The sequence below is a fragment of the Pelodiscus sinensis genome, chromosome 1 (assembly GCF_049634645.1).
Source record: "Pelodiscus sinensis isolate JC-2024 chromosome 1, ASM4963464v1, whole genome shotgun sequence".
NCBI classification, from domain to species: Eukaryota; Metazoa; Chordata; order Testudines; family Trionychidae; genus Pelodiscus; species Pelodiscus sinensis.
Window position 1 is genome coordinate 245,329,794 of NC_134711.1, and position 144,179 is coordinate 245,473,972.

General features: G+C 42.5%; 3 long non-coding RNA genes across 3 annotated transcripts; 2 read left to right on the forward strand and 1 right to left on the reverse strand.

Moving 5' to 3' along the window:
• The first annotated feature begins 20,321 nt into the window (after positions 1-20,321).
• LOC142827068 (uncharacterized) lies at positions 20,322-24,036 on the forward strand. The gene is made up of 2 exons (XR_012901453.1): positions 20,322-20,447; positions 23,782-24,036. It is a non-coding gene; the product is annotated as an uncharacterized LOC142827068 (long non-coding RNA).
• An 11,326-nt stretch (positions 24,037-35,362) lies between these two features.
• On the reverse strand, positions 35,363-99,489 carry LOC142827069 (uncharacterized). The gene is made up of 3 exons (XR_012901455.1): positions 99,353-99,489; positions 37,508-37,618; positions 35,363-35,631 (listed from the first exon to the last, which is right to left on the reverse strand). It is a non-coding gene; the product is annotated as an uncharacterized LOC142827069 (long non-coding RNA).
• A 126-nt stretch (positions 99,490-99,615) lies between these two features.
• On the forward strand, positions 99,616-112,017 carry LOC142827064 (uncharacterized). Its single transcript, XR_012901451.1, has 3 exons — positions 99,616-99,750; positions 107,102-107,364; positions 111,708-112,017. It is a non-coding gene; the product is annotated as an uncharacterized LOC142827064 (long non-coding RNA).
• The last annotated feature ends 32,162 nt before the right edge of the window (positions 112,018-144,179 follow it).

A 144,179-nucleotide genomic window follows, 5' to 3' on the forward strand; every position in this document is an offset into this window, starting at 1 on the left:
TGCATTTTAATGTCATCCATGTGGATAAAGATGCTAAAAATTATCCATGAAACTAATCTTGTAATTAAAGCACACACTGCTATATTAGATGTTGAGAGGAATAATATTGACCAACTTCTTAAAGATATTCAAAAGATCCACAATCAATGGGACGAAATCCTTTCTGAGTCCAAATCATAGCACAGTGTATTGATATTTCATCTGAGTTTTCTACCAATCACAGCCTAATATCTCAATCTGATGCAGAAAGGCACTACTGAGTCAATTTTTTTTTGTTATTATTGACTCCATCAAATTTGGTCTTACATGTCAATTTGAGTGACTGTGACAAATTTGTACTCTTTTTTGGGTTCCTTTGGAAGTTCAGAGAACTAAGTGATGAAGATCTATATTCAGCAACTGAATAGTTTCAACAAAGGTACAACAACAAAATTTCAAGCAATCTCCATGACAAGATAGTTTTCCTGAAATGTATACATTCTACCAACTTTAAATGGGACTACACGCCAAAAGAACTGCTTCAAGAAATATTCAACTGTATTTCCTAATATCACAATTGCATTACGTATTTTTGTCACTCTCCCTGCATCATGTGAATGTCCATTCAACATGTTAAAACAAGTAAAGAATTATCATCGTCCTACAATGGGACAAGAGCATTTGAATGGGCTCACAACGCTTGACATTAACAGTGATGTTGCAAGTAAATTAGATTTTTCTTCAATTATAAACAAGTTTGCATACAACAAAGCCAGAAAAGCATTCCTAATAGGAAGAGTTTTGCTTGCAGTGGAAACACACAATTAAAGTTACATTTTTAATATACATGCTATTGGTATAATGACTTAATTGTTAATAAATAAATATCTCAAGTATTCATTTTTATATATTATTTTTGTTTCAGTATGATCCTGTGGATGAGAAGTTAGATACGTCGGTGGCCTGTGGCTAGGCTGGGGCCTCTAAACTCAAAGTGGTCCGGGCCTCTTATTCTCTGAGAGGGCCTGGCAACAGTCCATATTGGCCACAGCATATATTATTTAATCACAATTCACATTTTCCTGCAACTGTTGGCAGATGTGTAGCACCTTGTGTACTTCTCTATTTTCCAGACAATGTATTTTAGAATATTGAAAAAGACAATGTTAACTTAAGCAGCTTGACATTGTACAGGTAATTTGATAGTAATGGAACATATCATTACTTTTTGCTTATCAAGAAAAATGACAAATTCCATTGAATTTGACCTCTTGCTGGGATTTTAAATAAACTAAAAATGTCTATAAATATAAAAACAATTCTGTATTTACAGTCACAGGAAGGGAATCTACTAAGAAAAGTATTAATCAAGTAGACACACAATTCTTGGGAAGAGAAAAAATAAAATTGGTTGGGTCCAAAATGACCATAGTCTGTAATAAAAATAAAATGACATTTTATATAGATAAAAATATGGATCTGACACATTGCTGGCAAAATACTGAATGTCCATAAAATATGAGAAGTGGTGTACATTTGTGCTTTAAATAAGGAATAATAAAGCCTGCAGAGTCAGTATTTTATAGTGCAATTTGATATATCAGCAAAGTACATTGCTCACAGTAGCCTCAATTTAGGAAAAACGTTTCCCATTTCACAGAGGGAGAAAGCAGGGGAGTTTTCTTTTTTTAATTATCATCATCATTAAGAGTGACATGAAAAATAAAGAAGCACAATAAAATCCCATATGATTCACTCATCACATACTTGTGGGAGAAACAAAAATTGCAAAAACATTTTAAACACACAAAACAATAAATCAAAGCAATGTAATTTTATGCATGTCAGGAATTTATCAAACGTGGTCACAAGAATACACACAAGAGGCTAATGTATATTTTAAGTTTCCAGGTTAGCAGCATTTCTGAAGGCTAATTAATCACTCTGCCCGGGGGAAGAATTAGGTGTTTAATAATCTTAGAAATCTCTAACTATACAGTGTCTGTGGGGCACAAAGATACTGATAATGTCTAAGGAGTCAAAAGTCTCTCCAGGTTTCAAGTTTAAATAAATAATTCTAGACAGTGATTGTAGAAAAAAAGAGCTGAATTGTTACCTAGAATTATATTATTGTAATTAGCTAATCTTATAGCAATATCAAAAGTCTTTCAAGAAGTATTTGTCTGGAATAGTTTTTCCTCTCTAATTAAGGATAAATGTTTTAAAAATGACAGTAGAGCAAAAATGCTTTTCATGTACCTTGCCAACTTTTGAAACTTTCATTTCCATTGATAGTTATTTGTCTTTCATTATTCATTATTGCAAAAGTAGAAATTTGGTATCTCTGTGAAGATGTGGAATTTAGTAAGCACTCATGATTTCCCTTCTGCATTTGAAGTATAAATCCAGCTCTTTCGCATGCTACTGGATCTGACAACTCACGAATTGTTAAGTTACAATACTACAACCCTAAAGTTTTGTGAGCTATAGATAATAAATAATCAAATATTTTCAAACATCTATAGGGAACTCAAATGCCTATCATGAAAATGTTATATTTGGTGTAAAAAATCCAGCATCTTTAGATTAGTCTGATTGAAACAGACTTACTCATACTACATTTTGTCACAATTAGACAAAAGAAGATCATTAGAGCAGATTTTTTTAAAAAAATGAAGAAGTCTCAGGCTATGTCTAGACTATGGGGTTCTTCTGGGATACCAAAGGTACCTCAGAAAAATTCCTCCGCGTCTAGGGTACGCGTTTGCTCTTCCGACATTTTTTTGCGAAAGAGCAGATATGATGGGTTAAGGGCATCCAGAGGATTGGTTGATGCCCTTAACCCAACATAATTTGACTAGAGTGGGTCTGAGGATGAGAGCCTTGGGGTTTAGAAGGGGGCTCTGGCTTGGAGGGGGTCAGGGCTGAGGCAGGAGGGGCTTACCTTGAGCAGCTCCCAGTCAGCGATACAGTGGGAATGCTAAGGCAGCCTTCCAATCTCTCCTGGCACCACAGACCATGCTTTGCCCCAAAAGCAGCCAGCAGCAGGTTCCCAGCCAGCAGGAATGCAGAACTAGTGCTCGGGGCAGGATCAGTGTGTGACGCCCTGTGAGCTCTCCTACCTGTCCCCCCATCCTTCCACCTGCTGCCAGCTGCTACTAGGGCACAATACAGTTTGCAGTGCCAGGACAAGCAGGTAGCCTGTCTTAGCATCCCCACTGGTTGCTTGATTACCCCTGCAGCAATGAGACCCAGTGCCTGACATTCCATGACCCAATACTGGGTAGCAACCCGTATTTTGAAAACCACTAATAAAAAGCATGCCTTTTTTTCCAGTCTGAATTTGTATAACTTCAACTTCCAGCTGTTGAATCATGTTATACCTTTCTCTGCTAGATTGAAGAGCCAATTATTAAATATTTTCTCCTCCTGTAGGCAGTTACAGACCATCATCAGGTTCACCTTTAACCTTCTCTTTGTTAAGCTAAATACATAAATACATTTAGCTCCTTGAGTCTATTGCTATAATGCATGTTTTCTAATCCTTTAATCATTCTCTTGGAATGTCTCTGAACCTAGTCCAATTTATCAATGTCCTTTTTGAATTGTGGACACCAGAGGGAGGCCACATTCCACCACTGATCACATCAGTGCCAAATACAGAGGTAATACAGACCTCTCTGCTCCTACACTAGATTCCCCTGTTAGCCACAGAATTGCCCTGGGAGCTTCTGGTCCACTGATTACCCACCATGACTCCAAAATCAGTTTCAGAATTTCTGCTTCCCAGGATAGAATCCCACATTGAATTTGACTTGCCTACATTTTTTATTCCCAGATATATACCTTTACATTTAGCCACATCAAAACACATATTATTTGCATGCACTCAGCTTACCAGTGATCCAGTGTTCTCTGTCAGTGACTTGACCTCTTCATTATTTATCATGCCCCCATTTTTGTGTCATCTGCAAACTTCATCAGTGACAATTTTATGTTTTCTTCCAGATCATTAATAACATTGTAAAATAGCCTAGAGCTGTGGCTCTCAACTGGCGGTCCATGGACCACTGGTGGTCCATGGTGACTTTTTCGGTGGTCCACAGGAACATGCCTAAAGGCATGGGCAGGCACCAAAAATCTGAGAGTAAGAAATAGATTTCAAACAAAATGTTTGCTGTCTGTTCTTTATCATGTCTCAATAAGGAGGTGGTCCACGAACATTTTTTGATTGGCCTGGTGGTCCGTGGACTGAAATGAGTTGAGAACCACTGGCCTATAGCCAAGAACCAATACCTATTGAACCCCACTGAAAACCCACCTGTTTTAAATAAGCACTTAAACATGCCATTAACCATGTTTAAGTTCCACATGTTTAAATACTTAAATGGGATCATAATTATAAACTTACTGCAGTTTTGTACATAAAATTGATATCTTTGTATGCTATCAGTCACCAGTCATATTTGTAATTAGTCAGTTGAGTGAAAAATGCTCAGCATTGCCTAACTAAACATTCAAAAATAATAGGTAAAACCCCAGAAACACGAGATAGGTCCAATAATCATAAGATATTAGAAAACAATACAAATTCAGGGCTCTTTAATTTATCATTTAGGTTTTGAGCATCTAGAAACCATACTGTCATGCTTTCCTCCACAACCATGAAAGTTAGAAATTTTCAGTTAAAAAACAAATATGATGAGATTCTCAAGTACTCTCAGGATTTCAGATACTGGGGCTTTAAGAACTCCACCAAATACCATTGATCTCATGATAAAATCACAACAGCACTACTATTTAAAGCACCCTGTGATCCCTGGCCTCTTGCTTGCACATAAGTTACATCGATTGATTTGATTAGCTAAGGAAAACACTAGTTTAGCTGAATTCTGTGCCAGGACCAGACCCAGGAGTATTAGACCTATTATAAGGACACTGGTGTGAACAAGAGAGGTACTCACACTTAGGGGAAGGTGGTTTGTCCTTGTGATGTTTTTATTAGCACAGTTAGCAAAGTCATAAACAGTCCAACCCAGCAAAGAAGGTAGAGATAGTATTAGAATGAGCATCTCGGCATCCATATACTCTCCCTCCCCCAATCTTTCAGGTTTGTCCTGAAGTGTTGCTCATTGTTCTCTCCAACATCATCATCCCCAGAGTTCACCATCCTGGCATCTCCCAAAGCTTTTATAATATGTTACACTCATTCCCGCAGGGCCTACTGCATATTCAGCAAGGGTGTCAGCCCCTTTTCCTTATTTGTATTTTCTCTCCCTACTAACTTAAAATAGCTAAAGCTGACTGACATTTTGTGACTACCTGTCAGCAGGTTGATTTATTATAACATTCTTATTGTAATTATTATAGAATTCTAATTATGACCTAAGGTTACTCGTAGTTAGCTGCTTATGTTTAGCCTTTCTGGGCCTTATGCCTTGATTGGTTTAGCAAAGCTATTTTCTTACAGGCTTTGAGACTTGTAGGCTCACTGGGTTACTGCCTTAACTTATACAGGCAGTCCCCGGGTTACGTACAAGATAGGGACTGTAGGTTTGTTCTTAAGTTGAATTTGTATGTAAGTCGGAACTGGTACATATTGTAGGGGAAACTCTAGCCAAACATTTCTCCAGAGCTCAGTTTTATTCTCCCACACCTCACTTCCCTCAGTCCTTTATTCTCAAGCTGAGGTGTCTGCTGAGAAAAGCCGCTCCGCGTCTCCCTGGTCTGCTGGGGGGGGGCGCTAGCTTTGTGTCTCCATGGTCTGCTGGGGGGAAGCAGCTAGTGCGGGGTTGCTTCACCCCATTTGTAAGTAGGGATCCGATGTAAGTCGGATCCATGTAACCCGGGGACTGCCTGTACTTATGCCTTATTTTCCTATCACTTTATATTACATCTGGGTTATATCCCGTTGTCCTTATTCAAACAAACCACTCGGTACTTATTCAGGAAAATCTTGTATTTGCACGAGTGGAAGTTTTGCCACAGTAATAACAGCAGGATATTTTGTCCTGTCTGAAATGATAATATATTGTCACTCTTGTATCAGAGTTAAAATATAATGGTACTGCTGCTGGCAAAGTCAGCTGTTCAACATTTGTGCAGCAAATGGTCTGTTGCATTTTAACTGTAATTAAATTTCCTGCCTACTGAAAGCCAGACATTTTTATCTCTAAAAACAGTATGCAGTGTAATAGAAAAGGGCAACATGTTCTTGTTATCAAATAGAAAGTCAGTTGGCTATCAACAAGCTAAATATTAGGAAGCTACTAATTCGCTTATTTATCACGAAATTCACAATCCGGAATGTTTAAAAAGCTAAATGTCTGTATTGGCAACAGAAGGGCTAACATTTCTGCTATTTTCAGTGGAATCATAACTGAGTTTGTATTCTTAAACAATTTCATTTGTGAAAATCCATGTCTGAGTATCTTTTAAGCAAGACCTTAAGAAATGAATGATAAAGGAAAAAGCAAATGAATTTCCAGAGAAGCATAATAATAGGCTCATTTTAGTCATGTATTCTGTTTATGCAGATATGTTATATAGAACAATGTCACAGGGTCTAGACCTCAAGTTCAGAAAATATACCACTATATCGGAAGAATGATTAATGCAAGATGCCTATTAAAACACATAAGTTAACAATAGCTTAACATGTGAACAGAAGGGCTGTGTCTAGACTACATGCCTCTGTCGGCAGAGGCATGTAGATTAGACAGATCAGCAAAGGCAAATGAAGCCGTGATTTAAATGATTGTGGCTTCATTTACATTTACATGGCTGCCGCGCTGAGCCGACAAACAGCTGATCAGCTGTTTGTCGGCTCGCCGCTAGTCTGGATGTTCCCCCGTCGACATCAAAGCCCTTTGTCGGCAGCCCCGTTATTCCTCGTTTTTAAATAAGCTGTTTGTCGGCTCAGCGTGGCAGCCATGTAAATGTAAATGAAGCCGCAATCATTTAAATCGCGGCTTCATTTACCTTTGCTGAACAAACAAATCTACATGCCTCTGCCGACAGAGGCATGTAGTGTAGACGTACCCAAGTAGTCAGATAGGTAAGGCCCATGTTTGGTAGTTATTTGAAAATCTTTTTAAATCTTGTAACTGTTACCTTTGCATAGACTCTAAGGTGCTGATACCTACAAACTCTTAAGCCCAGGAGCAGTGCCTGGAATCAATGGGTCCACTCACATATTTAAAATTAAGTGTGTACATATTTTACATGGTAAGGGCCTTAGAGAGTATGTAAATCACATTTGCCTAACACTTTATAGTTGAAAAAAAGCTAATATGACTATTTTATAAGGATTTCTCATATACCTTTGCTTCTGAGAAGCTACATTACAATACTGTTGGATACAAAACTGTTCTGTCAACGGACTTAAGGACTCGTCATCATCTTTATGGTTGTAGCTACTCAAAATAAAAGCCTAATAAGTATTTATGAAGTAAACCTTCCTCTCCCCAAACAGCACAAGTAAAATTAAACAATCCTCTCAAGAAAAGCAATGCCATCACACATATCTTAGTAGTACTCTTTAGGCTCTGTGAATCTTTTCAAGTGTGCAACGAACAGATGGAGATTGTTACAGGCTTTTCAAACTAGTGTTTGTTGCAAACTTCCATGCAATCTGTCATGATTTTTGTATTCCCAGTGACTTTTTAAGTACTTGAAAGGGGACCAAAATTATAAATGATGCTTACCAACCCATGTCTACCTAATTCACGAGCAGACATTCATTTTCAATATCACAAAGATGTTTAGAAATGTGAAAAAATATGATCCTTTCTAATGAATTAATTTATTTTTGAAGACTGAGTTCTATGGGGTGAGTGTTATTGTAAAAACATGGCTTTACTTGTAGGCACAAGCCATATTGTTCTTCCAATTAATGATGAGACATGTTGAACGCAGCTATAGAATAATATGTAAAACTACAAACCTAGTTCCCTGCTGTTTAATCAAAGAGAATACTCTTTGCATCAGCTGAGATGTGCATTAGTTCCAAATTATCCAAGACAGGGAGCAAGAATTGTTGTGACCTTATTACCAATGTATCCTTTTGGCTCTACTAATTTTTCATACAGGGTTAGACTTATTTCCCATTCATGTTTCAATGCAGGTGTGTGGTTCATGTTTTGTTCTTCTCTTTGGTCATAGCAACAAGAAAGAAAGAAATCAAAATTCTTTCTCCTTAACAATTCACGTTAGCACATCATAGGTACATCTACACAGCAATGTTATTTTGAAATTACTAACATTATTTTGAAATAACTTAGTCCGTATCTACACGGCAGGCAGTTATTTCAAAATAATGTCGAAATATTGTCAAGCTGAGGACTTCTTACTCCAACTCCTGTAACCCTCATTGTATGAGGAGTAAGAGAAGTCAAAGGAAATACGCTGTATTTTGAAATAAGTGCTGTGTAGACACTCCCAATTTTGAAATAAGCTATTTCAAAATAAACTATGCAATTGATAAAGCTTAATTTGCATAGCTTATTCAAGTTAAGCCCTGCTGTGTAGACACACCCCATGTGAAATTCTTCAAGCCCTAAAAAATTGATTTAAAAAGCTAACATCTTCGATAAATAATGTTTGCTTGATATTTTGTAATATGCAAAGTTGGCACTAAATAAAAGTCCCAGCAGAAATGTCAGTTTTGCAGAATCTTTCCTATGGTGAAGCAAAATGCAGGACAATGTAGCACTTTAAAGACTAACAAGATGGTTTATTAGATGATGAGCTTTCGTGGGCCAGACCCACTTCCTCAGATCAAATAGTGGAAGAAAGTAGTCACAACCATATATACCAAAGGATACAATTAAAAAAAATGAACAAATATGAAAAGGACAAATCACATTGCAGAACAGAAGGGGGATACGGGGGGGTGGGAAGGGGGAGGAAGGAAGGTAAGTGTCTGTGAATTGCTGATATTAAAGGTAGGGAGAGTGGGATGTTTGTGAGTTAATGGTATTACAGGTGATAATTGGGGAAACTGTCTTGGTAATGGGTGAGAAAGTTCAAAGACTTGTTAAGTCCTTGTTGGCAAGTGTCGAATTTTAACATGAATGACAGTTCAGAGGATTCCCTTTCAAGTGCAGATGTAAAAGGTCTTTGTAGCAGAATGCAGGTGGCTAAGTCATTTAGAGAGTGTCCTTTCTGGTTAAAGTGGCAAGAAACTGTTTTCTCTTTGTGATCTTGTCTGATATCTGTTTTGTGGGCATTAATCCTTTGGCGAAGTGTCTGAGATGTTTGTCCAATGTACATAGCAGACGGACACTTTCGGCACATGATAGCGTAGATTATATTTCTGGATGCGCAGGAATATGTGTTCTTGATCTTATAACTCACTTGGTTAGGTCCAATAATGGTATCAGCAGAATGAATATGTGGACAAAGCTGGCAACGGGGTTTGTTGCAAGGGAAGGTACCAGGGTTGGTATTAGTGTGGTATGTCCTGTGGTGGTTGGTAAGAATCATCTTGAGGTTAGGTGGTTGTCTATAGGAGACTATGGGTCTGTCTCCCAGAGCCTCTTTGAGTATGGTATCCTGTTCCAATATAGGCTGTAGTTTATTGATAATGTGTTGGACAGGTTTAAGTTGGGGGTTGTAGGTGATGACAAGTGGTGTTCTATTGTTGGTTTTCTTGGGTCTGTCTTGAAGTAGATGGTTTCTAGGTACTTTGTCCACATATTCATTCTGCTGATACCATTATTGGACCTAACCAAGTGAGTTATAAGATCAAGAACACATATTCCTGTGCATCCAGAAATATAATCTACGCTATTATATATACGCTGTAATTTATATATAACATGTCTTGTAGCATGTTACAATTTAAATATTACAACATGTTACAATATGGCTACGTCTACACTGGCCCCTTTTCCGGAAGGGGCATGTAAATTTCACTAGTCGTCGTAGGGAAATCCGCGGGGGATTTAAATATCCCCCGCGGCATTTAAATAAAAATGTCCGCCGCTTTTTAAATAAAAATGTCCGCAAAGTAGGAATAAGAGCCTCCGGAAAAGGGCACTTTTTCCGGAGGATCGGGGCCAGTCTAGACGCTCTTTTCCGGCGTTTTTAAAAGCCGGAAAAAAGCGGCGGACATTTTTATTTAAATGCCGCGGGGGATATTTAAATCCCCCGCGGATTTCCCTACGACGACTAGTGAAATTTACATGCCCCTTCCGGAAAAGGGGCCAGTGTAGATGTAGCCTATGTGTGTGTATTACTTTTTCATGGCAATAGGATAAGTATTTTTATTTACTTGAACAAATAAAAGACAAAAATAGATCTATCCAAAGGCTTTAATAGACATCTACAACCTAAAGCCTTAATCAACCAATCATCATCCATTAAAATTATATAATAGCACCTGCCCAGCAAAAAAAAAAAAAAAGCAATCTCTCTGCAACAACAGAGCAGCCTGTCAACTACAACATGCCCATCTCAGTGGCCCATCCTACAAAAGTACTCACTGGCTGTTGTGTATCAGCAAGAAAATGTATGTACTTAAGTATATAGAGTCCTTTGATATAAATTATGTGACAAGTCAGCACACAAGGAAAGCATGTTATTTTCCAATTCATTCGTTACCATGCAGAATTAACTGGTCATGTGCAAAGTAATATTTACCTGTTATTTCCTCCAATTTAGAGCAAATATATTTAGAATGTAGACTATATTGTAAAACCACAAAAGAAAGGGAGCTCCAGTTCAAGGTTTGAACAGGTGACAAAAGTCTAGCTTCCTCATCAATTATTTCTAATGCCCAAGGGACCAATGGATTTTGTTGCTGGTGAGAGAATGTCATCTGGGCAAATCTTTCCCTCTGCCTTGGGGGTAAATTCCTTATAATAGCCAACTAACTAAAAACATAAGGAAACATTGTGTGTGGTCTCCGCAGTCTTTCAATTCACCAATCCCAAAAGCCTAAATGATTGACCACCTAAAGTCTTTGAAATTTCCCAGGTACTTCTCTGTGACTGATGCAGCACAGCCTTGGAAACCTCACTGATTAATTCTGGAAGTCACTAATAGATATTCAAAGTGCTTTTGCAGTAAGACAGCATGATGCTGGTTGAGTCACAATGAAAACGGCTCAGCAAGGCAAGCAGACTGAATTTGCTTTTTTACAGGATCTATAAAACAACTAAGAAAACATTAAGTTATATGGAAACTTGTTGGCATTTATATTTCAGCACACAGCTTGTAAAGATCTAGCTGTGATACTCTACCTAGGATATAAAGGATAGGCAAAATCTTGGCAGTCTACTAGTATTTTAGTTGGCATTAACTGTCATTGAAGCTACATTGTTAGAAGAAGCACATGAACCTATTCAGAAATCATTTTAAGAAACAGTCCTCTGATGATTTTGCAGTTGCGAAAACCCAACAGGCAGCTTGGAATTCCTTTTGTTTCATAGCGTGCGGTATGATACATTTGAAATGGACACTTCTTTTCTGAACAGTAAATAAATAAGCAAACTAAAAACTGTGGGGTGAGTAAAATCTTTTTGGGGTAATATGGACTCCCAGGAATTATGGTCCAGAACACTATTGCTTAGCTGGTCAAACCAGATCTCTTTTTACAATCTTCAACTGACAAGATGAGACCATTTTGTCATAGAAAGATATAGCAACATCTAAAATGATACCACTTTAACAATGTCACCTGATTGCTAACACTAAAAAAGAGATTGACAAGGCTGATCAGAGGCTGCTCACAAAAACAGAAGCAGAAGGGGAAAGCATTCTGTGCCTGCAGGCACTTGGCAAAGCAGGACACACTACAACATGTATTCAAGTATTCAGTAAAGCAGATTTTGTAGGATGCGTAACTATAGTGTGCACACAGAGACATCCTCAACCTCATGTAGTATCCCACAGGAAGTAGCTCTAATTTTATTTCAGATGTCCCTTAAACATACATTTTTCTTTCAATTCATCCATGTGATTTATTTATTATCAAGCTCTAAGTAATTCTGAACTGTCCTGTTAATCATGGAAGCATCTTTTGTCCATAATGCAACCCAACTAATTAGGCTATGTGCTGGAGAGTCCTGAGGAGTGAAATAGGGGAGATCCATCTCTCAATTCCATGGCAAAGAAATAGAGAGAAATACTCTAATCCTGAAGCCTATTGGTAAAGGATATTTAAGAAAGATGCTTCTGGTGCTGGCCCATGAATTAGCTTGTCTATAATGAAACACGTGGATGGTATCATGAGCTTTCATGGGCACAGAAGTTGGGCTGTGCCCACGAAAGCTCATGATACCATATACATGTTTTCTTAGTCTCTAAAGTGCTACCAGACTATTTGTTGTTTTTAAAGTTTATCCTGTACAGACTAACTTGGCTACCCCTCTGAAGCTCTTGTCTATAATGTTACCTAAGAAAGGGATATAAGATACAAAGTAATATCACTGCTAATAAGTGATTGGTTTTGGACAAAAGTTAAACAATGGCACATTTTCATGTTGATGGAAGCAGGACCATACCTACCAATATGCAAAATACGCAGCCACCTAAAATTAGAGGCACCAAATTGCCCCAAATTTTGTAATTTGCCCTATGCCACTGTATGCTGCATTTACAGCATTACAGGTCCCGGCAGCCATTCCCATCCCCCAACTGGCCCTCTTAGGGGCTGTACCCAGAAGGGTATCCCTAGGGGAGGTGCTGGGCCTGGGACCGTTCCCACACTCATATCCTGCTCCACCCACATTTAACTCTTTCCCCTAAGCCCCATTACCTACTCTGCCACCTCTCCACACTCACTCCATTCCTTCACCCAAGTTCTCCTCCTGCACAGACTGGGGCACTAGAGGGGAGCACTGGCAGCAGGGGTTGGACTTGCCCCCTCATTCACTGGTAGCAGAAGGAAGCACAGATAACTAACCTCAGACTGCTGCATTCACCCAAATCCCCACTGCACCACTGTACTCCCTGCCAAAACCATTCTACAGTCTATCAAACCACCTGTAAACAGTGAACTGTGAGGGAAATGTGCTCCATTCACAAAGGTAGTCCATATCAATTAGAGGTAGTCCCTGATCTGTATGACAGTGTGATCCCACCAATCTGTGCTTATTTACAGTCTTGCTCCAGAATCACCAACCTAGATAGGGGGCATCAGCACCTACACTGAGTGTAGAAGCACCAGCCAGTTCAAGGCTTCCATGGCTACGCATCCCCCTCCCCCTGCACCTGTATCAGGTGCCTTTGGGAGTTAAAAAAAATGTCACCAATACATCCATCAGCACCTCACAGAAACTCTGCCTATTTCCTGGCCGGGGAGTGAAAGTGCAAGCAAGAAAGGTTCTTCAAAAGCTCGTCCTCCATGTTACGGAAGAGGTTACCAATCAGTTGACTCCAGGCCAATGGGCAGGGGCAAGGGCAGAACGCAGGAAGCAGTTGCCCCAGGGCCTGCAGATTCAAAGGGCCAAGAGCTCCTGGCTGCAGCTGCCACAATTATGGCAGTGGTGGTGGCCCAAGTCCTGAGCCTCTTTGAATTGCTGCTGAACGGTGCTTCACATGGCTCTGAAGGTTGGGGGGGAGGGGATGCCATGGTCTGGGAAGTGCAAAGGACTCGCTGTTCTCCCTTCTGCCTGAGGCCTCACCCCTTCTGGTGGCACAGAGCTCCACCCCCATACACACACACCTTGCCCTGGGGCACACGATGGCTATTGACCCCACTGGCTGACTCAAGTCCCATAGCTCCTGGGCTCACATTCCAGTTTAGACATACCCTAAGAAGCCCCAAGACAAAGGCTAGCAGTATATTTAAACTGCATTTAGTCCTAACTCCCCTCCACAAATTCATTATGGTTTTACGTATCTTCAGCTATTGCAAGAAAAAATGTTTTCTGTAGTCAATTTCATGGGAATGATTACCATAGGAAATAAGACAACTAATAATAGCCTGGTCAAAGAGTAATTTCACATAGTTGGTCTGCATTAATTTAATCAATAAAAACAAAATAACATGCATACTCTGTGAAAAATTGTACATAAAGTAATTACATCCCTCTCCCTCACCTTACATATGTTGCTTGAATTCTTCAATTGTAAGATATCTGTGTTAAGGACATTTTTTTCCCTGTGTGTCTGATGTGGATATTGTGGGTAGATAAAAGGTTTTTTATTGCATTTCTTTTTAATTGTGTAACCACCCTCTCCAATTCATGGGCCTAGAATGAGGTAATCAAAATAGGATAAAACAATTAGGAGTCATGTAGCATCTTAGAGACTAACAGATGTATTAGACAATAAACTGTTAATCTCCAAAGTGCCACAGGACTCCTGGTTGTTTTTGCAGATACAGACTACCATGGCTGCCCCTCTGAGAAAATTGGATATGTTCACCTTGTAGCTTTTTACACAACTTTGGGAAACTGGGTCTTCCTCAATATATTATGGAAAAATGGAGGGGAGGTTTAGGGTGGGAGGAGGAATGGAAAGGTGTAGACAGATAAAATTACTTCCAGTATCCATCTGTCCAATATAATACACTTCCAGGAAGGTCTCAAATGGGTGATAAAAATCCCCATAGGGTGGATGAATGATAGCATGGTTCAGCGTAGAATCCAATGGATCCAAATGATCTCTAGGAAGAGGTCACTGATGGGGGCTGGAAGGGAGTAACATCCTTCTTGTGACAACAAGACCTCTTCTTGGATGATTCTGTCAGCCTCAGAAATGAAATACTGGCCATGAAACTTGGCATATAACTATGGCAGTAGCCATAGAGTAAGAATCTGTATCAGCATCACTGAAAGAGATTTCTGAGGATACTTTGTTAATTATGTCTTTTTTCTGAAATGAGGGCTTCAAATTGGACCTTCTTGTCCTGGAAGAGAAGGTCAAGATATGGGAAAAATGTAGTGTAACTGATGTGGTGAAGCTATACTTCACCAACAAGGATAGAAAGAGTTGGTGACCCTGAATTGTAGTGCAGCCAAAAAGTAATTCTGGTAACTAAGAAGCTCTTTACCATGAGGAATGGATCAGGAGATTACAAAGAATCACAAATTGAAAATAATCCCATAGTGTGATGCTGTTGAGAGAAATGCAAATGTCATTCTGGATTGTATTAAAAGGAGTGTCGTATGTAAAACATGGGAGATAATTTTACAGCTCCACTCAACATTAGCAAGGCCTCAGCAAGAGTGCTGTGTCCAGTTTTGGAACTCCTCTACTTTAAGAAAGAGGTGAGCAATCTGGAGTCTAAAAGAGAGCAATGAAAACATTACCTATCAGGAAAGGTTGAAATATATGAGCATGTTTCATCTTGAGAAGATAAAGCTGGAGGGAAAGGATGATGATAGTCTTCAAATATGGCTGTTATAAAGGACATTATCAATTATTCTTCCATGTCCATTGTGGGTACGACAAGATATAATTGGCTTACTTTGCAGTAGGGAGCATTTAGGTTGGATATTAGGGGAAAGTGTCTATTTATAATGATAGTTAAGCATTGGAACAGGTTATCAAGGGAGGCTGTGGAATCCCCATCACTGGAAGTTTTCAAGAACAGGATGGACAAACCTCTCAGGGATGATGTCAACATATTTAATATTGTCTCAGTACCAGGGGCAGGATTAAATGATCTCTCAAGGTTCCTTGTAGCCTCACATTTCTATGATTCCGTGAAAAGTGTTTTAATGGGGTGTTTTTGTTTGTTTCCCTATTAAATATGAGGCCCAATTCTTCAATATTTTACTTACCCGAAAAACCATATATTTTATTTATATTGTTAGCTCTAGAGAATGTATCCCTTTTGGGACTTCTGACACAAAAAAAGTACTCATGTAAATTAAGGTGGCAGAATCTAGTACTGAGGGAGCAATGGAATATTTGCTGTTGCCATTGTGAAAAAAGAAACAGAGACATGTAAATCTTTGATTGTTTTGCATATGAGGAGAAGACAGATTAAGGCTGAAACCCCCCACCATTTTGGGGGCTATCGAGTGGTACACTGCTCCACCAAGAGATGCCAGAGACACTGTGCCTCTGATGGACACTGCCTCCTATGGTGCTGAGGGAGTGTAATGCTATAGATTCAGACATGAGCAGATTATGGGTAATTGCTATTTTCTATTGCACAGTATGAAAATATTTCCACATTTTACTTGCAGCCTCTTATTGATTTACCTTCTTGTTTGTTCACACTTTACATACACAAGTCAAGTGCAACTTTAAAGAAATCAATGAGGATTTCTGTTGAAGTAGGCTGTGTGCTGATCATTTATCTTATAGCCTGTTATCTCTTGCTTTGTTTGTCTTCTTCTTTTTTCCTGTGCCACTGTGCTGAGTGATAACAGCTTTCTGCTGATGCCATCGCTTTTTACTAAGAGTAATTGGATTGCGATTGGCCATGCAGCAGCTATAGGGTGAGGAAGAAGCTGCTTTCCCCTGCTCATGTCTTGTACAGGGTCCACTCACAATTGCTGCCCCTGAGTTCCAAATGATCTGGTCATGTGCAGTGGGTGAACCTAGGTCTGGGGAAAGAACTCCCCCCCCCCCACACACACACTCCACCTCTGCCATCCAGGGCCCTAAGGGAGCCAAGTGCTCCCCACACTGTAGAGGCAGCCCACCCCTCCCTCAGTGGGTGGTGCCCAGCCCTAACTATTCCCTCTGCCACCTGGGAGCACAGGCATTACTTTCCCCTTCCTCTTATGCCCACTGCCCATTGATCTGGTGTCCCTCATCTCTGTTTATCAGGACTGAGAATAAGCAACAGAGGATGGATCACTTGATAATTACCTGTTCTGTCAATGCTCTCTGGGGCACCTAGCATTAGCTCAGACAACAGGGTGCAGGGCTAGATGGTCTGACCCAGTATAGCCATTCTTATGTTCTTAACACTGGATCTACCAACTCCTGTTCCTCTCCCAGTGAGGAGGATACAACAGAAGGAGGATGGGAATGAATAGGTTTGTGCTCCTAAAACCCATGCCTGGTTGCATTCATATGTAATGAGCAAAGCTGGGAGAGACTGGGATACAAACTCTGAAGTGCTCCTTGTGAGATGATTTAGCTCTATATAACCCAATACATAGAACTGCTATGGTTTCAGCCCTGAGACTCACAGTAATGTTAGAAAGATAGGAGCATATTTGGTATATGTGCTATATGTGATTTCTGGAGTTCAGATAGTAGATTGCTATTCTACCATGCATGAAACTATCAATGTTATAAATGTTCCTATCATAACATATAGTCCATTTTTTACTGTGGGTAATACTATCAAATCACTTATGTGGCCTTGATACCCATTGATTTTCCATAGCACATAGGCTGTTAAGTGACCGATGTGTTTTAGAAAATTTCACCCTATCGGATCCTTCAAAAAGAGTAGAACTGAACTAGATCAGTCCTTGAACTAGAGACACTTAAAGGTAGCCAAGGGTATACCAGTAAGTGATATTTTTCTCTCTGAGTCAGTGCCCAACTAAGGGAGTACAAGAGGACATTGTGAGGAGATATCAGTGCTGTTCTTTTGGATGAGAGATATAATTAAGGTCTTAAGTTCTGGCAGACCTTAAAGATCCCATGGCACATTTTTTGCAGCAGTAAATGTATTCTCCCCAATGTTCTAGCCAAGTTCCAGTGGGAGTAATTAATTGTGTTAGTTTCTGACTCAGAAAATCCCCATAAGATAGTCTAATTTGATAGGCCTTTACTTCCTACCCCAAACTATTATATGATGTAGCTGCAGTCTGTTCCAAAAGCTGCCATATTTCACTGAGGTGGCTGCATTTCAGTGAGGAAGACTAGTTTGTGTGTGTCAGTTGTTTTGAAAAATGTTTGGAAGATCTTGAGGATGGAAGGTGTTATATAAATACATCTTTTTGTGCACTAATTCTTACATAAAATATTATATGGATTCATATCTTTCAGAGACTATACGTTTATCACATATTCTCCAGTCATGGTGAGGAGCTCAAAGAAACATTTTTAGTACCTCTATGACTTTCGCTCTGTCCTGTGAACTAGAATCACATATTCCTGGATTGGTGCTAAGAGACAAGTGCTACCAGTCTTTTGTAAAAGAGAGATTTCAAACTATTCAGTATCTGCAAACATGCAGTAACTCAAATGTCACCCTGAGTGTCTTTTACAAAATGCCTGCTACTGAATGCCCCAAAAGCTTTGAAATCGATAGCAGCAATTATACACATGTCTAAAAGAGCCTCCCCTCTTTGGTAACTGATATCCTCTGTACCACAAGTGGGTACTTCACAGCAAAGCAAAATCTGCCTTCAGCACTAACAGTAGTTAGTTTCTTTCTGTGACCACATAACTGAATATCATGTCATGAAGAGCACTGTGTTTTGGGAGGATTTTATGTTTGTGGGCATTTATCTACTTTCTTTGAGTTGACTAATTTATAGCTACACACTCTCCAGCTGGAAATGTTTAACCTAATCCATGTCCCATTTTCTGTTGCCGCCTCTGACGAGGTTTTTAGGGATTTTAGTTTGGCAAGGTTGTGAAGAGAAAAGGGAAGAGAAAAATAACACCAAAATGAGTAGTGAATTATTTTGAGTCCCGCTGATTCTTCTTATTGAAAATTAACTGCAGCAGGGGAAAAAACAGCAGCTCTCTCTTTTCTTTTAGATGACATGAGGTCCAATGCTACTCATATGGATGCCAGTCGCAGTTTTACAACAGACTTCAAAGGGAGCAGTTTGAGACCTTACTTTGTAACTGATAACTTTTCTAAAAATAAACTGTCATTGTAAACTTTCTTCTTTTGCTCTTTTGTCACTGACATGGGGAAAGGCTGAAATCCAAATCTTGAAAAGACTTATGTACAGGCTTAGTTTTACACAGGTGAGTAGACCTACAAACTTCAATGGAGCTTTTTTTAAAGTTCAACACACATGCAATTATTTGCAGGAACTGTACTTAACATTTCCAAGTCAACATGTCAACGCAAATATATTATGATAATGAAGTGATCTAAACTCTAGCTAGGGGTATATATGCAATTTATGCCCCAGTTTACAAAAATTGCATATGTTTAGCTTTACTCATGTAAATAACCCCATTGATTTCAACTGGAACTGCTCATTTGCACTCTGTAAAGTGCAATTCCTATGTAATAAGCTAGAAATACTCAGATGTAATAATTTCATGAATATTGTATGTGACCTGCTCAGTGAGAAGTTATTGGATAATGTGTGTAACACATTATACCTCAAAATAATAGTCTGTATTCCCATGTTCACCAGTTTCATATGGTTATAATATTTTATACAAAGTATGTCTTGTGAGTTGAAAAGCTATGATTTGTTGACATTTATTGTCCTGTTTAAATGTATGTATGATCAATATATATGAAATTATGTTTTATTATATATTTGTTACTGAAACGTTGTTAGTCTGGGAAATGCCCACAGACTGGTCCCTTCAAAATAACAAATGGACTATGAACAAAAGACTTGCATGCCATCCCCAGAGATGGCTCTAGTCTCCAGTAGACAAAAAAGGGGAGCATGGAATTTGCATTCATGGGAGACCATTTCCATTTTGCACATGCACCACAAACTGAGTGTCTGCAGGGTGGTGCTCCTGAAAGAGAGAAGAGTACAGCGGGATAAGGGTTAGTGATATCTTCCCCCATTTTTACTTGATGTTGAGAAAGCAAGATCTTTGTGAAGGCAAAGAAACTCCACTGAGATTATGTGAGGGGCTGGTCCAAACTATTGTAGCAGGAATTCACATTAGCAAGACCTACTGTGAAGTTCTGGATGAGAAAAATCTTTATGCTTTTAGAGTTATTAGCATGATAAAGTTTAAGAATTAGGTTGCAATTTTTGTATTCTATATCAGCTCTCTTCTTCAACATCAATAGCACTTAATCACTTAAAATCTATCTTTCTATAGTTAGTAAATCTGTTTTATATTTAATCGACACCAGTGTGCTTTTGACTGAAGAGTTTGGGGAAATCTACTCAGGTTACAATGGCTGGTACATGGTCAACTTCTTCGTTAAATTGCCAAACCTTATAAACTTGTACATCTCAATAAGTAACTGAATGGAACAAGACAGCACATTTCTGGGGTGCAACGCTGGCATTTGGGATATACGGGTGTTGCCCCCATATGTTATTCAAGAGCAGCTAGGCATAGCACTCTGATACACGTCTGATGGTGGCTTGCATGCTGGAGATGGGTGAGTGGCAGGATGTCAGCTCACACAGCAAAGCAGGGCATACTGCACACCATACTGGAGAATTAAAAGGAGCACAATGATTATGCAGTATAGATTCTACGCTAGCTGATGTCACAATGGATTACAAGACTTTTCTGGATGAATGCATTGATCTAGCTGGATAGGGGGTTGTGGAAAGAAAAAAGAGGAAAACAGTGATCCCAGAACACCCTTGAAAGCCAATGGGAAAAGCTACCATTTCATGGACCTTACCTGTCATCTCCAAGACATTGCAAGTATTCTTCTTAGGGTTACCAGGTGGCTTCAAAAAAAATACCGGACACACTTGATCTCAGATGGGGGAAAGAGGGACAGGCTGGGAGGGGAGTGGGGTTGGCTGGGAGGATATGTGGGGGGAAACAGCTGGCGGGGGGGAGCGGGTCCGGAGCAGCAGGGTTGGCCAGGGGAGATGGGGGGTTGACCAGCTGGCAGGAAGCAGGTCGGGCCGCGAGGGGGTCAGGGGAGTAGAGCTGGCCGAGGGAGATCAGGAGGAGGAGAGGGGGAGAATCAGCCGGTGGGAAGCAGGGCTGGTAGGCTGGCCAGGGGAGATCGGGTGTGGGGGACCAGCCGACAGGAAGCAGGGCTGGTGGGGGCAGCGGGACTGTCTGGGAGAGATAGGGGGGACTGGCCGGTGGAAATCAGGGTTGATCAGGGGCAATGGTGCTGGCCAGGCAGAGGGTCTGGCCGAGAGGAGGAGCGGCGGGAGAGAATCAGCCAGCAGGGAGCAGGACTGATCCAGGTGCCATCCTGCGCACAGTCCCAGTGAAGCACGAGCGAGTCCAGCCCCTCACGCAGCGTGAGCATGTCTGCCAGCCAGGCAGTTCGCAACTACATACTGATACTCCTAATAATAATAAAATTTACCTAATTAAAAAATACCGAACATTTTTTGTGTTCAGTATTTTCTTAATTTTTTTCCCAGACAGAACTCTCAAATACCGGACTGTCCGGGTCAACCTACATTTTCTGCCAATTCTGGCAGTTAGATAAAGGGGCTATAAACAGTTAAAAAGTAACAGTCTCTGGGAAGTGGAGTGATCAAAAAGATTAAGCAGTTTTAAAGGAGACTCTCCCAGACACAGGGGTAATGGATTGTGAGTTAAGAGAATGGCCTATGGGAGACAAGCTTTGAGGTCTTGGTGGTTTACAGGAAATGTGGTCCTACCCGAGTGAAATGGTGCTGAATGAAAGTCAGGACAGTGGTGGTAATTATGGTTGATACACAGAGGGAGTGCAACCCAAGGCTAGTCTGGTTGTATAATTCTCTTCTGAGAGAGGTGAGGGCTTGAGGCCTGAGATCTTAGTGGGGATTCACTCAAAGAGACCAGGAAGGCTCAAAGGCACAGTTAGACTAGTAAGTGTGGCATATGCATAAATATTTACAGGATCAGAGTTCACAAGCTAACTTTTACAGGCAAATCATTGCATTTTCCCCTTTCTGAACAGAAAAAATAGTAAAGATACTGCATTAAAAAACTAATTCAGTTTTTCTATCAAACCAGCATATTGCCATCTGAGAGAAAATAGTATTCATCAAGACTGTGTAGGTGAATAAGCCAGCTCTGGAAATTTCATGATATACAGAAATCTTTCTTTTTTTAAAGATACAACAAGTAGACAAAACTATCATCGTGCTGACTGAAAGCAATCCAAGGTATACTGCATTAGTCACTGTGCAGAGAGGACTAACTGTTCATGTTATGCACAAGATGAAGCAAAATTATTTGAGGATAATCTGAAATTCAGAGCTCCTTCTTGGTTTCACTCCCCCCCCCCCCCTCCCCCCATATAGCAAACAGCAAAAAAAGAGCATTCCTGATCATGACAGATGGCTTCGCCTTTGTAAATGGCTGGTGACATCCTTGCTCTTTTTCATCTTCAGTCTTTGATCCTAGCAAATATAATAATCAGTGTCCTATCCTGAGAGAAAATGTACTAAGCTCTATATTTACTTTTTCTCACTCCTGTTAGCCAAAACCCTGCAGAGGCCAATTATGGTGCCTTACCAACATCAAACACAACATAAACCATCTTTCTACATGTAGGTGATTGTAAGCACCCAGCTATATTTTAGAATAAGCACTGTGCTGTGAAGTTGTGTTTTTACTTTACACAAACTACTTTTTGAGTAGAAACACATTGTAACTTGGAATATATTCAGGTTCTCAGGAGTATTAGAGTTAGTTACAGGAAGACACCTGTGTTGTGCTTCTTACTTATAATTAGAGGGGTCAAATAATTCGCCATACATGAATTTCAGTTCTTGTCATTTTTGGACTAATAATTAAATATGATCTATGATTCATTCATTAAAGGCATTGTATAAATAATAAATATAACTTTATCAAACATTGACATTACACAAAAATTCTTACTCAGAAAAATTAAAAACAGAACATACTTCTCTATGAAAAACATATTAATCTTGCTTCTGCAAATGAATACTTCATAATAACTAATTGTACAACTGAAATTCAGATGAAGTATATGCTTCATAGATAAAAAGATACCACATTTTCCAGAAAATGTAAAAATAGTCAAAGAGAACAGAAAAGTGAATGCTTCACTAAAGAATAATTAAACAATAATTACAGTGACATCCCCAACAATATAGTTATAATTCAAGAATGCTTGTAGGTTAACATCCTTGTAGCTACGACATGCATCATTCTCTTGCATAATAAAATATTTTTTAAAAAATTAAAGCAACGTTTTGTAATACAATCAAAGCTCCCTTAATATATAGTACTGGTTATTATTGAGTTTTTACACAGTATATGAGTGATTTTTTTTAAAACAGAAAAAGAGAGATAGAATCAGTTACTTTAATAATGAACCAGGATCAGCCGTGTGGAATCAGGAAAGGAGTCATCTTAGACCCTGGGACCTGGAAATATCTATGAAGGGCAAACAGGGTCCCTGGCATAGGTCACTGCTTGATTGATGGGATTAAAATACAAAGTTGTGCTTGACCCTGGAATCCAAGTGAGTATTATATTCCACTTGTTCTACCAGAAGATGTTAGGCACTTGCCAATGCAGCCTCTAAATGGAGTACATCCTCATGACCTTAGAGACGATGAATATCCAAATGTATACGTATTATAGTGCACCTGGTATTTTCTGAGAAAGTGAAGTGCTTCCTGGCTAACGGGAGCTATAAGGATGGTGCCTGCAGATGCGGGTAGTGCAAGGGGCTTCCTGAATTGCTGTGGGCTGGCACTTCGAACTCTAGCCCTGTGGTAAGGAGAGGCTGAGGTTCAGGGCTTCTGGCCTGCAACTTGCTGGAGGCTGGAAGAAATTAAACAGGAGGCAAGATTTGACCTGTGGGCTGGAGGTCCCCCACACTTGCTATAAAAGAGTGTAATATTTTAATTTTTAAAATATTTTTATAGTTCTGTATGTTTATCAGAAATGCTGTTGGATTCCTATCTGCTTGCCAGTGCTGACTAAACAACCTGCCAATAACAATGAAACCATGACAAATCGACAAGCTGGTGGCATTTTGATTTCAGAGGTTCCTCCTGTTTTTCTGCACACCTATGTATCTCCCTCTCTTTTTTTCAGACCCTGCTCCTGCCCTGCAAAAAGCTCACTGTTAAGTGTTGAGACAGAAATCAGAGATGCCCTCACTCCTCTGCCCCACTGACTTTATTTACTCTGGATTTTCACCAGCCTGGTTGTGATTAAAATCTGACCCAGTTTCTCCCTCTTCCTCAAAATCAGTTTCCTTTAAGTGGGTGGTATTTATAATATGTAATATTGTAGCATGCACAGATAAAACATCGTAATAATAATGATTTACTATAGGTGGCAATATTACCTCTGCTTCAGATAAATCTTATGTTAATTGAGGTATAAAATGAAAAAAAAAAATCTTCATCAGCTACACTTGAGAAGGATTATGCGGTCACAGACCTCCACTGTAGTCCTGCTGCACATGCCCACATGCATATTTCAGGAAACCTGCAGAACAACTTATTTTGGGAAGGGAGATGGGATTCAGACTTGGCTGATGCTTAATCTACTACAGCATGTTTCAGTCAAGTAATAGCTTGTTTATTGCAAATCTGTCAATTATGTTTATTACAGACAGGTGGAGTTAAAGCAAGGGCACCATTTTGTGGTGGGGGGGAGCAGCAGCCATGCACTTTAGGATGCGGCTAGCTTTTCATCTCATGCCCTAGACTACAAGGGAGTGAGGGGACAGTACTTGCATTCTGTGTTTGCCTCTCACACCTGGCTGGTGACCTCCCTTCACCAGCCAGGTGTGAGGCGCATGCCTGCAGAGTTGAACCTGGGACCTCTGCTGCTTAATGTAGGAGCTGCTACAGCTTAAGCTATAAAGCCAGCTGCTTCACAAGTAGGGGTTCATCTGGGATTTCAGCTCGGTCTCTGAAGCTCGGGTGGTGCTTCCTCAGGTAAGGGAACTATGTAACACACACACCTAGGCTACATCTGCACAGCTTCCCCCTGCCACAAAAGCCTATGCAAATGAAACACGGATTAGCATATTGCCATACTTCAATTGCATAATTAATTAGGAGCCAGTTTTGTGCAAAAGGTTTTTGCACAAAACCCCATCTTGCGCAAGAGCCGTTCTTCCTGAAAAAATGAGGAAGAACAGCTCTTGCGCAAAAGGGGCGTTTTGTGCAAAAAGGTGCTGTGTAGATGGTGCCTTTTTGCTCAAAAACCTCTTGCGCAAAAATGGCTCCTAATTAATTATGCAATGAAGTGCGGCAATATGCTAATCCACATTTCATTTGCATAGTATTTTGCGGAAGAGGGAAGCTATGCAGATGTAGCTCTATTGTGGTTCGCTGTCCCATGTAGTGGCACTTAGACCACTTATAGTGAGAGATAAGAACAAGGGAGCTCTACAGCTTAAATTCAGAGTCGCCTGGCTTTATAGCTCAAGCTAAAATGGCACCCTTGAGTTGAAGCACTCACAGTGTAAATTAAAATAAGAACAACCCAAATTAGCAAATACAAGGCAAAACCCTGAACCCACGGAAACCAAAGGGAGCTTTGCTGTGGAGGTCATGGGGTCAGGATAACACACATAGATGGCTTTAACTTAATTGTATAAGAGAAATAATAATAGCACCTGTAATGAGTAAATCTCAAAGTGCTTTACAAAGGATGTCTGTATAAAAATTACCAATAAAATTGACTAAAAATCCCATGTAATTAAGGGGAGGTTTAACTTCAGTGAGACTAGGATTTCAACTATAGTCTTTAATTGGACCACAAAAAATTTTCTGTACCCTCTGAAACGCAGCATACACTGGTAAAATATGGAATGTAAAATTTATTGTTTATTATGAGTTTGTATAGATGCGCTAGATCAAGTCTGGACTAACCACAGCTCACAAGCAGCATGCCACTCTTTTACAGCTAAAGTGCAGCTCATGGCCCCCGCCGCATGTGCTGCCCACCAGACTGGGGAGGGGAAGGCAGAGAGAGCTCAGGGCTTCTGTCCTGTGGCAGGATGGTCATACTAACTAGAGGCTTCTGCCAGAGATGATTGGTGCTTGCTGAGTGTGGGGGAGTGGCACAATCCTAAAATTTGATTAGCACTTTCTCAGTTTCTGTGCCAAGGTCATTAATACAAATGTTAAATAAGATTGGTTCCAAAACAAATCCCTGAGGAACTCCACTGGTATCTCCATCCAGCCTGGCTTTCTCCTTTCAGTATGACCCATTGTAGTCTGCCCTTTAAATAGTTCCTTATCCACCCTGAGTTCTTTTACTAATCCCCATCTTTTCCAATTTAAATAATAATTTCCCATGTGACACTGTATCAAATGCCTTATTGAAATCCAGGTAGATTCACTCTACTACATGTTTTTTGGCTTTAAAAAAGCAGTTATCTTCTCAAAGAAAGAGATCAGAAAGGCTGGCACAATCTACCTTTTGTAAAACTACGTTGTATTTTATCCCAATTACCATTCACCCCTATGTCCTTAATTACTTTCTTTTGCAAAATTTGTTCCAAGATCTCACACAGAATTGATCTCAAACTAACAGTCATAGGCTATACCCCCTGAGTTTAGTGATTCATTAAAAATCCTTGTTAGTGGGCTTCCAATTTCATGTGTTAGTTCCTTTAATGTTCTTGAATTGAGATTTTCCAAATCTGCACAGAATTGATAGCATTAAACTGAGTTTTACTTTCATCTCAGATGTGGTAATTTCTACTTCCATAAACCCACTTCCATTATCCACCCTGATGTTACACCTATGCTCCTCATTATCCTTATTAATAATTGAGGCAAAAGTATTTGTTTATGTGTTGGGAATGCTTAGATTATCTTTAATCTCCACCCCATCCTCAGCAGTTCCACTTCTTCTTTCCTGTTATTGCTATTATTGTTTTTAATTTATATGGCTATAGAACCATAGAAACTTTTACAATTGGTTTTAATTTCCTAGTCGACTAGTCCTTCATATCCCTACTAAGAACTGACAAACTCATTTCTAGAGACCAGAACAATTCACCTATATATTAATTTTGTACAAAATTAGTTTTATAGGGATGTATTTAGTGGCTTACACACTCTAAAATGCTTGCAAGTTGTTGCATGCATTAATCTCACTTTCAATATCAATATTCCACACTATAAGAAAATATTTAAGTTTTGCTTTATAACTTTGAACATGTTTGTGCTGAACTTGTGAACCTGGGTGCAAGAATTGTTCCTCCTGACCATCCAGAACAATCAAAATTAGATGGTCTATCAAGTTTCAGTTAAAAGGTCCTAATGCACTCATGGGAGTATACACGCAGAAGGCATGGTTGTGTCACTGGATGGGAAGTGCTGAAAGGGGGAAATAAAAATAGTTGATTTTATATTTTTAATCCCTGGTGTTTGAACTCTCACAAGCCTGGCAAAACCAAACTGAAGCCACAGATCTCCTGGAGCTATCTCCTGGGCACCCTCAAAGACCCTTTGAATTTATAGAGCATTACAACTCTGTCACTCCTAGGATTCAGATGGTAATTCACTTGTGTGCATACATTTATTTGCCTGTTTTAGCCTGTAAATACCTTTTTATTTTCCCCCTAGTTAATAAGCCTTTAAATGGTTTATTACAGGATTGTCTGCAGATGTTATCTTTGCTGTAAAATCGAAAGTAGAAAGTAGAAATTGTTCTGGGATAACTGACTGGTCTCTTGGGACTGAAACTAAGCAACCTAAATATAGTGTGATTTTGGAGGTAAGTGACCATGTATCAGTATGGCTGTGTCTAGACTGGCAAGCTTTTCCGCAAAATCATCTGCTTTTGCGGAAAAACTTGCCAGCCACTTGAATTTCTGCAAAAGCACTGACAATCTCATATAAGATAGTCAGTGCTTTTGCAGAAAAACTATGTTGCTCCCGTTCGAGCAAAAGTCTTTTTCCAAAAGACTTTTGCGCAAAAGGGCCAGTGTAGACAGCAGAGATTTGTTTTCCGGAAAAACATCCTGCCAATCTAGACACTCTTTTCCGAAAATGCTTTTAACGGAAAACTTTTCTGTTAAAAGCATTTCTGGAAAATCATGCTAGTGTAGATGTAGCCTATGAGTCTACCACATTCACAGCTGTAAAAACCACATCTGCAAAATCTGGTTTACCCCATAAAATTCAGCCTTTTGTGTACTTTTACTTTATACTGTATCGGTACAAAAGTAAACAGTATTTCTCAAACTGACCCAACCCAAAAAGGGATTTCAACTGTACTGTAGGAGAAGGTTGAGACATTGCCGTCCTGACTCCTATGCTGCCTTCATAACGAGGCATGCAGAAAATGGTGTCTGCTGGGCAGGCACCCAGCCTCAAAGACAGTGCTGCCACTAACAGGAGTGGAGGAGTAAGGCTGGCATGGTACGTGTTACACATCTGTGAAATGTGCTATTTATGCCATGACTAAGTGACAAAAAATGTGTGATTGCACTACAGTTAGATCCCTTATTAGCACTAAATCCAATTGGCTTGGTGGCAAGATGAACTGAGGAGCCCAAGGGGATGGTCTGTGACTCCATGGTGAGACTGGTATACTGATCCAGGAATTCACATTTGTTACTGGCTTGATAAAATCTAAATTATATATTATACCAACAATTTGGAGGGCCTACCCTATTTTTGACAATCTACCCAGATGTATGAGAGGGATGTATCTTAAAAACAACAAGTATTCCTGGGGTACATTAGAGTCCAACAAATTTATTTGGGCATAAACTTTCATGGGTGAAGACCCACCTCGAGGAGACAAATTGGATCTTTGCCCAGAAAAACTTATGCCCAAATACATATGTTAGTTTTTAAGATGCCACAGGACTCTTCATTATGTTTACCCAGATGTAGGCACTCATGGTTATGAGCTACTCTAAACAGTGTGACACCCATAATTGCACAATTTCCAGTAGCATTTATTTCATTACAAATATTAAAGTTGTTTCTATCCATGTCCAGATCAGACCTTAGCAGTGTATAACATGCCCCTCTCCCAGGGAGACTTTAGTAGCTTTCTCACCATGATATTTTCCAAAACAAGCCCTGTTTTACCCATTCCATCACTTTTAATTTCTTTGCAGTGTACCTCATTAGTAACACATAGTGGCTGTGTCTAGACTGGCAAGTTTTTCCATAAAAGCAGCTGCTTTTGCGGAAAAGCTTGCCAGCTGTCTACACTGGCCGCTTGAATTTCCACAAGAACACTGACTCTTACTGTCTGAAATCAGTGCTTCTTGCGGAAATACTATGCTGCTCCCATTCGGGCAAATGTCCTTTTGCGCAACGCTTTTGCGCAAAAGGCCCAGTGTAGACAGCTCAGATTTGTTTTGTGCAAAAAAGCCCCAATCACGAAAATGGCGATCGAGGCTTTTTTGCGGAAAAGCACGTCTAGATTGGCACGGACACTTTTCCGCAAAAGTGCTTTTGCAGAAAGCATCCGTGCCAATCTAGACGCTCTTTTCCACAAATGCTTTTAACGGAAAACTTTTCCGTTAAAAGCATTTGTAGAAAATCATGCCAGTCTAGACATAGCCAGTGCTACTCCACCATTTTTAACTGCATTTCTGTCTCTTCTGAACTGTGCATACCCTTCAAAACCTGTGTTCCCATCTCCTATTCCACCATATTTCTGTTATTTTTATAGCATCTGATTTCACTTCCTGAAACATTAGTTCTAGATCCTCCATTTTGTTACCCAGGCTCCTTGCATTAGTGTATCAACATCTGAATTGGCATTGCTTGGCATCACCACATTCCTCACTCATTTAGGTAGTCATTCTACTGCCAGTATCACCTACTGGATTGTTAGCATCATTGGTATTGTTATCATTCCCTTACTTTCTCCTGTCCCTTGCTTTCCCTCCATCATCTTCTTGAATCCCTTTTGAAATTCAACCATAGTTTCATCTCCAAACCTCAGAGCTGATGGAAGAGAAGATCCATCAATCAGCACTTCATACAAACAAAGCTCTTTTCAGGAACCTACTCCAGGATAATGTACATGCTACTGCTTCCTCCTCCAGTCGTCTTCATTATCTCTTCCATTCTTCGGTTCACTGCTGTATCTGTTATAGCCTTTCCACCTAAGTTCCTGTTGGAGATGGGGTGGCGAACTATAATCACACAAAACAAAAAGAGATCACCATACATGTCCTGACCCAAATTCCCTTTACAAACTCTCACTTAAACTTCCTTGTTTTCAACTCTCTTTGCAGGCCTCAGGGCCACTGACTGGCTGCTTAGCTGCTATTCAGTGGCACTGGGTCTCCTAATTAAAAAATCTTCACTACCCCTCAGGGCTCCTCTTTGATCATAGGGTCTGCTTCTCTCACAGCACACTGCTCACACACAAACTGAAGAATAGAAAACAAAAATCAAACCAGCAAGCAATCAAAACTAATAAACAAATTCTCAAGAACTCACTCATTGCCCCTAAAGAACAGATACTTGACTCTTTTTTTCCCCAGTAGCTCTCCAGCCAGACTCCTCTGTTTTCCTATGTTTACTGGCTTCTGTGCTGCTGCTCCTGGACAAGGACATCAGGGGAGGCTAGGAGCTGACATTGAGCTGCCAGTCAGAAAACAAAGGCTTGATGGGAAAGGAGGAAAGAAAAATGGAACTATCTGAGGAGATGGAGCTGAGCAAAGCAATAGAACTGTCAATCAAAGGGAAAGATGTAGGAAGAGGAGGGAGCAGACCTATAGAGCTGACTAGTCACCTGGAAGGAAGGAAATGGGACCTTTGTTTCTGTCAGCCACACAAGTATTACCTCAGGAGAAATATGCTCTTGGATCTGCCTAAGTCTGGGGTTATTGCCTGCAGCGTTCTGATCTGTTTGTGGTGACTGAGGAGAGAGATTGCATCAAGTCTATTCAGCTACAGTCAGATATTAAAAAATAAACAACAGTTTAATTTTCCAACCAAACCAGAATAGGTTGTAAAACACCGTTTAGAGCTTTGTGCTCTTAGCAGCACCTAACTTGCTTTGACTAAGTACAGTTTAAAAAGTGAAATATATTTGTAAGCTGTGGGTTATAGTCAAATTGTTCAAAGGCAACTAATTATTTCCCAGAAGTACATATAATAGTACTATCACGTAGTTTTATGAAGACCACGTAGTTTTATGAAGTGTAACTGTAAGCGAAAATTAATTTGTCAGTATTCACACAGTTGGATTAGTGAAACTGAACAGTCTTTATCTCTAGCCCAGTATTTAGTTTTGATTTCAATTCATGAAATGCTGTCTGTGCAGTCAGTAGCTTCATATTCATTACAAAGTGCTGGTGTATGACTCAGATGCCAAATTAGGTCAACAAACTGACTACCATATAGCATAAAACAAGATAGTCATTAAATATACATGGACTATACCACTGAAAACAGGTTTTTATTTTATTTGTTCGCCCACCTCATTATAAATTGGTTCTTTTAATGTGGCCAAAATAGCTTCCTTCTTTTTACTTTTAACAATATTCGGTTATTAAGAATATATCTATAGAATTTTTAAAGATATCCTTTACAGAAATTTTTGTTCATTATCTCAATTACCACTAAAGGTATCCACTACCTATAATTTCAAGTATCACTAAATATAATTTCAAGGAGAGAATTAAATATCCATTACTTGTTTTGTTCCTGACTTTACAAACAGTTATGCATGTGAGTAACTATAACATAAATCTTTGTAAAACAGGGACTTACATCAGACCTTTTACATGAGGAGATTACCCATATTGTTTGGGTTCTGGGATTCAGTACCAATTTTTGAGAAGTTGTATGTAAAAATCACATAGCGTGTAAACATTAATATCTTTCTATAAAATTACATAAGAACAAAAAAATGGACATATTGGTCAGGCCAATGGTCTATCTATCTTAGGATCCTGTCTTCCAACAGTGGCCAATGCCATTCAGAGGAAATGAACAGAACAGATAAATTATCGAATCATCCCCGCTCATCCAAACCCAGGCTACATCTAGGTTGCAAGCTTCTTTCGAAATAGGTTTTTTTCTGAAGAGATCAATTGCTGGTGCCAGAGCCTTGCAGAGACACGCATTTAAAGGGACCCCCCCTGAACAGCCATTTCTCTGCTTCTGCTGGCTGCTTGCTACCTCTTCGAGGACAGAAAAGCTCTCGCAGTGCCTGCTGTGGTTGCCCCACTTTTTTAGACACTGCTTTTCTCTTTGTGCCATGGAGCCAGAGCTGCCCCTGGGCATGTGATAGCCCCACACAGCCATGCTGCAGTTTCTGCAGCACTTTGTGCCAGCTGCCTTCCTGGTCCTGACCAAGCTCGACCCCAAGCTCATTCTGGAGCTACACTCTTGGAACTGTACCCCACAGTGGAGAGGTGGTTTTGGAGGCTCGACGCCAGTTCCGACTGGTGGGACTGGCTGGTCATGGAGAGGTGGGACAAAAAGCAGTAGATCCAAAACTTCCACATGTGGAAGGCCACCTTTTTGGAACTATGTACCTGGCTCATCCCTGCCCTCCGGACACACAACACACATCTGCGACCCGTAATCCCACTGGAGAAGCAGGTCACAATCGCCATCTGGAAGCTCGCCACCCAGACAGCTACCGGTCAGTAGGCAACCAGTTTGGCGTGGGGAAGTCCACTCTTGGGGCCTTCCTCATGGAGGTAAGGCACTCTGGGGCTTCAGTCCCTTCACGGGAGAGGAGGGGAGTCCTGGAAAAGGGGGACCCTCAGGGAACAGGAGGTGTAGAGGGGGGGGTGGAGTGGGGGTGAAGCCCCGTCTCCGGGGGATTGTGAAGTCCTACCCTCACACAACCCTTCCTCATATGGAAGCTGTTTTGTACCCCTAAACATTTTTGTTGTCCCATCTGTATCGTCTCCTATTCTAATATTCTTTTAGAATGCATGCAGGTATACCATGGTTTTATATAGTGACTTTATATTTAGTTCCATATTAACTATCCATTTCCTAATGGTTCCTGGCATTCTGACATTCTGTTAGCTTTTTTGACTGCTGCTGCACAGTGAGCAGAAGTTTTCAGAGAACTATCCGCAATGACTCAAGATATTTTTCTTAAGTGATAATTTTTAAACCAACCTATCAGAATTCTATAAGCAGGCCTATCATTCTCTATTAAAATCTATAGCATACCTAAAACATTCCATAAAAATATGATTGTCCATAACAGGCTATAGGTTTTAATGGACTAATGTCTAAAGAACCCCATTTCATTTTTATGAACCCTGCCAGTTTAAGTCCTATTAAATTCTATTGGTCTTTTACATATAGTGAAGAAAAATGGAAGCTCTCAAAACTTCTAGTTCATTAAAGATCTGCTCACATCTCCCTCTAAAGTCAGTGGGAACTACAAGCACTGAACTCCTTAGAAAATCAGGCTCTTAATATACAGTGCAGAGGTTGGCATTCTGCAGCAGATGGCCCATCAGAGTAATCTGCTAGAGGGCTGTGAGACATTTTGGTTCTGGCCACCATCTCCTGTAGATCCCATTGGTTAGGAACTGAGAACCATGGCCACTTAAATCTGTGAGGGGGGAAGCAAGAGTGCCATTTTAAGCATGTAGAGGGGGCAGCTGCCGTGCGCTCCAGCATGCAGCTAACTTTTCATCCCATTCCCCAGACGCTAAGGGAATGAGGGGAAAGTGCTTGCATTCTGTGCCTTCTTCTCACACCTGGCTGGTGAAGGTGAGCTTCATCCCAAAAAGGAAAGGAACTGAACTATAAAAAGAGCCTGCTAGAGAGAGACTGGTTTAAGGCTGCTTTGAGCCTGCATTAGTACAACACCAAAGAGGATTGTGCGGATCCTGAACCAAAGAGGGAAATCTGTCTGAATCAACACAGACCCCAAGGAGCAGAGCTATGGGACTTCTGAAGTAAGGAGAGGAAATTGGTGTGAATTGTAACTCAGGCAAGGGGCTCTGGAACAGGGGAATCAAGGGACCATGACCCTTCCACATTAGAAGTGGATGGGCCTGGCCCATCCCCTTTTCACCAGGGTCTCAGACCTCTTGTCACAGCTCAATTCCCCAACCTGACACTCTGAATGCAGAGATGGAGAGCTGTCTAGTAGAATAAACTCTGTAAAACCTATCTCTGTGACTCCCAGAGACAAACTTGTAAGGTCTTAGTCTCCCTGAGATCCAAAAAGACAAAGACTGATTTGCTTGCTGCCACCACCCAAGTGAGTAAAAGAAAATATAAAATAAACCCTTTCCAGGGAAGAGATCACTTGGAAATCCCCTCCCTAATGCAAAGCTCTCTCCTCTGTCCCAATGTCCATTTTACTTGGAGTTGGGAAAACAAACAGAGGGAATCCACAGAGAACAATGGGCTCTGCTCCTCCTGGACGATTTAGGCATGTAGGCTTAAAGACACAACAATCAACCAATACCAGTTAATCAAAAAAAAAAAGGAAAATACTTTTATTATCAAAACAAATCTAGTGTTGCAAGCATAGTAAATGACTGGATGTTAAAAAGCCATGGAATGAAATAGACTCAGGGGAAATCCCTGGGTTGTAATCCTTAGTTACAAAGAGAAAGATGGGTTCTGATGTGGGTTCAGGGATGAAAGATTTGGGGCATAGGAGGGGGCTCCAGACTGGGACTGAGAGGTTTAGAGGGTGGGAGAGAGCCCTGGGCTGGTGAAGCAGGTTGGAGTGTAAGGGAGTAAGGGTGTCAGCTGGGGCTGCAGACTCTGGGGTGGGGCTGTGGATAAAGGTTTTGGAGTGCAGGAGGGGGCTCTGGGCTGGGATTCAGGAGTTTGTAGGACAAGAGAGTGATCCAGGATGTGGTGCAGGAAGTCTCGGGGTTCAGACTCTGGGCAATCTTTACCTCAGGCATCTCCCAGAAGCCATACTGTGGACCTATGGCTTCTAAGTGGATGTGTAGCCAGGTATCTCCGTACACTGCCTCCTCTACAGGCAACGGGAGCTGCAGAGCCAATTTTTGAGGTGAGCATTCAGAGCCTCCTGTCTGTCCTAAGTATAGGAACCCTACGGGAGACTGGTTCTTGAAACTGTGCAGATCAAGGGCAAGCAGGGAGCCTGGCTTAGCCTCACTGTGCCATGAACCACTCTTTTAATGGCCCATTCAACTGTGCTGACCTGAGCCGCCAGGGTTTTTTACCAAGTGTGTCAGTCGAAAACCAATCACCTAGAAACCTACCCCACTCCCTGGGTATGTCTACACTACCCTCGTGGAATGAGGAGTAACGGTAGTTCGAACTAGGTAGCCTAGTTCGAACTACCTAGTTCGTGCCGTGTGTAGCCGCGCAGCATGGGGTTCGAACCAGCCGGGATTTAAAAATGGCGGCGCCCGGCTTATGCAAATGAAGCCCGGGAAATTCAAATCCCGGGCTTCATTTGCAATTGTGGTATGCCTACATTACCCTCCTATTTCGAAATAGGAGTGTAGTGTAGACATACCCCCAGTGAGTCTGGAAGCTGGAGCCCAGCCTGCGTAACAGCAGGCCAGAGAACCTGAGCTGCTGTGGGGAACAATAGCTGGTGGGGAGACGCAGAGCTGCCTTCAACCTGTGACCCCCCACTCCCTGTGTCCAGTGGAAGGCCTGTGACTGCACAGCTGCTTAGGTGGCTCTTACCATCTCCCAGCTGTGACTCTTTGGCCCCTAGGCTAGAACCAGATTGTGGTCAGAACTGTGCAGGCAGCTGTGAAGAACCATAGACCCTCCATCTGCCCTGGGTAGAGAAATGGACCAGGGGTTGCTCTCAGGCTCCCACCCTATCTCAGGCAGATGGAGGGACTTCCCAGTCCAGCTTCAGGTTCCATTTTGGATAGAGTGCAGGGCTTCAGAGGAAGAAACAAGGCAAGGATGGGACCACAGAGAGGGCAGGGCCTCATGCTCACCACTTTCAGGGAGAATCCTTTGTCCCTGATTCAGGCACAAGAAGGAGTGTTATGGGTCTCTGAAACAAAGAAGAGAGACAGGATCTGTGGAACAAAAGAGTCTGTTTTGGGGGGAAAAAAGGAATAAAACCCAACAAAAGAGGAATTGTGTTGTAAGTATTATAAGTCATTACAGGGAACTAAGAAGGAACTGGGGTCAGGATGCCTGCAGGCCTACTTCAGGCTATGAAAGAGCACTCTGGGATGGCACCCATTCACAATAGTCATTTATGGAAATGATGTGCCACCTGCTGCCACTACCCCTTCCCTGCTGTAAGTCAGCACGATCTTGTAATAAATTTTGCCACTATGGTTGTGATGAAGTTGTCAGGATGAAGCTACACTCCATTCAAGGAGCCTGGGATTTCACATTATGAAAACACTGCACACAGTCAGCATCTGTCAGACAAATGTAAATATCTGAGCTATTTCATTACTGAAAATATGCCTATGGTTAAAATTACTTTCCCATTCACATGTTCAAAAAGAGATTATATTTTTAAAACTATTTTTAAAAAAATCTAAAAGTGATAACATAAATAAAATGTCTCACCACCTGACAACAATTCTGAAACAGCTAAGATATAAAAACCCTCAGCACTGTGATATTTATAATGAAAATACCCAATCAACAGCTTCCTTGTGGATAATGTGTACCTTTTCCTACAGTGTTGATATGTGCTATCTCGGCAGTTGCTGTGAAATAATAATGCAGCCAAGCTTTGAAAGAAACGGGACAAAAATTCTGTAATAATAATATTTTGCTTTTATTGCCTACCAATAAAAATAATCACCTGCTCTCCTTGGTATCTAGAGCAGTAAAGCCTCTGTATTGCTTTATACTGCAAAGTCTAATTGACTGTTGTCCAAACAATGGATATAAAGTGACATCCTACAAACTTGTCTTTTGTCTGTTCACCACAGTTAGCAGGAAGAGCTGTGGGGTGATTTACTGTTCTTGCTCATTGTGATTTACTCAGCAGACATTCAGAAAGTGGCAGGACTGAAAGTGCTTGGGAAGAGTTTGACAGCTAGACCTGTGGGCTAGTCAGCGAAATATTCTGGTTGGTTATAAGCTATTCTCAATGGAACAATATTTTGGTTTTATTCAGGTTGTTATTGGCTTATTGGCTCCCTGTGCTCTAAAAAACAGGTTCATCTTAAGGTTTTGAATTAAATGTTTATGGATTCTCATCTTCTGTAATTCACTCTCTGCATAAATGAGCTGAATGCTAACTACAAGCAGGAATTCAGAATTTTAAAAGCTATTTTTAAAATAATCAATTGAGTCATCTTAGGAGCACAGCAACAGCATAAATTCCCCCCCCCCCCAAAAAAAAAAAATCCATGAATGGTGGATATATGGAGCTATATAAAAACATCATGCTTTAGTACCGCTTCTAACAACCTTGATTGCTTTTTTGCATAGATTTACAAAATTCGCTGTCGAAGGGAACACAGTAAACTATTACCTGTTTGGATTTTAGCAAACATTTGATACCATTAATCAGATTGTTGCAAAGTCTGTATATGCAATAGGGCAGTGGTTCTCTAAGTGTGGGTCAGGAATCCAAACTGGGGCATGACCCCATTTTAATCGAATCACCAGAGCTGGCATTAGAATTCCTGGGGCCCAGGACCAAGTTCCACTGACTGGAGCCAAAGCTAAACCTGGGGACTTCCGCCTTGATTGGTAGGGCTCATGTTACATGTCCCCTCCCCCCCAAACACACACCCGGGGCTTCAGCTTTGGACCTCCCACCAAGAAAGGGCAATGGGTAGGCAGGCTCACGCTTCAGTCCCTGCTCCTGGGGCCGTGTAATAATTTTGGTTGTCAGAAGGGAGTTGGGGTGCAATGAAATTTGAGAATCCCTACAATACACCTTATATCCTCACCACACTTTGTCACTTTGTCACAACTTTCACTTTGTCACCCACAATCACAACCTTTGCTCTGCGTGAATGCAAGGACTGTTCTGGACAAATGCCACCAGCAGCAGCCATCTCCTGGAAAGCAAAGAGAAAAACTGTTAAAGGTTGATAGAGATAGCAACTCTTCACAGCATTCTCACGAGAACCTACTCTCTAAAATACAGGCAGGGGCATAAAGCCACAGACTTGCCCTCTGTTTTGTTAGCAATAATAGTAACTATTAGTATTCCAAAAGTACATAGAGGCCCACCCGATATCTAGAAGCCATAGTGTTATGCACTGTACTATAAGACAGTCCCTGATCTGGAGAATCCACAATTTAAATAAACAAGCATAATAGGGAAGGAGGGATAGAACATGCAAGTAGAGTGACTGGGATGATGGATTCCAAATGGTATGCTACTTGCCACAAATTTTAAAAATATTTTGCATGCTTTAAATTTTTTTATATAAAATATATATTATGGCAGTGTCCGTGAAGAGGGAAGGCAGGAATTGTTTTGCTGAAAGGTAAAACAAAGGAAGGAAAGGCGGTAATGAGGTGATGTCTATGATATAAATTTACATTAGTATAAGCATGTCACTCCAGGGTGTAAAAAATCCACATTCCTAAACAAATAGCTTTTCTAACCTAAACTCCAGTGCAGCCAGTGCTATGCTGATAGGAGGACTTCACCCATCAGCAGGGCTGGCCCAAAAGTTTTACCACACTCAGCAAACTATTACTTTGGTGCTACCCCCAATTCAATAAAGAGAAAAATGAGAAGTCTAGAATGAAATTTTACCTTTCTGTACTTGAACAGTGTAAAAATAAAAATAAATATTTTATTGATTTGTTTCCACTTTTCATTAATCCTAACACAATTATACAATGTAGGATAACTTATACAGTGGCTGACACTTTAAAGTTTTAACCATTTTGAATTGTACACAGTGTTGCTGGTCAGTGCTATGAACAGTTGCATTTCAAGTTGCAACTGTCTTTCGTTGAAAGGAACTGATTTATGGAAAGCTGTGAAAATCTTGATTCCTTGATACTGAATGAAATTTTTTTTTGGAGTTGTCATCCTTTTTCACTGGGCCATCATTTTGTGTAAACATTTAGAACTTTGCTTTTTGTGCTTTAGCTTTCGCAAATCGGGCAATATGTTGTGTGAGACAAAGTTTTGAAGCTATTTCATGTTCTATCGAGATGGTAGCTAGTCCAACAAGTGTCTGTTTCAGCAAGAAAGCATGAAGGTATGTATTTATCAAGTTTAACTTTGAAAAGCTACACTCCCCATTAGCAACAGAAACTATAAGAGTCAAGAGGATCTGAAGAGCAATGACCTTCCCTAAGTGGAGAGCAATACTGGCCCAACTCTATGACTGGCCAACACTGGGGGTGTGTCTAGACTACATGCCTCCTTCGACGGAGGCATGTAGATTAGCCAGATCGGAAGAGGGAAATGAAGCCGCGATTAAAATAATCGCGGCTTCATTTAAATTTAAATGGCTGCCCCGATCTGCCGATCAGCTGTTTGTCGGCAGATCGGGGCAGTCTGGACGCGACGCGCCGACAAAGAAGCCTTTCTTCATCGGCACAGGTAAACCTGGTTTCACGAGGCATACCTGTGCCGATGAAGAAAGGCTTCTTTGTCGGCGCGTCGCGTCCAGACTGCCCCGATCTGCCGACAAACAGCTGATCGGCAGATCGGGGCAGCCATTTAAATTTAAATGAAGCCGCGATTATTTTAATCGCGGCTTCATTTCCCTCTTCCGATCTGGCTAATCTACATGCCTCCGTCGAAGGAGGCATGTAGTCTAGACACACCCTGGGATACTGAGAATAACTGAACTGCCAGACCCTATCCCCTGGCAGCAAACCCAGGCAGTGCTCTTTTGAAGTTATGCCGTGGTACATTTAACTGTGTTTACATGCACAGCCATGCTCCACAATGTGAAATAAATCATATAAATCACTCATGACATGACAATGATGCTCTGTTTTACAAGTACGATATTTGATACTTTCATTTAAAAGATAACATAATCATATATTTTAAAATAAAGAAGGACATTCATTTGATCTAATTTGGTGCCCCTTAAAGCCTGGCACTGTAGGCAACCACCTAGTTCACCTATAAACAAGAATATTCTTAGAACTGAAAAAACAGATTTTTGTTCATATAGAAATGTCAAAACTGCAGAATTTTGACAATTTATCCCCAAAGTTTTCAAGTAAAAAAATTAATCAAAATCAACTCTTTCCTAGGAAAAGTTTTTGTTTTCAACAAATACACATTCTCCAATGTAAAACACTTCATTAACAAAATTTCCAACCATCAGTGCAAAGGCATTAAGAAAAACTAAATTTACAACCCACTATGTCTGTAAATTCATAGAATCATAGAATACTAGGACTGGAAGGGATCTCGAGAGGTCATCGAGTCCAGTCCCCTGCCCTCACGGGAGGACCCAGTACTGTCTAGACCATCCCTGATAGATATTTATCTCACCTACACTTAAATATCTCCAGAGATGGAGATTCCACAGCCTCCCTAGGCAATTTATTCCAGTGTTTAACTACCCTGACAGTTAGGAACTTTTTCCTAATGTCCAACCTAAACCTTCCTCACTGCAGTTTAAGCCCATTGTTTCTTGTTCTATCCTCAGACACCAGGAAGAACAAGTTTTCTCCCTCCTCCTTGTGACACCCTTTTAGATACCTGAAAACCGCTATCATGTCCCCTCTCAATCTTCTCTTTTCCAAACTAAACAAGCCCAGTTCTTTCAGTCTTCCTTCATAGCTCATGTTCTCTAGACCTTTAATCATTCTGGTTGCTCTTCTCTGAACTGTCTCCAATTTTTCCACATCTTTCTTGAAATGTGGCACCCAGAACTGGACACAATACTCCAACTGAGGCCTAAACAGCGCAGAGTAGAGCGGAAGAATGACTTCTGTGTCTTTCTCACAACACACCTGTTAATGCATCCCAGAATCACGTTTGCTTTTTTTGCAACAGCATCACACTGCTGTCTCATATTCAGCTTGTGGTCCACTATAACCCCTAGATCCCTTTCTGTCGTACTCCTTCCTGGACAGTCGCTTCCCATTCTGTATGTGTGAAACTGATTGTTCCTTCATAAGTGGAGCACTTTACATTTATCTTTATTAAACTTCATCCTGTTTACCTCAGACCATTTTTCCAATTTGTCCAGATCATTTTGAATTATGACCCTGTCTTCCAGAGCAGTTGCAACCCCTCCCAGCTTAGTATCATCTGCAAACTTAATAAGCATACTTTTTATGCCGATATCTAAATAGTTGATGAAGCTATTGAACAGAACCAGTCCCGAAACAGACCCCTGTGGAATCCCACTTGTTACTCCTTTCCAGCAGGATTGTGAACCATTAATAACTGCTTTCAAGAAACTGTTATCCAGCCAGTTATGCACCCACCTTATTGTAGTCCCATCTCAGTTGTATTTGCCTAGTTTATTGATAAGAATATCATGCAAGACCATATCAAATGCCTAACTAAAGTCTAGGTAAACCATGTCCACCGCTTCTCCCTTATCCACAAGACTTGTTATCCTATCAAAGAAAGCTAACAGATATTGACTCTATGTGAACAAGTGTATTTAGCTCAGTACACCTCAGTACAAACAAATAATAACAAAAGAGAAAGTTCTGGAAAGAGGAACAGAAATTATCAGGACCTGACAGGAAGTACCTGTGAAAAAAGATGAAAAAGGGTAAATATATGTAACTTCATTACGTAACGGTCTCTATCAAAGGTTTAAATATACCAAGGTGGTACATAATTGTTTAATATAGAACATGGATGCATAATTAAGAGTAATGGAATGAGTTTTAAGGAAAAATTCAGAAACTAATCACTGACAGGATCTTTGCAGAATCAGGCCTAGCTGGAATACAAGAAATGGGCTTCTGTTTGTGTTATAGCAAACAATACAAACTGCTAAATAGGTAACAATTGTGTATTATTTTAAACAATAAATACATAAATACATCTAAGGGAATAGTGATCTTGCAAGCAAAAAAGGGGCTAAGTGCATCAAATAAATCATTTCTTGCAAATTATTCTCTCCACTCTAATTATAAGTTATTTAGTTATACCTGCAGTTAGATGCTATTCTCCTTGGTTCATTATTATATACTAGGGGACAAAAAATCTTAAGTGTCCATTGCAATTAGATCATATCCACATACTTAACATTATGGATAACTAATGATGAAAGGAAAGGATTCCAAGTTCCAACAATTTCATATACCTCTGAACTTTCATCCTGAGGGTATTTTACTGTTCTTACTAATGTGTCAGGTAGTTTAAACTATTTCCCTTTTATAGGTCTTCTATTGTTTTTTTATCACATGTGAACATACCTCATTACCCTTTATTGTGCTATTTAATGGTCACTTGTTAATTTTTTCCCTTTTTATGATCTTTTAGAGATAGGTGCTCACCTATGGAAAGCTAATAGTCCCAAATGAACAGAGATTTATAAATAAAACACCAATACATAGATAACTTTTTGGCAAAGTTAAGTACCAAATTACTGCCAAGCACTGTTAGCTCCAGTAACTATCACTCATCTGACAGAAAATTAAAGCTGGCTAAAAATTAATTGGCGTCCTAACTGGAAATGAGTAGGGCATTTACTCCCTTGCACATTATTAACAATCTGGCTGTTAATTGTTAATTGACATTGCTAATATACTTCTTTTTGCAGGTTTCTAAATAACAGCTACACACTGAAGATCAGACTGTGGTCTGAGTCGCGTGGCCATCTGCAGACTGGAACAAGACAAGGGAGAGAGGATGGTGGAGTGGAGATCTAAGACTTCCCCCACCTGCTTGGTGAAGTTACAAGGGCAAGCACCACTTTATTCACAAGTGCCCAAGCTCTTATTCCTCCTTATTACCCTTAATGGAAACCTAAATCGGTCCACAATCTGACCTTCAGTGTATAATTGTTTGTTAAAAATGTGCAAAGAAATGTGCAAAGTTCTTGTTCATTACCGATTTCAATTCCCAGCCAGATTGATAATAACCCTAGCTACAAAGGAGTAAGACACTTCCAAACTTTCATGTGTGAGCTACCTGTGCTGCAGGTTGCATGACAGGAGTAGAAGCAAAGCTTCTCCCACCTCACTCTGTGAAGGTGGGAGAGGCAGGGACTGCATCATACTATCTCCCTATGCTCTGGCTACTAGATCTGTTCTAGTACTGACTGGCATTTGTTGCACCAGATATGAACCTAAACTTATTTACTTCCTCCCCATAGTGTCAAGGAGACCAGGAGACAAGATTATGACTCTTTGAATCCTCATCTGCTTTTGGGGGCTGCTCCTAGAGCAGTACAACAAAACATAGTTCCTTGCCAGGGTAGAATGTAAGGTGACAGTGTAGCCCCATGTTTGTAATTCATGTTCTTTGCAGAAATTAAAATCGTATCATTATCTAAAAATGCCTGGCCAGATGTACCTATTGACAGGTATCTCTATTCCTGGGTTTTACGTTTAAATTAACTGGCTTTTTTATATTGTTAGAATTAAATTTGCAGAATGAAAATGGCTTCCGATACAAGATTAATTATGCTTTCAAAACAGTTATTACTAATGATCAAGAAAAAAAGTGCTCATGACAAAATATTACACCAACAAAGTGTCAGATGAAGGGGCCACTTTACATGAGGAATCCCTTTCAGAGTTAAGTCCCAGAGCTCAGAAGCAGGAAGAGTGATTGAAATCCTGGCCCCTTTGAGCTCTCACAGACATCATTAGAGCAAGCATTTCACCCAGTATTTATGATGAGCTAGTTTTTGCCATCTGAGCTCAGAAGATATAATACTTTGAACCACAAGCAGTCCTTTAAGCATCATTGAGTCTACTTGTGACTGAGGTACTACTCGGTGTGAGTAAGGATATCACAATCTGGCCCAATACGAATGTTGCATTGGGCAAGAATCCCAATATAATTCTTTTGTCATACATTTATGAATGAAGTACAGATTGGTGTATTTTTAGTACTGTTTTTCTCTTGTGGCTTTTTTTTTCATAAAATCCTTCCCTGATGAGTCACTCAAAAAGTGGTTTAAGATGCAGATTAATCTCAACCTAGTCAATTCAATGCCAAATAAAAGCTCAACTTCATTTTTTTTTACTTAGCAAACAAAATTCAGTTTATTTTAGATAAATGCACCACTGCAAAGCTATTGTAATATATAACAAAGGATAGAAAAACATCTGTAGACTATAGATTTTCTACAAAAGCTGAAGTCAAGATGATCTATGTTCTTTTCACATAAGTTAGTTATTTTCTATTTTAGAAGAATAAAATAATATTTTAAACTTAATTATCATTTTAAACTGAAATCATCTCCCACTCACTTCAGTGTAGGATCATCATGCTCCTAACAGGCAAATTATTCAAAGAAGGCTAACAAAAGCTGGGATGTTCAATAATCAATCCAGCAGGCTGCATAGCATTAATCTACCATTGCAGAGTTTGACCTCCTCCATAAGAACAAAAATCTACCCTTAGACATTGTCATCCTCCTACTTGGTGGTTTATTCTGTTCCTAATTTCAGAGTTTAACCATCTAGATATTGAATACAAATTGACTGTCAAGATGACCCAGACACTATGAGAGATGAGTAAACAAGTTAGAATAAGATAAGAACCACAGAGGTCATTTGCCCAAAATTCAAACTAAATTCAAAATTAATTTTCTGGTGTATTTTTAGTTTAGCTATTTTCACACACTTCTATACTGCTTTTCCTGAAGCCAGAAATGCCAAAATGTCATCTCCTTTTCAGTGATGCCTATCAAATACTTGACAACTGTTAAGCTCTTTGGGTATGTCTAGACTACATGCCTCTGTCTGCAGAGGCATGTAAAATAGGCTACCCGACATAGTCAATGAAGCGGGGATTTAAATATCTCCAGCTTCATTAAAATAAAAATGGCCACCATGCTGTGCCGGATCAGCTGATTGTTGGCACAGCACGGCAGCCAAGATGCGGATCAGTCGACAGGGGAAGTCTTTGTTGACTGCTCCTGTAAACCTCGTTTCAGAAGGCATAAGGGAGCGGTTGACAAAGGCTTCCCTTGTTGACCGATCCGCGTCTTGACTGCCGCACTGTGCCGACAATCAGCTGATCCGGCACAGCACGGTGGCCATTTTTTTTTTAATGAAGCCAGGGATATTTAAATCCCCGCTTCATTGACTATGTCGGGTAGCCTATTTTACATGGCTCTGCCGACAAAGGCATGTAGTCAAGACATACCCTAGGGCTGTGTCTACATTGGCACCCTTTTCCATAAAAGGGATGCTAATGAGACACTTCAGAATTGCAAATGCCGCAAGAGATTTAAATATCCCTCGCGGCATTTGCAATTCCAAAGTGTCTCATTAGCATCCCTTTTATGGAAAAGGGTGCCAATGTAGACACAGCCTAGATGTACAGAAACCACATCTATCATGCTGACCAGTATTGTCTCATTGGCTTTGTCTACACTACAAAGTTTTGTCATCAAAACCTGCCTTCTGGCAACAAAACAATGAAAGCATAGAGTCAGAAATGTGACTTCTGTCAGGAAAAGCGCCTACTTTTGGCCACAAACAACTTCCACTCCTACAAGATTTTTTCCCCTCCCTTTATTGTCAACAAAGAGCCAATGTAGACTCTGCTATTTGTTTTCTTAACAGAACTGGCTTCTGCAAGTATCCCACAATGCCTGCCCTGATGACTGTGCTCAGAGTTTTGTGATCTCTGCTTCTCTGTAAGCTTCTCTTACCCTTTCAAAGCTTTAGAAAGCATCTGATAGTTGAGTGAGCTGCTCACTTTGGGGAACAAAGAAAGAACAATCATTGGAGTGCTCCAGACTGCTGCTGCAAGGGGAGGGGACAGGCTGCTATGCTACTTTGACATTCCTCAGCAAGGAAAGTTCACAGAGCTACTCATGATCCTGCTCTTGGCAGTGGAAGAGACTGTGAGAAAGCTATGGGAGAATTCCAAGATGCGTAGAGATCAGCCCTGCCTTCCCACAACACGGCACTGTGGGATACATACGCACAGTGCATTGCTCATACTGTCAATGATCGTGTCCTCAATGTGGACATGATCTGTCAACGGAGGGAATAAACGTGAACACCTTCTGGTGATTTTTGTTTTGTCGACTCTTTGGTGTCAACATAGTTTTGTTGACAAAACTTGGTAGTGTAGACATACCCATTGTTTACCCCCATCAGTATATACTCATCTGCTGGCTCTTTTCTTATACCTGGATTAGGGCAGGGACTGTCATTTTGTTTTGTGTTTGTACAACCATCCACACAATGGGGCACTGATTTATTACGTCCAAATACCATGGTAAATAAATAAATAAGAAAAAACATAAGAGACTTCAGATAGTTTAGATAATCTAGAATTAAATATTCACATTTTTTGGTGCTTATCTATACTGGGTGTCGACAGCTTTTTAATTTGCTTATTACTACTCATACTATCTTTTGGTATTTGATGACATCAGCTACCTGAAAAACAGAATTTTCTTGTGGGGATAAAAGATCACTCACCAGTGTTAAATCACGTTTTGTACTAAAAATATCAGAGTTTGATTAAAATATATTTTCTTCATGAGACATCTCACACAAATGCACTTCCCTTACATTGCCTAGAGCAGAGGTGCACAAATGAAGAACATGCACCCCAGGATGCAGGGCCGGATTAAGACATGGGCTAGCCGGGCAGCTGCCCGGGGAGCCAATCTATGGGGTGGGCGCCTGATGGTGGATGTAAGGGGTGTGCAGCTCCTCTTATAGCCCCCACAGCACTGGCCAGCAGCGCCCTTCCCCTCATGGCCACAGGGCCCTGCACGGCCAGGCTCGGGCCGCCCTGGGCGGTGCACCAGCGGCAGTAGCCAGGCTGGACCAGCCCAGGCACATGCACCCCATTGCCACCAGTGTCCGCACGCCCTCCCCAATGTGCCGGGTGAGGGCAGGGCCGCGCATGCGCCCTCTCCCACGTGCGGGGGCAGGGCCACACATGCACCCTCCCCCAACCCGGGGCACAATTAATCTGTCTGCCATCAGAATGGCTCAGTCCAGCTCTGCCAGGATGAAGAGGACTCAATAGGATGTCTGTGGGGATTCAAAGAAACTGGGATTGTCTGGGTCCTACATGACCTGCTGCCATAATACCAGAAGCAGGATAAAAATTAAGTGGCTAGTACAAGATGAGGTAAATGTGGGATAAAAATACAGTCCTTCCACACTGCAAACAAAAGGAATACCTCAGCCAGTAGCCACCAGTCTCCAGCTGCCCAGCTCTGAAGATAGCACTGCCACCAGCAGCAGTGCAGAGTAAGGCTGGCAATGCCTTACCCAGCAGCTGCTGCTCTCTGTCTGCTCATCTCAGAAAGCAGCACCACTGCCAGCAGCAGCACAGAAGTAAAACATTACTTCAGATTACAAGAAAGGGCAAGCATTAAGGGAGGAGGAGCACAACTGGAAAAATAATTGCATACCGCTAACCTAGAGAATGATAACCACAAAATGGCTCATTATTTTACAGTCCATTTGTATCAAGTTTGCTTCAGCTGAATTTAGCCGTGATTTATTTGTGGTAGAAATCAGCTGACATGTTTAACTCGACAGGCTAGCCCTTCTTTGCTCCATGGAAGCTCAAAAGCCTGTATCTGTAATCAACAGAAATGGATCCAATAAAATATATTACCTCACCCACCTTGTCTCTCTAATATCCTGGGATTAACAAAGCTAAATCATCACTGCATGTGTCACCTCAAGCAAGTGATTAACTCTACCTCAGCTCCCCACAAACAAAATGGCTATAACATTTCCCTACCACATAGAGTGTTGCCAATATAATGTCTTTTGTTTGTGAGGTACTGTGGTGGAGAGGTCTATACACACCTAGATAAAAGATGCTGCCTTTCATGTGATGTTCCTTCATTTTAAATTGAGAGTAGAGGGAAAACGTGGACACTAAGATTTAGGTCCCAATCCTATCTATCTCATGGAACCACAAAGGACCTTGAGAGGTCATTGAGTCCAGTCCCCTGCCCTCACAGCAGGACCAAGTACCATCCCTGACAGGTTTGGCCCAGATCCCTAAATGGTCCCCACAAGGGTTAAGCTCATAACCCTGGGTTTAGCAGGCCAATGCACAAACCACTGAGCTACCCTTCTCTCCCTGTAAGCTGTTGAGTGACTCCTAGAATCCAGTTAGTTTTGGGCGGCATCGAGTGTTTTCTAACATCAGATACCCAGTTTGACTGTCACCTACCTAAAATATTTTTGTCCATCAAAAAGTGTAATTAAGAAACAGGAAAATATCAAAACTGAGGAACTACATCCTTATTTTCAAAGTGTATCTGCTCCTTTAAGATTTTTAAAATCTTCACAAGAGAGAGTTTTCTCTACAATAGTGTACTAATGCACATCCTAAATTCTTTATGATTACAGGAGATTAAGCAAATGGAATTGAGCAAAACATGGTTTTAAAAGAGATGAGTGGAGGGATTTATCTTCGGAGATATTCCAAATTGTTTTATAACCTAAGATTTTTGAACAGTTTGGCACTGTAGTACAGAACTGATTTGCAGAGGTCTGTGTTTCCATTAAATATAGCATCACCTGTATATAAGGACAATTTAAAATTATGCTTCCCCAAACAGATATTTGCTTTGGGGGATTCTGCCAGCAACAGTGATCAGAAAATACTCATAAAGTCATTGTTCAAAACAACATAATATTCATTGTAAAACAGAAGCAAGGAGACAGCCACACTGAGCAACCTATTTTTAGCTGGCTTGTAGCCTGACAGCTGTTTGCAGGCTCACTTTGCACCTCAGTTTTTCTTCCCAGAAAATGAATAATTTGAATAATTGCATTCCCACCTACCCAACCTGCACATGCAGGGAACAATACAGAAGCACGGCTATTTGCAGTGGAATTATGGTAACAATCCACAGTTGCAATATGCACTTGAAAAATAGACGTTCCCTTAAGAAAATGTATCATTACATATCTGACCAATGATCATTTCAGTCAGTTTACATTTTACACACTTCCACACTGGGGCTATGTCTAGACTACGGAGTTTTTCTGGGATATCCCAGAAAAACTCCACCATATCCAGGAAACGCATCTGCTCTTCCGACATTTTTTGTGGAAGAGCAGACGTATTCTTTCAGAAGCCCTGTTTTCCTCATGCCATGAGGAAGAAGGGCTCTTCTGAAAAAGGAAGGTTTTCAGAAATTTGGCCCAGTGTAGACGGGCCAAATTTCAGAAAAGCCTCTTCTGACAAAACTATCAGAAAAAGGTACACAAATTGCAGAGCACAATTTGCGTACCTTTTTCTGATAAAACGCAGCAGTCAAGACATAGCCTGGGAAACCTATACTAGAACTCAAGACATACCTTGAGATACATTAAAATATCAGCTTTATGGGTGGCACAAAGTAAATAAACATTAATTTATTCCTAGAATGTATTGGTAATGGTGAAATCTTGTAACTGTGTTAAAGTTAGATTTCAATTAGTTCCAAGCCAAATACAACCAGCATTTAATCTGGTAGTATAATGCACAATGCTTTGATTCATAAATTAATTCCAGAAGGAAAATAATTTAGTCTGACTTCCCACATAACACAAGCCATAGAATTTCACACAGTAATTACTACAGTACAGAGAATGATTGTTCTGTGTTGTTTGAGGTAGGCCCTAGTAAACCTAATAACGTGTGCATGAACTAAAGCATACTTTCAGAGTATTGCCAACTGTAAATGTTCAGAAAGCATGAGTTAAACAACTAAAAATCATGGTTCATACTTTACAGCTTTTCCCTGCAACCATGAGACTTAGAAAACACTGGCGTTGTTCAATGAATGTTAAAAATAAATCCCATATTCATAGGAATAAAAGAAAGCCATCAGACACGAACAAGAATTGGCAATACTGCTTTAAAAAAACCCAACATCTGATCTTTAATCAAACAACTCCACATGAGGATGAATTAATTCATTCCCTAGGTAAGCTGGTCCACTGGTTGATTACCCTCACTGCTAAAAAGTTTTGTTTATTTTCAGTGTGAATTTTTTAACTTAATTGCCAGTCACAGGAGATCCATGGATGATAGGTGAACCTTCTCTTTAGGGAGGCTAACATGCTGGACCCACCCCTTCTGCCCACAGCCAGAGGAGCCCCAAGATGTGTACTCACACAGCTGAAAAAGTCCCAGCCCATCTGCCCCAACCAACTCAAGCCACTTGCCAGTCTGACCCCCAGGCCAAGCCACCAGCCTGAGATGCCCAGGATGACCCCAGCTTCTGCCTGGCAAGAGCTCCAGTCTACTGGCAGGGTCTCACCTCTTGCCAGCTTCAGGAGGGAGGAGAGGGAGGTTGGGACTTAGGGCTCAGCCTGACCTGACCTTTGATACCCACCATGCATATTTCTATGCCTTTCTCTACTATATGAAAAGAACCCCATGAGATAATGAAGACATGTAGTGCTACTTATTTTTCAAAGGAAAAGAGGCTTAAACTTATTTGTTCTTGTGTTTTTGTGTGCTCTCTATCTGCCTCCATCCATTCCAAAAGCAGCTTTCTGGGGATGGAGGGGCAGCAAACAATCTCTTCACACCTTGGGACAGTTTTACAGTTTCTTATTTAATTAAAAAGTTTTGGGGCATAAAGAAGTTTTTCATTGTATCCAGTGGTCAGCTATGTGTGTGTGAATCTTGTTTTCCTCTGTATACTACTGCTATTTTCATTATTTCAAGAGACAGAAAGGTAATTATTGTCTAGAGATAGTGTAGGCCTGAGGTGCCCGTTCAGTCAATGGTGAGCTCATGACACCATCTATAGATAAATATCTTTAATGGACCTGTGTATAGTCAGTCTAAGGCCTAGGAAACTAGATATAACTATATCACTCAGGGGTGTGAAAATCAGTTAAACTGACCTAACCCTCAGAGTAAACATAACTAAGTTGACAGGAGAATTCTCCCATTTATGTAGCTAGTGTTTTGGGGGAGATGGAGAATCCATGTCAGTGGAAGAAATCCTCCCATTGGCATAGTATCTTCACCGAAGTGCTACAGCAGTGCAGCTGGGCCACTGCATAAGATTATGTGGACATGCTCTAAGATCCCTATGGGGTTTTATTACTTTTGTATCTATGTTGCTCCATAAGCATGACAGGCTTTGAAGCTGCAGAGGCTTCTTCTCTGTCGTCAGAGCACTCTATGTCAGATTTCAAGCCTCTCTATTCCTACATCTGCAATCTGAAACCCTGCCCCTGCCAAAAAGTGCAGAGAATTTAATTCCTCTCAGGTAAGAAATATAAGCCAAATCCTGATAGGCCTGTCCTATGATCCTAACTGAGGAACACAGACAGAGCCATAGAAGAAGTTTCTACAGCTTCTGCCTGCACCATTCTTTGGAAGACAGAGCTATAAATATTTTACTGTTGCGCCAACAAAAATTCACCCTGTTTACAAAAATAAACAAACAGTTGAAATTTAAAATAAAAACAAGAAGGCATCAGTGGGTGTACAAATGCAGCTTATTGTGTTACACCAGAGCACTTCAATTTGTTTGTCAGCTGCCCTCATCAGCATCCTGTGAAGAATTCAGGCCCCAGCATGTCTGGTCCTTCTTATATTAAGATGGATCTGTTCAATTTAGGATGGAATCTGGGACATCCACAGATCATATCTCTGTATAAAGCTGAAGGCAGCTGCAATATGCTCAGTTTTATGCAAACGAAGGGTGATCCTCAGTCTTCTGAAAAGGCACTAATACGTCCTCCAGTTGGGAAAAGTGTGGGTGTTTCAGTTTCAGTGGCTGTATCAAGTCATGTCTAAAATTAAAATTTGCCAATCGTTTTACAAGTCTCCATCATTTTAACACAATGTATACTGAGGCTATTGTAGCAGTTACTTCAAGGTATTTGTGGTGTGGGACGGGGAGGGGATGAAGCACAACAAGCAAAAAATCTCCCTGCTCCAATCAGACAGTTGAGTGATTATATTTTATACGAAAGGCCGCGTATCAAAATAACTCTGTCCAGTTCTGGTTTGTTTCAGTATATAGTGATAGAGGTCAGAGGATTGTCTGTTTTCTACAGTGCTTCTCTATTACCTCAGACACCTGCTTCAAGATGTAGAAGATATCCTGGAGCAACATTTTGTTCCATAGTGATTCTTTTCTCAGGACTTCAGAATATGTCAGTTTTTCACTCTGAGCTAGTAGAAAGAAAATCGATAAGGGGACAACTTGGAATGGCACCCAACAAAAGTGTTTCACTAAGGCATGTTGCTCACCTTTAAATAAAGGCCAAATGGCAAGGATAAATACTACAGTTTATTTATTTGAAGAGTAACTGTTCTGCACCTAGGAAGCCTGAAAGGCTCATGTGTTCTATTGTTTAAAATGTTCACAGCGTGCAAAGTAAGGATATAGCGTGTACATTTGAAAATGCTGTTTTGCTAATTAACTCTTTACATGGTGGCTGTGTCTACACTGGCACCCTTTTCCGTAAAAGGGATGCTAATGAGACACTTCGGAATTGCAAATTCTGCGGGGGATTTAAATATCCCCCACGGCATTTGCATGAACATGGCTGCTGCTTTTTTCCGGCTCGGGGTTTTGCCAGAGAAAAGCGCTAGTCTAGACGGGATCTTGCGGAAAATAAGCCCTTTTCCGGAAGATCCCTTATTCCTACTTGCCAGTGTAGACACAGCCTACGAGATCTTAAACACTCAAAGAACTGTGATGCTTTCAACTCAGAAATATATGTGTCACCTTCTAGAACCAAACACAAGACTTCCAATGCCCATCCAATATAGGACAAAAGAAAGACTCTGCAATTAAACATACGTAAAAAGCATTGTGTGATCATTACTTTATCTTTGCTATTTGCTGGTTTTGAAACAATAATCATCTACCATGAATTAAACAGAAACTAGAAAACTAGCATGAAGTTTCTACTACAACCATGCCAAGAATTTTGAAAATGAAATGTATCTAGCTACTAATATTTTCAAGATTATATGCATGAAACTAATGCCCCTGATGTCCCTCCCCTGCCTCCAATCTGGCACATTTGCTATTTAGAACCTTCAGATTAAAGAACACAGTTCCCAATCCAATTTGGGGATGCTTTAGGTGGGAGATCCCCTAGAGCTATGACTGTGTTGCGTCTCTTCAGGAAATCAAATGAATCATCTGAATCAATAAAACTCACCGAGCTAAATTTTTGTCATCTTGAATGTTATGTGTAACAACTGCTTATGTCTCATTAAACAAGCTAATTCTTTTCTCTGCTTCTAGATCTAGCACTGTCTGTCTCTTCATATGCCTACTTGTGTAGGGTAAGTTGTCTAATGTGTATGCTTTAGCTTCTGGAGTCAAAGTTCCATGCTTAAAAGTGGGCCCTATTGGCGCCAGAGCTCAGTACAGATAATTGGATAAATCAGCAAATATAGGATGCAGAAGACACTGTTAAAGCAAAAATAATTTCAAGTGGTAGCATAACAGTTAAGTATAAATTGTATAATCCATTCAATGTGTCCAAATTCAGTTTACCACAGGCCATCCCACATTTCCCGGTAATTTGAAAAACATTATTATGGCAGGTTTGAATCAGATCTGATCTAATTTGTCTACAATGCTCTGTATTTATTGTGATGCTTGTTCACTACACTGTCATCAAATGTACAAACAGCTGACAACGCAAGAAGGAATTCCAAAATATGTTTTTCCCTTGCCAAGACCTTTTCTACCCTTTCCAAAAAAATGTTGACTGAATTCTAGAAGGGTACAAGAGTGACATCACAAAACTAAGAAACCATATTTCCCTCCTCTTACTTATTCCATGCTATCCCACGCCACAAAACACTTGCTAAGAAAACACACAGATTAAAAATGAAATTCACATGACACCTTTAGATTTTAAAAGGGGTAAGTACTGGAGTTTGTCATTCGTTCTAATCTTTCACATCATTTACAGAAAAATGTTTCCATAGCAAAGGTTTATTGAACTATTATTTAACATTTTTCTCACAAAGTATAACAGCTGAAAACACATTATGGGGTGTGTAATATGGCATGCATGTTTATTTGTCTTTCTTAGCCTCATATTTTCTAGACTTGGATCAAACACACCACTGAACTTGCACTGGTGGGATTTACATTGTCTGCTTTTAGTATTAATAGCATAATCAGCATTCATGCATTGGAGAGGGTCTCTTGGCTTTCCTTCTTATAGATTTTTGAAGAACTCTGTAAGTTCAATTAATGCAGTTTTGAAAGGGTTGTTCTTCCTCACTATTAAAGAACAGCTTGACCTACTGCTCACAAACAGGGAGGCACTCGTAGGGAAAGTAGATGTGGGTAGCAACCTGGGAAGCAGTGGTCATGAGATAGTAGATTTCAGGATCCTGACAAAATGAAGAAAGAAGAGTAGCAACATACACACCCTGGACTTCAGAAAAGCAGACTTTGCTTCCCTCACGGTATGTCTACACTAGCCCCCTAGTTCAAACTAGGGTGGCTAATGTAGGCATTCAAACTTGCAAATGAAGCAAGGGATTTAAATATCCTGGGCTTCATTTGCATGTTCCCGGGAGGGCACCATTTTAAAAACCCCTTAGTTTGAACTGACTGCCTGCGGCTACACGCGGCAGTCAGAAGTTAATCCAAAGTAAGTCCTTAGTTCAGATTAACTGTTACACCTCATTGCAGGAGGAGTGACAGTTAATCCAAACTAAGGACTTAGTTCGGATTAACTTCTGACTGCCGCGTGTAGCTGCGGGCAGTCAGTTAGAACTAAGGGGATTTTAAAATGGCACCAGCCCGGGAACATGCAAATGAAGCCCAGGATATTTAAATCCCAGGCTTCATTTGCAAGTTCGAATGCCTACATTAGCCACCCTAGTTCAAACTAGGGGGCTAGTGTAGACATACCCTCAGGGAACTGATGGGCAGGATTCCCTGGGATGCTAACATGAAGGGGAAAGGAATCCAGGAGAGCTGGCAGTATTTTAAGGAAGCCTTATTAAAGGCACAGGAAGAAACCACCCTGATGAGCAATAAGAAAAGCAAATATAGTAGGTGACCAGATTGGCTTACCATGGAAATTCTTGGTGACCTTAAACACAAAAAGGAAGCTTACAAGAAGTGGAAATTTGGACAAATGACTAGGGAGGAGTATAAACATATTTCTTGAGCGTGCAGGGGAGTTATCAGAAAGGCGAAAGCACAATTGGAATTGCAGCTAGCAAGGGATGTGAAGGGTAATAAGAAAGGTTTCTACAGGCATGTTAGTAATAAGAAGATGATCAGAGAGGGTGTGGAGCCCTTACTGGATGAGGGAGGTAACCTAGTGACAGATGATGTGGGAAAAGGTGAAGTACTTAATGCTTTCTTTGCCTCTGTCTTCACAGAGAAGGACAGCTTTCAGACTACTGCACTCAGGGGCAGCCCTAGACTAGCTGCCAGCAACTGGTGCCCTAGGCGAACCATGCAATCGGCGCTCCCACCTCCAAACCCCTCAATGATATTGTGCCACCATTTGTCTCCCCATTTAACTTGGCCCTCTAGGTGACTGCCTAGTTGGCCTATATGGATGGGCCGCCCCTGACTGCACTAGGCAACACAGTATGGGAAGGAGGTGGGCAGCCCTTGGTGGAGAAAGAACAGATTAAGAACTATTATAAAAAGCTAGACATACACAAATCCATGGGTCCAAATTTAAAGCATCCAAGAAAACTGAGGGAGTTGGCAAATGTCATCGCAGAGCCTTTGGCCATTATCTTTGAAAACTCATGGAGATTGGAAGAGATCCCGGATGATTGGAAAAAGGCAAATGTAGTGCCCATTTTAAAAAAGGGAAGAAGGACATTGGAGGGAACTACAGAGCAGTCATCCTCACCTCAGTCCCAAGAAAAATCATGGAGGGGATCCTCAAGGAATCCATTTTGAAGGATTTGGAAGAGGTGAATGTGATCAGGAATAGTCAACATGGATACACCAAGGGCAAGTCATGCCTGACCAATCTGATTAGCTTCTATGCTGAGTTAACTGACTCTGTGGATATGGGAAAGTCGGTGGATGTGATATACCTTGATGTTAGCAAAGCTTTTGATACAGTCTCCTACAATATTCTTGCCACTAAGTTAAGGAAGTATGGATTGAATAAATGGATTGTAAGATGGACAGAAAGCTGGTTAGACTGTCGGGCACAAAAGGTAGTGATTAATGGCTTGATGTCATGTTGGCGGCTGGTTTCTAGTGGAGTGCCCCAAGGATTGGTTCTAGGGCTGGTTTTGTTCAACATCTTTATTAATGACATGGATGAGGGGTGGATTGCACCCTCGGCAAGTTTGCAGATGACACTAAACTAGGGGGAGAGGTAGATACTTTGGAGGGAAGGGATAGGGTCTAGAGTGACCTAGACAGATTGGAGGATAGGGCTAAAATAAATCTGATGAGGTTCAACAAGGACAGGTGTAGAGTTCTGCACTTGGGACGGAAGAATCCCAAGCATTGTTACAGACTGGAGACTAAATGACTAAGCAGCAGTTCATCAGAAAAGGACATGGGGATTACAGTGGATGAGAAGCTGGATATGAGTCAACAGTATGCCCTTGTAGCCAAGAAAGGAAATGAAATATTAAATTGCATTAGGAGGAGCAGTGCCAGCAGATCTAGAGAAATGATGGTAAGGAGACTGGACTTGATGACCTCCTGAGGTCTCTTCGGGTATGTCTACACTACAAAGTTAATTCGAACTAACAGCTGTTAACTTTAATAGCGGCTATACATATAAACCGCTAGTTCAAATTGAACTAACGGAGCGCTTAATCCGAACTAGGTAAACCTCATTCTACGAGGACTAATGCCTAGTTCGAATTAAGTAGTTCAAATTAAAGGCTGTGTAGCCACTTAATTCAAACTAGTTGGAGGCTAGCCCTTCCCAAGTTGCCCTGGTGGCCACTCTGGGCTAAACCAGGGAAACTTTTCTGCCCCCCTCCCGGCCCCGGAGCCCTTAAAGGGGCACGGTCTGGCTACAGTACTCGTGCCAGTTGCAAGCCTGCCAGCACCCAGCCAGCAGACCCTGCACCTGGCACAGCATGAGACAGCCACCCACTGCCACCCAGCCCTCTGCCTGTTCCCAGGACCAAGCTGGCAGCTCCCAAGAGCCTGCCCGGAACCGCAAGAGGCGGGCACCCACCTGGTCTAGTGAGATCATGGACCTCATTGAGGTTTGGGGGGAGGCCTCCAATATCCACGACCTCTGCACTAAGCACAGGAATGCAGCCGTCTACTGCAGGATAGCTGCCAGCCTGGCCAACAAAGGCCACATGCGAACCCAGGAGCAGGTTTGCATGAAAATCAGGTTGGTCCAGTGAGACCCCCGACCCTGAGCCCTGAGCTTAAAACATAAGAACATAAGAATGGCCGTACTGGGTCAGACCAAAGGTCCATCTAGCCCAGGAGCCTATCTGCCGACAGCGGCCAGCACCAGATACCCTGAAGAGGATGGACTGAAGACAATGACCAAGTGATTTGTCTCATGCCATCCATCTCCAGCCTTCCACAAACAGAGGCCAGGGACACCATTCCTACCCCCTGGCTTATAGCACTCCATGGACCCAACCTCCATTAATTTATCTAACTTCTCTTTAAACTCTATTATAGTTCTAGCCTTCAGAGCCTCCTGTGGCAAGGAGTTCCACAGGTTGACTATGTGCTGTGTGAAGAAGAACTTTTGCTTATTAGTTTTAAACCTGCTGTCCATTCATTTCATTTGGTGTCCTCTAGTCCTTCTATTATGGGAACTAATGAATAACTTTTTCTTTATTCACCCTCTCCACACCACTCATGCTTTTATAGACCTCTATCATATCCCCCCTCTTTTCTAAGCTGAAAAGTCCCAGTCTCTTTAGCCTCTCTTCATATGGGACCTGTTCCAAACCCCTAATCATTGTAGTTGCTCTTTTCTGAACCCTTTCCAAGGCCAAAATATCTTTTTTGAGGTAAGAAGACCACATCTGTACACAGTACTGAAGATATGGCGTACCATAGTTTTATACTTCTCCTCTTCCCTCTTCCCCTGGCTTCCCCCTTCCAGCTCCCTCCTCCCAGGTTTCCCCCTCCCCTCTTCCACCCTCTCTCTTCCCCTCTCCCACCTCCTTTTCCCAATCTCCGCAGAGGTTAATCCCTCCCTCCCCCCCCCCAGTTTTGTTAAATAAAGAGAGTTTCTATTTTTGAACACGTGTCCTTTATTTTTTACATCAGGAAGGGGGCTCATGAGGGGTAAGTGGAAGGAGGTGAGGGAGGAATGGGGCACGAGCCCCCGATGGGGAGGACTGGGGTGGCTCTGTGGGTTCCTCGGGGTGGAAGCTCTCCTGCAGGGCCTCCTGGATCCTGACAGCCCCCTGATTGGCCCCCCCGAATGGAAGCCTGCAGCAAGTGCAGCCGGGCTGATGGCACTCAGGGCACTCCAAGACAGGACTGCTTTGCTGTCCCTCATCAAGTTAGACAAGCAAGCGGGGAACCCTGAGAACTGTCTGTCCAGGGTGGGGGTCGGGTCCCTTTAAGCACAGTCCTCAGCTAGCACAGTCCTCAGCAGCATCTCCACACTCTAAGTCCTAACCTGATGCCCTGCCGGCACTGGTTCCGGCCAGCCTTAACTTCGGTTCAGGGTCCACTCAATGTGGACATGCTAGTTCGAATTAGCAAAATGCTAATTCAAATTAGTTTTCAGGTCTGGATGCACTAATTCGAATTAGCTTAGTTCGAATTAACTAATTCGAATTAAGTTAGTTCGTATTAGTGCTGTAGTGTAGACATACCTTTCCAGCCCTAGGATTCTATGATTCTATTTGTAAGATTTGCAAGATCTGATTTGCAAGAAAGACACGTAGGTAGTTTAAATGCAACATTCTGGGAGTAGGGCAATGGTCCTGCTCTTGTGGGGAACTTCCCTGGTTTATATGCTACCCCAGTGAAATGGAAAGTCCTCACCCACACTTCCTGTCTGACCTCAATGGCTCCCCTTCCATTCTCCTGTGTGGCAGAGTCCTGATAATCCCAACAAGGCTGGGCCCAGAATTCCTGAGAGGCCTGACTCACAACCTTGGGGCAGGGGTTAGGATGTTCCCACTGCAGGGTGCCGTCTCCTCACTGGACGTTTCACTGACCCACTGATCATTGCATATAGTTCAAAGCAAATACAGTTTATTAAAGTCAATTTTTTTAAAAGAAGGAAAAAATTGAAAGGGTTAAAGGAAAACGCGTTACCCCATGCCGTGGCAAGGGGACATCACAAACAGCAATCTCTGAAATGTAAGGGCAGTTCACAGTCTGTTCCTCCCATGTCTCAAACCTTCTTCCCAGGCCCTGGCTGTGTTTCAAGGATTCTGCAGGTTGGTTATTTTCTCTGGTGGTGGCCACACACCTTCAGGCTTTGGCTAGCAGGACACTTCTCCCCAGCATCAGCCCCCCTTTCAAATCTGGCCTGTAAGACCTCTTGGCTGGGGAGGTGTCTCCCTGCACTGGGCCCTCTGCCCAGGGTTCCCCTCAATTTTCTGAGCTACTTACTGCACTTGGCTCCAGACTTCCTCAGACACCAGCTCCATTCTGCCTCAGCACTGATGCCACTTGTCCACCAGCTCCTTGGATTGCGTTTTCTAGCCCCTTTGGTTCTAGTTGCTACAGTTCTTCTCCCAGGACAGGACTACTCTCTCTTGACTGCTTCTGTGGCACCGCCTCCACGACTGACCTTCCCGGGCTGCTTCTCTGGCTTTTGTTGCTGCGGCTCTTGTCCCAGGTGAGGAAGTCCCAGCGGGGCACTGGTCATGTGCCTCAGCTGGAGAAGGGCTGGAACAACCTCCCTATACCTCAAACCCCACCTCCGCTGCCCTTACTCTACCTCTGCCCCACCCTTGCTCCATCCCTTGTTCCAGCCCCTACCCTGCTTCTTCCCCCAGCCCAAGGCAGCCCAGGGAACCAGCAAGGCCAGGGCTAACACCAGCAGCAGGAATCCATCCCCTCAGCACCCTAACCCTAACCCTGAAAATAAGCAGCAGAATGGCTCTTGCACAAGAGGGTATAGACTGCTCCTCCTTGCGCAAAAGCCCCTTGCTCAAAAATGGCAGCTCATTAAGTATGCAAATGAGGCATGGCGATATTCATCGCCATGCCTCATTTGCATATGTTCTTGCACAACAGAGCGCAATGTAGATGTAGCTTCAGAGTCTGGTCTTTTCCACCTTCCCCCGGCAAAGAGCTCCACACGTTGAACCTGGAGAAATAATTTCTTTGAGGTTTTTGTTGTTGTTCATTTTGTTTTTTAAAATCTGCTGCCTATACATTTCATTGGGTGAGCTTCTTATGTTAAGTGATTGAAGGAGTAAATAATATTTCCTTATTCTATTTATTCCACCCTATTCATGATGTTCTAGACCTAACATACTGAATTGTCCCAGTCTTTTCAGTCGCTCCTCATATGGAAGCTATTCCTTGCCCCTAATCATTCGAAATCCACTATACCTTTTTTTTTAGGGTAACCAGGTCTGCATACACTATTCAAGATGTGGGCTTATCATGACTTTATTGGAGGTGATATGGTATTTCTGTCATAGAATCTATTCTATTCCTAATGATTCCCATTATTCTATTAGCTTTTTAGATCACCACTGCACATTGAGCAAATGTTTTCAGAGAACTATCCACAATAATTCAAAGGTGTCTTTCTTGAGTGGCGACTTCTATTTTAGACCCCATCATTTTTTGCATGTATAGTTTGGATTACATTTTTCCATATTCTTTACTTAGCATTTATCAACACTGAATTCCATCTGCCCATGTATTGCTCAGTCACTCAGTTTGGTGAAATCCCTTTGTAAATTTGACAGTCAGTTTTGGACTTAACTATTTTGAGTAATTTTGTATCTTTAAATTTTGCTACCTCACTGTTCAACCCTTTTCCAGATTCATTTATGAGTATATTGAACAGAAGTGATCCAAATGCAGATCCTCTGGAGCACAGCACTATTTATTCATGATGATCTAATGATCCTTCAATTATTTGTTATCTTAATCACTCTGCCTCTTTCTGTTTATAAGCAAACTCCCTGCCCCAAAGGCAAATCTAGGAGCAGAGCTGTTGTAGTTAAGAGCTGCCTCTAGAGCAGGGTTTCCCAACCTATGGGTCGGGACCCAAATATGGGTCACCATTACTTTTCAAAAGGGTTGTCAAGTGTCTCCCCAGGTGGCTCTGCCCTCCCCGTTTTTCAGTTGCCTTGAGTCACTAAGTCTTCCTGAATTGTCAAAATTGGTCCTCATCTAGAAAAGGTTGGGAACCGCCGCTGCTCTAGAGTGAGTGCACCTCAAGCGTGAAATGCAGAGATTCAAACTTTTTTTGGATGGGTGACTACAGATCCTATTAATCCCTTCCCCCCTAAATGATGCCTTTAGGAATTCTGTCTCAAACGGTGCTGTGTCTCCTCTCTCTTTCCCAAACAGTGTGATCAGAGGCTGCCTGAGAAAATGATGGGACCCTTTGCTGCTCCTCCCCCATCCATAGGTTCAGGGGGCACATGTACCCTCACATGTCATCTATGCCCCCTGGCCTCCTGACTCCCTCATTAGCCTGTCTGCCTTGCCCATCAGGTTGACTGTGGCTATGTCTACACTACGAGGGTTTTTTACACTCCGCCGTGTCCTGGGAATGCATCTGCACTTTTTTTTGCGGAGGAGCAGAAGCGCGCTTTCGGAAGCCCTGCCTCCCTCCTCCCACGAGGAAGAAGGCCTCCTCCAAAAGAGCAGACTTTTCTGAAACTTGGCCCACTGTAGACAGGCCAAATTTAGGAAAAGCCTCTTCCAAAATAACTATTGGAAAAATGTACGCAAATTGTGGAGCACAATTTGTGTACCTTTTTCCGGTATATCACTGTAGTGTAGACATACCCTGGGTGCGCTGACCTTTCCTCATTCCTCTTGAAGACTCTCAGGCTCAGGGTCCTGATTTCCCATCAATCCTTCCCATTTCTTTTGGTACTGGGATCTAGTTAGCCCCTCCCCCCCAAAAAAACCCACCCCTTACAACTGGGTACTTGCATGTGCACATGGATATTGATCCAACAAAGCGCTTCCAAGACCTAAGTTAAAAATGTCCTATTGACCTCACTGGGAGTACTTAAATTGAAAATTAAGCACATACTTAAGCGCTGAGCTGGATTCGGACCTAGATACCTCATTCTACGTGTGCATGTACAAATATTTAATTGTATTTTGTGCATACAGTAATAGAAGTTGCACACAGAGATTTGATCCTAAAGTGTCCTGCTACATGTAATCAGAACCCAGTCTAAAATAAAAAGCAAAATTCATTTCTGGTGTTACTGGAAACATTTAGTTAATACATTTAGACTTATTCTAAATGTATAAATTAGAATGAAGTTAATTTGTCTCTAGTGTGCCTGGATATTGCATATACATAATATCACTGAATACTTCCATAATGCCCTATCCCAACATGAATTGTTTCTTGTGTAAATCCTGGGATGGATTCCTCAGAAAATGTCTCTGCTACAATTGTTTCAAAGTTCTGATGTGTTTCCATGGATAATATAGATAAAAAATATTTTTTCTCTAGTTAGATTGCCACCAAGAAATGGAGCCTTGGAACTTCATTCTCACTCACCTTCACCAGTTCAATATACAAAAACGGGGAGGAAAAAAAAAAGAGTGAAAATGGCCGCATTGTAGAAAAAATAAATCTGTCCTACAGTATCTCTTCACTTGCAAAATGGAGCCACCTATAGGCCAGGTTGGTGAACTCCTAGCAGTGAACAGTTATTTACATCAGTGGAACTTCCTGACTAAGTAACTATTTCAAAGCTGAGTTGAGAGTTCCAAGAATCAAGAATTAGACTGGATGGAGTGGAATCAAGAATCAAGAATTAGACTGGAATTAGACCATGGCTAGAGTATCTCCCTCCCACTCCTAGCAACTGAGGGTGAAGAAAGGGCAGCCGAGGTCCTGCACCTTCTCATACTAAAATCCATTTACTAACTTGTATAGGGGAGGCTCACAGTGGGGTCATAATCATGGATGGCATCTATCTTAGGCTGCAGGAGGCTATGCCTCCCCAGAGAGTATGGTATGGCCCTGCCCAAGCTCCACCACAGGCCCATTCCTGTCTGCCCCAGGCCACAGACCTAGTAAGCTGCTCGTCTTCCATCTGGAAAGAGTGCTGGGGCAGGGGCTATCATAGAATCATAGAATACTAGGACTGGAAGGGACCTCAAGAGGTCATTGAGTCCACTCCTCTGCCTTCATGGCAGGACCCAGTACTGTCTAGACCACCCCTGATAGACATTTATCTAACCTGCTCTTAAATATCTCCAGAGATGGGGATTGCACAACCTCCCTGGGCAATTTATTCCAGTGTTTAACTACCCTGACAGTTAGGAACTTTTTCCTAATGTCCAACCTAAACCTCCCTTGCTGCAGTTTAAGCCCATGTCTTCTTGTTCTATCCTCAGAGGCCAGGAAGAGCAAGTTTTCTCCCTCCTCCTTGTGACACCCTTTTAGATACCTGAAAACGGCTATCATGTCCCCTTTCAGTCTTCTCTTTTCCAAACTAAGCAAGCCCAATTCTTTCAGTCTTCCTTCATAGCTCATGTTCTCTAGACTTTAATCATTCTCGTTGCTCTTCTCTGGACCCTCTCCAATTTCTCCACATCTTTCTTGAAATGCGGTGCCCAGAACTGGACACAATACTCCAACTGAGGCCTAACCAGTGCAGAGTAGAGCGGAAGAATGACTTCTCGTGTCTTGCTCACAACACACCTGTTAATGCATCCCAGAATCATGTTTTCTTTCTTTGCAATAGCGTTACACTTTTGACTCACATTTAGCTTGTGGTCCACTATAACCTCTAGATCCCTTTTTGCAGAACATCTTCCTAGACAGTCACTTCCCATTCTGAATGTGTGAAACTGATTGTTCTTTCCTAAGTGGAGCACTTTGCATTTGTCCTTATTAAACTTCATCCTGTTTACCTCACACCATTTCTCCAATTTGTCCAGATCATTTTGAATTATGACCCTATCCTCCAGAGCAGTTGCAACTCCTCCCAGCTTGTATCATCTGCAAACTTAATAAGCATACTTTCTATGCCGATATCTAAATAGTTGATGAAGCTATTGAACAGAACCAATCCCGAAACAGACCCCTGTGGAATTCCACTTGTTACTCCTTTCCAGCAGGATTGTGAACCCTTAATAACGGTTATCCAGCCAGTTATGCACCCACCTTATAGAGAACCCATTTAAGATGTATTTGCCTATGGTGGCTGCAGCAGGCCTGCAGCTGGAACTTGGTCCTCTGGGCGGTCCTCTGCTCATTGGGGCTTTGCCACCTGATGCTTGGTGGCAAGCCCCAGTGCTAGAACTTACCAATACTAGAACTGCCTGCCCTATGCTGGGGAAGAGATGGGGGTGCTGGGACTGGGGACTAAATCACCTGCCCAACACTCAGGGGGCCTTGCACCACCCAGAGATCTGGAGCTGAGTCAGGAGGAGGGGTGCAGGGCTGACAGTGGAGGGGAGAAGAGCTCTAGATTCCAGCAAGACTGGCCAGGAGCTATCCTCTCCAAGCAGGGGATTATCTGCTGCCTGTGGCCCTGTCTTGGACCTATGACTTCTCCAGTCCTACCTGCACTCTGCAGAGGCTGTTAACATCTATGGAGAAGGCAAGGAGTTTACCTGCATGACCTTTAGGGGTTCAATAAATCCTGAGCATGCATCAAGCTGAGGAGCTTTTTCATACCATTATGGCTGTAGCTTGACTATCCTCAGCATAAAGCATTGCAGTGCAGGCCTCCCTAGTTCCTACCTTTGTAGGCAGCTGAGGAAATTCTTGTGGAAAATTCTTCCATGCAACTGGGCTTCTGCTGTTCACCTACTCTAGCCCTAATCTCTGAGGAGTTTTCTATTTAGTTATCACACATTTTATTTGCATTCAGTGCATCTGCTGCACAGCCAGAAAAAAATGAATGTACTGAAAATTACTTTTGCATCTGTGGAACTCTGAACAGAAAGTGTTATTGAAGTTGGTTAGGAAAATCACTTCTGGTTGCTATATTGCTGTAGCGCATATAGCTCCTCTTCAGCCAGATTGATAATACAGAGTAGAACAGAAAACAAAAAAAAATCCTTGGAATGGAGAATAAATTGCATTTCCTTGTTTCCTTGTTTCAGTTCAAGGATTGATTTCAGTTGGTAGCTTTCTTTATTGTATTGTTAAAACAGTGTTTAAAAAACACAAAGCAGTACTTTATTTTAGAGATTCATCTTCCCCTTAAATGTTAATAAAAGGCCCCTGAATCCAAGACACATGAGCTAAATATAAATTTCAAATAAGGAGCCAGTAGTCCTAGTTTTCATCTCCTGTTCTGCAAGATTCTAGCTGCCATGAGAGAGCAAGGCTATTGCAGTATACTTCTAAACAACTTATTTATTCTGACAAGCACAATTTTAGCCCACTATTTTACTTTGTTCGCTAATGTTCTGAAAATGTTCAACAGTGAGCAGCAATACTATATAACATCTCAAGAGCACTGTTATGTCATGGGGAGTTTCACAGCATAGAAAGAAATCAGTGGAAAGGCAGAGAGCTGGAGTAGATGCAAGTGTCCATTTTATTGCATAACACAGAACTCACCAGAACAAGCCCAGACTAGCTGGGCTGACCCCAGTGACCTACTCAGTTAACATAACAACAAGATCTATATCTACAGCCCAATATACAACATATTCCTCCCCCCTTAATAAAAATGTCCCTTTAAGAAAACAAAAACTAACTATGAAATGAGGGTAGATGGCCTCAAGTTCCCAGCTAACCCTGGGGATTATTTTGCCCCATCTGTGAGTTAATCTCAACTAAAGGTCCAGCTGTTGAGGAGGCCTCCTTTCTCTAGGTAGATTACGGCGGACATCCGGCGTTCTCGCACCCAAAGATGTTATGCATGCAGGCCTGACACTGGGCTGGGAACTTGAAGTGTGAACAGGTGAGGCTGTTGGATCAGCCTGCTCAGGGAGGAGGTTATTGTTCGCCGCTAGTGGTGATGGAGGAGGAGAGTCAGGAGCAGGTGATTCTTGACACGGTAGCTCACCAGCAGTGGGAAGGACAGGCAACTCAACTGGAGATGTGCCTTGGGGGCAGGAATAACGTGTCAATAACTGATCTACATGCTGCCGCCAGATGAGATCTTTCACAGTCTGGACAGTATAGGAAACAGGTCCTGTTTGAGCAATAATAGTGGCAGGGACCCATTTAGCTCCAGGAACATAGTTCCGAGCCAAAACTGTCTGTCCAGGACTAAAGGTTCGGTCTTTTGCTCTGGATGCATGCCTGATGACTTGACCTTCCTGCTGACGTTGCACAGTTTGTCGTGGTTCAGAAGGTTTCAGCAAATCAAAGCACGTGCGTAGCTGACGTCCCATCATTAGAAAAGCCGGGGACACTTTGGTTGTAGCATGAGGAGTGTTTCTGTGGGATAGTAAGAAGGTGTCCAGACTCTTTTGTACGAGTGAATGTTCTCTAACCGATTTCAAAGCTTGTTTCATTGTCTGGACAAACCTTTCAGCCAATCCATTTGTGGCCGGGTGATACGGTGCTGAAGTGATGTGATGGATCCCATTTGCTTTCATAAAATTTCCAAACTCCTGAGACACAAACTGTGGACCGTTGTCACGCACAAGTTGTTCAGGAATACCCAAATGACAGAAGATTCCCCGTAATTTTTTGATAGTACTCTCAGCAGTAGAGGAAGGTATTATACAGACTTCTGGCCATTTGGAATGAGCATCTACCACCACCAAAAACATGCTACCTTCAAATGGGCCAGCAAAATCAACATGAAGACGTTGCCATGGTTTTTCAGGCCAGTCCCATGGGTGCAGAGGTGCCAACTGAGGTGCATTCCTCACACCCTGGCAAGAAATACAAGCTCTTGCCTTCTTTTCAATGTCACTGTCCAAACCAGGCCACCAAAATAGCTTTGTGCAATTTCTTTCATGCGCACCATTCCACAGTGACCTGAATGCAGTTGCTCTAACATCTGTTGTCTCAGTATTTTTGGAATAATGACACGCATTCCCCACAACAAGCACCCCGAATGGGTTGATAATTCCGTTCTCCTGGACATGTAAGGGACAAGGTAAGAGGAGACCTGAGAGTTCCGTAGAGATGTTCCACGCATCACTAGTTCTATTATTTGGGAGAGTACTGGGTCAACACGAGTTGCTCTCTTAACTTGTGCAGTACTGATGGTCCTGTTCTCTACCTGCTCAAAGTAAAAGATTTCCTTCTGGCCACTATCTTGATGTTTGACTGGCAAAGGCAGCCTAGAGAGACCATCTGCATTGCCATGTAGAGTGGCTTTCCGATATCTGATCTCATACGTGTGTCCTGAAAGCCACAATGCCCATCGTTGCGTACGACAAGCAGCCATTGGTGGAATACCTGAGGGTATGTCTACACTACATTGCTAATTCGAACTAACTTAGTTCGAATTAGTTAATTCAAACTAAGCTAATTCGAACTAACGCATCCAGACCAAAAAACTAGTTCGAATTAGCGTTTTGCTAATTCGAACTAGCATGTCCACACGAAGTGGACCTTGAACCGGGCTTAAGGATGGCCGGAATCAGTGCCGGCAGGGCATCAGATGAGGACTTAGAGCGTGGAGCTGCTGTCTCAGGCTAGCCCAGGGCTGTCCTTAAAGGGACCCGACCCCCACCCCGGACAGACAGTTCTCAGGGGTGCCCCGCTTGCAAAGCAGTCCTGGCTTGGATTGCCCGGAGTACCCACACTGGGCACATCACAGCACTCGGCCATCAGACCGGCTGCACTTGCCGCAGGCTGTCATCTGGGGAGAGGGGGCAATTGGGGGCCTGCAGGAGAGCTTCCACCCCCAGAAGCCCGCAGAGCCAGCCCAGTCCTCCCCATCGGGGGCTCATACCCCATTCTTCCCTCACCTCCTTCCACTTACCTCTCCCTAGCCCCCCTTCCTGATGTACAAAATAAAGGACAATTGTGTTCAAAAATAGAATCTCTCTTTATTGAACAAAACTGGGGGAGACTGGGAAAAGGAGGTGGGAGAGGGGAAGAGAGAGGGTGGGAGAGGGGAGGCAACTACAATGATGAGGGGTTTGGAACAGGTCCCATATGAAGAGAGGCTAAAGAGACTGGGACTTTTCAGCTTAGAAAAGAGGAGACTGAGGGGGGATAGGATAGAGGTCTATAAAAGCACGAGTGGGGTGGAGAGGGTGCATAAAGAAAAGTTCTTCATTAGTTCCCATAAAGAAGGACTAGAGGACACCGAAGGAAAGGAATGGGTAGCAGGCTTCAAACTAGTAACAGAAAGTTGTTCTTCACAAAGCAAAGAGTCAACCTGTGGAACTCCTTGCTGCCGGAGGCTGTGAAGGCTAGAATTAGAACAGAGTTTAAAGAGAAGTGAGATAAAGTGATGGAGGTTGGGTCCATAAAGTGGTATTAGCCAGGGGGTAGGAGTGGTGTCCCTGCCCAAAGTTTGTGGAAGGCTGGAGAGGGATGGCACGAGACAAATGGCTTGGTCACTGTCTTCGGTCCATTCCCTCCAGGGTCCCTAGGGTTGGCCGCTGTCGGCAGACAGACTACTGGGCTAGATGGACCTTTGGTCTGACCCAGGACGGCCATTGTAAGCTCAGGGCTCAGGGTCGTGGGTCTCAGTGGACCACCTTGATTTTCATGCACACCTGCTCCTGGGTGGCCAGGCTGGCAGCTCTCCTGCCCTAGACGGCCACTTTCCTGTGCCTAGTGCAGAGGTCGTGGACAAGGTCCACGATGTCCGCACTAGACCAGGTGGGTGCCCGCCTCTTGCAGTCCCGGGCAAGCTCCCGGGAGCTGCCAGCCTGGTCCCGGGAAGAGGGGGAGGGCTGGGGGGCATCAGGTGGCTGGCTCAAGCCGTGCCAGGTGCAGGGTCTGCTAGCTGGGTGCTGGCAGGCTTGCACCTGGCACGGGCACCGTAGCCAGCCCGTGCCCCTTTAAGGGGTCCGGGGCCGGGAGGGGGGCAATAGAGTTTCCCTGGTGTTGGCCAGAGTGGCCACCAGGGAAAGCTGGGGAGGGCTAGCCTCCCACTAGTTCGAATTAAGGGGCTACACACCCCTTAATTCGAACTAGTAAGTTCGAACTAGACTTAGTCCTCATGGAATGAGGTTTACCTAGTTTGAACTAAGCGCTCCACTAGTTCAAATTAAGTTCGAACTAGCAGAGCGCTAGTGTAGCGCCTATCAAAGTTAATTCGAACTAACGTCTGTTAGTTCCAATTAACTTTGTAGTGTAGACATACCCTGAGTGTGGACCAAAAATTGCCATCAGAGGTCGATGGTCAGTGAGAAGTGTAAACTTCCGTCCAAACAGGTACTGATGAAATTTCCGAATTCCAAAAACAATTCCCAATACTTCACGTTCAATTTGTGCATAGTTAGTTTCAGCTGTGCTTAAGGTGCGTGAAGCAAAAGCAATTGGTTTCTCCTCTCCTGAGGGCATAACATGTGACAAGACCACTCCCACTCCATATGGGGAGGCATCATCACAAGCCAACTGTAAAGGTAAGGATGGATCAAAATGCGTCAGGACCTCTGCATTTAGCAATGTACATTTAGCCTTGTTAAATGCAACATCACAGGCGTCAGTCCACTTCCAGACCTTGTTCTGGCCAAGGAGCTTGTGAAGTGGTTTTAATAGTGTGGCTAGCTGTGAAATAAACCTTCCATAATAGTTCAATAGTCCTAGAAATGAGCGAAGTTGACTAACATTTTGAGGGTGTGGAGCTTCCACAATAGCCTTAACTTTTGAAGGGGACTTATGAAGACCGGTAGCATCAATGATGTGTCCCAAATATTCAACAGAGGGCTGAAAGAATGCACACTTATCTTTACGGACTCGTAGGCCATACTCTTCCAGTCTTTGTAGGGTAGCCTCTAAGTTCTTAAGGTGATCCTCCTCTTTCCCACCCGTGACCAGGATGTCATCAAGATAGCACTGAACTCCTGGCAAGCCACACAAGATCTGGTCCATAGCTCTCTGGAACAAGGCTGGGGCAGAAGTTATTCTGAAGGGTAAGCGACAGTAACGATAAAGCCCTTTATGAGTCACAATAGTCAACAGCTCTTGGGATTCCTCCTCAACTTGCATCTGTAAATATGCTTGACTCAGATCAATCTTGCTGAACCTTTGTCCCCCAGCCAGGCCCGCAAAGATGTCATCGATGCAAGGAAGGGGGTATTGCTCTGCACATAAAACAGGGTTAACAGTGACCTTAAAATCCTCACAAATCCGAATAGAACCATCTTTCTTCAATATTGGAACTATTGGAGTTGCCCATGGACTATGGGTAACTGGTATTAGGACTCCATTTTTGACTAGGTGCTCCAGGTCTGCTTCAACTTTTGGTCTGATAGCATATGGCACAGTTCTGGCCTTCAGATATTTTGGTTGGCTACCAGGTTTAATGGTCAGTTTCATGGTGATTCCCCTCATACTTCCCTGATCCTCTCCAAAAAAAGCAGCATGTCTCTTTAATATATCAGTCAGACCTGTTTCTTCTTTAGTCATCCGGTGCACTTCTGCCCAGTCCAGTGGGATCTTCCTAAGCCATGATCTCCCCATTAAGGCTGGGTAATGGCCTTTCACCACAAACAGTAGTAATTCTGCAGTCCGTCCATTTAGTTCCACCTTAACATCAGTAGTGCCCAATAGGGGTACTGCTTCTCCTGTATATGTCTTCAGAATGATCTTTGTTGCCTTAAGTGGAAGATGCTTCAACTTTTCCTTATACACCAAGTCTGAGACCAATGAAACTGCTGCACCAGTGTCCACTTCCATGCGTACCGGTTTGCCATCCAACAGTGGGGTTACCCAGTATTCATGGAAGCCCCCTTTCAAAGAGAAAACATAGCATGGCACTTCTTCTTCAGACAAGGTTTCACTTTGATCATCAGGCATCTGCTCGATGGTATGCAGATTTTCCTTTTTGTTCCGCCAGGCCACAGGCCTCTTTTTCTTTTGTTTACAGGCACGCTCAATGTGTCCTTTTTTTCCACACTGTCGACACACTAGGTTCATACACCAGCATTCTGCTGCATGGTGACCTGTCTTACCACAGCGGTAACATTCCTGACTCCCCACTGTTTTGTGAGTAGGTTCTTGGGACATTTTATGCACCCCAAGGGGTGCACTAAGGTATTGTGCCTCCTGTGTGGCCAGTTCCAGGGAGACCACAATATCAATGGCCTTCTGTAGGGTGAGCTGAGCTTCTGTTAACAGACGCCTCCGTATAGCTTCACTGTGCAGGCCACACACTAACCTGTCACGTATGGCATCATTTAACATCTCCTTAAATTCACAGTGTTCAGCAAGCTTTTTCAAATTGGCTACAAATTGTACAATGGTTTCACTTTCCTTTTGGTCTCTGCTATGGAACCTGTACCTTTCTGCAATTACCAGTGGTTTTGGAGCATAATGTGACCCCAGGATTTCCATAATGTCACTGTAAGATTTGGTCTCTGGCTTAACAGGGAGCAGCAAACTGCGTAGCAGAGAATAGGTCTTAGCCCCTACAACACTTAAAAATATTGGCACCTTCTTCTCTTCTTTAATGTCATTTGCAATAACAAAAAGTTCAAAACGCTCAGTATATACGTGCCATTGCTCTACAGTCTCCTCAAAAGGTCCCAGTGGCCCTGTAAGTGTAGCCATGGCTGCTGCACTCCCCCCTTTTTTTTTCTTTTCCAGTCTCTGGGCTCCTTGATCTTAGTCTCAGTTTGCACAGGGTAGCAGTCAGTTCTTACCCCCACCTTCCAGAACAGCCAGAAAGAGTTTGTTTTCTTACATTGACTTCTACTTCTTTTGTTGCTGGAGGCAGCACAGGTATCCCATCCTCGTCGCCACTTGTTACATTGTGGGGAGTTTCACAGCATAGGAAGAAATCAGTGGAAAGACAGAGAGCTGGAGTAGGTGCAAGTGTCCATTTTATTGCATAGCACAGAACTCACGAGAACAAGCCCAGACTAGCTGGGCTGACCCCAGTGACCTACTCAGTTACCATAACAACAAGATCTATATCTACAACCCAATATACAACAAGCACAAGTGAAGAATATCTTATCCAGTTGAAAGCTACATTGTGTATTTTGAGTAGACAACATGGATTCACACAGCCTGGAAATAGTATAAAAGTAAGCCATTTTTAAAAATGCCTTATAGTGGAAAACTAAGATGCTGAGTCTATTTAAGTGACTTAAGGGCTGTGTCTACATTGGCATCCCTTTCCGGAAAAGGATGCCAATGTAGACACAGCCAAGCCGTCTACAAGTATCTGCATGGGCACAGATTTCTGATAATAAATTGTCCTTTAATTTACCAGAAAATGTATAACAAGAAAAGCTATTTCATTTATAAGGAAAGAGACATATATAGAGAAAATGTGGACAATTTCAGAACTATTTACAAGCATTACATTAAAAAATTCCTTACTATTTGGGATTAGAGACTGGCCCTCACATATTATAAACTTGTAGCAGGAGGTTCATTATGTTCTAGAGTTCTCATATGTATGATTTGTCACCTATGTGAAATTTTAGTATTTTTCTTACAGATATGCTAATCTCCTCTCAAGCTGTGATGCTGCACCCCATGCATTCCGTCTACCACGCTAATGACTTACTGGTAGAATATACTTTGCTTCACTAATTTAAATGCAGAGAGAGAAAATATGAAACCACTTGTGAGATAATATTCAACATCTATTCATGGCCCAGTCCTATTCCCCAATCGTTTTGAGGAAGGACAAAATTAAAATGTGTAGGTAAATGTGACTACATGACTTGAGGGTTAGGTGTCATTCTTAAGTGTATTCAGGACACTGAGTTCCATAGAAAGATTGACTTTCACTCAAGTGACTTTTGAAAATTGAACTTAATCATTTAAAAGTAATTACAAACAATGTGTGTGGTTGGGCAATTTGTCAGAGAGTTCTTGCCAAGGCCCTTTTCGTGCAGTGGGGCTATTCATGTGAGTAAAGTGCTCAGTTAAGCTTTTAAGAGAACCCCTGGAAAATGGAACTTTTTGCTGCTGTCAATATCTGACAGTAATGTTACTTGTGTTGGGGCCAAAATGATTCCTAATGTAACCACACTGAAACCAGCAGGTATTTGAAGGGTGTGCCCCATGGGCTCTGTGTTAGGTAACCTCATATTTAATACCTTGAGTTTCATGGGTTTATATTTTTGTGATGGGAAGAGGCATTGTAAGATGACCAAAATTATTTAAATGAATTTATTTAAATTGAGCACTGAGCCACCCAGACTCTTCTCAAGTACCTGTAGAAGGGTCATTGAAGGTTGATATAAAAGAAGGCCGGGAGACTCCAAAAATATCCCCTCGGTGAACACTGGCTCTAGGAGAACAAAATTTATTATTCACCATTCACATAGCACAGAGCATGCTAGTCACTTTACAAGCAATTAAAGAGATCTCTGCCCTGAAGTGTTTGCAATCCATGTTAAGGAAAGTCATAAAAAAACCAACTAAATGGAATTAATGAGTTTGACTGTGCAGAGAAACAAAGGAGAGAGAATGAGAGATACAATGTAAATTCATTTTCTGTCATCTCGAACACACACTTTTTATGGTACCTCTCTGCAACAACTCCAATATCTGCAGCAAATACAAGTGATATTCAGCAGTCATTATGTCTCACCATATCTGTAATCTTTATGCAGTGTCTTTTCAGAGTCCTCACAGTAAATTCACTGACTCATAGAAGACTAGAGTAGGAAGCATCCTCAGTCACCCAACCCTCTGCTGAAAGCCAGACCAATCCCAACTAAATCTTCCCAGCAAGGGCTTTGTCAAGCCAGGCTTTAAAAACCTCTAAGGACGGAGATTCCACCAACTCCCTACATATCCCATCCTAATGCTTCATTATTCTACTAGTAAAATTGTTTGTCATAATATCCAACCTAGATCTCCCTCACTGCAGCTTGAGAACATTACTTCTTGTTATGTTATTTGTCACCACAGAGAACAGCCTCTTTCCATCCTCTTTGGAACTCTCCTTCAGGTAGTTGAAGGCTGCTATCGAATCTCCCCTCATTTGTCTCTTCTGCAGATTAAGTAAGCCTGGTTTCCTCACCATCTCCTCTGAAGTCATGTGTCCTAGCCCCCTAATCATTTTTGCTGTCCTTCACTGGGTCACTTCAATTTCTACCACCTCCTTTCTATAGTGGGGGGAATAATCACTCCCCTTGTTCTGCTGACAATGCTCCTATGAATTCAGTCCAATTATTCTGTTAGCCTTCTGGGCCACAAGGGCCCACTGTTGACTCATATCCAGCTTCTTGTCCACTGGAATCCCCAGGTCCTTTTCTGCAGAACTCCCAATTAGTCAGTCAGTCCCAGCTTTCAGATGTGCATGGAATTCTTCCATCCTAAATTCAGGACTCTGCATTTGTCCTTTTTCAACCTCATCAGATTTCTTTTGGCCCAAGCCTCTAGTTTGTCTATGTCACTCTGGATCTTATCCTTTCCCTCCAAAGTATGTACCCCTTCCCTCAGTTTAGTGTCATTTGAAAACTTGCTGATGGTGCTATCCATCCCATTGTCCACCATTAATGATGGTTTTGAACAAAACCAACCACAGGGCACTCCATTTGATAAAGTTGCCAACTAGACAGCAACATCAATAACTATTTGTTGAGTCTGATGATCTAGCCAGCTTTTCCACTTTATAGTCCATTCATCTAAGCCCTGTTTCTTTAACTATTCTGTTGGCAAGAATACTGGAAGTGACCATATCAGAAGCTTTGCTAAAGTCATAGTATGTCATGTCTGTACTTTCCCCATATCCACACAGCCACTTATCTCATCATAGAAGGCACTTAGTTTGGCCAGGCATGACTAGCTGCTAGTGAATCCATCTTAACTGTTCCTGATCATCTGAGTGTGCTCTGCATTCAGCAACTAACATATAAGTGAACACTGATCATTTCTGAACTTCTGACCAAATCCCTGGCCATACATCTGGCATCAGACCATGGATTCAAATATATCAGAGCAGATCCATGTATTTACTTATTTTGATGTCCTATATTGAAAAGAAGTTTCAGGGGGAAAAAAGAAAGACTTACTATACACATTTTGTCCATAGTCATGTATAAGTAGCAATGCTGATTCCTCCAAACATATGTCCTCCAATGGCACTGTGCATTTTGACAGATTTCTGTTAAGCTTGTTTATCATTATACAAAGTTTTTGCTATCTATACGTTAATCTGTTTGCAACAATGTAGTGGTGCTCATTTAAATGCAAGTGTCGATCACAATTATAGTTTTGCTTATATTCATATTACAATGGATCACTGGTTCTATTTGAAGCATTGGCTTATTGAATTTAGTGACAGTTGCATGTTGATTTTTTGTATTGGTATAGGTACTTGTGTGGTGGGAAGAGGGAGATGTAAACTATTACAGGTAGGCACAGAGGGAGATACAATCAAGTAAGTTTGAGAACAGTCTAGACTGTTGACTGCCTTAGTCAGGAGGTTCTAGACCTGTAGTTTGCAATCTGTTTACTATTGTGGTCTGTCACATGGGCAGCAACTGTATATTGACTGAGCCACAACTGGGTCAGGAACTGGGAATAACTGATCTAGACTAAAGATTGTTTCTTGCTCTGCCCCGCCAAGATAGCCAGAGCCCTAGATTGCTGCTTGCTCTCTGCTTTAGCCGGAAGGCTCTAGGCCAGGTGTTCTCAAACTTCATTGCTCCATGACCCTTTCCCTACAACAAAAATAGCTACATGACACCAGGAAGGGGGGAACCTAAGCCTGAGCCCACCTGAGCCTCAGCTCTCCAGGGCTATGTCTAGACTGCAGGCTTCTTTCAAAAGAGGCTCTTTCAAAAGCATCTTTCGAAAGAGCCTCTTTCGAAAGATCGCGTCTAGACTGCAGGCGGATCTTTCGAAAGAGAAATCCGCTTTTTCGAAAGAGAGCACCCAGCGAGTCTGGATGCTCTCTTTCGAGGAAGCCCTATTTACATTGAAGAACGCCTTCTTTCGAAAGAGGAACTTTCGAAAGAAGGCGTTCTTCCTCGTGAAACGAGGTTTACCGCCATCAAAAGAAAAGCCGCGTTCTTTCGAAATTATTTCGAAAGAACGCGGCTTGAGTCTGGACGCAGGGGAAGTTTTTTCAGGAAAAGGCTACTTTTCCCGAAAAAAACCCTGAGTCTGGACACAGCCCAGGTGTAGAACCAAAGCTGAAGCACAAGGGCTTCAGCCCCAGGCAGGGGGGGCTATAACTTAAGCCCTGTGGTCAGGGAGCCCACACGCTTTAGCTTTGGCCCTAGTCCATGGAGCTCAGGATTCTGTTCCAGATGTTGTATTTTCAGGCTTTGGCTTTGGCCTCAGGCCCCAGCAAGTCTAATGGCAACCCAGGCAACCCTATTCGAACAGGCTCACAACCACCTTGGAGTCCTGACCCATAGTTTGAGAACTGCTACACTAGGTTAGAAATTGTTCTGCCTAGGGCATCAGAGCCCTAGGCTTTGATTGCTAACCTTAGCCGGGAGGCTGCAAACTGTAGACTGCTTGTTGTTCAGGCCTGGAGAGAGGGGCCCAAGCACATCTACAGTTTCCTTATGTAGTGAGGTAGAGTGGCTTCCCTCCCCACTTGAGGGTGATGGATGACTATACTAACATATGCAACCTTTACATAAAACAGCAACATCAGCATGTTACCTAGCAATCAAATTTTAATATTTTATTTTTGTAAAAGTTGTAGTTCATAAAAAGAGAGATTTTTCTGCTTTTAGCACTTCATTTTCATTTCCGTCTAACTAATGCCAGTAATAACTAGTGTATCAGCAACTTATTACTCATTAAATGCTCATTTAAAACACCTTTTCTACTGTATATTTTGGACTATAGAAAGTGCTTTTAATAGTTCATGCCTTTTTACAGTACACGTTTTTTTTCAAACACAATCTTAGCTTAGATTCTTCCATTTGAAACCAGATTTTTTTTTAACATATATTATTTTTTTTGTCAAATTTCCAGGCTTAGATTTAGTTAAAATGTTTAATGGAAAACATAAAATGTATTGCACTGAAATCCAACAAAAGTTGGTGGAAAATATTCTAATAAATCAAGGCTAATAAATATAATATTCAAGTTCACTTTTATTAGACACGCTGGGTCTGCCAGAAAAAAATGTTGATTTTAAGTTGTAATCCATGTCCTCTTTAAAGTCCTACAGATGCATCTGGTGTAAGATCAAACCACTAATTTTTATTCCATATTAATATTTTCCCACTTTGCTAGTATATTATATTTTAGACTGACACCAAGGCTTTTGCACGGCCTAGAATTTCTGATACACACAATTATTTACAACATAGGTTTGGAATGTTTTGTTTGTACTATTCCTTCAGTGTTATCAGTCATAGGGTACATCTAGACTACATGCCTCTGCTGACAGAGGCATGTAAAATAGGCTACCGGACATAGTCAATGAAGTGGGGATTTAAATATCCCTGGCTTCATTAAAATAAAAATGGCTGCTGCACTGTGCCAGCTCAGCTGATTGTCGGCACAGCGCACGAGTCAAGACGTGGATCGGTCGACTAGGGAAGCCTTTGTCGACTGCTCCTGTAAACCTTGTTTCACGAGGCATAAGGGAGCAGTCAACAAAGGCTTACCTTGTTGACTGATCCGCGTCTTGCCTACCGCGCTGTGCCGACAATCAGCTGATCCGGCACAGCATGGTGGCCATTTTTATTTTAATGAAGCCGGGGATATTTAAATCCCCGCTTCATTGACTATGTCAGGTAGCCTATTTTACATGCCTCTATCGGCAGAGGCATGTAGGCTAGACGTACCCATGGAGATGGATGGAAATATCTACTTATGCACAAAGCTGGTACAGAAAGGACCACAGTAGTGCATGCTTCCTCTTCCTAACTGTATTAACAGTAAACTGTAGGTGGGGAGAATATAGTAAAACCTGGATGCTGCTTCAGGGCTGAGCTTTATCCTAAAATAACCACCAAAAACATTAATTAGCACCATTTCTAATCATGTTCCCAAGTGTTTACTAGGAACTGGAGTGAAATCACTAGACAATCATCAGATGTTATTAATATCTGGTTACCTCTGACCTTGTTGAAATGCAAACATTTGACATAGAGATGATAGAGAATGATTGCACTTGAACTGTTGATTCCCTGTATATTCATATTAGGTTTCCCATTTCATAAAAAAGTTATTATATAAGAGATGATCAAAGTTTCCTGTAAGCTGAACAGCTGGGCAGTCACCCAGGAGAGATTCAAATGCCTCTCACCTGATTAGCAGAGTGTCGACAACCTCTCACATCTTGCAGCATGTGTTTCTATTGGTGGTGCACAGGCACACATGCCTTGGGTGAGCATAACAAAATTTATTCCACACACGGATGGAAAAAAACAGAGGGATTCATGGGAGGGCCATAAAGGGTCCAGATGCCCATCCAGCAGCCAGCCTGGAAGGGGTAAGCACAGAACCAGAAGGGAAGAGGCGGGTCGAAAGCCTTTTCCAGGTGAAAAGTGCCCACTGCAGCAGTGGCAGCAGCAGACTGAGGCCTGTCCTAGTTCAACTTCTGGGGACAGTGGCTGAGTGAGCTGGAACCCACTCCCCACTTCTCTGGCATGCCCACAGTTGGTTCCTGTCCCCAAAAATACAGCTCTGGCAGGGAGCAGGCTGCTGCTGCTGGCACTCCCTGCCCAGACTCAGCTTCTGGGGACAGGAACCAACTCTGAACATGATGGAGGAGTGGACAGGGGGGCTCCCGTTCTCTCAGCTGCTTTCTCAGAAGCCAAGCCGATGGGCAGGAGGCAGCCTGCTGTCACCATAGGAAAGCACTGTCCCACGCAGCAGCTGTGCTGAACAGCAGTATCTGGGAGTGGCTCCAGGACCTGACTGACAAGCAGCCACATGTGCTGGGGGGTGCCACCCATCGCAATGGGAGAACAAAGGCTCCCCCCCACACACCCATGGGGTGGCAGACAGGGAGAATGTGAGGGCCCTTGGCTGGGGTGCAGGGTGAAGTCACTTGAGGAGATAATATGGAGAGGTCACATGTCCTCCCCTTTAGCTGGTGCCCTCCCTCCTCCAGCATGTCACAGTCACCTAATAGTCACAGTTCAGAGTAACTGCATGTGCATTCTCCTCCCTGCATGGTCCCTCAAGGGCACCAAAGCCTTTCAGCTCTCCAGCCTTTCTTGAGTGGATTACATTGTGACCTGGCCCACCTCCCTGCCTTCTCTGGCTATTTCTGAACATCCTCAACAGACCTGCTTGCTTTATATTCAGAGACGGCTAGCAGTGTAATTGCCCCAGATATAAGTTATCACAGAGTTCTTTCTAAGTTCTTCAATCTTAAGTAAAATGCTTTAAAGAGAAAATATATTTAAAAGCAATAAAAGAACCCACACACATGCTAATCAGTCTACCAAACATCATCCCATTTCAGGGGGTTCTTTGCTGTTATAAGTTCACCATAGCCTCATCTCAGAACAAGTATACAGTCTTACAGGGATTCATTATACCAAGTTCTTTCAATCCTCCCCAAAGGATTGGGACCTTCCATGGATCAGGGTCATATCCATTTACCCAGTAAGAAAGAAGGCCTTGAGTCAGTTTAAAACCAAGACCTTCATCCATTTATTTAAAATATGCTTGTATCTAGAAATCCAATTTGAGCTAGGTATGCTTATCCTCCTCCCTCCGCCCCTCGTAGCTTTAAAGACTGATAAGAAAGGCAGTTCATGACCACCCCCATCCTGACTACAGAAGGTGCATTCAATGCTACAGTATAACTTAAACAGTTTAATTTTTATACAATGTACCCCAAAAGTGTTAGCCTTAATTTAATAGGTTTAACTTAACTCAGGATATGTCTGCACTGTGCAGCTTTTAATAAGGCTGCATCAACACAGAACTGTTGATAAAAGTCAGCTTGTGTGATCACTGTTTGTCGGCACTTCTGCTGATAAAATATTTCCTATGGGGTGATGGGAGGCTGCTTTGTTGGCAGGAGATTACTTTCTACAATTTATTTGCAGTTTACCAAACAAAGAATAGATCATTTAACTTTGGAAACATCCTACTAGGGCAAGGCCCACTGAGTTTATACTATACCTGCCTGGCACTCTAGGGTCACATCTGCACTACGCGGAAGATCGACGATGCCACGGTCAATCTTCCGAGGTTCGATTTAGCAGATCTAGTAAAGACCTGCTAAATTGAACTCAAAGGGTGCCCCTGTCAGCACTGGTACTCCTGCTCCTCATGAGGAGCAAGGGAAGCTGACAGGAATGTTTGCTCCCATCGTCCTTTCGCTGTGTGGATAGCGCGGAAACACGATGTCAGATACGTCAACACCAGCTACATAATTAACGTAGCTGGAGTTATGTAACTTACTTTGACCTTCCATTGTAGTGTAAACCAGGCCTACGAGAGTTACCTCACTACAAATAATAGGCTAAAAACGGACATTAAATTGCAGTGAAGCTGACAGTTTCAAATTACTATCACAGCATTGCCAATCCTAATGTTCAAAAATCATGATATTGCCTTTAAAATCATGAGATTGTGTAAAGAAAGAACAGATTTGGAATTTTTTTTATTTGCCTTCTGCTTTTTGAATCTTTAGGGTACACTGGTGTCATATTTTGAAGCTTTCTACACAGCCATAAGGATTAGAAATGTCATTTGTCTTTAAGAGTGAAGACTGACACCATTACATATCCACTTGAGCCCAGGAGCTGGCGCTTTAAGGAAAACAATAACTATCATGAGACTCATGACAAAATCAGGAGAGTCAACAACATTGTTTTTACTTCCAGTTAAAGGCTAATTACTTTCCCAAAGTCTCTTAAATGCAACCCAAGTGACTGAGTTACAGTTCTCATAGGAGAATATTTAAAACCAAAACACCAAGAAATGTCCACATTTTAAGGATGAGAAAAAAAATGGAGTCCTTTGAGGGCCACTGCAGGAAGGAAAGGAAAATAAACAGGCAGAGAGCTCTGGGCAGCTCTTCCTCTTGAAAGAAAGTTGGAGGGACACATCTTCTAGTCCTTAATCAGGTAAAACTTCTATTGCCATCAGTGAAGCACTCATAGAGTCTGTCTAGACTGCAGAGTTTTTCTGGGATGCCAGAGATATCCCGGAAAAGTTCTGCCATATCCAAGGAACATGTTTTCTTTTCTGAAAACATTTTTGGAAAAGCAGACACATTTTGTCGGCATCCCTGTAAACCTCGTTCTACAAGGAAGAAGGGATGTTCCAAAAGAGGCTTTTTCTCTGACATTTAGCCCAGGGTAGATGGGCCAAATGTCAGAAAAGCCTCTTTTGGAAGAAAAGTAAAAAAAGATATGCAAATTGTGAACCTCAATTTGTATATCTTTTTCTGACTTTTCTTTGTAGTCTAGACACAGCCATAGATATTAACATGTGCTCAATAACTGTACACTCCATACTTAAATATCTGAATCATGTTATCCAGGGCTACATATTTTAAACACATTGGACCAGGAACTACATTTTCTGGCGTATTCTGAACAGTGCTGAGCACACAGATAATGCCCAGCAAATAATACAAATGATGATAATAACCATCAATTTTATGGACTATGTGGATTCAATTTTGTTCTTTGTTTTGGAATTGACCTTGACACAGCTGAAACCCTAAGAATTTGAGGCATAAACACATCTGATACTCATAGGACACTAGGGGTATGTCTAGACTGCATCCCTCTGTCAGCAGAAGGATGCAGATTAGGCAGGTCGACATTGCAAATGAGGCAGGGATTTAAATATCCCATTCTTAATTTGCATAAAAATGGCCACTGTATTTTGCCGACTCAGCACTTAGTCAGCAAAAAGAGGGGGTATGTCTACACTACAAAGTTAGTTCGAACTAACGGATGTTAGTTCGAACTAACTTTAATAGGCGCTACACTATCGCTCCGCTAGTTCGAATTTAATTCGAACTAGCAGAGCGCTTAGTTCGAACTAGGTAAACCTCATTTTACGAGGATTAAGCCTAGTTCGAACTAGCTAGTTCGAATTAAGGGGTGTGTAGACCCTTAATTCGAACTAGTGGGAGGCTAAGGCTTCCCAGGTTTCCCCGGTGGCCACTCTGGCCAACACCAGGGAAACTCTATGCCCCCCACCCGGCCCCGGACCCCTTAAAGGGGCACAGGCTGGCTACGGTGCCCGTGCCAGGTGCAAGCCTGCCAGCACCCAGCTAGCACACCCTGCACCTGACACGGATCGAGCCACCCACCCGATGGCCCCCAGCCCTCCCCCTCTTCCCGGGACCAGGCTGGCGGCTCCCGGGAGATTGCCCGGGACCGCAAGAGGCGGGCACCCACCTGGGCTAATGCGGACATTGTGGACCTTATCCACGATCTCCGCACTAGGCACAGGAAAGTGGCCAGCTTGGGCAGTAGAGCTGCCAGCCTGGCCACCCAGGAGCAGGTGTGCAAGAGAATCAAGGGGGTCCACTGAGACCTCCGACCCTGAGCCCTGAGTTTACAATGGCCGTCCTGGGTCAGACCAAAGGTCCATCTAGCCCAGTAGCCCGTCTGCCGACAGCGGCCAACCCTAGGGACCCTGGAGGGGATGGACCGGAGACAGTGACCAAGCCATTTGTCTCGTGCCATCCCTCTCCAGCCTTCCACAAATTTTGGGCAGGGACACCACTCCTACCCCCTGGTTACTACCACTCCATGGACCCAACCTCCATCACTTGATCTCACTTCCCTTTAAACTCGGTTCTAGTTCTAGCCTTCACAGCCTCCTGCAGCAAGGAGTTCCACAGGTTGACTCTTTGCTTTGTGAAGAACAACTTTCTCTTACTAGTTTGAAGCCTGCTACCCATTCCTTTCCTTTGGTGTCCTCTAGTCCTTCTTTATGGGAACTCATGAAGAACTTTTCTGCACCCTCTCCACCCAACTCCTGCTTTTAGAGACCTCTATCCTGTCCCCCCTCCGTCTCCTCTTTTCTAAGCTGAGAAGTCCCAGTCTCTTTAGCCTCTCTTTATATGGGACCTGTTCCAAACCTCTGATCATTTTAGTTGCCCTCCCCTCTCCCACCCTCTCTTCCCCTCTCCTACCTCCTTTTCCCAGTCTCCCCGAGTTTTGTTCAATAAAGAGAGATTCTATTTTTTTACCACACATTTTCTTTATTTTGTACATCAGGAAGGGGGGCTAGGGAAGGGTAAGTGGAAGGAGGTGAGGGAGGAATGGGGTACGAGCCCCCGATGGGGAGGACTGGGCTGGCTCTGCGGGCTTCTGGGGGTGGAAGCGCTCCTGCAGCCCCCCAATTACCCCCTCTCCCCAGATGGCAGCCTGCGGCAAGTGCAGCCGGGCTGATGGCCGAGTGGTGTAATGTGCCCATTGTGGGCACTCCGGGCACTCCAAGCCAGGACTGGTTTTCAAGCGGGGCACCCCTGAGAACTGTCTGTCCGGGGTGGGGGTCGGGTCCCTTTAAGCACAGCCCTCGGCTAACGTGAGACAGCATCTCCACGCTCTAAGTCCTCCTCGGATGCCCTGCCGGCACTGCTTCCGGCCATCCTTAAGCCCTGTTCAGGGTCCACTTAATGTGGACATGCTAGTTCGAATTAGCAAAACGCTAATTCGAACTAGTTTTTAGTTCTAGATGAGTTAGTTCGTATTAGCTTAGTTCGAATTAACTAATTCGAACTAAGTTAGTTCGAATTAGCGCTGTAGTGTAGACATACCCAGGCAGTCTAGAGGGGGATCCGTTGAGAAAGAAAGCCTTTTTCAACAGGAGGCATAAGCGATCTGTCGAAAAAGGAGGCATAAGCGATCTGTCGAAAAAGGCTTTCTTTCTCTACAGATCCCCCTCTAGACTGCCACTTTTTGCTGACAAAGTGCTGAGTCGGCAAAACGCGATGTCTTTTTTTATGCAAATTAGGCACGGGATATTTAAATCCCTGCCTCATTTGCAAAGTCAACCTGCCTAATATCCATTCCTCTTCTGACAGATGGATGCAGTCTAGACATACCCTAAGACACTTTGTAGTGTCTTCCCTTTCTCAAACTCTCAACAAGGAATGAGAATACAAAATAGTTTTTAATTAAAATGTAAAATTGCATGACAACGACTGCTCTACAATTTAGCGTGGGGCAGAATCTGCTTGGGGATAACGTGATCTCCTCTCACCTGACTCTCATTCTCTCTCTTTCTTCATCCTTCATCTGTGCTACTTTCCACATTGTCAACCATGACATCTACACCGACCACCTTGGACCAATTTCAGGATTTTCAGAGAAAGTGGATGCTTCGGTTTTGCTCTCATCTATAAGGGTGCATCTAGACAGCTGCATTGTTTTGGGATACTTCCAATATCCCAAAATAGCTATTCCACATCTTTTAAACAAGCCCATTATTCTGAAATAGCTTTCGAAATAATGGGCTCACTATTCTGACGTCCCTGTAAACATCGTTCCATGAGGATTAAGGGACATTTCAAAATAAGCTATTTCAAAATACACTCAAAATAAGCTATGCAATTTTGTCGCTCAATTTGTGTAGCTTATTTTGAGTTATGGGTGCAGTGAAGACGCACCCCAGAAAGCCCTCTTTTTCATTATGAAGCATAGAGAGAGGTTGGTCTGCTGAATAGAGAGCTGCCTCCTGAGAAACCTGGGTTCTGCTTCCTGACTAGACTTCCTCTATGACCTAAGGTCAGAGTTTCAACATCTTTTAGGCACCCAAAGATGTAGCTGAGTATCTAGTGAGGTTTAAAAGCACCTAGCCTTCTAGGTGCTTTTGAAAATCCCAGTAGATGCCTAAATACCTTTGTAAATCTGGTTTTTAGTCTCTTTGGGCACATCTACAGAGCAGCATTATTTTGAAAAAACTAGCATTATTTTGACATAACAAAGTGAGCATCTACACAGCAAGCCCATTATTTCAAAATAATTTTGAAATAACAGGTGTCTTATTCTGAAATCCGTAACCCTCATTTTACAAGGAATAATGCCTATTTCAAAATAGTTATTTTGAATTAAGGTGAGGATAGACCACACAGTTGTGTTTATTTCAAAATAAGTGGCTTCTTGGGCTTCCCACAGGTGCCTTGCTGGCCACTCTGGCCACACTTATCGGGACTCTATAGTTCCCTTTCCCCTTCTACCACTTCATGATTATCTGGTCCCACCAATCGGAACTGTTGTCCAGTCACGAGAAGCAGCGGTGGGTGCAGTGTGCAGGGGAAGGCAGGAGGGTTTGTGCCGCATGAGCAACACACGGAGAGAGAAGAGGGTATGTCCTGCAATAAGATGGGGGTCTTGTTCCTGCAGAGCGATGAGGGAAGCCTGTAGTAACTGCACCAGGAGGTGTGGCATGAGATCTAAAAGCCATTGACTGCTTGGAGGCAAGTCTGGCTCCATGGCTGGAGTGTTGTGGTATCTGCAAGGGCAACCAGACCAGGCAAAAGAAAGGCTTTGCTGTCCCTCAAGGAGGTAGGCAAATGAGAAGAGCCTGAGACATGACTGTACAGGGGGGTCCCTTTAAGCCCAAGCCTCAGATAGCCTCAGGCAGCAGCTCCAGGAAGTAACTGCTGTCCTGATTTCCTGCCTGAAGTGGTTCCAGCTGGCCTTAAATGCAATTCAGCATCCAATGAGTGTGAACGCTCTATTTCAAAATATCTCAGCGCTATTTCAATGGGCATTTGCTGTGTAGATGCACTATTTCAAAATAAGCTGTTTTGGAGTTTCTATTCCGAAACAGCTTATTCTGAAGTAAGCATGCAGTGTAGATGTAGCCTTTGTGCCCCAGTTTCCCATCTGTACAATGGTGATAACAGCATGGTTCTTCCTGACTGAGGGGCTGTGAGACCAGGTTAGACCTTGCGAGGTATTCAGAGGCAATGGTGATGACTGTGGGGCTATATAGGTTGCCCAAGTAAAGTGGGAATCTCTCTATACCCATGGCTATATTTTCTCCTGATTTTTGGCTCCTTCTTTTCACTTATGCCCCCAAATCTCTTCCTTCTTTCAATATAACCTTGCCTTAGAGAGCTGGGCTGTATTTTTTTCTGAGTCTCTGTATTCTCTCTAAAACAACCCCTCTTCCCTAGTCCCCACCTCCTGAGGAATTCCTGTTTTGCAAACTAGACTTTCAAATCTTTAATTTAATGACCAACCCTTTCTTATCTTAATTATCCTATCTCTGTTTGTAAACAAAATACGACTCTCTGCCCCAGGGAGAGTCTCCTCAGCAGAATTTAACATTGCACACTAATGTGGTGCTGTAGTTAAGACTCCCACTCCTATCTGGGAACACACTGCACAAAACTCAAGGTAGGGAAGCCCCTGAAACATGCCCATGCCACTCATCAAATAGTGCCCCCAAGCAAAAGAGTTTTCTCTCAAATTGAAAGAGGCAAAAACATTTAGGACTTGTCTCCACTATCAGTGGAATCAATGATGCCACAATTGATCAACCAGGAGTCATTTTAGCAGCTCCACTGAAGACTCTGGTACTCCACTTGAACAACAAGAGTAAGGGGAGTCAATGGGAGAGTTTCTTCCATCAACCCAGCACAGTTTAGACCACTGACTTGACTTATGCTATCAATCAGCTGTTTGTGGTTGTTCAAGCTCTGGGAGGAAGGGGGTGGAGTGGGATGAAGCATAAATCAATAGGTTAATGAAACTCTGAAAGCACTGGTAGGAAGGGGGAGTAGTAGGAAATGCGGCGCTCAGTGCCCCAGTACATGAGAGATACATGGGGAAGGGGAGCAAAGAGGGAGTCAGCGGGCTGCAGGAGGAACCCCAGTGGGCTGTGGGCTGTTGCGGCCCACTGAGATGAATCACTGTTCTCAGTTGCCCATCACTGGTGCAATATAGAATTAATTAAAATAAGATTTCCTGGTTTCTAACTGGCATCACTTTAACTCATTAAAAAGGGTCAGGAAAGCACTGCAATATGATAGGCATGACAGATGCAAATTTGTACCCTGTAACACATGTTGCTGGTGATTAAAAAGCTCAGAACAGTGACTAATGTCAATGAAATCTGCATACCATAAACACTGAATTACCCTTGTAAGTACAAACACCACAAAAGCAAATTGTGATAGAAAAGAGCATCAAATGCCAACAATTAGAATTTCCTTCACAAAGCAGTTTTACAATAGACTATTCATATAGACCTATTAGTCACTGTTCTCAATCAGCACTTGTAAATGTAATGAATGGCACAGTCCCGTCTTTCAGTACAATGAATGTCTACACTCTGAAATTCACTGTACTCAATTATTTTCAGCATTATATGACTCATTCTTGCATTGTACAGAATGTCTGTTTACATGTACTGGTTCTTAAGATGATGGGGTTCGGTCACAAATCAGATGGCCTGAGATGAAAATCTATGATTCATATTTTCTTAACAACATGCAATGACTTGATAAAGTAAATCTCTTGGTGCAGGGTTAAGCAAATATCAACCCCCAGTCCAGATGTAGTTTGTCAGGGTAAGATGATGCTATATTTACCTGCACTTCCACAGGAATGAGCTATTGCAGCTCCCGTTGGTCACAGATCAATGTTTCCAGACCATGGGAGCTGCAGGAAGCAGTATCCGCACTGTTTTCAGCACCTCTGATTTGCAGGGAATGGCAATCTGTAGCCAATGGGAGCTGCAATTGTCTATAACTGTGGAGGTATAGGTACATATAGCAGCAGCAGCCCACCCAGGGCTAAACCCTGGTGAATTACTGCCATTTTATTGCCCACCTTGCTTGAGTGTTTGGGACAGATCAAGATCCAAACAGCCAAAGACATCCCAAATAGTCTTTGATTTTTCAAGTCCACATACACCAAGTATGTGAACCAAACAGAGTTTCTCTGACCAGTCTACAACTGTTATTTGCCAGCTAATTTTGAAGTGTGATATTCCTGATTTCACAACAATGCTTCTTTTGGGGATTCAGCAGATCTTCTCGGATTTGTGTACAATATTCAGTTAGAACAGTTTAGGTTTTGGCCTGTAACAGGCCACCAACATATATCTGATATACCCAAAACAACATTTTCCAAATATGTAGAAATTCATTCATTTAAAAATAAGTGACCATAAAGGTATATTGTAAAGAAGCCTAAGGAAGTTAAATTTCCAATGCTCATTGAAAGAAACTACAATGGGAAACATATAATTCCCTTAGGCTCCCTTGAAAATTCCAGCTAAGTAATGTCTTAAAATAAGAGTCTCCAGGAGTCAGATATGAAATTGCAAGCTCAGAGAAGAGTGTTCAGACTCTGGGTCCCAATTCAACCCACTATACAGACAGTCTTTGCTCAAAATATTGAGATCCGGCTTCTGGTCAGATTTCAAATTTCAACATCTTAGAATTCAGAGCTCAGGTCATTTTTACCAGAAATCACATGGTGTATTCTCTGATCTGTAAGCATTCACGGCAAGTACAAATGCTAACTGCACACAGTTTAATACCCAAGGCAAGTGGCCCAGGGAGACACAGGAAGGGAAGCTATTGAAAATCAGTGGAAAATAATATAGGAAGATCCATTAAAAAGCATCCTGAAATATTCTGATTAATTTTAATTGGATGCAAAAGGCATTTATACTGCCACCATCTTATCAGTGCTGGCATTATAATAAACAGCTGTGGAATAACATGCATATGTTCTCATGATGTGAGTATTTACAAAAAAAATTGGGAGAACATATGATACACACTACTGGGAATGCTGCATTCCCATTCTGTGTATCTGTTGAAACAAAAAATAGCCTGGTTGGGTAAACTAGCCTCCAAAATGGTGAGCCAGAAATTGCATTTGTGGAGACAACATATAATGATGGACTGAAAAACAGCAGGACAACTATCACTCAACAGATGGGTTTCGGAGGATTTTTTTTTTTTGATGCTGTGGATATGGAACATAAAGTGGATAATATAAGAGCAAACTACTGAATGTCTCCACAAAGAAAACAAGATCTGATCAATACCTTATGCAAGAACTATAACAACTTTCTTACAAGGAAAGTTGTCTGAGAGGAAAATGTCTCATTCACTTTAGTATTGTACTGAGGACAGAGGTAAAAGTAAATGCGCCCAGGTGAGCAGCTCCAGCCAAAGCTGGCTGAGCTGCAGGAAAAGCCTGTAGGGGGAGGTATTTAAAGAGCAGACAGGGATCCAGGTTGCAATAAGACAGTACCTGTAAGAAATTTGAAGTTACTTTTACTGCTGACTGACGTCTATGATTTTTTTTAAGCATTACTTATGTGTCTTACTTATTTTGGCAGTTCTACTCTCAGGGTACATCTGCACAGCAAGCCTTTATTTCAAAATAATGTCAAGATGGGGGACTTCTTACTCCAACTCCTGTAACCCTCATTTTACGAGGAGCAAGGGAAGTTGAAGGAAGAGTGTTCTTCCTTCGACTTCCTGTTGTGTAGACAGAGCCAAAAGCCGAATTAAGCTATTTTGACTTCAGCTATGAAAGTGACATAACTGAAGCTGCTTAGCTTAGTTCGACTTTTGCCGTGCTATGTAGATGTACCCTTAATTCCCCACTGAGGAAAATCAGCTTCCAATCAGTGCAACTTTTCTGGATTTACACCACATTCAGTAAGAGCAGAATTCAGTTTAGTTTTAGAATTCATCTGGAAGAGTGCAAGTACTTATAATGTAGTGTAACAAGATTCACTTTTGCCGAGTGTCTCTGTGAGTGTTCTTGTAAACTAATCCCTTGGATGTTTAGTAGTTTGCTGGGTGTACCACAAGGTCAGAGAGGCAAGTATTGTAGGAAGAGGGCTGGATTTCTTTCAAAACCTCTATCAATGAAAAATATTTTATTTATTAACAGAGAAATGTACAGTGAGTTTTTGATGATGAAATGAGAACTCGAAAGCCAAAATTTCTAGCCAAAACCTTATGGTTTTCAGCCAAAATAGCTTGCTTTTGGGGAAAAACTTTCTTGCTAGTTTGACAAGCTTGAAAAATGTCACAGGTTTTTTTAATAATGAAATTGTTTTGATTTCTCGCAATTTTTCATGGGAACAAAATATATTTCCCAGCTGTCTCCAGTTGTAGATGCTCCAAGCACAAGCCTTTTCAGGACTGACCTGTTGGTGGATTCCTATGAAGACTCACACACTTCACCTAGCTTCTGGGGGTAGCCAAGTTAGGCTGTACCGGATAAACTTAAAAAACAAGAAAAGGTCTGGTAGTACATTAGGGTATGTCTACACTACCATCCTAGTTCGAACTAGGGTGGTTAATGTAGGTAACCGAAGTTGCAAATGAAGCCCGGGATTTAAATATCCTGGGCTTCATTTGCATCTTGCCGGGCGCTGCCATTTTTAAAGCCTCGGTAGTTTGGACTCCGTGCCCGCGGCTACACGCGGCACGGAGTAGGTAGTTCGGATTAGGCTTCCTATTCCGAATTACCGGTACACCTCATTCCACGAAGAGTAACGGTAGTTCGGAATAGGAAGCCTAATCCGAACTACCTACTCTGTGCCGCGTGTAGCCGCGGGCACAGAGTCCGAACTACCGGGGCTTTAAAAATGGCGGTACCAGGCAAGATGCAAATGAAGCCCAGAATATTAAATGCCGGGCTTCATTTGCAACTTCGGTTGCTTACATTAACCACCCTAGTTCGAACTAGGGTGGTAGTGTAGACATACCCTTATAGACTAAGAAAACATGTAGATGATATCATGAGCTTTCGTGGGCACAGACCCACTTCACCTAGCTAGTATTTCTGTGTCCATATATATCTATCCGGGACTGACCCCTCAGAGATTAATTATGCGTTGCAGGCTGAGGAACCCACAGCCCTCCCTCCCTGCTGAGCACGCTGAACCTGGAGACAGGATATAAAGCACAGCAGCCCATCTCAGTTGGGTGCGACCACTAAGGAGGACAGACATGTTTGGCAAACTACCTCTATGGAGTAGCAGGAGCCCCAGCTTACAGAGGCTAGACATGCTAAATACCAGGGGGACACTGGCCAGTGGAGACACGGGAAAGGACTGAGTCACTGAAGACCTGACCAGCAGAGGGCTCTCAAGAAGCAGAGGATCCTTCTGGGAGACTGGGTAGGAAGTAGCCCTCTTACAACAGGGTCTGTCTCTGCCTAGATCTTAGCTCCCAGGCAGCCACCCCCTGTCTCCATGCAGCACTACCCCTCTCCAGCCCTTGATCCCAGCCAGCCTCTGTTTGTATTTCCCTTTAGCTATGTCTACACTGCCAGGTTATTTCAAAATAGATTATTTTGAAATAATAACTCCCAAAATAACTACAGGATGAAACTCTGTTAACTGGGATTCTTTGTTCCAGCAACAACCCTGGTCCCAGTAGAGGGACATCAGTAAGGATCCCTGTGGGGCCGGAAGGATGATGGGCTGACCTCAGGGAGCTGATGGTGGGGCTGCCCAGTGTGTGGCAGCGGGGCTGCCCCATGGGGTTGGGAGATCTGGCACGTGGCTGCTCAGCAGGACTGAGCTTGCTGGCATGCAGTATGGGTGGGGCTGCCTAGGAAGTCCAACGTGTGACCCATGGGGCTTCACATGAAGGCCAGCGGCCAGGCCAGGGAGGCCAGTGGCAGGGGTCCAAAAATGACCACCCCAGGTCAGCAAAATCTCTCATCCAGGACCAGTCACATCCTGAGGGAGCTGGACCAGGGAGGTCCAACCAGTATTTTGAAATAAGCTTATTCCTCTTGCAAGCAGGAATGATTGTTTCAAAATAATAAGCCCATTATCATATATATAGTAGCCCAATGTCTGTGAGTCTGTAACGCTGAAATGCTGGCTGTTCCCTCTGGGCGGCCTGTGCTGCATGGGGAGTGCGGGGCCCAAATGGCCGCTTGCACCGAGTGCTCCCCTGTGATGGCCAAGCTGAGAGGTACAGAAGTCAGCCGGGTGCCACGGTGGGAGGGGAAGAGGGGCGGGGCAGTGACATACATGGCCAGGGGGCGGGGTGTACGTCACCACCTCAGCCCCCTTCGTCTCCAGCCATAGCGCTCGGCTGACTTCTGCGCCAATCAGCTGGGCCACCACGGGGGAGCCCAAACGGACGCTTGCTCCCCCATGGCGGCCCGGCAGAGCAGTGCAGAAGTCAGCCAAGCACCATGGCGGGAGGCAAAGGGAGGGTGGGGCAGTGATGTGCAGCGTGACAGCAGCTCCAGGCCCCGTCCCCTGGCATGAACGTCACTGCCCCTTCCCCTTTCACCTCCCGCCGTGGTGCTCGGCTGACTTCTGAGATGTTCAGCCAGGGTACTGCGTGGGGGCAAGTGGCGCAAGCGACCGTTTGAGCTCCACGCCCCCCCTGCAGCACGGGGAGTGCGGAGCCCAAATGGCCATTTGGGCTCCATGGTCCCCCAAGTGAGAGGCAGGAGGGGGAGGAGAAGAGAAAGAGAGAGACAGAGAGAGAGTCAGGAGGTGGAGGAGAGCTGAGAGAGAGAGGGGGGAGGCAGGAGGAGGAGAAGAGAGAGAGAGACCAGAGGCTCAGGAGAGAAGACCGACGTAGAGGAGAGACCTGAAAATCCCGTCTTATGACAGGCTAATTGGCTAGTTCAAAATAATGGCTAGGTAGTGTGGACACTCACCTTGTTATTTTGAAATAGGGGAGTTATTTTGAAATAACTCACCAGTGTAGACATGCCCTTCCTATACAAGAGGGGTGATGGAGCTCTTTTCCTGTCAGAAATCTGTCAGCATGCTGCATTCTGCGCCAGTTCCCCCAACATTCCCAAAAGAAGGGGAAAGAAGAATACATCAGGGGCAGGAAGGAACATGGCAGAAGCTTATGCTACTGCCAAAAGTTGGAAAATGCCCTCCTTCTATTCCAACCAGCTATCTGCGTGACTGAGGGTAACTGAGCCCAGAGGATCCCTGCATTCATCATTGTCCATTATGTAGAATCATGGCCTTCATATTAAGATTGTTGTAAAAAATCTTATGTACTGCAAGTCAGTGGAGTATTGTGGTTCAGATGGATTCCTATATGAAAAAAAAAAACCCTCTGTTTTGGAAGAGAAACTATAAAAGCTTGGTTAAAAGTATAGAATGACATAATAAAAAAATAGTTTTTCTTACCAATCTAAACTAAAGAGACTCAGAAGATATACCCTAGAAGGAATAAATAATATAAGTTAAGTAACAGAGTAATGATTTCAAAAGGATATTTTTCCTGACCCAAACTACACTTTTGAGATATTGGAAATTCTGAGCAGAGCACAAACCTAACCAATCTTTATCCAAACATTGATCTATATTTCTAGTGTAAACAAACTAAAAAAGGATGAAACAATATGAAGCAGAAAAAACACATTGGTCTTGAGATAACAGTTTGCACTGGTAAACAAGTCATATTTGATATGAACTTTGTGGAAAGAGAATAAATACTGAACAATCAAGATGTCAGCTTTACATAAGCTCTTCTCTTGATCATAACTACAAAGTTAACTATATTTTAATGTCAGTATTACTTTAAAAGTGATTTGTTTCCATCTATATAACTGTCCTCTGTTTTTAGAGGCTGAAACCAAAACTAAACAGTACATGTGGAAGCTATTGACTTGTGCTGCATAATCATAAATAACAATCTCACTGAGAAACAATGCTGACTGTATGACAGATGACATACTGCTTCCTCCTAAATATATATTGTATTGCTTCAGTGTGATTGGCAATACTTTAAACAAAATGCAGCTAACTATTTTCCAAATTGGTGTATTTTCTACTAATATAACTGTTAACCCTCTGTTATACCAATATAACTATATGAAACATGTCTTTTATTAAATCGAAAAGTTTCAGTATGGTTAGAATTACTTCTGTTCTATTCAGGTTCTTAGGACACACTCATCACTATAATACCTGAGAAAAATATTATTTCCATTAATTTTCCAGGATTTTGCATCTGCTAAAATTGGTAACAAAATTTTCAATAATTTGAGTGAGAACAAGATACTGCCTTAGATCTTTCATGCATAAAAATCCATTCCAGCTAGCAAAATTAGGAAACTACGAGGAAAAAACATTAATTCTTCTACTCACCTATTCAGATGAGTTTTATTCAAGACAAACTATTAACAGCAAGCAAATGTACCACAGATTGATATTAATATTGGGTTTGCAAATTAGAACTCCTGAGGCATATGCAAAATATGTAAGTCCCAGATTCTGGTCCTACAGTCCAGAATCCTGCTACAGTCTAGCTAGTTGGAATTTTTTATTTTATTTTTTTGGCAAAACTTTTTTTCTCAATCAAAAAATGCTAATTCAAAGTCTTTTCATATTGATGTGGGGAAAGATGGGAGAGAGGGAAAGTAACCCTCAGAATAGCCAATTGCCCTGAGTCTCCTTGAAGCAAAGTAAGGAGTGAAGACTAGGTCTCCTAAATCCAAGCTAAGTGCCCTGACCTCTGGGTTACTGGCTTTTCTGGCATGTGTCTGTGTGCCAGTTGGTTTGAAAAGATACTGTACACAGCTTTCACACCCACATTTCTAAGCTCAGACTTGAGTTGTGAGAATATATTTTTCATGGTGTGGATAACGCACACTGAGCCATGTGGCAGCTGTAGTGGTCTCTCGTCCTACTTTATTACTTTGTCTTTCTTATGGAAGTCCTTGAATATTTAAAGACTGCATTTAAAAGCCATTATGATCTAAAGGAGGGATGGTTTTTAGCTTTCATGTTCCTTCCTCAGGCTATTCTGTTTAACTTTTTAGATGTGGCTGCTAAGGAAAGAGACAAGAGAAAACAGAATCCATTTTATCAGTTATACTTTCTTGCCCCCTGCTGGAAAAATCCATCAATTGAATGTGCAGAAAACATTCACAAATTATTTTCTGTAGAGACCATAAAAATAATTTATTCTAAAAAATTTTTAAAACAAATTTAAAAAACTCAAATATGCTAATGAATTTCATTTATAACCAAGACAAGAGGAGAAATTATTTAGGAAAAATACAATGGAAAACAAGATGGGATTTCAGTGGCAAATGGTATTTTTTCCACTTGTAGCTTTTATTGAAAGGGCCTAACTTTGCCCTCGCTCACACATTAATTTAAGAACAGTGCAATTCTAATGAGTTCAAAGCAGTTAATATTGATTTACAACAGTATCAAAGGCTTCAGAAATCAGCCAGCTCACAGCAAGTAGTCTCATGTCTACAAAAATTCCCTATAACTTTCTAGGGAAACTAAATTAGGGCAAATGGACACAAGTAATATTATACTTCATATTTTTTTTCTTCAGTGCATCTATATTTGGGTTGCTTGGAAGCATTCAGTTTGGAAGGGATGCCTAGGGCACTGTTATATTCCTCCTTATGATATATTATGTTTGGTATTGTGATATTACCAGTGAATAAGAGGGTGGTAAGTATTTCATTGTCAGTAAAAATATATGTACTTTTCTGTTTCTCTACATAGGAACTTTCTTGATAACAGAGGCTCTATCACTCCTGCATCATGTCCCATTATGGGAACTTATTTTGTAGCTTTTGAAGATCTTTGAAAAAGTATTTTGTCTGAGTGTTGGATAATCTTCACAGTCCCATGCCTCCAACATTCTTTAAACAAATACAGCTCTTTGTGAATAGCAGTCACCCTTTAGAAATGCAGTGAGGTCTATTAGCCCTATCATCAGCATTCTCTTTTCCATCAAAGTCCAGTTATGGTGGATTAAATAAGTGTAACTTTGTCACAAAGAAGGAAGGGTAGTTCTTTGTTAAGTATGCTGCTGGGAAGCGTCTCTCTGACTTTTTATGCCTCTTTAGTCTTTTCAGACAACTAGCAGTTCCCTCCTGTGAGTCATGAACCTTTGCAGAAAGCTTTTCTGTCATAAGTAACCTTCTGATTTCTGTTTAGTGACCTTAATCTTCAAAATGACAGGATACCTCTGTGGCGTGGAAAATTTTTCCTTTTACACCCCCTCCAATGTGGAATGACTCACATGAATAAGCGTATCATATTTAGGAAAATGGATATTTTCATTCAGCCATTCTTTTCAATGAATACTTTCAAAGACTATGTCTTAGCTTGATACTGAGACAAGTGGTCATCTCTGATGTGATAAAACAGATGGAATGTAGATGTGAGCAGAACAGAATCATGTGTCCTTTTGCATTTTTCACTTGCAGGGGGATTCCTGTCTAGACTGTTCATTTCAAAGGCCTCAGTGATCCCTGACTTTATCTTAGTCAACAATCCAGATCAGGCATTCTCGGCCCTTTCCAAAGTGTGAACTGCATATTAGAAAGCTTGCACTGGATATTATCTTTCTCCTTCTTTTTGCAAATATTCAGGGAATCTTTAGCTCTTACTAGTGGTTGCTTATCACCCTGTGGCAAGGACAGCAATTGCTTATGCATACCAAAGTAAAGTACTTTAATGCAATGTAACCCCTGGAAACACAAAAGACAGCCAGCACAATTCAGCCAGCAAGCTCTCTGCAGACCACCTGCAGTCCACAGACTCCAGAATGAGAGCAATTGATCTAAATTGTACATGTGTGTGTTACACACACACACACACACACACACAGAGTAGCAACATTCATGACATGATCATCTGTAAACGTCAGTTCTGAAACACGATTATAAATACCTGTTCAAACATATCCACGTTTCTGTCTGCCTAAAATTGTTGCCCAACATGAAAAGAAAAATCAAAGATGAACTATTAGCAGGACTGTATGGTTCAGGGAGTTGGTAACATCATGCCGAGGCTTTCGCCTCTAAGAGACAAAACTGAAATCTAGTAATAATCAGTATCTCCCCCAAAGAAATCCCTGCATAATGTAGCTCTTCAAGTGACCTGTTAGAAATGAGTTTGTGTTCAAGCCCAATTCCTATAGAAAATGTGTTCACATCACAAAAAATACCAGAACAGCTGCCAACCTTGTTAGTGGCTTCAGCAGGATTAATTGAGAATAAGACTGGCACTCATCAACTCTTAGAGGTGGTGGTACCCTCCAGTATCAGAATACAGAAACACTGCCAGTGCTCTGGCTGCTAAGCACAGTATCAGCTATGGGGTTCTTCGTATGTGTCATTTCTTCTAAAATGGGCACACTGCCATGGAGCCATGAGTGGCAATGAAAGGAAGGCAAAAGAAGTTGCTTGATGAGGAGCGTGATCTCAAATTCATATCCAGGCTAGGAGGGCACAGTGGAAGGAGATACTGGGTTAGATGGACCTTTGGTCTGACCCAGGATGGCTGTTCTGATATTCTCATGAGTGACGCAACTGTTTTACATGCATACAAAAACTGATGACACCATAGAGCAATATATCACAGAATTAAGAAAACTCAGTAAAAATCTTTGACTTGGTGAGCTGACAGAGTCTCTGGTCAGAGACAGAATCATTTATGGCGTTAAGGGCAGTATGTTAAGAAAGAGACTGCTCCACGTTGGAGATTTAATTTGGCAAAAGCTCTCCAGATATGCAGCTTGGCAGAAACTATAAAAGCAAGCACTAGCCAACACACTGAATTCAACGGAAATGTTTTTTTCCATGTGCAAAGTACAAAATAATATAATTAGAATAGGTCAAATCTAGTAGTGGAATCACTCACTATTAAAACCACTACTAGGAGGAAGACTGGGCACAGACAGTCATGTGGAAGACATGGATCATAGGATGGCCCCATATAGTGTGTTGCTTTGGGACACTCTGTGGCTTTGTCTACACTATGAAGTTTTGCTGGAAGAGGCAATGCAAATGAAGCGCTGATTAGCATTTTGTTACGCTTCATTTGCATAATTTATTTCAAGCTGTTTTTGCGCAAGAGGTTTTTGCGCAAAAACAAGCAGTGTGGCTCTGGCTGTTTTACGCCAAAACCCCTTTATGTGCAAGATCCTTATGCCTCTCCGGTGGTGTGGCTACACCCAGGGCTGGCCCGAGCCATTTTGGTGCCCTGGGCCCTGGCTCCTGAGCCCCAGGCGCGCGGTGCCGCCCCTGGGGCACATGGCCCCGCCTCCGGGCACACGGCGCATGCTCAGGCCCATCCCCAGGATGCGCGGCCCTGCCTCAGGGGCGCATGGGTGGACACATGGCACATGCACTGCCCAGTCAGCCCGGCCACCACTAATGGCGTGAAGCCCGGGGCCGCCCGGGGCGGGCTGCGCCTGGCCGTGCAGGGCCCTGCGGCCCTGGGGGGAAGGGCGCTGTGCTGGCCGGTGCTGTGGGGGTTAACTCTGCCCCCACCCCAGACGGCCGCTGCAGCCCACGGAGAGCCGAGTGCCCCCCATAGGTTGGTGCCCTGGGCAGCTGCCTGGCTAGCCCACCCCTTATTCCGGCCCTGGCTACACCACTAACTGTTTCAGGGCTGGGGAAACTGCAGCAGCTCCAGGGCTGGGGACTGCCACATGCTTTCTCTCCAGCACTTTGGGGATGGGGTTGCTGTGGGCATTTACATTAGCCTGTTGGGGTGTGGTCTGGCAACTGCACCAGGAAGATTATAACTTAGGGTATGTCTACACTACCCCGCTAGTTCGAACTAGCGGGGTAATGTATGCATACCGCACTTGCTAATGAAGCCCGGGATTTGAATTTCCCGGGCTTCATTAGCATAAGCGGGGAGCCGCCATTTTTAAATCCCCGCTGCTTCGAACCCCGTGTAGCGCGGCTACACGGGGCTCGAACTAGGTAGTTCGGACTAGGGTCCTATTCCGAACTACCGTTACTCCTCGTGAAACGAGGAGTAACGGTAGTTCGGAATAGGCACCCTAGTCCGAACTACCTAGTTCGAGCCCCGTGTAGCCGCGCTACACGGGGTTCGAAGCAGCGGGGATTTAAAAATGGCGGCTCCCCGCTTATGCTAATGAAGCCCGGGAAATTCAAATCCCGGGCTTCATTAGCAAGTGCGGTATGCATACATTACCCCGCTAGTTCGAACTAGCGGGGTAGTGTAGACATACCCTAAGAGATTATTCCTCATAAGGGCCTTATTTTGAATACAGAAAATTGGAGATGTGCTCTGGAATCAGAGTATCCCGTGTATCTGCGTAGAACAACTCTCTCTAGTTTGTTTATTAAAAGTGTTATTCCTTTCTCCTTCACCAACTTATTTAAATGAACCCCAAGATCATTACAGAGACCTCCAGCAAATTTCACTTGATCCTCTGAACAACCCAGATGAAACCAACTGTCACACCTACTGATGTGTGGTAGATGCAAAATGTTAAGCTAGCTATGAAAAGTTCTGTTCCATTACCAATCTTTCCTCCTCTTGCCCCAAATATTTTCTCAGCTTAATGTACAAGAATTTCTTATGGCTGCTGGACAAATTCCTTTTAAGCAAAAGTTTTACTTCAGGTCGTTATCAGCTACATGTTTAAAACAGAGTGACTGTTTTGTGAGTCATTTATAAATTAATGTGACTGATTTCTTTAAAAAATAGGGAGGTACTCAAGTCAAACTTGTATTGTACAAATAATTTTAAAGATCACTGCCTTGCACATTTTTACAAGGAATCTAATCTAAAACACAAATTACATACAGCACAATAATTTTTAATCATTCCACACTGTAGATACCTAGCATTCAAATGTCTTTTTTCAAATGTCAGAATAAAACTAATATTTACCATACCTACTGTGACGGGGCAGGGGCGCCCCGCAGTGAGATCCCCCACCCAACCTCATACGCGGCGGTTCTCGAGGGGCAGTCCGGGAGCCCCGAGTGGGACGCGCCACAAACAGCTGCCCGCGCAGTCCCTGCGCGCGCCGCCAACCGCTGCATCAGCAGTTCGGCGGCGGCCCGCTGGCTAGAAACGCCGGGGAATCGTAGGGAGGTGGCCGGGTGGATGACACCATCACGCAACCCCGGTCGCCGATGGGAGACATCACCACGCCGCGCCGGGTGGGGCCGCGGCAGAGGGGCGGAACCGAGGGATTTAAACGCCGCCAGCAGAGAGGGAAGAGGGGGAAGCGGGCCGCGAATGGCCTCCCTCCCCGGGTCATTAGGCGGAGGGGCCTGAAGCCGAAAGGGTAAGCCTTGCTCAGCAGGGTGAACCGAAGTGGGGAGAGGAAGTAGCCCAGGGCTGGCGAAGGGAGCCTGCGGGCTGACGAAGTTGCGGCTACGGCCCCGTCAGCCGGACCAGATGAAAGTTCCATCTGAGTCCTTAGGGCCCTGGGCTGGGGTCCGTGAGAGGGGGCGGGCCCGGACCCCCCTCTCCCCACCAGGAGGAAACCACTTAGCCGATGTCTTGGGGAGACCCGGCGGCTTAATGACCTAATTAGTTGGGACGCACACAGGCGACCGCAAAGAGGGGGTTTGAATTAATGACCCCGTGGGTGACAGGAAGGGGGGGTACCCTGCATCAAAGGGGGGGTACCCCACTACACCTACAAACTAGCACACTTACAGACTTTAAGCTCAGGATGTTTTCTTCTAAATTATTTTTGCACATTGTCAGATAAATGTATTTTTTAGAGTTACTGCTTTGTCTCTGACGCTTACAGAATTTTTGAAGTGTTTTGTGGTTTGTTTGGCTAAGTTACTCAACAAAAGTTTTCCAGGGTGTTGAGAAGAAGTTTCTAAATTCCAGTGGTAGTTTTTCTCCATTGGTTAGGTTGCTATAAATAAGGTCATCACAATCATTGACAAAGCATCCACCAAACTAACACAAAAAAAGTAATTCACAAACAGAAATAATCGAAGATATCCATGCCAAACCAAAATTCTGGGTCTGAAACCCAGAACTCTTGGGGTGTGTCTAGACTACAGGGTTTTGTCGACAAAAGTGGACTTTTGTCGACAAAACTATACCTGCGTCCACACTACTGCTGAGTTCTGTCGACATAACGTCAACAGAAACCAGCAGTTTTGTCGACGCTGGTAGGACACTGTCTCAATAACCTAATCACATGCATCCTACTTCAGAAGACTTTCAAATCTGCACTTGAAAGGGAATCCTCTGAACTGGCATTCATGCTAAAATTCGACTCTCTCTGCAGGGGGCTGAACAAAGACCTCAACTACCTTACCCATTACAAAGATAGCTTCCCCAATTATCACCTCTAATACCATTAACTCACAGACATCTACCCTTCCCCACCTCTAATTTCATTAACTCACAGGCATTTACCTTCCTTCTTTCCCCCCCGCCCCCCCGGTATCCCCCTCCTGTTCTGAAATGTGATTTGTCCTTTTCATGTGTGTTCATTTTTTTTTATTGTATCCTTTGGTATATATGGTTGTGACTATTTTCTTCCACTATTTGATCTGAGGAAGTGGGTCTGGCCCACGAAAGCTCATCATCTAATAAACCATCTTGTTAGTCTTTAAAGTGCTACATAGTCTGGTGTAGCTGAAACAAAATACAGGACTAACACAGCTACATTTCTATCACCAAACTAATAAATAGTAATAATACAGCATTTCTTCAAAAAACAAAAACATGCTTACATGCTAAGTAAAAAGACTCTGAGGCTGTGTCTAGACTGCATAAAAGGGATGCAAATTAGACACATTGCAATTGCAAATGAAGCGGGGATTTAAATCCCCCCGCTTCATTTGCATAAACATGGCTGCCGCATTTTTCCGGCTCAGAGCTTTGCCGGACAAAAGCGCCAGTCTAGACGCGGATCTTTCAGGAAATAAAGCCTTTTCCGAAAGATCCCTTATTCCTTATTTTAAGAGGAATAAGGGATCTTTCGGAAAAGGCTTTATTTTCCGAAAGATCCGCGTCTAGACTGGCACTTTTTTCTGGCAAAGCTCCGAGCCGGAAAAAAGCGGCAGCCATGTTTATGCAAATGAAGCGGGGGGATTTAAATCCTCGCTTCATTTGCAATTGCGATGTGTCTAATTTGCATCCCTTTTACGGAAAAGGGATGCAGTCTAGACACAGCCTGAGACTGTGTAACTATTCCACTTGGTGATTCTTGTCATCACAATATATTCTAACTTTTTCCTTCCCCTTTTCCAGCTGGCAGTATTAAGAATATTGCATAGCCACCTGCATTGTCCTCCTGGTATAGTGAGCAAAAGCCCTCTAAGAGCTATGAAAGAGGAAAAGATTCTTGAATGTATGCTTACATATGTATGCACACACATCCCTTGGCATAAGAATTTACAAATGAGAGTAATTTCCAATGCAGTCCTCACAATGTTTAACATAATTAAGATTCTCAAGAGTTCTCCTTCTAATACTATTGTTTCATACATAAGCTCTTTGGGAAATTCAGTAGATCACTTAAACAATATCTGAACCATGTAAGTGGCCGATATATTTTGCATGGATCCTTAATGCTAACATGCAGCTCCCATAAAATGACTTTAAATGATAACAGGTGTTTATTGTAATGGAAATGTCTAGGCATTGTTGGTGAACATGTAAATTAATTTCACTCTTTATAGAGCCAGATGGCAAATTCTTGAAGTAGCAGCATGGGCAAAATTATGTTCTTGTCACAGAACATGTCTCAGCTGTAGATTCGCTGGTTTCTATATCTAGCTACCCCATAATCTAATACAATACCTTTCTGACGGCAAGATTAACTGGCCTACTCTCTGCCCAAGAAAACTACACTATTTATCATCAGGTAAAAGTGGCTAAAGGTCATACAAACGAACTTCACAAAAGATTAAGAGAAACATTGAGAAACAATAATTTTGTTCTTTTTCTTCCCTGCACTGTGGCCCAGTAGCAGTGTTAATTTAGTATACTGTTTGTTTTCTTGCTGCTTTATCTCATCCAGCAGCCTGGGATTGCAGAAAATGCAGTTTAAGTACAATGCTCAGCAATTAGAAAATCCAAATTTTAAAATTATAAGAGCTAAAGGAACCTTGCCACAGAGGAGGCTTTCAGGCTTGTTCTTGAAGAATCAGGAGCCACCAATGCAATCCTTGCATCATGCAAAAATGTCACATTGCAAATACTGAAACATACACAGATTTGAACAGGACTGATCTGTGAAGTGTGTGATGAGGAGGATTATGTTACTCACACAGTGGGGTGGTCTGTTGCCCTAGCATGGTGGTGGCTGGGCCTCTTACAACCTTAGAAAACAAAGCAGCAGCTCTTGGTATAGACAGGCCCTAGGTTCAACTCCTGTTACTGAGCAAGCATCTAGTGCCGTGGTGTGTAGATGCTCATTGGGAACAGACTAGGGCAAGGAGAAATATATACTTGTAGAGCAAGGCTACTCAATTTGGAAGCCCCGGGGGCCACAGTGATACAGCACATGTGGAGGGCCGCAACTTAAATGTGGTTCCATATACATGCAAATAGCTTTTTTCGTGAATACAAAGATTAAGGCAAGACTACACAACACACAGGCCCCATTTAAGTCAGTTCTGCTGATATTAATAAAATGTAATAATTACCTGATTTCCACCCATATGACAGTACTTTTAATGAGCAATGACAGTCCAGGAATGTAACTACTAAAAGCATATAATCAGAAGACCATTATATTGACTACTTTTTCATTTTGGCTCCCACCCGTGGTCTGCCCTGTTGGCATTCAAGAACACCTTTTTTCAAAAGAGCACTTTAGAAAAAAGGTGTTCTTCCTCGTGAAATGAGGTTTACCGCCGTCGAAAGAAAAGCCGCATTCTTTTGATTTAATTTCGAAAGAACGCGGCTGCAGTCTAGACGCAGGTGAAGTTTTTTCGAAAAAAGGCTGCTTTTTTCGAAAAACCCCTGAGTCTGGACACAGCCCTGATCTTAACAAAGATGATGGAAATGTGGACACCAGGCACACTAAGAAAGATACCACCAGCTCATTTCATACAACAAAATTTTATTTTCTTCTGTATTGGAGAAAGACAGGAATTTGCAATAAGGAGAAGTGAAAACAACATATCTACTTCTACCAAAGAATGGGTGTCATACTCAAATGTTTTGTCCCCATTAGTATTGCTAAATTTATTTCAAATAACTTTTTCACATAGAAAAACTGAAGATTTAAGAGAACAAGAGGCAGTTTGTCCTGGCACCAATCTTTAAAGTTGTATATAATAGTTTATATTACAGTTTAAAATGAACTATATTTTAAACTACAATATTCTTTGTAGTTTGTGCAAAAAAAATAGAGCAATATTAGCGCTGATTGTAACTTGGGTTTATGAATGTATTTGTATTTAATTTGGGGAGCGCTTCATACAATTCAGTTTTATATCCACCAGTTTTGTTCAGATTTCATTGATTCACAATATGGCTGTTGATTAATTACAGTTAACTCATGCAATTAATTCAAACATTGTAATTAATTGCAGTTTTAATTGCACTGTTAATAGAATGCCAGTTTAATAAATATTTTAGATATTTTTCTACATTTTCAAATATATTGATTTCAGTTGCAACAGAAAAGACAAAATCTACAGTGCTTTATATTACTTTTAATTAAATATTTGCACTGTATTTAATAGTATTAATGATAAACAGTATTTTCAATTCACCTCGTACAAGCAATGTAGTGGAATATATTGTTAAAGTGCAACTTACAAATGTAGACTGTTTCATTACATAATTGCACTCAAAAATTAAACAATGTAAAACTTAAGAGCCTACAAGTCCACTCAGTCTTTTTTCTTGTTCAGTCAGTTGCTGAAACAAACAAGTTTGTTTATCTTTACATATGATAATGCTACTTTTTATTTACAATTTCACTTGAAAGTGAGAGCAGGAATTTGCAAAGCACTTTTTCAGACACATTGAAAGGTATTTATGTGCCAGATATGTTAAACATTCATATGCCTTGTCCTGATTCATCCCCCACTCCAGAGGACACTCATTAAAAAAAAGTGTTAATTAAATTTATAATTTAACTCTTTGGGGGAGAATTATAGGTTTCCTATCCTGTTTTACCCTCATTCTGCCATATATTTCATGTTATAGTCAATGTGCTGTTGTTCATTTTAAGAATACTTTCACCGCACATTTGACAAAATGTAAAGCAGGAATCAATGTGAGATTTCTAAAGATACTTACATCACACAACTCATGGTTTAAGAATCTGAAGTGCCTTCCTTCCAAAATCTGAGAAGGAGAAGGTATGGAACATGCTTTTGGATGTCAAAAGAACAACACTCCAATGCAGAAATTACAGAACTTGAATCACCAAAAAAAGAAAATCAGCTTTCTGCTGGTAGCATCTGACTCAGGTGAGGAAAATGAACATAAGTCAGTCTGCTCTGCTTTGAATTGTTGTCAAGCAGAATCTATTATAAGCATGAACATATGTCCTCTGGAATGCTAGTTGAACCATGAAGGCACAAATATTTTGCAGTGCTGATAAGTGGTATTATTCATAGGGTCCTAAATTATTGTTCTTCCAGGCCTCACTAATTCCCCATGAAGAGTGATGCCCCAAAGATGTAGTGAGAAAGGCTGGCTCCCCACACAGCCTCAGAGGTAGAGTAGCCATGTTGTAACACACTACACTGACCCCACACTAGAATAGCCAATAGCTTAATGGTTAGATAACTCACAAGACATGTTAGAGACACAGCTTCACATCTTTTCTCTGCCTGATTTGGATCAAAGACTTGAACCTGGGTCTCCTCTATTCCTCTTGGGTTCTAGCTAAGGGTGGGTTGTCTTCTCCCCCTGGGAGACTGGGTGGGGCACCTTACCCTGTAGTCTGGCCCTGGATATAGACTCTTTTGATGTAATGGCTCAGTGGCCTAGTCTATCACACTCCAATCTGCAGGGTAATAAGGCACAGTGGCTGAGTCTATAGTGTCAGATTGACTCTCCCCTCTAGGGTCAAGGGAGATAGGGGAAAAGGGCCCAGGCCCTCCCTCTCCATTAGGTCCCAGCCCAGGGCCCTGTCAGTGGTAGGTGGTTCCCACCACTAGCTCAGCAGGGAATCCACCCGAAACATACCAAGTCCACCGCAAGGCCTCCTGCTCCCCACCCTGGGTTGCTTCCTACTCCTGTCCACTGACCAGCATAGTCCCTGCCTGTGATAGCTACTGCTGCGGTGCCTGGGCCAGCAGGGGCAGCTGCTCCTGTATTCTGGTCAGAGCTCCTTCCCCTCCTGTGGTCAGCCCCAACTGAGCTGTTCCTCTAGCATTTATACTGGGTCTGCAGATGGAGCATGCCCAGCAGGGCTGTGGGGAAGGAGCCTTCTGAGCCCAGCAAGCCTGGTTAACCCCTCCCAGGCCAGTGCGGGGTTAGTATACCCCGTCACAGGTTCCCTAATTACTGAATTATTGGCTATTCTATGGTGGTTCTCTTCAGTTTCCAATCATAAAAAAAAATCATCTGGACCTCAGAAACCTTCCCAATGAAGGTTTCATTGAAACCAAAGCCTTTTTCTTAAATGTTTTGGTTTCAGCAAATTGGCATTTTCTGACAAAAATAATTGCATTCAAAATTCCATACCTGTTCTGCTCAATAGCTTGTAAATCTGGTCCAAAGGGGGCCACGCAGGAAGTCAGTTACATAGCTAGGGTTATTACTCAAGATCGACTTGTGAAAAACATGGAACTGCTCTGTAATAATCCACGAATACTGTATGTTGACCTGATTATTGTGGGGTTTACTTAATGACTATAATGGATTAAATCAACAGAGCTATTGAGAAATCAACAAGAAAGTAAAATACCTCCCAAAAAGCTGGAGAGTCATCACAGGACAATGGGAGGGCCATTGGCCATGAGGAAATTGGTCCCATCTTCTGTTGAGTTTATCAGACTGGTTTTTGATTAGCAAGGCCAAAAATCCTAGGAACAGAAAGAACAAAGAACACTTGCTAGATAAACTGTATAAACTTAAAAAACAACAAAAGGTCTGGTAGCACTTTATAGACTACTTTATAGACTCAACAAAATATGTAGATGGTATCATGAGTTTTCATGAGCACAGCCCACTTCTTCAGATGACCGGAGTTATGAGTTTAGGATGTGCAGACCCAAAATAAATAGGGTAGAAGGAAGAGTGGGGGAGGAAAAAGAGAAGGGATGGAAAACAAGGAGCAGAGAGAATGAAAATATCAAAGGGAAAAACAAAGTAGGCAGAGCTGGTGCCTAGAAGCACCTGAAGATTGGATAATTAAAAAGGAAGTAGATAAGGCTCAAAGGGAACTAACACAGTGGAAGATAAACAGTGGAAGACAACCTTTCTAAGGGCGTAGGGAGGCGGGCAGGGGAGATACAAATTGTATGGGAGCTGGTAAAACTTCAGTAGTTACCTGCTGGGGATATTTGAAGACACTAGATGTGCCTAGGCCATCATCATAGAATGATAATAGGCCATTAAGGAAAATGGACAAGGATCTAGACTTTTGAATGCTTTATAATTCTCTCACATTGTTGTTTAATCTCAGCTGTAGTACACAACATAATTTGATCTAAGAGAGCTGTCTGTTCAATCTATTCTGGTCACAGAGCCCTAAAGAGGAGAATCAAGTTGCCAACCCAGTCAGATGTGCTGGTTAAGCATGGTTGATAGCTGGACTACAGTGCCCCATCTGAAGAATGAGAGAATTGTGTGATACCACTCAGGATGTGTTCCTTTACCTGACCCAAACATTCAGAGAAAGCGAGCAGAGGGGCTATTTTCCCTTACAACCATGATGACACTTTTGTTTTCAAACATCTGTGCTCATTCCTCCAGATGATCTTCAGTCCTGAAGGCTATTCCTTCTGGTGTAAGTACAGCTCTGTATGTTCACCATGAATATACACCATTTTGCATTTGCATCAGCATCATACATCGTGTCCTCCAAAACATGATTCTGATTTTTGTCCTGCAGCTATTGATTTGATTCTATTGTTCAGTGCCAACAGTGATATGCTTGAAAAGCACTATAGAGTAGCTTAATGAACATATTAGGTAAACAAAGAAATACCTCCCTTTTGGAATCCAAACAAAACATTCTTGGAATTTAAAAAAAAAAAAAAAACAATTACCAGACATCAAACCACTGATAAGCCATTAGAGCAAAACAAGTTTCTACCAAATCATAAAATGAAGGTTCATTAAAGCAAATCTAGAGCTGAGCAACATCATGCAGGGTTTTCAGTAATTGTCTTTATGTTACTTACTTGTGCAGAACAATAGAAAGTTGAAACTGTACAATAAATTGGCTGTAGTGTGTGTGTTTCTCCTGTCATAGGAAATGCAAGTAAGTTTGCTTTCAGCTGAGATGCACAGATCACAGATATAATTAACAGGTCTTGGTCAAGGTTGAAGACTGATGGAAAGCTCAGGCAGAATTCTTAACAGATGTAAATCTCAGGGGGTCCTCAGGTGCCTGCATTCCTGTAGTGTGAGGCTTAGCTGGAAAAGCCTGTGCATGCTGCATGCACAAGCCTCTGGGGTGAAGCTTGCAGAAGAGAGGTGAAGGACAGTCTGGGAATAGCAGCAGATGCTAGGCAGGGGCAGCAGCTGGGCACAGGAACAGCTTTATATCAAGGTGACTTCTTAGCCCTCAGCAGGGGCTTCAATGGGGAACTGGCATGCAGCAGATTGGGAGCCTGGCACCTCAGAGTAAATATTGTAAAGATTTCTCATGAAAATAAAGAGTTCTCCCATCTGTATGTTATCAGACGACGAGGAGCAGTATAGAAAGAAGGAAGGGGAAGAGACTATTTTTTGTTCATGTAGGAGGATGAATTTTTTTAAATGAGTTGTTTTAGTAATCATCTATGTAATTTGAGTGCACTTGATAAAACTGCTGCAACCCCAGCACCTCTGCCGCATCCTAAATAGTGGCAGCATTAATCCACTGCCACTCCTTAGAATGAAAGCTCCATGTAGTGCATGATTCGACTTTTCTACAGTACCTTGGAAATCAAAATTAAAAATAACAAAGTTTATTTACACACCGGGAAGAGGATATAGCTTGCAAGAAAAGGTGGGGAAGGGCGGTACTGTATTATACTGAAGAGCAGATTGGTGTCCAGATAAAATGTTTATTGTGAACAGAGCTGTGGAAAGAAATGAGGTAACAAACTTCTTACAGCTCTTGATAACTGCAGCCTGTGACTGCCCTATTACTATGGAATTGGCTGTGAAGCAATTAACAGACATCTAAGAGACCTACAGACAGTTTCCTCTTGTGCAGAACCAATATCATTTTTGGTGCACAGCAATACCCCATCACAGTGATGCAAAAGCAGTACAGGGCAAGCACTGATGGGACAAAGGACCTAAACACTAATAGTGAGGAGAGACCTGTTGCATCCAGAAGGATGTAATTGCCTCTGAAAGGAGATGGCCAACAATCAAAGAAAGCAGGCACAACAGAGCAACAAGCCAGCCAAGGATCTACCAGCCCTAGAGACAGGCATTCCTGTAACAATCCATCTTTAGTGAGACACTGGAAGATATTGTGATGGGTGCAGTGGCACCCATGTCTGCAACATGATTGCACAAGAATGATAAGTGCTTTGAAGGAACGCAAGACACTCACAAGTTAGCAGACGATGCCAAGAGAGAGCCTACAGAGATACACATCATTATAACAGACAAACACTGAACTATCCAAAAGCCAACCCTCCAGTGAGGGATGAGACTTCCCAAAGAGAGATTGCTAGCTTGGAGACAGAGTTGAGTCTGTCCTGTTGAGGAGACCAAACTCTCTCCAAAGATTGTGGAACAAGCTAAAACCATGGGAAAGATGGGACTGCAGCCAAGCTATGCATTAGCAACCCTCTGCCCAAGAGACATGGGATTGGGGGTGGGGGGTCACAACATCATTTGTTTTCAATGTTTATATTAAAATATTTGTAAAATAGGGAAGATGTTTCATGATCAGTGGATGTGGAGTCAGAAGGCCCATAGGAATGTTACTGACAGGATACCAGAGGCACAGTAAACATGGAAAGCAGAGCTGAAAGCAATTCAGCCATATAAACTCGGGATGTTAAAATATGTTTATTTTTGTAAATGTGTAACTGCTGAAATGTTAAGTGGTTACACATTTACATGCAGGAGGGGGAAAAGCAGGAGCCAGTGCTCGTGTGAATAGAGAGGCAGCAGCATGGGGGAGAATAGGGGTTGTGTGTAACCATGCAGGTTAACCAATGAGCCCAGGCTCAATGGTTAACCATATACATGAGTACACATGCACATCCCTAATATGAACAGTGTAATCCACGCTGTTTAATAAAGTTCCATTTGTTCAACTTAACCTGCTTTTAGCATTACTCTTTGGAAATGAAAAGCCCCAACTCAGAGCCACATTCCTTCTTCTTGCTAGGAAAATTAATGTAACTTCCTTCCGCATCATTTTGGGTGGTTTTTCCCCTCCCACAAGCACTGAGGAGACCTTGGGAACTTGAGATCATAAATCTTTATTTGGGAAAAAGGGAAAAACCAAAAGAAGCATAACCATAAATCTATTTACATACAATGAAAAGAGCAAAATCCAGCCAATGTGTCAGGAATAGAGTCAACACTGCAGTTCCACATATTCATTTTCTGATTTTTCAAGGTTCAGCATTCTTAGTTACACAACAATCCCCACTACTTAATACCCACAGGTCCAGCTAGATTAAGAAACAGTCAGGGAATGATCCGAGAAGGGTTCTATTTTCTATCTGTTACAATGTAGAGAAGTCTACATCGTCAGGCCCTACTTGACATCAGCTCTGCAATTGTGGGGCTAGTCAATTTTCACTGCAAACTTGTGCACTTCTGCCACTGGTCAGAATGCTGTAAAGTTAGTTCAATGTTGTCACCACTGGTCCAATCAGGTCTCACTGTGCAGTCAGCATCACCACCACCCAATCAATTCCAGCCCTAAAGAATCATTCCAGACCAGGGTCAGAATCTGCAGCTGGGAAACCTAGAGGTGGGGGACCTTAAAAAGAATACCTGCTCCTAGCTCTTTTCCCTAGAACATCATAATACACCACCTCCTTGTTGAACTTGCATCCCGTTCCCAAATCACAATCCAATTCCTATAAAAGTCAGGGTGACCCACCTACTTGAAGAGATCTCTTGTGCAATTCTACCACCCATTCATACTTATACAATCAATTCATTGAAACAGATACATTTCAATTAAAGCAATAAAAGATGTTGTGTGAAACTACTCATACATTCCAAGGCCAGACGGGACCATTGTGATCATCTAATCTGACCTTCTGTATAACACAGGCCATAGATCTTCCCTGAGGTAATTCCTAGAGTAGATCTTTTAGAAAACCCTCCAGTCTTAATTTACAAGTTGTCATTGATGGAGAATCTACCATGGCCTTCTGTAAATATAATTATGATTAATCCAAAGAAAATTATTCTCACTGTTAAAATATACATTTTATTTCCAGTCTGAATTTGCCTAGCTTCACCTACCACGCTTTGAATATATAGCCTTATTAATTCCTCGATTAATATATTCATTATTGATTGATTGTGTTCTCATAAAACCAGTGACATGGATTAAGAGTTTGGTCTCCCAAATGACTGCAGTATGAGGATTCATAGGATGAGAATTATGATGTGGAATATCACCACATTTGGAGATTCTAGGACCACACAAAGAACAGTGACCAGAATTGAAGTATTTACAAGGTCTTAATCTTTCATTGCAAATCTAATTAAGCAGATACACAATATCAAAATATTACAACATAAATGGAAGGATAGGAGTAATACAACATACTAATCCTAATACTGGCATTACTTACATTTCCTGGAGGTATCAAATCATTACTCCCATTACCAATAATGGGATGTCAGCTTGGCAACTTCTTCCCCCAAGGAATGCATGCTGGCATGCAGCCTTTATAGTATGTTATTCTGTAGACCCCTGAATCTTATGTGTACGCGTATCAGTTTCAGCCCCTTTCCCTTTCTGCACTTCCACATCCCACTAATTCCAGGGTGTTTTTCACAGACTAACTCCTTAGTTCCTCTTACATTAATTGGCATTAATGTCAATGAGTTACTATGGTAACTTGATGTCATTGCAGAATTTCTCAAGATGTTACTAGGCTACTGTTACTTGTGATATGAACTGATACATTGCAGTGTATTTTCCAGTCTATTGCTGAATAGTTTCCAGACGATCCATGGATCATCACCTTGTAGTGGCGGAGAGGCTTGCGTATTCCAGTGATTCCCAAGAGCGACACTGCCTGAAGCCATGTACTGCCTTAGGGTCACCCATGGCAGAACGGTCAAGGGCAAGGTTCCAGTCAAAGTGTGAGCCAAGAAGTCCTCAACAGCAGAGCAGATGGAGGATAACTGCACAATGGAGGTGAAACTGTTGTGTAATGTTACAGCGGATGAAGGCTGCAGCACATAGAAGATCTCCAGTCGTCATGGTATCCAGGCCATTGGTTTCAAGCCCTTTAAGTCAATTCAGAAATGTTTTGTTTCATCATTTGGATCAAAATAAAATTGACATTATCAAAATTGAAATGTTTAGTTTATTGAGCTTTGTGTTGTGCGAAGCTCTAAAAAGCTTTGTGTTGTGTTTTCCGACAGTGGAGCAGTGCCTCGGTGGAAGTTGTTATTTGAAAACTTAACGCCCCATTTTTTTCTTATGAACCAGGATAGCTCTCTCATAATGCAGACAGAGTCATACATCTGCCATGATGCACCACGCAGCATAAAGGGAAGTCTGCATATTATTATGGGAAGATTTAGTCCACAAGGGAATCCAGCAAAAATGGGCCTAAATGACAACTCCCATCAGTCAATGCACAGATGGAGAAATGCAGTTAAATGTTTTCTTAAATTGTAAATTAAGTATTTTGGGTCAGTTCAAAAATATTTCAATTCTGGTCAAACTAATTCAAAATGAAATATTTCATTTGAATTTTCCCACTAGACAAATATGAACATTCTCAGCAAAATCCAAATTTTCACATGAAAAAGTCATTCCAACGGAAACTTCCTGACCAGCTCTTTTATCAGCAAAAGTAATTTAGAGCAGCCTTTAGGCTTCTCTAAGTTAGCCCATCCCACAAGCCACCTTCATGTACATCCATTCTTATTCTATCCCTAATTCAATTAAAAAGCGACAGCTTTACTAACCTGGCCACTTACCCGGCTGTAATCACAGTGTCATTACATTCATAATATGTTGATCTTTCTCTAATCCCTGCTATAGCTGGGCCCATGAAGAATATAATGTCAAGTTAACAGTTTCACCTAATAAAACCAAAAAATATATAAGATGAACTACATACTTTTCCTAGCATTACTTCACTGGATGTTATAACAGAGGTATTCCTATTTGTGTTGCCTTTCCATGGGCAAGAAATACTGTGAGAACCTGTCTTAAAGCAGTAGGAATTCTCTTGCCTGTGGTGTCTTTTGAGTAGAAAACATTCTTGGTCAGTAATAAACAAAGGGGCGTTTTTTTCTAAACTTTTTTAAAAAGAAGGTGTGGGAGTAGCAGATGCCTCAATGATATAAAATGAGCAACTCAGGCCTAATGGTGGGAGATGGAGTGGTTTTGATTGGAATGATGGGAGTAGATTAGGCCTAAACTTTAGGAAAACATGTCTAAAGTGTTTGTGGACATTACACTTTTGGCCTTTAAGAAGTATTCTACCCAATTTTCAGAAATGAGGGGATATCAGTGGGTTAGGAGAAAGCCACGTAGCATTATATCTACTGATAAAGGACCAGAGCTAAGATTAGAGAAGCACTGAATCTGTGCTAGATCTTTTCAGGTCACTGCTGTCACTTTGCAATGTGCTTTTTCAGTGATGCATTTGTAACTAAAGTGTCTCCACCAACAGAGAAAGAAGACATTGTTTCTTTAGCACATTCTTTCTGTGCCAAGGAGGAGGATTTTCAGTTTACATTTCTGTGATGAACCATGTAAGCAGTAACAGATGGCTCTAGGATTGGAGTGAAGACATGGAGATACCAGGGGAGTTGAAAGAGAAGTTCAGAGCATAACAACCTGCTTTCAAAACCTTCCCTAAAAAAGATACTACACTGTAAATACGCTTCCCTGAAACCATTATTTTCTGTTAATTTAACAAAGACGGTAAAAAGCAGAGAAGTATTTATTTAAAATTTCATAATAAAACTGCAAAAAACCCAAACATTCAATTTAGGTATTTAGGTGATCCCCATCTCTGTAGTATCTTGCTTCCAGAATTATTTCCCCTTCTTTCTACAGTAGGAAAGTATTATCCCAGTGTTACAAATGGGAACCTAGGATACAGAAAAATTCAGTGACTAGGCCAAAAATCACATATGAAATCTGTAGCAGAGTAAGGCACTGAATTCATGCTGATAAGTTCCTGTGGTGGGGCATCTGCCCTGCACTGCCCTTTTAATGGTTAAAACCCAGCCCTGGGGCTGTGAAGCCCACAGCTGTGGCAGGTAGCAGCCAATTAGGGCCCAGTTAGGGCTGTATAAATAGGGGCTCCAGGAGGGAAGATGTTGCTTTAGCTGGGAAGCAGAAGAGACCTGGCTGCCAGGGAAGCTGGAGGCTTCCTGAGACAGAGCAGTGCTGGGGAAAGGCAGGCAGAGCTGGAGAGTTCTGACCTCACCTCACTTCCAGGCTGCAGGGCTTGAGGCAAGGCTTGAGTGTACTGGGGCTGCAGGGAAACAGCCAGGAAAGGCAAAGGCTGTAGGTCCACACTCCCTTGCCAATGATGAGTGGCCATTTCAGACTGCAGTTTGCCCCTGAGGTGAGGGGCTAGATGATGACTGGCAGTGGATCACTGAGGCAAGGTGGGTACAAGGGATGGGGGAGGGGTTCCCTGGAGAGGAGGACCCCTGAGTGCAGTTGCACTGACCTTAAGACAGTCTGTGGAGGAAAGGGCACAATGGCCAGGAAGGGACTCAGAGCTGAACCAGATAAGATCTGGAACAGAGGTTTGGACACTGACCAGCAGAGGGAGCTCTGAGTCCGGAGTGCTGATTCCCAGAGTGATCAGCAGAAGGTGCTGCAGTGGTGAGTCATGTTCTGTTACATCCCACGAGGCATACCGGGGAGGTCGACAAATGCCTTTGATGTCGACTGCAGAGCGTCCAGACCACAGCGCTGTGCCGCCAAACAGCTGATCGGCACAGAGCAGCAGCCATTTTAATTTAAATGAAGTGGTGATTATTTAAATCACCGCTTCATTTGGGTATGTCTAGTAAACTAATATACATGTCTCTGGCGACAGAGCCGTGTAGTCTAGACATGCCCCAAGGTTGGTATTATAAGGAATAAGTAGGGATTTCTAGTTTTTGCAAAAAACTCCACAAAGTTACCCAGAGTTTGGCATTATTTCCCTATTTGCAGGCAACCATATATATTAGAGGTAATTAGTCTATGACCAGACTTGTGGTCAAATATTTTATGGGATGAGAAAATCTGCTTAAGACCAAGTAACGATTTAAAACAAACAGATACATACTAATTGGGACATGTGATATAAAGCACTGCCCTGCACAAACCTAGGAGTTAGTGAGTGAGAAGTTTAGAAAGATTCCACTGTAATGCCACTTCATGCCTGCTTGAGACCAAATCAAGGAAGACCTACTCCCATTTGAGTAACTAGCCTGGATGTTGAGGAGAAGTGCTTACTCACCTTCTATTCCTCTTCCTACAAGTCATGCAGAGAGTTAAAACCCAAAAGAGACCACTAGATCATCTAGCCTGGTCTCAACCCAATACAGTTGTTCAACGCCAGCCAGTACCTGTATTCTAAATCCACTAACATAAGCAACTTCATTATACAATTAGTCATAAATTTGCATAGCTCTCTTTAAATTAAGCTGTTTGCCTACACAGCTTCTATTAGAAGACTGTTCCAGAACCTTACACCTCTGATTTATTTAGAAACCTTCTTCCAATTTCCAGCCTGAATTTGTTCATGGCCAGTTTATATTCCTTTGGTCTTTACCCATGACTGTATTTATGGAGAGAAATAATATTCACTCAAAGTGTTTATCCAAGCTCTTCTAGGACACATCAGGGCTAAAGTCAAATTAAGCTACACAACTTCAGCTACGTCCATTGTGTAGCTGAAGTCAAAATGGCTTAATTCGGCTTTTGGCACTGTATACACAGCAAGATGTCAAAGGAAGAACACTTCCTTTGACTTCCCTTTCTCTTCATAAATGAAGGTTATAGGAGTTGGAGTAAGAAGTCCTCCAGCTTGACATTATTTTGAAATATAGGCTTGTAGTGTAGACGTGCACCATGTTATTTTGGACAGAAGCACTATGTTATTTCAGAGAGGAGACTAGGGGTACATCTACACAGCTGTAGATGTACCCCTTGTCTCGATGCGTAAGATAGGTCCTCCATTCTCCTTATTTTAAAAAAACCAGTTATTTTCTCAAAAAAGGAAATCAAGTCAGTCAGGTATGACCTACATTTGGTAAATCCATGTTGCATTATATCCTTTTTCAGTATTTGTTTTTTGGAACATTATTCTTTCCTTCATAATTTGCTATAATTGATCTGTAATTTCCCAGAGCATTTTTTCCTCTTTTTCTTTAATATTGATATTAAATTAGCCATTCTCTATTGATATGGTAGTGCCACCAAATAGCTCTATTGTATATTCTATTATGTTACATTGTAGGATCTTCTACACTCAGCTCAGCCAAGGGAAACACACCAGACAAAGGTCAAGAAAAATGCTATGGGGACATCCCCAAGATGAGGAAATGCAACATTTATATCAATCTGAGGTAATGTACAATGAATTTTAAAGGATCTGCTTGAGAGAGGAAACTCAGTACATCAAGAATTGGATGCAACTACACATAACAAAAAAATGGAAGCAACAGAGCATTCCATGGCCTGAACCAATACTCTAGGTCCATCCACTCCTGCTCTGAAGCACATGTCTACAACGTGGCATGGTCTGTAGCTCCAGAACAGACTTTATCAGCCATCATCAGACTCATCAATTTGAAATTGATAATCCATGAAAGTCATCTTCTACTTCAAGGGAATTCCCAATGATTGAAGATAGAGCCAGAAAACTGAATGAATACACACACCCACACACACACACACCAGTCCAAAGTTAGTTATACAAAATATTTGCATTGACTCAAACCTATTGAAACTGAGCCGACAGTGCTTTAAGAATGACAGCCCCATTCTCATAAATGTTTGGTAAATAGGCAATAAGATTCTGTGCTTAGTAGGGAAGCAGACCAGAAACCCACATAACCTCCCCCCTTACACCAAATAAGACTCAGAACCTTGAAAACTTAAGTAACAAGAGCAAATACTGTCTCTGTTTGTTGATAGTCATAACTCTGGAGTGGTAGTAGGTGTAGTGCAGTCCAGTTTGTTCAACTTAAACATCCAGACAAGTCTGCAGGACTTTATTCTCTTACAAATTCCTTCACAAAATGGAACCTGCAGTATTTTCATAGCCTCAAATATATGATAGACTGTATCCTCCTAAATATTTGCTGACAGATAGTTTGGAAAACACCAACATTCAAATAACAAATTCTTGAGCTTTCAGGGTGAGATTGTGGCCCACATGAAATATCATAACATCTCAATATAAGGGGAAGCACGCCATCCCATCACAATCTAAGTTTTATAAAAGCAAAAGTCTACTGACTTTAGTAAGTGGAATTCTCATTGAGATCTTTGCAGATACATGGTGATGGTGTTCAAACAAAGCTTGAAAAAAGGGGGTAGGACAAATGAGCAAGCAAGTTGATCTCACCTTAAAATATATATGTATGATGTGTTTAACAATGCAGTAGTTAACCTGTGAAATTTAATTTAGCAGAAATAAGCAATATATGCTCAACTTATTATCAACAGAATTATGTGGCTTTCCATATCAGGACAATTAAATAAGAACTAGTGGCAATGGGACGGAATTTATCATCCATGTACTCACAAAATAAATATTGTTATATGTATACGTAACACTTTTTAGTAAGACTTATGGAGACAGAATGTGACCCTATATTTCTACATTCTGCATGTGTAACCCATAAGTGTGTGAGTTACACATGCATTTTGCTCTCTTCATATAGACACAGATCCTCAGAAACAGATATTGTACATATGATTGTCCCCAGAGGTTGGAGAAATACCAAATCACTAGGTTTCCAATATATTAATCAAAGAATCTTCAATATGTGGCAAGAAGTAGACAAGAACTTTGCCTCCAGATTGAAGTTCAAAGAGCAATCCCTTTAGTGATGTTACCAAACATAGTCAACATTCTGCCTTGCCTAATTTAATTTGTTCAATTTCAAGCATTCCGTTTTTACTAACTAACTTTGAAAGAATGTCACACAGAATTATATGCTCTCATATCAACATACCCAGTAGGTATGAAGTAGGACAGGCCAAAAAAAAAGTTTGAAGGAATATATTTTCCCATCAGAAAATTGGATAATGTCTAAATTTAAATTCCCTTTTGGAAGAGATCAGTTTTAGAGGAATTTTCCATCAACAAACTCTAAACACCACATTTCAGCTCAATATGAGTAGACATAACTTCTGCATCTTCCTGCGCTGCCATGGTACCTCATAAGAGTTAATTGTGGTCCTCTTGTGCCCCTGTTCTCCTATACAGGTACTGGTCACTGGCTGGACTACATCTCCATTGAAGCTCTGTGGCAGATGCAAAGATTAAAGCTGACTCTACTCATTCTAATTTAGAATTAGAACTTTTGAGAACATTTGTGTAAAGCTTCAATACTCTTCATACTTATTCGTTCTGAAAACACGTGTCAAAATATAAATGTTCAATAGGTCAGAAGTTCAATTTTTCCATAAATTCCACTTACAATGCCATCTTCTAGATTTAGTTTAAAAAGTTTTACATATCTGATTGCTAAAGTTGCGAGAGATCTTCCTAAGATTGGTGTAAGTGCAATTTTAGGTATAGCATTTAGTGATTATGACTTAGGAAGTATGACTTTGCATACTTCCTAGACAATAACAGAAAGCAGACAGACAGAATATCTACATAAAATGAATGACAATATAATATGGTTGTAATAGAAGCATTTCAGATTATAATGATTGCTTTATAAAATGTAAAAATTCTGCAATGTAGTATTTATTTTAATCATATTTCTGTACAATCAACTTCCCACATCAGAAATATAAAGATATCCAAAAGTTGTCTCAGCTTCTTCATCTGTAAAACAATTGCAGCAGCTACACTTGATCTTCCACATTTCCAGCAGGGCAACAAATCAAAGCTTTTGCTGATATACAAGTAATGGACAAACTAATGTACAGAAAAATTTCAGGTGCAAGAAAATTTTGATCATGCACCATTTTCCCATATATATCTGGCATTGGTTTTGACATTAAGTAGACAGAGGTAGAAGCGATGATACATTATATATTTATTGGACTACAATAACCTGTAACAATGAACTAAGAAGCAATATGCTTCATTTCTTCTCATTGCTTCATAATCTAACTATAATTAGACCATATCAAACTAACTATATTTGGACTATAAAAAGAGGATAGTGGAAAAAACTGTAAACATACAAATTAAGTTAGTGACAGCAACACATATAGATCTTCAATGCATTTTTCTAGCAGTTGTCAGACACCTGTTTTTAATTGTTTTCAATCAATAATCTCAAGTAATTTTATCAGAAACCATTTTAAATATTTAGAAGTATTTCCTATAAATATAATAGTAACAAATTCATTTTGGTTTTACTGGTTTTGCTCCAAGACTGAAGTACTATTCAGTGAGGCCTGGTCTACACGAGGACTTAATATAGACTTTAATCACATATGGTTGAGTTTTCTAAGTGATGCATCCATACTACTAAACTTGTCAGCGCCCCTTAAGGGACACTGAAATCAATTTCAGTACTCCTGCTTTTCTATTCTCGACCTTGCACAGTCAAATTTACACTAGTGTAAATGTAGCATTGCTGGAAAGTCCCACGGCTCCCCACTATGGCCAGAATTTGTGCCTCTACTGCTCTCCCACTGAGCTCAAAAAGCCACGGGAACAGTAGAATGGCCTGTCCTGAATGGCCAGCATTGAGAGCCCATTCTGAGAGAGCAGCACACCACAGCACAGTTGGAGATGATTTCCAACAATCCAACTCACACTGCGATGACTTTGAAGACTTCTGCTCTCCTGGGCTCCAGTTCTCAGGGGTGCAGAAAAGCTCCGGCAGGGAGTGTCCAGGAGATCCTGGGCCTCATCAAGGTATGAGGAGATAAAGCCATCCTCACCAGGCTCCAAAAAAGCAAGAACAATACTGAGATTTATGGCAGAATTGCAAGCTCCCTGAGGGTATGTCTACACTACCCTCCTAATTCGAAATAGGAGGGTAATGTAGGCATACCGCAATTGCAAATGAAGCCCGGGATTTGAATTTCCCGGGCTTCATTTGCATAAGCGGGGCGCCGCCATTTTTAAATCCCCGCTCGTTCGAACCCTGTGCCACGCGGCTACACGCGGCACGAACTAGGTAGTTCGAACTAGGCTTCCTAGTTCGAACTACCGTTACTCCTCATTCCACGAGGAGTAACGGTAGTTCGAACTAGGAAGCCTAGTTCGAACTACCTAGTTCGTGCCGCGTGTAGCCGCGCGGCACAGGGTTCGAACGAGCGGGGATTTAAAAATGGCGGAGCCCCGCTTATGCAAATGAAGCCCGGGAAATTCAAATCCCGGGCTTCATTTGCAATTGCGGTATGCCTACATTACCCTCCTATTTCAAATTAGGAGGGTAGTATAGACATACCATGAGGGCTTGAGGCTATTCCAGGGACACCCAGCAGTGTAGAGTAAAAAACCAAGGAGCGGCACCATTCATACTATAAGATGAAGGAGGAGTGTGGACAGTATGGTGCACCTCACACATGCTGTTTCTACAACCAGCTGGATTCAATGTGGGAGGCATGGGAGCAGTTTTCCCATTGTGTTTGTAGAGTCTGGCCAACCCATGCCTGGTGTTAGCAAGGAGAATAGAGGGATGATGGAGTGGGGGGGAGGAAGAGGAGACCAACCATCCAGCCATCCCCAGGAGCCAGCAGCTGGTCATGATGTTAAAGATAGTTCCCATCTCCCACAATGTCCTCCAGTCCAGCACTGACCCCAGAGAAGGAACTTCCAATAAGTTCACAAACTTTTCTAACTACTAGTAAGTTAAGGCAATGGGCTCTGATGTGCAGTGCACTCTGTGCTTACCCAGTGCATGGAGCCTGGAACAGCTTGTTAACGTGTCTGCAGATGGAGTGGGAGTCTTGACTGCAGAGCTCCATGAAGCTCTCACATAGAAACCCTTTAATCCTTATCACAAGGTTCTTGGGAAGGCCAGTCTTATGCTGTCTTCTGAGGTATACAGCTTCCCATGGCAACCAACCAGTAAGTGGTCTGGCATCATTGAACCACAAAGCATTGCAGCATAATGCTCATGTTTATGGCCAAATTCAGTCAACATCCACTCCTGATCACTCTGTGTGATTCGGAGAAGACTGATGTCTCACATGGCAACCTAGAGGAAGGAGGAGGGGAATCTGTTAGCACTATCCCCAAGAAATTCTGTGTGCCAGACCCAGGGTGTTCCGGACCAAATAGGAAGCCACCCTGTGCCGCCTACTCCCTCCCATCTGCAGGCTTCTGCCCTGGTTGGCCCCTTACCATGCCTGTCTGCTTCTGGTCTGAGTGCATCCCAATGCCCCCTGAGAAGTCTGTGCACCTTTTGTAAAATGCCTGCTTTGAAGCAAACATTTGACCTTGCACAGAACACATCTCCTTTGTCTTTACACAGACTTTCGGTGTTCACTAACAGATTAGATTTAGGCTTAACACAATGTATCTTCTGTAAAGTCTACCTTTGTAACTTTTCTTTGTAGCTAGGCCAGCAGCCAGCTCGGGGCATCCACCCCTCCTACAGCACCTGCCTGCCTGGCTCAGATCCACAGATGAAAATGTATGAGGGACAACATGTTCTGTGAGCAGATGGACTACATGAACTCCCACATGGAGGAGATGCGGGCAAAGCGTCTGGACTGGATCACAGAGTGGCAGGAGAGGAGAGCCACCAGGGAGCAGCTGATGAAGTAGCATGAGACCATGTTTGTCTCCCTGACAGATGTCCCTGAGTGCATGGCATCCTATCTAGAAAGAGACTCCTCCCAGAACTCTGTCCACTCTGATGACACCCCCAGTCCCTTCTCCCCCAGCACCATGGCTTCCACCCCAGAGTCCCCAGGGGCCGTCAAGGCCCTTGGACATGGGGGTTCAGAAAACTCAAGGGGAACTGTATCCTCTAGGTCGTCAGGTGGCAGAAAGAAGTTCCATTCCTGTTCCTGAGACCTCCCTCCCCTCCCGGTTCCCACTTCTTTCCTTTCCCTGCTGTTTTTCCCAAAAAGAAAATCATGTTCTTTGACCAACAGTCTCTTTACTGGTTGAACTGCAGGGCTATGGTGTGGGATTAAAGGTAAACACAGGGGATGCAGGGGCAAATTGTGGAGAGACATGTGGCAGTATCTCAAAAAGGGGCCTTGCATAAAACTGTCCTTCAAGGCATCGCTGATTTGCCCTGCCTCTTGTTGTGCTCTCCTCATCACTATAGTGTCCAGATGCTCAGACTCTCTGACAAGGCACTCTGTCTCAGTATCCCATCCTGCCAGGTAAGTTTTCCCTCTTGCACTTGCCCGGGTTATGGAACACACAACAGGTTGCAACCACAAAAGGAATATTGCATTAACTGGGGTTCAGTCAAGTCAGGAGACTCCTGAACCTCCTCTTTAAACATCCAAAGGAATATTCTGTCACCATTCTGCACCTGCTCAGCCTGTTGTTGAACTCTCCCTTGCTGGGGTCCAGGCTGCCCATGTACAGCTTCATGAGCCACAGGAGCAAGGGGTAGGCTGAGACACCAAGGATCCCAATAAGCATTTCCACCTTTCTGACTGATTGTCTGGTCTGGGCAAAGAGTGCCACTCTGCATCTTTTGAAAGAAGCAAGCGTTCTGAAAGATGTGTACACCATGCCCCTTTCCCAACCATCCAACATTGATATTGGTGAAATGGTCCTTGTGATCCATGACCACCTGCAGCACCATGGAGAAGAACTCCTTGTGATTGATGTACTCTGAGGCAAGGTGGTTGGGGGCAAAGATGAGGATATGAGTTCCATCTATGGCCCCACTGCAGTTAGGGAAGTCCATCACAGCAAAGTCCTCCACTGTGGTCTATGGACTCTGAACGGATTCCCAACAGATCGGTAGCTGTCTGGCATTGCAAGCTTCCAGAGGGCAATTGCCACATGCTTCTCCAGGGTCAGAGTGGGTCTCAGATGCCTGAGGGCAGGGGAAAGCTATTCGTACCATTCCAGGAATGTGGCCTTGCACATTCAGAAGTTCTGCAGCCACTGTTGATCGTTCCATATCCTTATCATAATGCAGTCCCACCAGTCCGAGCTTTTCTCACAGCACCAGAACCAACGCACCACTGTGTCCAGAAAATTGACAGGTCCCTGCACTAGCTTGAGCGCCAGGTCTTCCCTGAGCAGGGCCTCCATGCCACGCTGAGCTTCCTCCTCATCCTCTTCCTGTAGGAGTGACATGCATAAGGTGTTGAAGGACTGTACCATTAGGTGCACCATGACACACATGAGCATGATAATGCTTTTGTGACAACCAGACTCTATGCTATAGCATCCGCCCAGGTAACCAAGGCACCAAAAGGTGCGAGCACACTGACTCCTCTTTATTTCACACAAGGGGGGAGGAACTAGATGAGTGCATTCTGGGATGCTGCTGACATGAGTCCCTAACCACCCGCTGCAGAGTTTTGGACACAGCCGGCACTGTGAACATAGCCCAAAATGTAAAGCTACCTGTGATACCTCAATCTCTGAGTCGACAGTAGGTTCCCAAATGGGATGCTCTACTTCACACTACATTTGTTTCCTCCCAGCAGTAAGGAGGAAAATTGACTTCACAACATTGAGTGGTAAGAAATCAACCATATTAGACTTGACCTTATCTTGTAGTCTAGATGTGCTCTGAGAGTACAGACAGCAGAATCTGGCTCTTAAAAAGATGATTTATACAGGATCTCTGTTTTAAAAAACTTGTAGAAATGGATGATTAAGTATTATTCCCCACTTATTCATAGAACAGGCAAAGATTTATGCAAGTACTTAGCTTCATGAACATATCTAGTCCTAATAAAGTCAAGGTAAGCCTGTACATAAGTCTTTGATGGATTGGGGTCTAAGAATACTTAGTCTTTTCACTAGGTAAGTACTTGCTGTTAAGCGTCAACATTATTTTCAAACGTAAATATCAAAGGATGGATATTGAATTTGTGTAAGCAGTACGGACTAGTGAATTGAACATGAGACTGAATTAGGACTCCTAGGTTCTAACATAGCGCCTTCCCACTGATTTTGTGACTTTAAGGATAATCATTAACCTCTTAGAATCTTAGCTTCTGTAGCTGTAAAATGAGAGTGAGTACTATTTATTTACAATATATTGTTCACAAGGCTATTGTCAGAATTGTTTATAGTGGATTGTGAAGACAAGAAATTCTATATGAAAAATTAGAAGGCATCCTGCTTCAGTTATGACAGCTTTAGCCTAGTAATACCTGATTCGAACTAGGGTGGTAATGTAGGCAACCGGAGTTGCAAATGAAGCACGGGATTTGAATTTCCCCGGCTTCATTTGCATCTCGCCGGGCGCCGCCATTTTTAAATGTCCGCTAGTGCGGACTCCGTGCCGCGCGGCTACACGCGGCACGGACTAGGTAGTTCGGACTAGGCTTCCTAGTCTGAACTACCATTACTCCTAGGAAGCCTAGTCCAAACTACCTAGTCCGTGCCACATGTAGCCGCATGGCACGGAGTCCACACTAGCAGACATTTAAAAATGGCGGCGCCCAGCAAGATGCAAATGAAGCCGGGGAAATTCAAATCCCGGGCTTCATTTGCAACTCCGGTTGCCTACATTACCACCCTAGTTCGAACTAGGGTGGTAGTATAGACATACCCTTGCATATCTAGCATGCATTTGCTCAAACAAGCAAGCAATCATGGAGCCACACACTATGTTTATTTTGTACTCAAACTTCCATGGCTGCAAACAAGAGTTTTATGTATATTGTGTCTAAGCTCCTAACCTCCCACAGTGCATCCTGTGCTGCCAAGTAGCAAGAGCTGAGTAGTATCTCTCCATGCTTGGAAAAACTGGCAAATCTTTGCCTAATTGTTTCTTTTAGTAGCTCACTACAGTTCTCAGACTAACCCCTTAGGATAAGCCATAACCTGATGTAGCCAATCTCGTCATTGGCACAGCAGAGGGAAAAGTAGGGAACTATCTCTTAGTATTTGGAGGCTAGTCCGAATGTGGGGGCAACAGACTGGATTTCTTAACTCAGTCTCTCTCACAGAAGGAATTTATTTCCCTCAGACTTCTGGGGCCCAAACAGGCTGTCCTCCAGGCAAGGCTCTGCCTGCCCCACACCTCTGTACCTATAGGGCACCCTCCTGGTACCTGACTGTCTCTCAACTGTTTGTGCTCTCCAGCAGCATGTCCTCTTCCCACAGCTCCTGGAGCTGACTAAAGGAGAGACTTTCACCAGTTAGAGTCATTCCTTGATTGACTCCAGGTGTTCCTATCAATATAACTGTCTCAACTGATGTCATCAATGATGTAGATATTGGGATAGAGAGTACTCTTATTAAGTTTGCAGATGATACCAAACTGGGTGGGGTTGCAACTTCTTTGGAGGATAGGGACATAATTCAAAATGACCTTAGCAAGTTAGAGAAATGGTCAGAGGTAAACAGGATGAGGTTTAATAAGGAGAAATGCAGAGTGCTCTACTTAGGAAGGAACAATCAGTTCCATACATACAAGATGGGAAGCGACTGTCTAGGAAGGAGCATGGCGGAAAGGGATCTAGGGGTCATAGTGGACCACAAGTTGAATATGAGTCAACAGTGTGATGCTGTTGCAAAAAAAGCAAATATGATTCTAGGTTGTATCAACAGGTGTGTTGTAAGCAAAACTCGTGAAGTCATTCTGCCGCTCTATTCTGCACTAGTTAGGCCTCAGCTGGAGTACTGTGTCCAGTTCTGGGCGCCACATTTCAAGAAAGATGTGGAGAAATTGGAAAGGGTACAGAGAAGAGCGACAAGAATGATTAAAGGTTTAGAGAACATGACCTATGAAGCCAGGCTTCATGAACTGGGCTTGTTTAGTTTGGAAAAAAGAAGATTAAGGGGGGACATGATAGCGGTTTTCAAATATCTAAAAGGGTGTCACAAGGAGGAAGGCGAAAATTTGTTCCTCTTGGTTTCTGAGGACAGGACAAGGAGTAATGGGCTTAAAGTGCAGCAGGGGAGGTTTAGATTGGACATTAGGAAAAAATTCCTAACTGTCAGGGTGGTCAAATATTGGAATAAATTGCCAAGGGAGGTGGTGGAATCTCCCTCTCTGGAGATATTTAAGAACAGGTTAGATAGACATCTGTCAGGGATGGTGTAGACGGAGCTTGGTCCTGCCTTGAGGGCGGGGGGCTGGACTCGATGACCTCTCGAGGTCCCTTCCAGTCCTATTATTCTATGATTCTATGATTCTAACTGGGTCTAGCAAGTTCTTGATTACCTACAGATGTTTTAATTAACTGTCTCCACTGGTTAGTACTGGTTGATCTGGATCAGTCACGAATCTGACTTGGGGTAGATCTTGTTTGGTTACCAAGGAAACAGCGACTTGTTTAACCTGGGACTAATATACCTATATTCAGTTACCTTCTTGCCATCTGGCCTGACCCTGACACAATATATAAAGGGCAGGTAGGCAGTTTATTATGGTATTCTGATGTGTTGCCATTGATAAATAGCCTATTACATGTAATATCAGCCATTAACTCTGCTACCTACCAGAATAGTCTACATTTATTGACGGGGGCGGATGAGCGTTTTGCAGGGCCCAGGCAGCACAATTTCATGGGGCCCCTCTCACCACGCTTCTCTTTTCTCACCTGTGTTGCACGGTGAGGAATTTAAAGTGAGGTATCCCGGCGGGCCAGTCCATGCCTGAGCTTGGGGCCCAGGGCAGCCACCCCATTCGCCCTGCCCTATATCCCCCGCTGTTTATTGATCTGACTAGTAACACGATGGAGCATATTAAAGATACTGCATAAATCTTAACTCACAATTTCTATGCTTTTATCAGTCTGTCATAGTATTTTGTTATTTCCATTGATCCACTTTATTGGTGGGTCTTCAATTGCACAGATGTTATTTACCATAACAGTAATGTTCCCAGCTGTGCTATGCATCAATAATCCATCCTATCAGACCAATTGAAATTATATACTCAGCTGAGGAAATTCATTAATCCATTTTTTAAAAAAAAAATCTTTATATTTCAAGGAACGATGACTAATCTGAGTTTTCTCTGCATTTTAAAATCTGAAACTTAGTTGATCTATTTGAACTCTTGTCATCAGTTCCTACAGCCCACATTGGAAATGAATATAGGAAACACAACTGAAGACTTATGAATAAACTTTTTTAGTTTACTGGATATGTAACATGGTAAGATATTTTATTGTTTCCTTTACAAACAAACATTCTCAACAGTTTCATGAACTTGGAACCACAGATGCCTAAGTTCAAGCAGTCATCAAAGACCTTGTGTCTTGCACAATACAGACTTTGAATGTTTATTGCTGTACCATAATATTTCAGAATACTTACATCTTGAAATTTTGATTCATGAGATTTCATGCTACAGTGACCACTGCATTCATGTTTCTGGGTGTCTGGTTGGTGAGTCTTGCCCACATGCTCAGGGTTCAGCTGATTGCCATATTTGGGGTCGGGAAGGAATTTTCCTCCAGGGTAGATTGGCAGAAGCCCTAGAGGTTTTTCGCCTTTCTCTGTAGCATGGGGCATGAGTCACTTGTGGGAGGATTCTCTGCATCTTGGGGTCTTTGAACCATCGTTTCAAGGACTTCAATATCTGAGATATAGGTGAGAGGATTATTCTAGCAGTGGGTGGGTGAAATTCTGTGGCTTGCACTGTGCAGGGGGTCAGACTAGATGATCATAATGATCCCTTCTGACCTTAAAGTCTATGAGTCTATTTCAAACTCTGTGCAAGAACAAGAGTCACTGGAACCCCATATAGAATTTGGTGAAAGCCATCAGAAGTAATTCAAAATTCAACAAGAGCTAATCAAATTAGCAAAATCCCTTGCCATGGAGTCAAATAGATTTATGTGGGTGCTTCTTCTAGGGGCATGATACAAGAGTTAGCGGCAGATAAAAGGCAGATCTTTATATTTACAGATTGGAGCTCAAATCTATTCCCATTCTCTGCAATTTCCTATAGCATAATTCCTATCTTTTTATTTAATTTGTATCTGTGTGCACTTGAGTTGAAATATATTATACTAGCAATGAAACAAACATAGAAGCTTTTTAAATGGATTAATTTATTGTTTACATTTCTTCCCTCACTGTGTATAGGCAAGCACACACACACACACACACACACACACACAAAACAGTTACAGTGCAACTGCTGTGCATAACTAAGAAATGAAGCATAGGGAGCAAAACTAAGCATGGCTAACAGCCAATAGCAAGTAATTTATAAGGGCTTTCAGTTTCTTTCTTAAACACTTATCTTTTAAAATTATACTTGGGGGTATTTTCTCTTTAAAACTGAAAACAATAATGCCAACTTCTAAATCACAGGGATCGGGAAGACTATCATCTGAATTCCTGTTGAATCCATGCAAACAGTGATACTATGTACCATACTTGAGAGTTGTACCCATGCACAATTAATTCTGTGTACGTGTATGTATGTCAGTTCTGGAACAATGCTTCTATTGATGAACTTTTTTTATTGGAAATTAAATATATGATTACAATCAGTCAAAACAACCCTTCAGTATTACAATAAAATATCAGAGATCTTCTCCATAATAGGCCTATTTAGAGACAAATTTATTAAAATACATTTCTAAAGGGCCAATCCCCCACATATCCAGTTATATGTACACAAAATGGTATTTACACTTAAAAGGTTCAACATATGCTTGCCTTCAGTATGTCATCCATATGAAATGTGTATGACACATAAATCTTATATTATGCTTATCACTGCTCCATACCACAGACATCAAGAATCCCAAGTGACCAAAATCACTGCACTCAGTTCCAGTCGTATCACATATCTGTACATATTTGTGGTGCCATTACAATGTTAGGAAATCATTAGAAAGGAAAAATGTATATAATTAAAAACATAAAATTAAGTACTAATTTTGACCCAACCTTGTAATTAAGCCAAATGTAGTCTGATAGTCACCTATACAAAAAGGTATATTCGCAGTCTTGGGAGTGTCTCTCTCCTAAATCTCAAGTTTCTATCTCCCTGTTTACAAGATGCTAGAACTATTTCCAAAAAAGCCTCTGTAGCAATACTGCCTTTCCAATATAGTTTCAGGCTAGTCACTGCCTCAGTTTCTCTTCCTGCAGTCTGGATCAAATAACTTCCAGGCAAAGTTCAGTTGCCATGGTAACCAGCTGCAGTAACTAAGCCCACTAACTATGGCAGAAAAGAGAAGTCCAAAATAAGTACAATTCAACAGTCTTCAACACCAAATTGCTTTCAGTCCCTTCTTCCTGAGTATCTGATTTTGTTCCCAGTCACTCCTGGGCTTCTTCAAATTCCTCCCTGCTCTTTGGAAAGTAGCAACTCCTGGGTTTTCTACCTGGAGTTTAGTTACTCTCCTTGTTTTCCACAGACTTTACCCCATGAGCCTTCTCCACCTCTAATTTAGCCATGTTGCCTGTCTATCTTATAACATTGATTATTTTCTCCCCCTGAGGAAGTGGAGGTGGACCTATTTTCCTTTAAAGGGCAAATCATCCAGAAATGGTCACAAGTACATATTACATATATGTACACATGCACATAAAGTTACACAAGTCCTTTCTCGCTCTGTTCATTCTTGGAAATGCCTGAAGTATTGGCTTAAACTTAAAAAACCTTACTTGGGCAAGACTAAATACGGAAAAAGTCAGCCCAAACAGTTTTAAAAGATTATTAGTAACTGGAAAACCTCTAGACACTCCATAGATAATAACTTCACTGGAATGCTAAGAGAATGATTAATAGCCTAGAAAATTTTTAAAGGAAGGTCAGCTTTTAGAACAAACAACTTCAACATTACTTTTTAAAGGCTATTTGTTCCATGCTCCTACTGCAACAATAAAAGGAAAAATATCTGCACGAAATCACTTGAAGGACTCTTACTATATCAGAGTTACCTCTAGTGCAAACCAAATCCAGAAATTAAATTAAATCAGCAGGTCTGTAACAAGAAAAAATAAATATTAATATAATTAAATAATGGCCTAATCATTCCTTTGTATTTACTGTTAAAATCATTGACCACAGTAGATTATTTTATACTAATCAAAAAATCTAGAAAGCCCTGTCTTTTGGTATTTTCAATGCATAGTTAAACATTAATTTGACTGTTTTAATTTGATACAAAAGCATTAAGGAAGAATTATGTGACTTGCTGAAGGCTCACATGAATTAATGCTGTAGTGTAGACATACCCTGAAATATTAGAGTTAACTTAATTCAAAATAGTTAATTCGAATAAAGCTAATTCAAATTAACGCATCTGCACACAAAAACTATTTTGAAATAGCGTTTTGCTCTTTTGAAATAGCGTGTCCACACTGAGTGGACCTTGAACCAAAATTAAGGCTGGCCGGAACCAGTGCCGGCAGGGCATCAGGTTAGGACTTAGTGTGTGGGGCTGCTGTCTGAGGCTAACTGAGCTCTGTGCTTAAAGGAACCCTACCCCCACCCCAGACAGACAGTTCTCAGGGTTCCCCACTTGTTTGTTTACCTCGATGAGGGACAGCAAAGCAGTCCTGTCTTGGAGTGCCCTGAGTACCCGCACTCAGGAAACCACAGCACTTGGCCACATGGAGCCAGAGCTGCCCCTGGGCATGCCGGTGCATCTCATGGGGTCATTGCCATCAGCCCGGCTGCACTTGCTGTAGGCTGCCATCCAGGAGGTTCATCGGGGGGGGCTGTCAGGATCCAGGAAGCCCTGTGGGAGAGCATCCACCCTGAGGAGCCCTCAGAGCCACCCCGGTCCTCCCCACTGGAGGCTCGTGCCCCATTCCTCCCTCATGTCCTTCCACTTACCCCTCTCTAGCCCCCCTTCTTGATGTCAAACAAAAGACACGTATGTTCAAAAATAGAAACTGGGTTTATTGAACAAAACTGGGGGCGTGATGAACCTCTGGGGAGACTGGTAAAAGGAGGTGGGAGAGGGGAAGAAAGAGGGTGGGAGAGGGGAGAGGGGGAAACCTGGGAGGAGGGAGCTAGAAGAGGGAAGCAAGGGGAAGAAGGGGGAAAGGAAGCTTAGGGCTCAGGGTTGGGGGTCTCGCCAGACCAACTTGACTTTCATGCTAACCTGCTCCTGGGTTCTCATGGGGCCTTTGGTGGCCAGGCTGGCAGCTATCCTGCCGTAGACGGCTGCATTCCTCCATCTAGTGCAGAGATCATAGATGTTGAGGGCATCCCCCCCAAACCAGAGTAATGTCCATGATCTCCACCCTGGACCAGGAAGGCGCCCACCTTCTCTGGGCCCTATCAAGCTCCTGGGAGCTGGCAGACTGCTCCTGGGGAGCAGAGGAGGGCTGGCTGCCAGTGGCTTGCTGGTTCATGTTTTGGGGCCACTTGGCCAGGGGACCAGGTGGCCACTGCTGGCTCTGGGGTGGCAGGCTTGGAGCTGGAACAGGCACTATGGCCAGGGTCTACCCCTTTAATGGCTCTGGGGCTGGGGGAGAGGAGAGTAAGTTTTCCTGGTTGCGCCCAGAGTGGCCACCAGGGCTCCCTGGGAAGGGCTGGAGGCCCCCTATTTTGAATTAAGTTTCTACACAGCACTTAATTCGAAATAGCTATTTCAAATTTGGTGTTACTCCTCGTAGAATGAGATATACCAAATTCGAATTAAGCACTCCGCTATTTCAAATTAATTTTGAAATAGCGGTTTGCATGTATAGACTCTATTAAAGTTAATTAAAAATAACGGCTGTTATTTCGAATTAACTTTGCAGTGTAGACATACCCTCAGAGCTTTGTAGAGAAAAATTACCTACCTGAATTTTGTACAATTAGCCCAAAAATCATTGATCAGATCATCAATCTGCAGAAAGCATCTTCAATATCTTAGTTATATTTTTCAGAGCTGTCTGAAAATGTCCTCAAACTTGTGCTTTAGAATAAAAATCTATTATAGACGCTTAAAATGTATTAAACTTACAAATGTATTTTACAACACTATTAGCCACTGGAAAGTCAACATCTGAAAAAACAATATTGTGACCAGAGCCTGGAATGGGCCTCACTGAAAGAGCCATACTCACGGCAGATTGCATGAAATAAGGCAGAAAATTTCCCAAACTGATGGTTTATTCCATGAAAAGATTTACTGAGTCACTGTCCAGTAACAAAAGAGCTTCTGCAGTACCACCATGGTTAATCAGAAGCCAACTTAATCCCCCTTAGGCATTCCAGCTCTTGGCTTCCATCAAGATAAATAGATCTAATATAGTGTAAGGTTATTGAAAACCCATTTCATCATATTTGTGGTTCTTTCTAATCCCAAGGGATCAGACACAGATACCCAGGTAAATACAAATATCAGATCTTATCCAAATATCACACTGTTAGCCTTAGTAATCTTAGGAAAGGAAAGGAAAGGAAAGGAAAGGAAAGGAAAGGAAAGGAAAGGAAATTTTTTAATGGTTTAATACATCATATACATAAATATGATTGCCAGGTCCTCGTATCAGGTTTGTAGCAGTGATGGATTATACTGCAAAAGTCTTTCTGGAATCACTCAGCCAGCCTGGGGATCATCAGTCCTTCTTCAGAACTTCCTTGTTAGACATTCAATCCAGAGAAATGAAGCAGGAAATGAAGATGTCTCAGGTGTCTTCTCTATCCTCCACCTCCAAAGCCCCTTTTTGTAGAAAGTTACTGGCCCAAGATTGTGTCCAGGGTCACATGTCCTTATGTGGTTTGTTGACTCTGAGGGAATGTTCTTTGGCTTTGTGCCCAGGCTTGCTAGGGCTGTGGTGCGGCACCTCTGAGCTTGGCAGTTCATAGCTCTGGGCTTGTAATTTCAAATATGAAAATAAAAATTTGTTTGAACCCCAACAGCTAATTTGTTGAGCTAATTTTCATTACAAATTAAGGACTATGTAAAATCTATCTGGAGGATGTCACCCTGGAATACAATACAGATTTAAGATACAAACACATCGCCAATATCCATAATTTCATATACAAAAAATGATACATGCATATAAAGAGTGTAATCCTACAGAGCAAATCATACCTTTTCCACTGATCCATTCACAACTTACTTAGTACAAGAGCTATGGTAACTCTGTAGTACTAGTAATAGCAAAGATATAAATGGTCATTTTTAAACATACAGCCTCATAATTACAAACACAGATTTGTAATTTTCACTCCCCATAGGAGCAGGACTGTGTGAAAATAAAGAGCAAGCTGCACCTTACAAAAGGGAGCTAGCAGCTGGCCTGTGCACCCCTGTGCACTGGAGAGATAAGGGAAACATTCTCCCTTTGGCTAAATATGTTTTGTGCTCTCTCTCTATCTGTGGAGCACTGCAACTACGCACTGCTCCTTATCCTGGTTTTGGCCTGACTGACAGTGCCTTTAGTAGCAATTCTATAAAGTGCTATGAATTCTGTACAGAAGGTATACTCAGAATTTTGTTGCAGTTAACTCAATCGACAAACAATATATGACAGAGAGAACAAAAATAGTCATGGTAGTTAATGTGATTAATTACTCTGAATTCAGCAGATTACTACCCGTAATGCTCTCAGTAGTTCAGTAGTTATGGATCAGGTTGTTGTCATCAGAATGCCCTTTATAAATATGATTAATGATATAGGAAGATGACATATTGGGCCTTCAGTTTTCCCTAACTTTAATAGTATTGAGCAACTTTATCCATATCCTCAAAATGATAGATACACTTAATCAGTAGTACTAGAAGTCTCATTACGTTCTCATTAAATTTCTATACTCTATGTATAACCTTGAGAGGTTTTGGACACTAATGAGTATATTCTCCTTTCATTGTGCACACTACCCTTCCTGAAGCACTCAGATACCATGGCAATAAGCGTGCTCTAAACACCTACATAGATAAAGATTAATGGGGTTTCCATATAAGCATCACTAGAAAAATTTCATATCAATGATGAGAACAGTGGCAAAGACAGTTTACATGCAATACAAAACATACCTATCTACTCTGCTCCAGCACCTGCCTCTAGAATCTCATTACAGGCAGTCCCCGAGTTACATGGATCCGACTTATGTCGGATCCGCAGTTACGAACGGGGATTTTCTCGCCCCGGAGGACAGGAGCGGCGGGACGCCTGGTCCCGCCGCCCGCCTCCTCCGGGGCGAGAAAAGCTGCTCCCCGTCTCCCTGGTCTGTTGGGGGAGCCAGCAGACCAGGGAGACGGGGAGCAAAGCGGCGGAGGACCCGGGGCCGGACCCGCGGCCGCTTCCAGCTGATCTGGAAGCACCGCGGGTCCAGCCCCGGGTCCTCCGCGGCTTTGCTTAGCGTCTCCCTGGTCTGCAGATTCAGGGATCAGTTTCAGCAGTGGCTGATTCTGGATGCCAGTTCCGACTTACATACAGATTCAACTTAAGAACAAACCTACAGTCCCTATCTTATACGTAACCCGGGGACTGCCTGTATTACTTAGTCTTGCATTTGAATAGTGCCAAGAAGCAATAGTCATGGATCAAGAGCCCATTGTGCCAAACATAGAACAAAGAGACAGTCTTTGCTCCCAAAGAACTTGCAGTCTAAATAATAATGATGTTATGTGATCACACTAGCTAACCGCTCCATTGGTGACTGATTAACAAATTCAACATGAAGTAAAACAAATATGATGTATGTGCATGTTTTAAACTGTGCTCCCTAAAGTGAATGTAATACATTAGCATAATTGTTAATGGTAGGGTTGCCAACACTCCTGTATTATAATGGACATGCCTAACTTAAATAAAATATTGCCTGTACTGTAGTAAGTCAGCATGGGATGCCTTTTATCCTGTATTTCACCTAGAACTGTACCCAGTCCTTAGCAGTGGCAAAAAGGGTGTCGGTGCCCAGTCTCTGGTAGTGGTTGAGTGTCAGTATCTAGAACAGTGTCTCAGGGATTCAGACAATGCCCTGCAAGGCTAGGATTTTCCTCAGCTCCTGCTATGTATTCCCTGCCAGAGACAATTCTTTTCTCTAGTCCCTAACTGGCCACACTTTGCAGACTTCCACATGCTCTCTCCACAGCACTGTGCAGGCTCCCCCTCATTCAGGCATTGGAGCCATGGCCCTAGCTGCAGGAGCAGGAATGATCAGGACCCAGTGTGGAGGAGCATGAACAGGACAGGGAGGGCCATTCTGGGAACTGCTCCACTATACCACTACAGAAGTATCCTATCTAGCTCCCCACTCTCCACCCCAACAAGAGAAACCAACAGATGCCCCTGGGCACTGATTCCCACAGCTCGCCAGGAGAAACTGATGTCCCACCTCCCAGTCACCTCTTCATGCTCTGCGCCCCTGACACTTCCCAGGCACCAACCCCCAGGAGAGACCAACCCTCCCGCAACTCAACTGGTACATGCTCCTCACTGGTGGAGGCCAATATCCTCCCAACTCTGGGCAGCAACACAGGCTCCTCACCAAGCCAATGCTCAACCTTAGAAAATACCTGCTGCTCCTCACACATGAGAATGACCCTCTTGGGCACTGCTGCAACTCTCTCCTCCCTCCCCCCCCCCCATACGCTGTGTTGCTCCTAACAAATGAGAGAACAACTCCTTTGTATACTTCTGCAATCCTTTTCCAACCACCCAAGCACCAGCCCTGAAGATCATAGAATCATAGAATACTAGGACTGGAAGGAACCTCGAGAGGTCATCGAGTCCAGTCTCCTGCCCTCATGGCAGGACCAAATACTGTCTAGACCATCCCTGATAGACATTTATCTAACCTACTCTTAAATATCTCCAGAGATGGAGGTTCCACAACCTCCCTGGGTAATTTATTCCAGTGTTTGACTACCCTGACAGTTAGGAACGTTTTCCTAATGTCCAACCTAAATCTCCCTTGCTCCAGTTTAAGCCCATTGCTTCTTGTTCTATCCTCAGAGGTCTAGATGAACAAATTTTCTCCCTGCTCCTTATGACACCCTTTTTGATACCTGAAAACGGCTATCATGTCCCCCCTCAATCTTCTCTTCTCTAAACTAAACAAACCCAATTCTTTCAGCCTTCCTTCATAGGTCATGTTCTCCAGACCTTTAATCATTCTTGTTGCTCTTCTCTGGACACTCTCCAATTTTTCCACATCTTTCTTGAAATGCAGTGCCCAGAATTGGACACAATACTCCAACTGAGGCCTAACCAGCGCAGAGTAGAGTGGAAGAATGACTTCTCGTGTCTTGCTCATAGCACGCCTGTTAATGCATCCTAGAATCATGTTTGCTTTTTTTTGAAACAGCATCTCACTGCTGACTCATATTCAGCTTGTGGTCCACTATAACCCCTAGATCCCTTTCTGCCATACTCCTTCCTAGACAGTCGCTTCCCATTCTGTATAGGTATGTCTACACTACCCCGCTAGTTCGAACTAGCGGGGTAATGTAGGCATACCGCACTTGCAAATGAAGCCCAGGATTTGAATTTCCCGGGCTTCATTTGCATAAGCGGGGCGCCGCCATTTTTAAATCCCCGCTGGTTCGAACCCCATGCAGCGCGGCTAAACGGGGCATGAACTAGGTAGTTCGAACTAGGCTTCCTAGTTCGAACTACCGTTACTCCTCGTGGAATGAGGAGTAACGGTAGTTCGAACTAGGAAGCCTAGTTCGAACTACCTAGTTCGTGCCCCGTTTAGCCGCGCTGCACGGGGTTTGAACCAGCGGGGTTTTAAAAATGGCGGCGCCCCGCTTATGCAAATGAAGCCCGGGAAATTCAAATCCAGGGCTTCATTTGCAAGTGCGGTATGCCTACGTTATCCCGCTAGTTCGAACTAGCGGGGTAGTGTAGACATACCCTATGTGTGAAACTGATTGTTCCTTCCTAAGTGGAGCACTTTGCATTTGTCCTTATTAAACTTCATCCCGTTTACCTCAGACCATTTCTCCAATTTGTATAGATCATTTTGAATTATGACCCTGTCCTCCAGAGCAGTTGCAACCCCTCCTAGTTTGGTATCATCTGCAAACTTAATAAGCGTACTTTCTATGCCAATATCTAAATCGTCGATGAAGATGTTGAACAGAGTCGGTCCCAAAACAGACCCCTGAGGAACCCCACTTGTTATACCTTTCCAGCAGGATTGTGAACCATTAATAACTACTCTCTGAGTATGGTTATCCAGCCAGTTATACACCCACCTTATAGTAGCCCCATCTAAGTTGTATTTGCCTAGTTTATTGATAAGAATATCATGCGAGACTGTATCAAATGCCTCACTAAAGTCTAGGTATCCCACATCCACTGCTTCTCTCTTATCTACAAGACTCGTTACCCTTTCAAAGAAAGCTATCAGATTGGTTTGACATGATTTGTTCTTTACAAATCCATGCTGGCTGTTCCCTATCACCTTGCCACTTCCAAGTGTTTACAGATTTCCTTAATTACTTGCTCCATTATCTTCACTGGCACAGAAGTTAAACTAACTGGTCTGTAGTTTCCTGGGTTGTTCTTATTTCCCTTTTTATAAATGGGCACTATATTTGCCCTTTTCCAGTCTTCTGGAATCTCTCCTGTCTTCCACGATTTTCAAAAGATGATAGCTAGAGGCTCGGATACTTCCTCTATCAGCTCCTTGAGTATTCTAGGATGCATTTAATCAGACCCTGGTGACTTGCAGGCATCTAACTTTTCTAGATGATTTTTAACTTGTTCTTTTTTTATTTTATCTTCTAAACCTACCCCCTTCCCACTAGCCTTCACTATGTTAGGCATTCCTTCAGACTTCTTGGTGAAGACCGAAATGAAGTCATTAAGCCTCTCTGCCATTTCCAAGTTTCCTGCTACTGTTTCTGCCTCCTCACAGATAGCTGAATCTGTCACGTATTTTGGAAATATAGTGCTGGCAAATCTAGTTAATGGGATAATTAGCTAAACAGAGAAGCTGAGCTTTTTATAAAAGTGACATTGCATACTCATTTCTTCCCTGCCATGGTACCCTCTTCTCAATGGAATGATGATCCAGCTCACTTGTGAGCTCTTGTCACTCTCTGCTGGCTAAATTCTACTGTTCAGGCTGCAGTGCTGACATCTATATGGTATGTATTTTGCTACCCTATAGTGGCTGTTGTCTTCAGCAGTTAGGCCCTATTATGACTAGATAATACCTTTTGCAGAATGGGCATCAAAATCTTGAGCAATCAAAATGTTTGATCAAGATATGATGTGAAGGCTAGTAGGGCAATGATTTTTATCAGCGAGCAGATGAATTACATACTCAAGAACTCAGACCAGTCTACACTTGTGGGCTATGTCTACACTTCCAAGTGTTCACAATTACTTGACCATGTACTGCTAGAGTGTTTATCCTGTGTCTGTGCTGAGCATGCATATATGCTGTGTTGGGCATGGGTATACACTGTGAACAGACATATAGCCTCATCAACACTGCCCCTTTTCAGTATGCAATGTTAGTGCTAACAATTATGGGGTAATATTTCAGAGTGTGCAAAACAGGATGTGCTTTAGGAGCTGCTTTGCTGAACTTTGCTGGAACTGTACTCCACTTTCACCACATTTGATGATGGCTGCTCCATGTCATCGCGCCCTTCTGTCAAACTGTGCTGGAGACAGAACAAGTGCCTGAAGATGAAGTTCTGCTACTGCTTGCTGGACAAATATTCATGAAGTGCAGTACCTGATGCTGGACAGAAATCACCAGAGAGATTTCAGATGATACAGATGACTGACCCAGAAGGGGGATGAAAATTCTTTCGGTCCCATGTCAGAGACATTGAATACCATGACTGTAATGATAGGCCCAGGGATGGACCACCACTTTGGATCCTGACAACCAGCATGGTGTGGTAGGACCACATCATTGTGGAAATATGGCTGCAGAACTTCAGAATGAGGAAGTAGATTATCACGCCTTGGCAGTTTGTGCCAGTCCTCCATGCTAGACCACTGGATTTAAAAAACTCATGCCAGTGCAGATACAGGAGGATATTAATCTTGGGAAGGTGGCAACATCCAGTCCTCAAAGACTAGGTCTGTGTCTAGACTACATCCCTCTTTTGAAAGAAGGATGTAAATTAGACACTTCGAAATTGCAAATGAAGCAGGGATTTAAATATCCCGTGCTTCGTTTGCATAATCGCGTCATGGCGCTCTTTCAAAAAAGTGCCATTTCTAAAGTAAAACTCAGTCTAAACGCAGTTCTTTCGATAACGGCAGGCTTTTTTGAAAGATCGTATACACCTCAAAAAATGAGGGAGTACAGGATCTTTTAAAAAAGCCTTCCATTTTCGACAGAACTGCATCTAGACCGCAGTTTTACTTTCAAAATGGTACTTTTTTGAAAGAGTGTCATGACACGATTATGCAAATGAAGCCTGGGATATTTAAATCCCTGCTTCATTTGCAATTTCAATGTGTCTAATTTACATCCCTCTGTTGAAAGAGGGATGTAGTTTAGACACAGCCTAGGTAATGATGTCTTCTGAATTCACTTAAACTGCAACTAGTCTCTGACATGGTCTCTCTGCTACAGGTGTTTACACACTGCATGATCCAGCATTTTCTTAAGCAGATTTGTTTTGGATCTCTTTTCAAAGTTCAATTTCATCAAATCCTCAGTCGAGTTCTTCCTTCTTTCTCTCTAGGCCCATTGTGGCTGCCATCATGTAACTGGGAAGGTCTTTGGTCTTTGATCACACGTACTCTGAATTCATGGCTTTTTGTTTTTATAAATTGCTTCTGTGATGAACTGGCCCTTGCAGTTCAGAAATCTGCCAGGGCTAATCAAAGCTGTGTCAAGTGACTCAGCTCTGAGAGGGGTTAAAGGTGATTGTAAATCCATTCTGAGATGACTGTGATGTCAGCTCTTGAGTCAATTTTAAAATCAATAGTCTTGTCATGAATATGCCAGGCAAGCACTATATCATAAGTGATAGATCCCAGAAACAATGGCTCTTCATTCTTTGTAATGTGAGTCAATTCCCTAACTGCTTTGGATCTGCAAACAGTTGCAAAATATCTATTTCATTCATGTATTACCCCTCTAGACATGTATCCTCTCTTGGGATATGAGTTTTTCCACATCCTGTACATTTAGGCTGGAATTTGTACTCTTTGCCTGAGGGAATCTTTCTCCTTGCCTCAGGGGATTTATGATAATGACTTTTAATACTCAACTGTCTAAGGTAGTTTCAAGTTTTTCAAATTGATCTTGCCTCTTTGTCTACTGTTTAACTTAATTTGATTCCTTTGCCCTCCTTATAACCGTGGATAGGGTCAAATTTCTCTTCAGTTGTAGCTGCTCTGAAATTATTTTTATCTGTTAATGCAATAATCATCTTGTCTGACATTTTCATGTTTTGCATTCTCAAAATCACAGTTTTCAGCCATTATATGCAGAGCTTTTATAAAACATTCTACATTTCCCCCATCATGAAATTTCCCTGAGATATGAAGTATGCATCAGACATAGCAAGACCACATCCATAGTTTTCTTTGTCTGCAACAAAGTTGAGGGATTTAAAGATATGCTCTGCTGGATTCCCCATAGCATAAATTAAAAATGACAGTGTATATATCGTTTATTTGCGCAACTTCATAGCAATGCAAAAATCTTGCAAAATGTTGTTTCCAGCCTGTCTATTCTGAAGGTTTGGAACAGCTGAAGTTCTCTGGTGCACTTAAGAGTGGAAGGTTGGAAAAATTATGCAACCTTTTGTTGCTGTGTTTCTTCTGCCTTCCTTTGTTGCTAATCCCAAGGCTGAGGAAGGACAGGACTTGTTCTTCTACTGGATGGTTGTTCTTGGAGGAAGATCAGATTCACCTACTGGACTTCCCCCTAATACAGGAAGCTCTAGGGCTGCTGCCCAACTGCAAAACTCCAGTATTTGGAGGTGGATCTGATCTACCCCCTGAGAGCAGAGGAAGAGCAAATCCTGTCCCTCCCCACTCAGCTGGTACTAGCATCTTGGAGCTCCTGGCTAAGGCACTCACAGCAGCATAGGGAGAGGGGGAGAATCAGACCCACCTCCAGGAACTTCCTGCAGCTGCAGGAAGCTCCCAGCTCTGAAGGCAGCACAGGATAGAAGGTGGCAATCCTACAACCCATCTACAATAGCTTTGTAACCATCTCCTCACAACCCCTTTGTGTTGGAACTCCCTATGGTTACAGTGTAACTGCCTCCAGGCGGATAAACCTCTACAGCTAGATCTATAAAGTCTGCTGCTTCTTAGCTCAGGCTGTAGAGCTCACTCATTCTTCTCTCTCTCTGTAAGTGGTCTAAGTGCCACTATATGGGACAGTGAACTACACCCACTAGGTGTGTAGGTTACAACAGTCCCGTTGGATTTCAGATGGGAACATATAAAAAAACATGAAATTGACTAATTTTCAAATCCTATGGGTGGATTGTGAATTTGGCATGGCCCTAATCATAAAGTCCTGTAGTGCTCTGTCAGATTTGGCTGACGTTTGCTGAAATAAGGTCTTTTACACACAGTGCCACTCAGTGGCTAAGCAATACAATACAGTTTATAATTCCATTGCAAGAGAAGAGGAGACATACCAGAGACAGGGTATGGTAATAAATATTTCCTGTGGTCACAAAGAAAGCAGTCTGCCCAGACTTTCCTCAGACAAACAAACCATTCCCTTACCCTTCCCAGACTGAAATCCAAGCCACCACCCATACCCATCTGCTTCCCACGGAACTCCCATTTTCAAGGGAAGAAAAGTAGAGTGGGGAGAGGGTAGTTTGGGGTCTTTGTAAAGCCATATGTCAAAAATTCTTCTTTGTCCCACTTGTGCCCTTTCACATCCTCCCCCCATGGTCAGCCTTGCCAAGGAAGTATCATTGTTCATCATGCTGAACAGAAAAAAAACCAGACCCACGGCACAGAGACAGCCTGTTAATAACTCTGCTATAATTTCCACTAAGAGCTTTATAATGGTTCATAGGGTTTCAATACAATCATTGATTTACAGCCATGTCTTGCTCATGAACCCTGTCAAGGTGAAGTTGTGTTGTGGTGAGGGAGCTGGCTTCAGACATGTAATTCCAGACCCAAAGGGCTCTCATCTAGACTACGCTAAAGTGTCAAAAGAGGAATTTGCATATCTTCTTCCAATCTCACTTTCAAAAGCAGAGCTTTCGAAGATGAAAGTAGTTTGGATGAGCTTTTTCAGTGCCCCCCCCCCTTTTCAAAAAGCCACGTAAACCTCATTTTTTGAGGAAGAGCGGGTTTTTTAAAAAGAGGGAGGGGAGATTTGCTGAAAAAGCCACATCCAAAATACTTTCACTTTCGAAAGCTCTGCTTTCGAAAGTGAGATTGGAAGAAGATATGCAAATTCCCACAGAATTTGCATATCCTCTTCTGACACTTTAGCTTAGTCTAGATGAGCCCAAAGAGATATTTCTGTGGAGTGTGCAGACATAATGTAACTTACCACCCTCAGCCTGTTTCCTGCACACCTCAGGGTCCTTTTCAGGCTCCTCAAAAAGGGCATCTTCAATGAGGTCCACTACATAGAGGTGTAGAGTAATATCCCCCTCTTCTTCCAGGTCACATGGGGCTTTCTTCAAGACTTCCTCCCACAAACCTCCTGCCTTCTAGCCCTGCCCCTCATGAGGATCCCTCTATACCAGGGGTGAGTAATAATTTTTTCTGGGGGACCACTTAATGAATTTTAGGTGGTGATCACAGGCTGGCTCCACCCCCAGAAGGGGCGGGGCTAGGGACTAACCTCCCCCCCAGAGTAGTCTCGGGCTGGAGGTTTTGAAGTAAAAACAGAGCAAAGGGCTCCTGGCTCCTGGCCCCACTGCTACCACAGGCACCCAGTTTGCTGTGGCTATTTAAAAGGCTCATAGCTCTGTCTCCTTCCAGGGTAGTACCACAACTGGGAGACAGGAGCCATTTAAATAGATTCTGCTGCCTGAGCCACTGCCTGGAAATTCGGTGGCACGGGCAGCAGAATATAAATAGAGATCAGCCAGATGCAGCGCACAGGTCAGATCAAAGTGTTAGGTGGGCTGCATCTGGCCCCCGGGCCACATCTTGCCCAGCCCTGCACTATATAATGATGCCAGCAAGATCAAGAAGGGGGTTATGAATTCAGCTTCAGTGGTTGCAGCCTGGGGATCACTCAGTCCAGTTCATTGTAGCAAGGGAAATTGCTTGGTCCCAGCCCAGAGAAACTGTTAAGAGTCCTTAACACACTGGTGCAGGTGCTTGAAGTGCCTCATGCACTCTCAGCGCTGGGACAGAGTCCAGTGAATTCCTACCTCTACCAGTCTCTGTGAAATCTCCTGGTATAGGTGTTAGTTCCTGCCAGTACAGGAGAAGTCAGGAAGGATGGTGTGCTTGACCATACAATGATCAGCACACGTGCACTCCAGGGATCAGACACATTTTTGGATACTAGAGTTAGTTTTATTGATTAATGAGATATTAGACAGAACATGCAAGTTATTTCACTACTTTATTCAGAAAGAGTTGTAGAGTATAATTTCCATGCAAATAATTTGGAGAATGCTATTCTTTGCTTTGTCTTAAAGATGTCCTAAAAGGAAACAGCATTGAATTATTAGCAACAACATCTGTTAGCACTTCTTCTCTAACTCTGCCCAGCAAGATGGTAATGGTTGGACCTCCGTTGTCTGGCACCCTTGGCACCTGACCCATCCCGAATGAGGGAATTTGTTGGATCAGAGGACACAGAGGTCCCTGTCACCAGCCTTCCAGGACACTCCCACTCCGTACGGCTGGCTCTGCTTCATCCCCACTGCCACTGAGCTCCGGACTGACTGGCTTGGTCTTGGGCTCCAACCTGCAGGACTCCCTGGGGATGGAGCACCCCAGCCCCGGCCCCACTTCTCCCTCGCCCAACTGGGAATCCCCAGAGATGGAGCTTGCCAACTGCCCCACTTTTGCCGTGCACTGCCAGGGATCCCCAGGGACAGGGCTGTCCTGATGCCCCACTTCTGCCACTGGCTACCCTGCTGCTGCCCCACCAGGTCAGGGCTCCCCAGGGATGAGGCTCACCAGTCTCGCTGCTGTACTGTATGGCCGGAGTGTCCCAGGGACAGGGCTTGCCAGTCCCACTGCTGACCTGCCCACCCAGAGCTCTTCAGGGAGGGAGTTCACACTCTCAGGTGCCAGGGTTCTGCTGAACCACAGATGTTGCCAGACCAGAGAGTCCCAGATTTCAGAGGTTCAA